The 144,179-nt window shown below is 35.6% G+C and overlaps 6 protein-coding genes and 2 long non-coding RNA genes across 10 annotated transcripts in view; 4 read left to right on the forward strand and 4 right to left on the reverse strand.

Moving 5' to 3' along the window:
• The window catches only part of LOC125648342 (organic cation transporter protein-like), a 16,213-nt gene extending 6,247 nt beyond the window's left edge, over nucleotides 1–9,966 (reverse strand). The window contains exons 1-7 of the mRNA XM_048875342.2: nucleotides 9,891–9,966; nucleotides 5,921–6,242; nucleotides 4,101–4,522; nucleotides 767–994; nucleotides 410–544; nucleotides 126–208; nucleotides 1–39 (exon numbers count right to left, since the gene is read on the reverse strand). The exon at nucleotides 1–39 is cut by the window's left edge and continues 79 nt beyond it. Of these exons, the coding sequence (XP_048731299.2) occupies nucleotides 1–39; nucleotides 126–208; nucleotides 410–544; nucleotides 767–994; nucleotides 4,101–4,522; nucleotides 5,921–6,242; nucleotides 9,891–9,907 (1,246 nt within the window). The 5' untranslated portion in view covers nucleotides 9,908–9,966. The remainder of the gene's footprint in view (nucleotides 40–125; nucleotides 209–409; nucleotides 545–766; nucleotides 995–4,100; nucleotides 4,523–5,920; nucleotides 6,243–9,890) is intronic.
• A 4,741-nt stretch (nucleotides 9,967–14,707) lies between these two features.
• On the reverse strand, nucleotides 14,708–18,322 carry LOC125648356 (uncharacterized). The gene is made up of 4 exons (XM_048875369.1): nucleotides 18,240–18,322; nucleotides 18,044–18,089; nucleotides 17,702–17,860; nucleotides 14,708–14,960 (listed from the first exon to the last, which is right to left on the reverse strand). The coding sequence occupies exons 1-4, from the start codon at nucleotides 18,240–18,242 to the stop codon at nucleotides 14,725–14,727; spliced, it is 444 nt and encodes a 147-aa protein (XP_048731326.1). The 5' UTR covers nucleotides 18,243–18,322; the 3' UTR covers nucleotides 14,708–14,724.
• A 13,770-nt stretch (nucleotides 18,323–32,092) lies between these two features.
• Nucleotides 32,093–37,712, forward strand: LOC125648355 (uncharacterized). Its single transcript, XM_048875368.2, has 4 exons — nucleotides 32,093–32,297; nucleotides 33,376–33,418; nucleotides 36,254–36,421; nucleotides 37,389–37,712. The coding sequence occupies exons 1-4, from the start codon at nucleotides 32,295–32,297 to the stop codon at nucleotides 37,637–37,639; spliced, it is 465 nt and encodes a 154-aa protein (XP_048731325.1). The 5' UTR covers nucleotides 32,093–32,294; the 3' UTR covers nucleotides 37,640–37,712.
• A 15,735-nt stretch (nucleotides 37,713–53,447) lies between these two features.
• LOC125648357 (uncharacterized) lies at nucleotides 53,448–56,502 on the forward strand. 2 transcript variants are annotated; one of them, XM_048875370.2, is made up of 4 exons: nucleotides 53,455–54,347; nucleotides 54,735–54,929; nucleotides 55,148–55,273; nucleotides 56,289–56,502. In XM_048875370.2, exons 1-4 carry the CDS (start codon nucleotides 54,272–54,274, stop codon nucleotides 56,318–56,320), a joined length of 429 nt encoding a protein of 142 aa, XP_048731327.1. In that variant the 5' UTR covers nucleotides 53,455–54,271; the 3' UTR covers nucleotides 56,321–56,502. The 2 variants fall into 2 exon arrangements, with proteins under 2 accessions (XP_055996791.1, XP_048731327.1); XM_056140816.1 differs by having other exon boundaries at nucleotides 53,448–54,347; nucleotides 55,148–56,502.
• An 8,961-nt stretch (nucleotides 56,503–65,463) lies between these two features.
• On the reverse strand, nucleotides 65,464–71,418 carry LOC130046961 (uncharacterized). Its single transcript, XR_008796040.1, has 2 exons — nucleotides 70,006–71,418; nucleotides 65,464–69,936 (listed from the first exon to the last, which is right to left on the reverse strand). It is a non-coding gene; the product is annotated as an uncharacterized LOC130046961 (long non-coding RNA).
• On the forward strand, nucleotides 70,013–92,704 carry LOC125648345 (Na(+)/H(+) exchange regulatory cofactor NHE-RF1-like). 2 transcript variants are annotated; one of them, XM_048875351.2, is made up of 4 exons: nucleotides 70,013–76,647; nucleotides 85,950–86,624; nucleotides 89,127–89,158; nucleotides 90,564–92,704. In XM_048875351.2, exons 1-4 carry the CDS (start codon nucleotides 76,275–76,277, stop codon nucleotides 90,765–90,767), a joined length of 1,284 nt encoding a protein of 427 aa, XP_048731308.2. In that variant the 5' UTR covers nucleotides 70,013–76,274; the 3' UTR covers nucleotides 90,768–92,704. The 2 variants fall into 2 exon arrangements, 1 of the variants encoding a protein (XP_048731308.2); XR_008796038.1 differs by lacking the exon at nucleotides 90,564–92,704 and having other exon boundaries at nucleotides 85,950–88,845.
• Nucleotides 92,705–99,218: 6,514 nt separating this feature from the next.
• The window catches only part of LOC125648358 (transforming growth factor-beta receptor-associated protein 1-like), a 71,751-nt gene continuing 26,790 nt past the window's right edge, over nucleotides 99,219–144,179 (reverse strand). Inside the window, exons 11-31 of the mRNA XM_048875371.2 lie at nucleotides 140,485–140,537; nucleotides 140,054–140,147; nucleotides 139,715–139,813; nucleotides 138,979–139,065; nucleotides 137,633–137,737; nucleotides 136,771–136,905; nucleotides 133,710–133,870; nucleotides 133,323–133,455; nucleotides 133,103–133,198; nucleotides 131,792–131,896; nucleotides 131,317–131,508; nucleotides 129,512–129,705; nucleotides 127,698–127,766; nucleotides 127,515–127,587; nucleotides 123,724–123,858; nucleotides 122,119–122,219; nucleotides 116,822–116,933; nucleotides 114,989–115,149; nucleotides 114,716–114,788; nucleotides 114,206–114,396; nucleotides 99,219–100,552 (exon numbers count right to left, since the gene is read on the reverse strand). Of these exons, the coding sequence (XP_048731328.2) occupies nucleotides 100,411–100,552; nucleotides 114,206–114,396; nucleotides 114,716–114,788; nucleotides 114,989–115,149; nucleotides 116,822–116,933; nucleotides 122,119–122,219; nucleotides 123,724–123,858; nucleotides 127,515–127,587; nucleotides 127,698–127,766; nucleotides 129,512–129,705; nucleotides 131,317–131,508; nucleotides 131,792–131,896; nucleotides 133,103–133,198; nucleotides 133,323–133,455; nucleotides 133,710–133,870; nucleotides 136,771–136,905; nucleotides 137,633–137,737; nucleotides 138,979–139,065; nucleotides 139,715–139,813; nucleotides 140,054–140,147; nucleotides 140,485–140,537 (2,511 nt within the window). The 3' untranslated portion in view covers nucleotides 99,219–100,410. The remainder of the gene's footprint in view (nucleotides 100,553–114,205; nucleotides 114,397–114,715; nucleotides 114,789–114,988; nucleotides 115,150–116,821; nucleotides 116,934–122,118; nucleotides 122,220–123,723; nucleotides 123,859–127,514; nucleotides 127,588–127,697; nucleotides 127,767–129,511; nucleotides 129,706–131,316; nucleotides 131,509–131,791; nucleotides 131,897–133,102; nucleotides 133,199–133,322; nucleotides 133,456–133,709; nucleotides 133,871–136,770; nucleotides 136,906–137,632; nucleotides 137,738–138,978; nucleotides 139,066–139,714; nucleotides 139,814–140,053; nucleotides 140,148–140,484; nucleotides 140,538–144,179) is intronic.
• Nucleotides 113,721–114,543, forward strand: LOC130046960 (uncharacterized). Its single transcript, XR_008796039.1, has 2 exons — nucleotides 113,721–113,816; nucleotides 114,035–114,543. It is a non-coding gene; the product is annotated as an uncharacterized LOC130046960 (long non-coding RNA).

Here is a 144,179-nt window from a genome sequence, read left to right on the forward strand (position 1 = left end):
GAGCAAATCCGTTAATAAGATCTGATGCTTGTGGTGGATCTGATACATAGACAGTTTGTATCTTTGAACAATGTATCCTGACACTGCATATTTAATGTGGGTAATATAAAAAATTCAAAATTTACCAATAAGGCTCACTACACCCACGGATAGTCCACCAAAGGCCGCAATGCCAAAGAGAGAAAAACACGTCCAACGTCTCCCTATACTACAAAGAGTGGGAAGGGGTAAGATGATGCTATATCTTCATAACAAGTGTATGAAATAATCTTACTCACATGTAAAAGCTAAATGTTCAAGAGCATATCTACTGAATCTATAAATGTTAATTAAAATAGAAACTAATCATTTTGACAAGAGTTCAATTTCTTTTACAATTCCATAGTCTTTGATTATTAGAATTACAAACCGATTAGCCAGGAACCAAGTTATTAGTGATGAGGGTATCTCAATAATGCTAAGCAAAAACATGTTTAAGTACAGACTTCCTGAAAGCTGATCAACACCAAAGGCTATTGCGTAATAGGAGTAGCCGCAGGACAACCTAAAACAAATTCAATGACTTACTTCATATAGGTTATACGAGTATTTCTTATAAAAAAAAAAGTATGACAGTATTTTTTCTTGCATTTCTTGTACATGTATCCGAAATATGTGAAACATTAATGACCATTACTAACTTTCTATTCTTTCATTAAAAGAAATTCTAATCAACGAGAAAAAACTGAAGAAAGATAGTGGACAGAATATATAGTTTGACACTTACCAACAGAAGCTCATGAGGAGTGTACATTTGACTAAAGAAGGGTTAGCAAACAGATCGAACACCGAGTGATGTTTCTGTTTATGATTCGCTTCCTTGGTTAGGACGCTCGACAGCTTTTCGAGATTTGGTTTTTCTCGGCCATTCAGTTTTGCTATTTTTTCGACAACTTTTTCAGCTTCCTTTTTTTTACAGTTCGATGATAGCCATCTAAAACTTTCAGGAACTAACCTAAATAAAGATATAGGTGCGATTGACAGAATGACTTTATTTCAAGACTTATGATAGCTGCAATAATGTAGCTCTTGGGGGGGGGACAACTTCTTAGGATCTCCTTAATGGTGCAAATGCGGGAGTGATTCACTCGCAAATATATAAATTTACAACCTGCAACTTACGATTTGTGAACCTTTATTCTACCGTTTTCAATAATTTCGATATATTCCAATTTCTCGATTCATATTTGTGCGCCATGTTTGATGTACTGATGTTTCAACTTCCGATTGTCAACTTGCATATGCCATGTAAGGTAGTATTTACATCAATATACAAGTACGGAGGAGAAAGCTATTCCATTGGTATTAAAAAGGTTTAGATTTAATATCAAGTTAAAAAATGAACAGCAGAGTGTAAATTCTCTTTGCAACCATACGATTTTCCTTTCTTTGTCGGAGTGGCTCGAGTAACCACTTTTTCGCACAGATTGTCAATGTTTAGGTTTTTCAGTAGATCCACCTACGAGATCTCGCGATAACAAGTATGGCGGACCAGGAGAAGAATTTTGCATGCTGTACATGATGTTTAATGAAAAACACATTTATTAGACATGCCCAAGCACAAAACTGGTACTCCTTTTGGTGTAAACAACATTTGAGACTAATACACGGAGCTTATTATCGGTAATTCATAAAATTATTTTGCACAATTACGGAGATCCTATGAAATTGTAGCCCTATCCAGAAAACGTCAGAACGTCATAAAAAAAATCGGATAGGGCTATATTAATACAGCTAGACCTACGATAGTGATACCTGTGTCAAGAATTAGCCTAAGTAAAGATACAGGTAGGTACGATAGACACAATGACTTTGTTTCAAGACTTATGAGAGTGATACCGGTGTCATAGAGTAAGATTTCCCCCAAAGCCAGCTTTCCCCGAGAGATGTCGCACTTCAGAACCGACCAACCCTTTTGTAGCCTAGAGACACATCCCCGCTTCGACGGATAATTCATGATGCATTTATGAAGATTTTGATTCTTACTTGAATTGAAATGAATTCGATGAAAAAAAGATACATTTATTTCTATGTCTACATGTTCTTGGGTTTCAATCGTTTCAGTCACAAAGAGTACAGTAATTATTAACTAGGTGTGTATAAGAAATTATGTCATATGCTCAGTCATCAATAGCACACTGGATACCATATTGGATGTACATGAATAATGAACACATGAGGCTCACTGGCCACAATGTTCAGTGCTAATGTAATGAAACATCTTCCCAAATCAAGGGTTTGTGGTGCACTACTTTCCCAACAAACCGTTGAAATTTTACATTGAAATTTTCTGGGCTGTATATCTGGACTATGAATGGCCCCATGAACGATAGCACGGTCCAATGAAATTTATCGTCTTATTTAACATACAAAAAGATAATTGCGAAACACGTGATCACTTGTTGACGTTCTTGCATGGGTATATGTCTATGACAGTCTTTTCAAGATCCCGCTCTCGCCGGTAAGTGAGAAAGTTTCCCAGTTTACTTTCGGAAGGTCGGTGGTCTCTTCCCAGGTACATTGTGTCTGGGTTCTCTCTTCCACCAATAAAAACTGGGCGCCACCAGATAACTGAAAAATTGTTGAGTGTGGCGGAAAACATCAATCAATCAATCAATCGAGTAAGTATATTTCAACAAAATCATTGGAGATATTAGATACTCGCTACACAAACATGAATTATGGTTGGCTAGAATTTCTAAGCTTCAGCTTGGGTAAAGATTATGTTTAACGCTAATTGGCGATATTATGGACCACCTTTTTATAAACAATTGATCGATTTCCGAGAATTGCGGTGGATCTCAAACCTTGGTACGATGATGATGAAACTAATACATGTAAGATTAGAACACTAAAATTAACCACAAAATAAGACTAGAATGTTACTGAACAATTGTATTAATCACTAGTGTTTCAGGATGTATGCATATTTTGACAAACTGTTACAATGTCTGGCTAGTGGACCATACTAAACGGATATTCACATATACTACATGCACCTATACTTTACCAAATATACATTGCTTTTTTGTCGATGAAAATATTTTTAGAAATTCTAAGTACACCTTTATGCCCTTTACAGTGGCCGTTTGTCTCGTAGATTGGAAAAGAAATGAGTTTTAAATAGAATCACCGTTTTCTTCAGGAGCCCGTCTTACAAAGGGTCTTCCAACAAAAACCAGTATTTTGAACTGGTCAAAAATATTTTCATTTCTATGTAGAATTCATGAAAATACTGCTTTCTGTACTTGTCTTCATTTCTTTAGACTTGCCATAGATTAGATAAGTTCCAAAATTAATTTTCGGCCTTACTGTCGTAAGGCATTTGTTAAAATGAGTCTCGGGAGAAAGCACGTATAATACTTGGCCAAATATTTCGAAAGAGGAATATCAAAGATCCTTTTTTAAACATTCCTTGTAAAACTCCAACTGTGGGTTCATGGTTTAGAAACCTACACTCGTATGAGTTTGACTAATTGTTTTCTTGTGGTTCTTGGGAGAAGGGTTTTTTTAAAATAAAGTTTCCTATATACCTATAGTAAATTTAAACCCCCTACTGTTACCCCGCCCTGGCCAAGTGGGTCGTGTTTTGAACAAACTTGAATCTTCTTTATGTGAGAAATTTGGTTTGCCTGGTCAGTTGCTCTCTAGAACAATTTTGACCAGAAAAGCCTACATGGACTTAAAAATGTTATGAGCTAAAAGGGGAGACACATAGTAGGATTTTAAGTAGGAAAAACTGGCACTGGAGGGAATTCAACTCAATAACTGAAACTAGAGTATAATTTATCTCACGGAAAATGACTCTGAAGTGGGAATTACGTGTACATGGGGAAACAGTCTGCTCTAGAACCAGTTTTCAAGGAGGAAATATTTCACAGGGGAAGGACTACATGTATATACTTTGCAAAAAACAGATGATAATTTGATATATTTGGGATATTATTATCTTTTACACAGCCCACACATTGAAGTGAGACGTAAAACAATAAATTATTGTATAGAAGAAACTCTGTACGTTCTAAAATCATTTACACGGGAAAATCTGGCTATTGGCATACCAAAATGTCGGAAGAAGAGGAACCGTGGATACTGCTGTAGCGAAATGTATGTATTTCCAGTCATGGAGAAGGTATGATAAAAGACCGTAGAACGCCGCATAAACTGGCCAGCTAGGTAAAGCACAAACCATTGCTCGGGTCTTCGCTGGGATGAATTCAATAAGGGATATGTGCACGGTTGTCAAATACATTCCACAACTTACACCAATTAGAAATCGGAAACCGGCGAACATTTCCCAAGAGACTGAAAAAGCAGCACATACGTTAAATAATCCCATAAGCAAGATTGAAAGATAAAATGTGGGTTTGCGACCTACAGTGTCTGCCATTTGTCCCGCCAGAAGACCACTAATCAGTAGGCCCGCCATTTGTATAGTGGTGATTGTTGACGTAATCCATGAGTCATCGCAAACAAGAGTCCACTACAAAATATTAGGTAGAACAATTTATTGTAAAAACATATACAGTGTATATAGAATCCTTTTAAAAGTTTCATTATTGTGATAAATAAAGTCGCCCATAGGTCGTCAAAATAAGTAATAGTTTTATGCAGGCGTCCGGCATAAAGAATCGCTGAAGATCAAACCAAGACTCAAAGTACCATGGAAGTTGTTGACATTTCGAAACAAAAAATCTGCTAGATGATATGGCTTACGAGTTGACGCTTAGCATAAGAGTCAAAAGTCATAGTGCCACGAACCACCAAATACAGCTTATCTCAAAAGATGGTCAAATACTAGTGTAATAGGATTAAATCCTCGGTACCTAACGGCACCACTTTTTGTGATAGGAAAGTTTGACCGTTTTGACATTCTTTGATATAATTGGTCACCCGCACCTAAATTTTCGATTATATCCCAGGTTCTTTTACATTTGAATTCTGTTTTCGTCTTATTTTAGAGTATGTTAATATCTGCCGTATTTCACGGACTGACGAAAATCAGGGCAGTTATACTAAATTTGGACAATAGAAAATCATAACTTTGAATATATTGAATAGAATACTGAGGATATGAACTTAACCCGTATTTTAGTACCACCCATAGAGATTTTGTACTTCCGGGTAATTATCCAATGAGAATTAAGGTTACGAAAGTTAAAGATTGTTTTGATGATTGAACAGGTGGGTATATGCAAGAACTGTCAAATAAGATTTACGTGTAAATAAACAACTAAATGAAGGTAGTACAATGTCAGACAGGTAAATATACAAAATAAAACATAAATGATATGCATATAGATTCATTCCTGCTACACTAGTATTCAGAATAGGGTATGTAATACAAATGTATTGTCAAATACAATCTTTTCAGATATAGTTTTTTCTTGGGGGGGGGGGGGGGGGTCTTTCGAGAGAAGTGGGACTTTTTTGTAAGATTGTTTTGTGGGTGGGGATACAGATATACTACATGTTACTTTTAATGCACTGTCACACTTGCAAAATGATCCTTTACACATATTCATTTATACAAAAAGCTAGAAAAGAAAAGAGGTCAATTTCATAATGGTCAAACTGAACTTAAATAGCAGGATTTGGTACATTCATCAAATGCTATTCTTCGATTAAAGATTGGACTATTTTGAATTAAACACTGTATTTTGAAATTCAGGAGCGCCAGACTAATCGCTCTGGATCGTTCTGCTGTGGATCTCTCTGGATCTCTGCGCTGTGAATCTTGTTTTACATGTAAGTAACAGGTTATTTTGCAAGATATAAAAATAATTGTTATAGTATTCTTACATACGTGCTGCCGCAATCAGTCGCGAAATTGGTACTGTGGAAAAATGAAAATATTACTAATCGATGCTAAAAGGTTTACCTCACTAACAACAGTGTTCATATCGGAGGAAAAGATCTTTCCAAGGCAATTATTGGAGGTGGAAATATTTGCAGGAGGATGACACTTCTTGAATGACATAACGGGGGGTTCTGTGCTGTATTTTGAGTGTCCTTCGTGATTAGAACTATTTTGCCAGTTACACCACCAATCAGGTGTAGCACCACCAAACGCCATCATCAACATACTCCAGGTCACGGAGATCTTCGACACAAATATGATGACAGTAATAAGGAGTTGAAACTTTCCGAACCCACCACATTCCTTCACAATATCCTCCAAGAGAATGTCAACGTCGTCCATTCTGAAACACAGCTTTCATTACTACATTTAGTTGTTTCATCAGTCTATCATTGAAAGCTTAAGAGTATTGTGTATATGGCGCTTGCTTCATGAAAACGCACACACACACACACACACACATACACACACAGAGAGAGAGAGAGAGAGAGAGAGAGAGAGAGAGAGAGTAGGTGTTGTACAATTTTCGACCGATCTGAGATTTTATAGATATATTGCTTTTGCTTTGTGAAACATAAAACTTGCAGATCTTTCACAAAAGATTTGCAAACCGTGGTTCTAGACGGATAGAAATCCTGTCAACCATGACAGCAGTGCAATAATCGTGAGTGACAACTTTATTGAATATTTAATTGAATCTTATTCTAATATCCTCTCTAGCTCGCCGAGACGACTGTCCGAAGAGCTATTGTCGGTGTCAGCGTCGGCGTCACACTTTAAGGAAAAACTTTAACTTGGGCTATATCTTTTAAACCAAGGGGGATAGGGGTTTGATATTGCACATCACTGAAGAGAAATTATTTGTCGAAATGCGCATCTGTTGCATCGTATAAGTTTTACATTATGACCCCTGGGTCGAGGCCTCTGCTGGTGGACTGTTAGTCCCCGAGGGTCTCTACAGCCCAGTAGCTAAGTACTTCGTTACTAGCTTGAAAATATGGATGTATATTTAATTGCTGTTATAAAATTTAGAAATTCATTTCAAAATTAAGGATTATCTCCCTCATGCATAGCTCTTATCCTTGGACGAATTTGGCTCCACTTTTTTGGCACGCTGTTTTTGGCTATATTTAGCTCTAAAGCTTCATAGTTATTTCGGATTTCAAACATTTCGGTTGAGCATCACTGAAGAGACATTATTTGTCGAAATGCGCATCTGGTGCATCAAAATTGGTACCGTATAAGTTTTACATATAGATGCCTCGTGAAGAGACCTTTGTTTTGATACCAAGACTTTTGACCTAGTGACATTTACTGTGAATTTTGATCTACTTTTTAAAAACTTAATCCTGGGCTCCATCTTTTAAACAAAGGGGGATAGAGTTTTGATATTTCACATATAGATGCCTTGTGAAGAGACCTTTGCTTTGGTACCAAGATGTTTGACCTTTTGACCTTGGACAGTGACCCGCTATTCAAAAACCTTAACATGGGCTATATCTTTTGAACCAAGGGAATAGGGTTTTGATATTTCACATATAGATGTCTCGTGAAGAGACCTTTGCTTTGATACCAAGACTTTTGACCTAGTGGCCTTTACTGTGGACTTCGACCTACTTTAAAAAAAATTTTTTAACCTGGTCTGTCTTTTGAACTAAGGGGAATGGGGTTTTGATATTTCACATATAGATACTTCATAAAGAGACCTTTGTTGTGGTAGTTTGACCTTGTGACTTTGGACTTTGACCTACGTTTTAAAAATTTTAACCTGGGCAATCTAATCAAAATTAGATCCTTTGGATCAAAGGATCTAATTCTAATTAGATTGTAAATTGGGTTATATCTTTTGAACCAATAGGGATAGGGTTTTGATAAATTAAATATAAATGCCTCATGAAGATACCTTTCTTTTGGTAGAAGACATTTGACCCAATGAGCTTTGCCTTGAAGTTTGACTTACTGTTCAAAAACTTTAACCTTTGTTATATCTTTTGAACCAAGGGTGATAGGGCTTTGATGTTTCAAATATAGATGCCTCATTAGAAGACATTTCTTTTGCTACCAGAAGTGTTGACCTTGGACTGTGACCTACTTTTCAAAAACATTAACCTTGGCTATATCGTTTGAACCAAGGGGATAGGGATTTGATCTTTCATATTTAGATGTCTTATGACCAGGCCTTTGATATGGTATCAAAACTTTTGACCTAGTAACCTTGGACTTTGACCTATTTTTCAAAAACTTTAACCTTTTGAATGATAGGTTAAGCAGAGTCATGCTTCCCGGTGAGCTATGTTGTCTTCTGACTCTTGTTAAAAAGTTACTGAAGGAAAACTGCCCTATACAAATATCGAAGAATTATAATGGGAAATATTTATCTCTGCAAATTAAATTGTAAATGATGGCCATTTCCTCATGAATGAGTTGCAGTCGTAATCAAAGCGCGTATGAATAAAGAAAAATATAGTATGTCTGCTTTAACGACTAGGAATTTCGATAGAAATGAAAGTAGAATGTAAGCATGCACATGCAATTTACACCACTTATAAAGATAAAAGAGACCTTGTCATCTATGAAATAAAAAAAACCGCTTAAATTCACAAAGTGATAAGATAGACTTGTGTACTCAATTTAGATAACATTCCAATTTAACACACGCATATACAAATTTCACGAGATCGTCAATCTAAATTAAAGCATAGCATATGTACTTTCGGTAACCTACGCTTGACAATTAAATAATCTAAGTCTAAAGACTATAATTCAATAGTGTATTCCTGAACCAATTATTTTTAATTCTTCTTTGTGGCACAAGGTAAAAGACGAGAAAATTAAGTGTAAACATAATTGTAAAATTTGTTGAAGTGAATGTTTCTAACCGATTCTCAGTGACTGTAAAGGATTTCAAAAGGTGTTATATTTTATTTAGTAATACAGTGTACATGTATATCTTATAGACTGCTTTTTGATTACTACCTTGATTAAATAAAGCTGTCAATGAACAGAAAAAATATTACCATGTATAGTTTGATGTTAATATGCATCAGATGATTGAATCTTTAGAATGTGAGATACAGTAATCTTTTATGCATCAACTCAATAACAAGATATATTAAGGAATGTCTTTCGGATCTAAAGATTTGAAGAAGGAAAATGTATAAAGGTTTATTTATTTTCAATCACGTATTGCGGAGATGACGAGGGTGTATACAGTATACAGAACACGCGTGAATGTTACCGTGGGTATAGGTTAGCAATAGGCTGTAATAATACTCCAAAGAAGATACCGCTATTTCATTTATCAACTGTTTCGAAATAAAAAGCATGGGAATTATGCATGTATTTCTGAAAACAAATGTTAAGACAAACATGAAAGTATATATCCTGTGAACATACTGGGTGGGATTTTTTTTTTCACAGTTACATTGTACATGTGCACGAGAATGTTTGCTCGTAATTACGATTTCTTTTGTCGTAATGGCAATATCTTCCCTCGGAAATTTGAAAATCAACTTACAAGAATTTTTTTTTATTCCCGTGGCACTAATCGGCTACCATAGAAATGCCCATGTGATAACAAGTAAATTAAGTTCTAAAGGTTTTATTCCCGTGGTACTAATCGGTTACCATAGAAATGCCCATGTGATAACAAGTAAATTAAGTTCTAAAGGTTTTATTCCCGTGGTACTGATCGGTTACCATAGAAATGCCCATGTGATAACAAGTAAATTAAGTTCTAAAGGTTTTATTCCCGTGGTACTGATCGGTTACCATAGAAATGCCCATGTGATAACAAGTAAATTAAGTTCTAAAGGTTTTATTCCCGTGGTACTGATCGGTTACCATATAAATGCCCATGTGATAACAAGTAAATCAAGTTCTAAAGGTTTTTTTTTTTTCAAAATGGAGACTGATAATAATTAGTTGTTTAATTGTGCTGGTAATCATTTCTTTTCTTTTTTTTAAATAAAAACGTCGACACAGTACTTACGTAGTTGTTTCCTGCATTAAGAAAGCTGTTCGTAAGGCCACATTTCGTTAGTCAATCGTTATCTCGGCAAAAATGTAGTTGCTAATCGTCTTTGTTTGTTTAAAATAGTCCGGGTGGATCCCGTATTTATATATACTACTCAAAATTTGATTAGGATCACTAGGTTATATGTGTGTAATTTACCACTAACATAACAAAAGACATAAATTTGACTCAGAAACGTGTTTACTCAGGTTATGAATGAAAATTCATGAACGGCATGAACTTTTATCAATACGGAATGCTTGAAATCTGATAACAACACCAAAAGGCATTTCATTACAAAAAGTTAACAGCAAACCAGAGAAAGAATTACACAGTTTTTGGGGACAGTACACATTACACTTAGTCGATGAAGTGTCAATACCGGGTATGGCCTCCCCTTGGATCAATGACGGCTTGACAACGTCGAGCCATGCTGTCAATAAGCACCCGGATGTTTCCAATGGGAAGGTTGTTCCACTCTTCCACGAGGGCGTTTCCGAGATCTGCCAAATTCGTGGGTTGTGCTCTACGGTGTGAAAGATCAACCTGCAGCATGTTCCATACATGCTCAATCGGGTTCAAGTCCGGCGAGCGCGCTGGTCAGTCCATACGGACAATTGTCTCCTGCTGAAGGTACTGCTCCACCACCCTGGCGCGATGAGGACGGGCGTTATCATCCATCAGGATGAACTCAGGGCCAACAGCACCAGCGTTGGGTCTGACGTAAACATCGAGGATCTCATCCCGGTACCGCACCCCCGTCATTGTTCCTCTCTCCAGGACATGAAGATCTGTTCTTCCATCCCTGCTGATTCCACCCAGACCATGATGGAACCACCACCATAACGGTCATGTTCACTGGTGTTGGCATCATGGAAACGTTCACGTTGTCGTCTCCACACTCGGTGCCTCCTGTCTGTAAATCCAAACAATACCTGGACTCATCGGTGAACAGAACGTTCTGTGTCCAAGTGACATGATCTTCAGCCCAGTCCAATCGCTCCCGCCGGTGTCGAACAGTCAGAGGGACTCGAACACATGCCCTTCTCGAGTTGAGACCTGCATTGTGAAGCCGATTCCGTATCGTCTGAGTGGACTTATTCACCCCCGAGGCGTTCAGCAGGTCGTTACGTAGGCTGGTTGCTGTCCAGAAGAGATGGCGTCGTGCCTGAGGAGCCACAAAATGGTCTTGGCGTTGGGTTGTCGACCTCTGACGACCACCCCCATGTCGGTGTGCTGCTGTACCAAAAGTTTGCTGTCGGTTCCAGGCCCTGTTTACAACGCTCTAGCTGACGTTTTAGTGCATTTGCAACGTCACGTTGTGAATAGCCAGCGTCAAGCATTCCAATACATCTGCCCAGTTGTTCTGTCGTCAGACGACGCCTTACACGTTGAGGGGGCATTGTGTTGATAAACGTAGTGTAAACACTCAAGTGAGTTAGAAATTTTAGAAAGAATCAGACACATATGCCTGAGTGAACATCGTGCAATGGTAGCAAAAGCATAAACTGTGATGAGAAACGCATTTCCCATGGCATGAAATGCACGTGCAAGTTTGTTGAAGACGTTTTTGATTTCACTTGGACACAATATTGCCAGTGATGCAGTCATTAATTTTTTAAACAGAAAAATATCTATGATCCTTATCAAATTTTGAGTAGTAGATATATGCTCCATTTTTAAAGTTAACAAAGATAGCAATGCTACGTGCACTGTGGACTATAGATAAAAAAAAAAAACCACTTAGTATTTTGTAAATGTCCATATAAAATCTACGGTTGTTGATATAAATAAAAATATTTTCAAAATACGACCCGTGCTTTTGGCACACTTTCTTTCCGATACGAGCCGAGTTCGGATCACATGACTCTCTTATTAGCATACTGGATAATATTTGTCTACCTGGCCAGTTCTTCGATCGGAGCATATCTTACTACCGTTTACAAATAGGTCAACAGTTCAATTAGTCTAAAATAAACGCAAAATGTCGACCTATTCTTCTCATCTTGGCCGAAATAGAATAGTTTATGTTGTATTAAAGCTATTTTGTGTCGTTATTTAAGGTCAAATACAAATAGGAGTAAGAATAGACAATCATTTAAAGGTCACTTTCATCATCGAGGTCATACTCAAGGTAAAATATTTATACCGCAATGGAAAGATGGTTAGAAAAAAGGTCAAGGTCAACCCTAGACACGGCTTTAATCCAATATTACTTTGATTATTGTTGTTTAACCTTTGAAAACCTACATAAAGAAGTTGTAGATCGTGTAGAATAAGATTTAGTCTGGAGCACAGGGCCTATAGAACATTGTAATTGGGATATTTTTAATCTTTAACAACGTTACCTATATCTGACAGAGTCAGTGAACTTAGATTTAACCATGTATTCAATATCTTTCATGGACTTGCTCTTTCTTTTTGATAGGCATAATAACATCACAAAGGGAGGGTGTTCAAATTCCTAGGGATGGGGTTATATCAAATCAAAGATTTATCACAACGCCATCTTAATTAGATTGGAATCTCTCTCCTAGTTGATAGCAAATATATGATAATTTGTAGCAAGTTAAGTTTGAAAAAAGCAGTCGATTACATCTTTTGATAACTGCTAAAAGAAAAGAAAACAGCTTGCTTGTATATCAATAAATTAGATTTTATATTGTTCATTTCTGATTTTGACTACAGATAACTCCGTTTACCTGATCAGGATATAGGGCTCACGGCGGGTGTGACCGGTCGACAGGGGACGCTTACTCTCCTAGGCACCTGATCCCACCTCTGGTGTGTCCAGGGGTCCGTGTTTGCCGAACTTTCTATTTTGTATTGCTTATAGGAGTTATGAGATTGATCTCTGTTCGTTATATTCACCTTTCATTGTTTTATACTTCAGGAATTCAGACATTTATGTTACAATGTTCTGTGTTGCCCCTGTCATTTATTTATTCACTTGTCATCTCATTTACATGTTTGTTTAGTCATATAATGATCATTAGCATTCTTGTGGTTGTATCAGTTATGCTAAGCTAAGAAGTTAGTAGGGTATTATTTATTTTATTGTTATATAATTATATAGTTCCCTTATTCTCCATAAATTGACTGTGATGTAATATCTACGAGCTGTGATAATACCTGGTCTGAGATTTTGTAATGCTCTATGTGAAATGTCGGTGATATATTTATTAGTATTTATAATAACATAATCCATTTGTGACTTATGATCCATAGTTATGCAACATCCTGCTATTACTATATTGAAAATTGTTACATATTACATAATGTACTTAAATATATATTTATTATCATTACATTAACCATATTACTTTTGAAACAAAAACCATCATAATTATTACTAAGCATATCTTTTTCTTTTCTCTTTTTATTTCATTTCTCCCTCTCTTTTTTCTCTCTCTCTCATCTGTTAAATATGTCCACTGTAGATCATATATTGAGGCTTGTATGGACGAAATAAAGATATGGATGTCCGCTAACATGCTAAAATTAAATCAGGACAAAACAGAGTTCATTGTTTTTTCACCGAAAACCATAGTCACTGACTCACCATCGTACCATCTGAACTTTGCCGACACTATTATCAGTGAGACACCGTTTGTGAAGAACCTAGGTGTATGGTTTGATAAGACACTTTGCATGCACAAGCAAATCTCATCTGTGTGTCGTGTTTGCTATCATCAACTACGTAACATCGGACGAATACGGTCGCTCATAACAGAAGATGCGTGCAAGACCCTAGTATGTGCCCTCGTGACATCTCGGCTCCACTACGCCAATGCTCTTCTTTTCGGTATTAACACAACCGACTTGGCAAAACTGCAGCGGATACAGAATACGGCTGCACGAATCATCACTCATACCAAGAGAAGTGATCACATAACTCCAGTGCTGATTTCTTTACATTGGCTTCCTATTGACAGGCGCAGCCAATACAAAATTATCCTCTACGCATACAAGGTGATTCAGAAATGTGTTTTAAGAAAGTACAAACCAAATTGGAGGTTTACGAAGATAGACTAACTTGTGCTGTCGAATTTTCTTTTGCCTTCCTTGTGTTAACAGATTCATTCCAGTCATGAAATGCACATTTTCTTTTATACTAGTGTCTCGTATTAGCTACATGTAGGTAGAAGTTGACAGATTGAAATTTTTATCAGCGAAGTATCTAATGCACATGAATTAGATGCATGAGCAGCAACGTTATATACAATAAATCTGTTTTGGGGTGGGGGTGGGAGGTTTAATAGACTAGGGCAGATTATTTATTTACATGTATTTATTTGTTTAACATTCATGCATGTTTGGGGGGGGGGGGGGTTGGTTTGCTTGTTTGTTTTTGTTTGTTTGTTTTTTTGGGGGTTTTTTTTGTTTTTTGTTTTTTATTTGTTGCACACTTGATATAGTTGTAAAGCAGTTTCTAATTTTCAGCTTTGAAAATATTTTTAAGGATTTTATGTTGTTTTGATTCGGGAAAACTTACATTTATCAGAATAGTTCCGAGGCCTATCATGTACATAGTCAATGTGCTCTTGTAGGCAATATCATTAGCTTGGCATCACTTAGGACAAGAAAATTAAATTCAAAAATAGAAATAAGGTAATCAATTGTATTGGTAATCAATCTATTCTTTTTAAAATGTCTTGTTTGGACCTTCGAACAGCTTATAAAACAACCTAGCAATCCACGAAAAGCGTGACCATTGTGTTTGCTTTCTAGATTCAAATACTATCTAATAAAGAAAACATTAATTAATGCTAGTCAAGACAACCAAGAGCAAAATCATTTATGATTTTAATTAACATCTTTTTTCACAAATTACTCCAAGCTTGTTAGAGGAACGCCTCGACACATACTTCCATTTCCGGCCGTAAGTGGGCACATAAGCATAATTGTACACTGTGCGTATCGTTCCTGTTTGTGGGAATAATCTAAGATCTGAAGCAAAGTTTTTGAACCTCATAGAGGACCCGTCTTCCCAATACCATCTCCCATTTCTTGCCCGCCCTCCAATGAACCAGCCGTCTCCACTCTCTGCAATCACAATAGGCATTGTTATCTCATTGTTACATGGTCAATTTTGAATTTACCTTTTATGACATAATTAACATGGCAGTGTTATAGTGTATATTTTTCAAAAATATATGTGGTATTACTATATGCATGGTTTTTTTCTTTATTACAAAAGCCTGTGTGGCAACGCACTTTGAAAAAATTACGCAATTTGGATTTTATTTTTTTCAAAATGCGTTGATTTGGTCCCAAATTTAACGTATTTTGAAAAAAAAATTCAAAGTGCGTTGACTGTACCTCAGCATTTTCATGGAGACAGTAACACACCTTGAAAATATATATATATATATATATATATATATATATATATATAAGACATAAATTCTAGAACGTTGATTTTGATTAGTAGAGGTTTCAAAGTGTGTTGTAGCAAGCCTATTAGTCGCTAACTTTTTAAAAGCAAAATTGAAACTATTATATAACATTTAGATACTGCAAAGTATTTGTACTGAAAATATTAGAGAGGATTCTTTTTTTAAATCACAAATATTCTGTATGAAACAAATTGTTTTGATTTTGACTGTCAGTCGTGCGCTTCCCTATTTAATTCAGCAAAAATTATAGGAAGAAAACTATATTAAGTATAAAAACAAGAGGCCCAAGGGCCACATCGCTCACCTGAGTCACCTTGGCCCATATCTGAAGACTTTCCATATACAGGTAACTCTCGAATTATCGCCACTCAATTCATCGCCATTTTCGTTATAACGCCGCATTTTTCTAGGAACATTTTTCCTGTTACTTAAAACTCTCGTTAAAACGCCAAATTCGCTATCGCCATTTGCCACAGTGTTTTCATTACAAAAGTCTATTTCAAAGTGTTAATTATCTCGATAAACCGCCATGGGTGCACGTGGTCAGTGAAGCAGTAAATTGGTCATTATCGATCTCCGGCGTACACCTGGAGAGAAGAATCCCAGTAATTGCTGTATTTAATAAACAAAAAATTACTCCAGATGAACTGTAGTCAAGTTGTTTATACATCATAGAAACACATTTCAATTTAGCTGTGGCTTCGCCACAAAATAGGATCCTGTTAAATTGCGATGAGAAAAAGCAAATCATTACATACCAAGGACATCATCCAAAATGTACCCATCAGGATATTGCAATTCATTTTTCTGTTGTATGGGAAAAGTCTATAAAAAGAAGGACAGTGGGCGACATCTTAGTAGCAAAGGATGCAATTCTTGCCGACCCTGATCCAATCTCTGAAGGCTCGCCTGCCAGGAAACGGCACTGCAGTGTACTTAATACTGACTTAGAAAAGGCGTTGTTTATGTGGTTTACGCAAGTCAGGACAAAAAACATTCCTGTTACCGGGGATATGATAATTGAAAAGGGAAAACAGTATGGTGCAGAGCTAGGAATATCAAATTTCAAATATTCTGAAGGGTGGCTAACTCGTTTCAAACAACGTCATGGAATTTCTTCCAGAATTATAAGCGGTGAAAGTGCCGGAATTGATGTGAGTTTGATTATTGATGGCCGGAAAGAGGCAATAGAAGTAATGAAAAAATATGATTTGAAAGATATTTATAACGTAGACGAGACAGGATTGTTTTACCGAATGTTACCCGATCGCTCATTTACATAACTATTGTAAATAGAGGAAAGATAACTCTTACATATAAGAGAACGGTAACTCTATTTCTTCAAGATGGCAGTAACTCAATTCATCGCCAAATTCGTTATAATGCCATAATTTCATAAGAACAAAAGGTGGCGGTTTATCGAGAGTTGACTGTATATTTGCATGTAAAACCTTAGTCCCTATTATGGCCCCAACCTACCCCTGGAGGCCATGATTTTTGCAAACTTGAATCTACACAATGTCAGAAAGCTTTCATGTAAATGTCAAATTCTTTGGCCCAATGGTTCTTGAGAAGAAGATTTTAAAAGATTTTCCCTATATTTGTGTGTAAAACTTTGATCCCCTCTTGTGGCCCCATCCTACCCCCGGGGGCCATGATTTGAACAAACTTGAATCTACACTATGTCAGAAAGCTTTCATGTAAATATAAGCTATTCTGGCTCAGTGGTTCTTTTAAGATTTTCCCTATATATTTTTATGTAAAAGTCTGATCCCCCATAGTGGCCCCATCCTACCCTCAGGGGCCATGATCTGAACAAACTTGAATCTGCACTATGTCAGAAAGCTTTCATGTAAATATCAGCTTTTCTGGTTAAGTGGTTCTTGAGAAGAAGATTTTTAAAGATTTTTCCTATATATTTGTATGTAAAACTTTGATCCCCCCTTGTGACCCCATCCTATCCCCGGGGGGCCATGATTTGAACAAACTTGAATCTGCACTATGTCAGAAAGCTTTCATGTAAATATAAGCTTTTCTGGCTCAGTGGTTCTTGAGAAGAAGATTTTTAAATGACCCAACCCTATTTTTGCATTTTTGTCATTATCTCCCCTTTGAAAGGGACATAGCCCTTCATTTGAATAAACTTGAAAGCCCTTCACCCAAGGATGCTTTTGGCCAAGTTTGGTTGAAATTGGCCCAGTGGTTCTGGAGAAGAAGTCGAAAATGTAAAAAGCTTACAGACAGACGGACAGACGACGGACAACAGCGATCAGAATAGCTCACTTGAGCTTTCAGCTCAGGTGAGCTAAAAACTAAAAGTATATTTTGTATGTCTAAATACCATATGAGAACACATCAGAAAGTATTATACAGTCAAAATTTTCTTACTATTTTCACATTGCAAGAGATTATATAGGTTATTCCATTCGCCCCTGTTTTCAATCTTGACGATGTTGGCTGATCGACGTTTGCAGTAGTTGACGGCGTCGTTCCAATTGCTTATACCTCCATTTGGCGAAAAAATAAGGTACTTTGCATCCACGATCCCTTAAAATTAAAAAAGCACATTAGAAATGCTATTGGCAAAGATGAAAAAAATGTCAAATGTTGAATTTATTCACATATCTTCAAGTTTTTTATTTTTGATTTGGGAATAGCGTTTCAGTAAAGTTTTTTTTTTAAATAAGAATGTTCGTTACACATAAAGAATATGCGTTCATTTAAACTTACCTATACAGCAAACGATGCCAGCCGCAATCAGTATAACAATTGTATTCTACAAAAATGAAACTAATTTAAACAGATTATATCTTTAAAATTAAACATTTTCAGAAAACAGTTAATTCAAAGTGATATAATCATACACGTTATGAAAGATAAATCTCCTTTTTATCATGACATTGCTACTACTAAACAACAACCTTACCATTTTGCTTCTGTGCTCTATTCCATTTCCAAGTCTACTTTTTCCTATTTATAACTATACTGAATTGGCAACAGGTTTCTGAGTAAACAAATGTTTCGGTGAAAAAAAGCTTGGGGAAAATGATGCAATTTTGTATAATGAATGTATCGTTTTCTGGAGGTCATTTTGATTAGCATTTTTGACAAACATATCAATCTACTCAGCATTGTATCACGTGTTTATGTTTTTGGATATTCTATGCAATAACATGCATGCTTTGGGAGGATATCAAAGAGGAAATGTTTAAATTACCTCTTATCAAGGGCTTATACAAAGATGTTTACCAAATATATTCACCAAAGTTTTATCAGTAATAAATCTTTGCTATTCCGTTCAATTTTAATTTTCAATGAAGGCATTGTGAAGCAAAGCACTGAGTGAAAATGCTAGTTTCCGCAAAACTGAAACAATATGGAAACCTGCAGAAACCTGACGTTAAGGTTTCCCGTATGGTTTCCTCGTGCGTAAACCATTATATAGTTTCCGCAATTTTCCGTCGAGTTTCAGTCTGCGGAAACCTGAAGTTGAGGTTTCCTGTATAGTTTATGCTGTGCGTAAACCGTCAAATTCCAGTCTGCGAAAACTGTAGGCTACGATTCCTAATGGTTTTCGCAATGTTGAAACCTAATTAAAATTCGGAGCTTTTTATAAATAATTCAAATGCGAATTCAAAAAACAAAAACGTTAAAAGTTAAGTGAGAAAGAAGAATAAGCACTTCTTTATCATTCGATTGTATATGTATGATAATATATCTGCTTTAGATTATTTTCAGTGTAAAGCTTAGCTGAATCTACCAGATTTTCTGATATAACTTTGAAATATGCAAAATAATTTTTAATTTTCTGCGACAGCATGCAAATCATCGTCCCATAAAAGCATATGGGTGTCAATGGTATGCACTTTATCAAGTCTTAAAAAATAATCTAAGATATACCTGTAAGAATATAATCTACATTCATATTTGTGTTCGGTGTGCAGATGAATTGCTTCGAATGTTTATAACATTTGGGCACTAAACTGTTATGCAATTACTTCTCGAATATACATGTACTTGTTCACAAAATTCTGGGCCAGTTCATTTTGAAATCAGCCTATTTTATTGCATGAATTTCATCCAGTACATTTTCAAATCATGCAAATGTTCACACATCAGAAGTAACTTTAGAATCCTAATACAAACATGCACTGGTGAACACTTCTGAAGTTCCTGAAAGTACATGTAACATGGAAGTCTACATGTATATACTGTTATTTAGAAGTTTGAATCTAAACCTCAACATTTGCAGAATCTGCATACACTGAACAATACAATTCGGTGTGCAAGTACCATGGGAATGTATTCTACACAACTCTAAAAATCGGGTATTTGTACATGTAGTAGAGCAAATCTAATTAGCCGATATCTTCAACATCTCTATAGTATGATAATCCTCAGCAATACATATTAATGCACCTTGGAAGTGATTTGATACAAATGAACTTAATACATGCAAACAGTGATCGACAAAATTAGGGGTACTCAAATGTGTAGAGTTGTTTTTTGTTATAGCATACATCCCAACTGATATGTTAGTGAAAAAGAAACATGAAAGTTTATGTGTTTCAGTTATCATATAAGATTCAACGTTTTGGTTCAGTAAATTTTGAGAGTCCAGAGGTTAAGATATCATTTTTAATGAGAGTAGAGTGTTAAGAGACATATCTACATGTGTATAACCTTTACAATTGCGTGACAAAATTGATGTGTTGCTAAGAATTTAATCAGTTCATTATTCAAAACATTTATATGTAGTAGGATGTATTGCATGCTTCCAGTCTTGTCTATGACCTTGCTCAGCTTATATTGCGAGAACAGAGAAAAGTCGGGCAGAAGAGGGACACCTTATAGTATACCATAGATTGCAGAAGAAAGTTTGCGTGACTGTATGTTACACCGATATCGAGTTTATTTCATTATTTCTAGGTCTCTGATCAATGTAAATCTTTTATTGTAACATAACATAAAGCACATTACAAATTATTTACATCTAAAAATGTAAACAAAGGGTGACCATTTGGAAATTAAGGCTCACAGGGCAGCTATGCAAAAATTCCTATGGTATAGGAAAACGATGCTGAAAGTTCACACATGCATGATTTTTTTTTAAATTCAGACGTTTGTGAAGCAATTTACACGTAGAATAAATCAATAATTTAAAAAGGTATGTTTTCACATAAATCCTCTCATGAGATTGGTTGTAGTTTTTGGCGGGCAAAATTTACTGTTGTTATTAAGAGAAAATCTATCCTTCGTGATACAAATTGGAACCTTGCTATGTTTTGATTGAATCAAGATCCAAAGGCATGTCAACCTTTTTTTAGAATAGGAGACGTGTACTGTTGTTGACCATCATTCAGTCATGTCTTTTAGACAATAAAAATGTCAAACAAATTTCTGGAACAATCTTCCATTATGCATCCTCGCCGTCCATAACCAATACTGGCAATTCCCGTGTCATGGGAAAAATTGAACGGGATGGATCCAATAGCAGATTGAATAGAACACATCAAAACATCCATAGGATGCTTACTATTCATCTTTTAGAAATTTAGATATTAAAAAAATCAAGATCGTGCTCGAAAGGTAGGAGGTCGTTTTTCGTGAGCACAAAGTTTGGAAATTTACGACTAAATAGTGAATATTATGGCAGTGTACTTCTAAGTAAGTGAGAAACAAACATTCTAACATCTAAAAGGAGTCTTTACATCGAGAAAAACTTGCAACCGTACTTTGAATACAGGATTATTCCAATTTCTGAGATTCGTGAGTACTATTTACGATTTACTACAGTGTAGTAGAGCGCCTCAAAAAGTTTTTGTTGAGCGTCTGCTTTGTCGAACTTTTAAATTCAGGTGCGTTATTATGGCAAATACCAGAAAAGGATCGGAGAAAAACAAAACATTGTCCGACAAAAGTGATGATACTACTGGATCAAGTGATCAAACGTTGGCAGCCATTAGGTCTGACTTAAAGGAAATTAAAGAAAACTTACAAAAAACAGTGAAAACATGTTATCTTGAATCCATGGTAACAAATATTGTAGCAGGTCTCCTTAAAAGTTTTGAGAAAGAGGCAGAAAAACGTGAAACACAGTTAAAACAAAAAATAGACAGGCTTACAACGGACGTTGATAAACTAACGACGGAAAACGAAACCCTACGGGAAAAAATTGTAAGGCAATTAAAAATAACAGGGATCTACAAAAAGAAATGAATGAAGTCCGTGATTTAGCGACATTTTCCACAGTGAAATCAAATTACAATGAACAGTACAGTCGAAAAAATAACATCAAAATATATGGCATCCCAGAAACAAAAGGAGAAAGCATCGTAGAGGTAGTAAAATCTACATTGAAAAAGAAGGGGGTGTGGAAGTTGACCATCGATACATTGAGGCGGTGCATCGCATTCCAGGATCCAGACCAAACGCACCAAGACCAATCCTAATGAAGATGAGAAACAACGACAAAAAGGCGAACATAATGCGATACAGATCTGCTGTGAAGGACTCGCCGGGTAATGTTCGTCTTGGGGACGACGTCACCAAGGAGAACAGAGAATTGATTGTTCGCCTTTTAGACCATGAGAGCATAACATCTGCTTGGTACTTTAATGGTTCTGTTTATGGTAACGTAAAAGGAAAGCGAGTGAAGTTCGATATACTCGATGACATTGACTTCAAAGTGAAAAAAATCCGGGAATAAAAATTCCATCCGCTATCGATTTAGACTTTAGTGTTGATTTATTGTACTTCCGGTGTCATAACGAAAAATGATTTTGGACATCTGCCATCCAAACAAAGTGACTCTCACGTCTCACAGCTTGATTTTTCAGTTAGATTTCGTTTTTATTGACAACTGATAATCTTAATTGAACTGTATTATATATATATGTATTTCTACTTCTTTCTCTTTTCTATCTCTACCCTCATTTCTCTGTCAACAAACTTCAGGTAGCAGGGGACAGTTTGGCACTATAAGCCCGGTCAACTTTTTAAAAAATGGAATTACCCCGTATTTGAAGTGATATTACATGTGTAAAAATGTATACAATAATTTTAGGATTCATGTCAAATGTAGCTGAGTGCTTGGTAAAAATGTTGATATACAACATGTAGGTGTCACCATGATTCCTAGCATATAGATGGGTGCAAATACGAAACTAAGACACGTGGTCAGTTGCTGAAGAAATTCCGGTGAAAACATGCAGGGTCTAGCAAAAGGTCTGTAGCTGTGAGGGAAGGTCGATGGCCCCATATGAGAGGTAGATTTTTGAGAAGGGCAGATAGGGTTCTTGATTGTGCACAGTGTCTAAATCCCCATGTTTGGTACTGTGATGGTGTGGGGGTGGTGCGGGTTAGCCCAAATGAGGGAAAATCCAAGCAAAAAAGGGGAACCTGCTCAGAGCATGTTTTGTGCACCAGCACCAGTATTTATAGATTACATGTAATTTAGGGTCATAATTTATTAACTACACTAATATGAAATACAAGTATTGACATAAAAGGGAAATATGATTTTTCATTAGTCTGTCATAATCAGACTTTGGTGTATACCCCCTATCCACATGTTTCAAAACCAAAGAAACTGTCCCCTGCCACCTCAACATGGTTCCAGTGGGTATCACTTTAGTCTCAGTAAGTTTATTTATTTATTTTTTTCCCTTTTGTAATCTGAATGGTTAGAATTATTTCAGTAAATTGCCAAGGTTTAGGTGATATTGCGAAACGCAAGGACGTATTTAACTACCTAAGAGTTTTAGAGTGTAATATTTATTGTTTGCAAGATACACATTTTTCACATAATACTGAAGATGAGATAAGGAACTTGTGGGGATACCAGTGCTTCTTCAGTTCATATTCTACAAACTCCAGGGGAATTGCAATTCTTATCAATTATAATTTTGACTTTAAACCTCTGATAGAAAAGGGTGACATTGATGGTATTATTACATTGTTACCAAAAGGTGACAAGCCGAGACAATATTTGAAGAATTGGATACCAATTACTTTGTTGAATACTGTGTATAAAATTGCATCGGGCTGTATTGCGAATAGAATAAAAAGATACTTAGACAAAATAATTAATCAACATCAAACAGGTTTCATCCCCAACAGATATATTGGAGAAAATACAAGGCTTATTTATGATATAATGCACTATACTGAAGAAGAAAATATACCTGGATTATTACTACTTATTGATTTTGAAAAAGCTTTTGATACTCTTTCATGGACATTTATACAAGAAGCGCTAAAACTTTTTAATTTTGGCCCTTCGATTAGGAATTGGGTATCGATTTTTAATACAGACATTACATCTGCAATCAATCAAGGTGGTAATCTCTCTGATAGAATCATTATTCAGAGAGGTTGCAGACAAGGGGATCCATTATCACCATACATATTTTTGATATGTGCGGAAATATTAGCAATCCAAATTAGAATGAATAAGAATATTAAAGGCATTACTGTAAATAATGTAGAAAAAGAGCATTTTTTAGAAGATAAGACTGATTTACAGATAGCTATTACAAAAAAATCTTTTATTCTTGGTTTTATTGAAAATAGTAGTCTGATACAAAATACTATTGTCTTATGGCTTAAATACTATGTGTACACAGCAAGATGAACTGAGAAGTCCTTGAGTGTGCGTGCTGCAATTTCACAAATGAAATTTTTTTTATGAAACTCAAAAAATTTCTTTCGTATAAAAATGGTAAAAAGGAAAAGTTTGATGCCCAATGGAATCGATGGAACCTTCTGTTTTCTTAACTTCTCTCTCTCTTCCTCTTGTTCTTTCTTTCTCAAATCCCACATACCTTCAGCTCATATGCTTTGTTTCTTTTTTCTTTCTTTTTTTTTTTCTTCTTCTCTGGATATAATATTATTGTATATCTGATATACCGGTATGTGCACAAAAATAAAAAATTATAAAAATGAAAAAAAAAAAATCCTGTCCCGATGCGGAAACAGAACCGTATATGATCTCATATTTTCTATAATTTTAGATATTTCCGGTGTTGATATGAAACATTCACGATGTTGCGGGTGTACATGTATGCGCAATAGACAGTACATACATTTTGTGTGGCCTTCTACACGATACGCATTAAAGAATAAACAGCTAGGTCGATGCAGGTATTATCAAAAGATAAATTAATTTTCTTGGTTTCCATAGACTTAAAATTTCTAAGAAATACATGTATTCAAATTACAATTTCCTTTTTACTACTGTACTTTTCAAAAACGTCAAAAACAAATTTGTTAATGACATAGCGATGAATGTAAACAGAGTTTTTATAGGTAAGAGGAATTCCAATAATATCCCTTTGTGGTTTTTTTTTTTTTTGTATCCTGTCATAGATTTTCAGTTAAAAATTAGATGATTTCAGGGAGAATATTTCTTGTAATAATTACCTGTAGGTACAAGCGGACTAATTTGATCTCCACCGATAATTGATCAGAGTTCACCAGAACAAAGTGAACAGTACCTACTTTGTGAAAATTGAGATAAAATGTCTCTAAATGCTGAATTCTCGGTAAACCGGCTACCCCTCTACACCGGCCTTTTTTTTTTTTGGTCCGAGAGCTGGTCGGTTTAGAGAGGTTTCACTGTATCTCTCTAACCGAAAGAGATATCTCTCAAACTAAGAGTAAGAAAGGATCTTCGTGCCACGAGTCCTCGTTTTTTACGGTCTCATCCGAAGAACCGCCCCATTTAGTCGCCTCTTACGACAAACAACGGGTACTGAGGACCTATTCTAACCCGGATCCCCACGGGAGTCAAAGGGTGTATTGGCTGTTCCGTTTAAAGTAACGAAATGTTCAACGATATGATATTTCAGTACTTATGAAGTTTATCAATTTTTTTTAAAATATAAGCAATAAAATATATTTCTTTGTTGTTTTATCAGATGATGAAGGTAACAACCATTGGATAACCCGCGGGTTATGATTTTTTTTTTCTGTAATGATAAAAAAGTGTTTTGTTATTCAAATGAAGAGCATATGCAAATTAATAAACTTACCTTTTCATCAAGTACTGATCAAATGCGCAAATCATTTAATAGCAGTAAAAATGACGTCATGAAGAAACTGTTCGCAACGAATTACCCATCAAATCTTTGAGGAGGATTTTCAGGGTATGTACAAATAATCGGGTTCCAAAGATATGAGCTGACTGTCTTGCTATATGAAAGGTGAAGATAACGAACAGTGATCAATCTCATAACTCCTATAAGCAATACAAAATAGAGTTGGACAAACACGGACACACCAGAGGTGGGATCAGGTGACTAGGAGGAGTAAGCATCCCCTGTCGACCGGTCACACACAAATGACACAATATATCATAAAAGTTCACAATATTTAAAAAATGTATTGTTTAACTGGTATAACGTTTATGACCTGAGATTTTTGAATCCCAAAGCAAATGCTTTGTTCATTGTTGAAAGTATCCAAATAGAGAGAGTGGAAATATGAATTTTGGCTGACTGTACACGAGATGATATTCACACTGGACAGTAAGGCAGAGAAAATGTTCATGGAGAAGACATATCAGGAAATGAAAATTCTAAAGTCGAAATATTCACATCGTCCTAGAGTATGACAGACGGACACCTCACACAAGGTATACACAAGCCTGATATCAAAGTCCTATCTCATACATTTACAAAGCTGTGCGGTGTGATGGACAGACAGACGGATACCAAAGTCCTATCTCTTACATTTACAAAGCTGTGCGGTGTGATGAACAGACAGACGGATATCAAAGTCCTGTCTCTTACATTTACAAAGCTGTGCGGTGTGATGAACAGACAGACGGATATCAAAGTCCTATCTCTTACATTTACAAAGCTGTGCGGTGTGATGGACAGACAGACGGATACCAAAGTCCTATCTCTTACATTTACAAAGCTGTGCGGTGTGATGAACAGACAGACGGATATCAAAGTCCTATCTCTTACATTTACAAAGCTGTGCGGTGTGATGAACAGACAGACGGATATTAAAGTCCTATCTCTTACATTTACAAAGCTGTGCGGTGTGATGAACAGACAGACGGATATCAAAGTCCTATCTCTTACATTTACAAAGTTGTGCAGTGTGATGAACAAACAGACGGGTAGTCTGCTAACACACCAAAAATAGCTAAAAAATGTCCCCATGTAGCTCTTTTAATGTAATGATCATGTGTAAATGCAATGTAATTCTACGAAATGATGTAATTAATTACATTATATTTCAAATTGTTGCAGCAATGAAACTGAATTACGCTTGTTCTTTTTTTTTTTCTTTATGCTTTGCTCTTTTTTTTAGTTCACCTAAGACAAAGGCTGAAGTAAGCTTTTTTTTTTTATCGTTTGTCCATTGTCTGTCTTCGGTGGCGTCGTCGTAAACTGTTCACATTTTCATCTTCTTCTCCAGAACGACTGGACCAATTTCATAGTGATCAATCTCATAACTCCTATAAGCAATACAAAATAAAGAGTTGGGCAAACACGGACCCCTGGACACATCAGAGGTGGGATCAGGTGCCTAGGAGGAGTAAGCATCCCCTGTCGACCGGTCACAACCGCCGTGAGCCCTAATTCCTGATCAGGTAAACGGAGTTATCAAAGGAAGCGCCATGCCCCCTTCAAAGGGAAGATAATCACAAAAATGCAAAATTAGGATCACTCAGACGATATGGAATCGGCTTCACAATGCAGGTCTCAACTCGTGAAGGGCATGTGTTCGAGTCCCTCTGACTGTTCGACACCGGCGGGAGCGATTGAAATGGGCTGAAGATCATGTCACTTGGACACAGAACGATTGGGTTCAAGTTCTGTTCACCGATGAGTCCAGGTATTGTTTGGACTTTACAGACAGGAGGCACCAAGTGTGGTGACGACAACGTGAACGTTTCCATGATGCCAACATCAGTGAACATGACCGTTATGGTGGTGGTTCCATCATGGTCTGGGGTGGAATCAGCAGGGATGGAAGAACAGATCTTCATGTCCTGGAGAGAGGAACAATGACGGGGGTGCGGTACCGGGATGAGATCCTCGATGTTTACGTCAGACCCTACGCTGGTGCTGTTGGTCCTGAGTTCATCCTGATGGATGATAACGCCCGTCCTCATCGCACCAGGGTGGTGGAGCAGTACCTTCAGCAGGAGACAATTGTTCGTATGGACTGGCCAGCGCGCTCGCCGGACTTGAACCCGATTGAACATGTATGGAACATGCTGCAGGTTGCCCTTTCACGCCGCAGAGCACAACCCACGACTTTGGCAGATCTCGGAAACGCCCTCGTGGAAGAGTTGAACAACCTTCCCATTGGAAACATCCGGGTGCTTATTGACAGCATGGCTCGACGTTGTCAAGCCGTCATTGATGCAAGGGGAGGCCATACCCGGTATTGACACTTCATCGACTAAGTGTAATGATGGACTATCCCCAAAAACTGTGTAATTCTTTCTCTGGTTTGCTGTTAACTTTTTGTAATGAAATGCCCTTTGGTGTTGTTATCAGATTTCAAGCATTCCGTATTGATAAAAGTTCATGCCGTTCATGAATTTTCATTCATAACCTGATTAAACACGTTTCTGAGTCAAATTTGTAATGGTAGTGGTAAATTACACACATATAACCTAGTGATCCTTATCAAATTTTGAGTAGTATATATTCATATATCTTTTGTAAGAAAATTAACAGGACGACTTATCAATACAATCTGAGACAAGTCAAGTCAACTTGTACCCTGACCGACTCGTACCCAGGTCATCTCGTATCCAATAGGTCAACTCCTACCCAAAAGGTAAAAGTCAACTCCTACCCAAGAATCTGGTTACGAGTTGACTCCTCCTCTTCAACTGATGACAACCCGTACCTAAGCGATATGTCACTTATATGCGCATAGATATATTGCGTTATGGGCAGATTTTTGGGTACGAGTTGACTTTTGCCTTTTGGGTACGAGTTGACCTATGGGGTACGAGTCGGTCAGGGTACGAGTTGACTAGAAATCAAATCACGTTGTACGACATCTTTATAAATACCTAGCCGAGTACGAAAACTCATAGAAAGCCTTGATAATACTTGGGAATAGAAGAAAGTTAATTTGAACCCAAAGAATTCGTGATAAAGTCACGCATCAGTGAACATAATGCCCAAAACTATTGTTTAAAACTCTGTATAAAAAGTTTTTTGTGGAAATATCTAACAAGTTTGTCTGTAAGAGCTTAACAAATCTTAAAACTGGAACTTTCGTAATTGAAAAGAAATCGGGTTAAACAATCAGAGGTGAAGCCGCCATGACATAGCGCTAAAACACTATACATCTTGTACATGAGGGTAAGGATTTTGGGAAAAAAATTACCATCACACAAGCAACTCAACATTAAGCACCCCTTTTCGTAGACAACGAGAATATCACTGGATCAGGACCCTAGGCACTGCATTTCCGTATGGATGCAATGATAATCATAATGTTTATGATGTGGGAAATTTGACTAGTCCACAAAGAAATAACGTGAATGTGATGGGACTCTTTCCCAATACTTAAAGACAGAAACGCAGTCGTGGACATCGTTCATATAAAAGACCAAGTATAAATGATGTCACGTTTGATTCACTTTTGCCTTACGTCAACAGACAATTGGGTCCATATCATATTCGTACAAAACTTTACTCTGTTTCATTGAGAGTTTTACATACATTATTTGAAGACGCTACAGCTAGTCTATACTTGGATTTTTCAACACCTGAATATAGACTGAACTCTATGATTATGGATGTTGCCTATCATAGGCTCTTTAAACCAGCACGGGTCATGGATGATATTCCTTCTAAATCATTTCGACAGTTCCTTAAACTCAAATTTACAAACAAAGGAATAGGTGCCGTCAACATAAGCAGCATTCTTCGTCATAATAGGGTTCAGTCGTGTATTCCAACTTATTTCAAGTTCAAGTCTACACCCTGTATTTCGTACAATTATACTTCTACAATTGCATCCAAACATTTTAATTATAAACAAACTTTGCAGTGCCTAGATATAAACCATCTTATACGTAATCCACCAACGTGTTCTTGTTCTTCATCTTCTTTCAACTATAGTCCAGCTGGACATTTCATTACTGGTGATGTTGATATAATTGAAAATGAAGACCTCAAATCACTTATTCTAAAAGGTCATAAATACAGAGAATCTCGGTCTTTTAATTGGCGACAGAACTTCATCTCTATTACGAATTCTGTCGAAGATTATGCCAGACGATGAGCTAAATATGAAAAAGAAGAACTTGATACATTGTCAGAATTAGTTAAAAGCATAAGAGGAATATTAAAATCCCGCATTAGACATATTAAAACAAAAGTGCGTACCATCTATCCTTCTGTGTTAAGTAAACCAGAGGTGATAAAAGAATTAGATAGATTACATGAGGAATATGTTTTGGTTCCAGCGGACAAAGCTTATAACATTGTCTTTGTTTGTAAGGCTCATTATTATAACTATAATTTAAACGAACCTGGCATTAATTCCACTTTTCGTAATCGTACTAATACTCCAACTACCCTTTCAAAAGATAAAATTCTTCAAAACCATGCTTCAGTTTTATACACATTTAATATCCCAGTCAGTGGGTCGGATGAATATGAGTTACCGTACCTATACTGGATTCCTAACTCCATAAAACCCTTACAAACAAAGATATGAATATGAGTTACTGTATCTTTACTGGATTCGTAAACTACATAAAAACCCTTACAAAGATACATTGCAGGATCCAGTAAGTGCTCTACCAAGCCCCTATCTTTGCTCTTCACGATAATATTAACAGTTGTGAAGGAGAAACTTCAAACGCACTGTGCGACTACATATGCCAGAAGTGGTGTTAATCAAATGTGGATTCTAAAAATTTCTAAAGAACTTTTAGTAAACTTGAAATCGCACAACTTTCCCCAAATCAATAACATCAAAACCTATGACTTTTCAACATTCTACACGACCATTCCTCACGATAAATTAAAGACTAGACTTTTTGACATGAACAGTTGCTTCTTCAACAAAAATGGGAAAAGGAAATATTCATATCTAGTGATCAGTTATCTAAAAACTTACTTTGTTAAACACTATCAGGTCTTCCAACTGTTGGAATTCCCATGGGCACGAATTGTGCTCCTTTATTAGCTGACCTGTTTCTATATTCATATGAAGCAGAATTTATTTTTTTAAAAACTTCTACGTGAGAAGAGAAAATCTCTTGCTGTCGCCTTCAATTCGACATTTAGATATATCCCGGTAAGCTCGAAATAAAAGACACCATAAAGTCGTTCACTTCTGTTTCATACTTAGATATTTATTGAAAGTAGGCATTAATGGCAAACTGACAACTCAACTGTATGACAAACGGGATTATTTCGGCGTCTCCATCGTCAACTTTCCATATTTATGTAGCACTATTCCATTATCACCTGCATATGGTGTTTATATCTCTCAACTGATTCGATACTCAAGAGCTTGTTCTGCATATAGTCAGTTTTAAATCGAGGCAAGCTACTGACAAACAAGTTGATGGTACAGGGGGTTCAATAGTCTCGATTGAAGTCAGCATTTCGCAAATTCTATGGTCGTTATAACGATCTAGTTCGTCAATACAATCTATCATTGGGTCAAATGCTATCTGACGTGTTTCATACCGATTGTTAGGCCGTTCTTGGCACACTGATTTTGACTACGGATAACGAACAGTGATCAATCTCATAACTCCTACAAGCAATACAAAATAGTTAGTTGGGCAAACACGGACCCCTGGACACACCAGAGGTGGGATCATGTGTCTAGGAGGAGTAAGCATCCCCTGTCGACAGGTCACACTCGCCGTGAGCCCTATATCCTGATCAGGTAAACGGAGTTATCCTCAGTCAAAATCAGTGTGCCAATAACGGCTTAACAATCGGTATGAAACACATCAGACAGTATTTGACCCAATGTTCTTAAAAACAAAATATTTCAAAAGTCTTAAGTTATAGATGAATAACCAATGCAAAGTGTCAAAATATTGAATCCAAGGGCAATAACTCTGTTTTTATTGATTTCTCTATCAAGTTTATTATGCAATAGATTTCCCTTATTTTTTACAGACATTTTGTATATTTTTGTGAAGAAACAGTTTCATGAAATTGTTATGAATGCTATTATATCGTCATAACCAGTTTTTATGAAATTTTGATAATGCTGTTTAAGGAAAATTGCAATTTTCTGACGCTGATATATGGTTCTGTTTATGCATGTCTGGCATCTTAAAAAGTGTAATGACCTATATATTTTATTTAATAATTTGTTAGTTTTAGCTCTAATAAATGTAAATAAATACACTTTTTAAACTTGTATCAGATAAAACTGCGAGTATGGAGTTACCTTTAACTCTTATACAAATGTGGTGCAAAATTGTTTTACCGCTAATAAACAAATTCCTAAAAAGATTTTATTTTCCCGATTTTTTAATGTGGTATCTTAACTTTATTATTCATTCTAATGCTTTAAAAATTCTGTTTCGTTTTTCCGTTTCGCGTTTTAGCTACATCCGATTTAAATAGCATGTAATTTTCTCTATATACTACATATTATCGATGGTCACACTTTCTAGGGGAGTTAATTTGATTTCAATTTTTTTATTTATTTATTTATTTTTTTAAGTTGATGTTATCACGAAACCGTTCATCATTCCGAACTAATAGTGATCAATAAGAATAATAACTGTTGGCCCCACACGTTTGCTATGCCTGTTTGATCTAGCCTGAAACATACAAATCAATCATGAAGCCCGTGTTATCACGAAATTGCACGCCATTTCCAAATGCGTATTTGATCTAGCCTGAAACATACAAATTTATCATAATTCACATCTGCAGGAATATGTTGTATAAAACAGTCACACGCTAACTAACGAAACTATTCTGGTGTATTGCCGCTCTGCATTAAAATGGTAAGTTGAGTTATAGCAGATGTTTTTCATTAAGAATACATAACTTGTATTGAGGTCGCTATATTATTATTCTACCACGCTTATTGCAAAAATCAAAGAAATGCCGCTGCCAATATTCTGCGATATACCTTCCTACGTAATAACTGATTGAGAAAATTGATACACATCTCGTTTGCACTTCATGTTTTGCTAATACAATAGTAAAGTCGATAACTGATGATTCAAATTTACAATCATGAAAATTAATCAATATAAAATGTAAAAGAAATTAACAATTGACTGACGAACATTTGTCATTCAATATAAATCAGTCGTTTGCATTCCGAGATCGATTCACATGTAAACAAACATGCACAGACGGGGTGACCTTCTTCCACGTGTGATTTTCTTGAACTATGTATTGAAAGCATCCGTCAACATCAAACTCAATTCTTTTTTTTAAAATTCAAAATGGACCTAGTATATCCTACCACCTCGTCAGCAAAAAAGCAAGAATAAAAAAACAACATGTAGGACTAGTCCGTTTCGGAAACTGCCATGACGTCATGGTGACCCAATTATAGTTGAATAGGTAAACCATCGTTTGAGTCTTTCTGGACCTTAGTAGAATAGAAATAAAGTTCTTGTTTTCGTGGATGATGCAAGATAAACTCCTCGGTCTCAAAATGTTGTTTGAAATATAGACGCCTCAGATATAAACGCCTCGGCTTTTATATTTCAAAACAACATTCTCGAAGTTTTTCTGCAACTTACACTACAACGCAATCTTTATTTCTTTAACAACCTATACTTTCTTACCAGCCAATGCAACTTAAATAGTTTTTTTTTTTTCAAACTACTAGTTTTGGAAAGTCTCTGAATTTTCAACATAAAGAAATACTAACAAAATTTTAAAGATTAATATTGTAATCCGTAGTTTTTGTCAGATACACTTCTACATTGACACGGTAGATATAGATTTAGAAGATTATGAATAATACTTTTGATACCTTACTCTGCAGTCAATAATTTACAGATTCAAGAGGAGTATTTTATGGTTTTGACATTTTGCTGAAATGAAATATGATTTTGATTTTAGGTGACATTTCGCATTGCAATTCTTGCCTTGGTGTTTGCAGTCGGTAAGTGTTTTTACAACATGTTTACAATTTATCAAATAAAAGCATCAAGCAAAATTGTTCAATTTTGCACATGATTTTTATCATACCCATAGCAGAAACGTTGGATTACACATTAATCAGATACATTGGGCATCCAGAATCATAGATTCATTAAAGTGACAAGCTAAGTATAATGTATATCAGTACACGTACAGTGAGGTTATGGTGCACTGTACTCGCACAAGCGGCGTTACCAAAAAACAAGTATCCTGAGAATATTGCATGGTAACACATAGTCCCCTACCTGAGGCAAAAACTCCTGTACCACAACAATATTCAAAGTTCATTATGAAGGTTATGGTAAAAGGGAAACTTGGGGAACCAGGATAGGAATGGTTGGAAATTAACTACAATTCAAGTAGAGACTAGACCAGGAAAAAAGACAAATTCAAAATTAGGTTTAGGTCTTTAACCAAGTCAATAAACTGTGATATATAGATGATCATGAATAATTTAGCTACATTGTTGTCTTACTATGCAAGAAGTTTTAATGAGTGTAGTACTCTTATCTACAGAAATATAAGAAACTTGGATGTAAATTAACAATTCATGCTATTTTTCTAAGTCCAAGGACCATAACTAAATGAAAAATCAACGGACCGAGACGAAATTTCAACTTGATCTGTAACTTGTTATGGCAAAGCAACATACCAAATATCAAATAAATATATAACAGAGAAAAAAGTGCGGACAACTGAACTGACGGACAGATGGACGGAGTGCAAACCTAAAGTCCCCTTCGACTTCGTCTGTAGGGGACTAAAATGATATGTTTAAAGTCACGTCGATATTTAGTGTGATTTGAAATCTAATCTTTTGTAACGTCTGCAGGTACCAGCCTTCATTTTCCAAACCAGAATTTCCAAAATGCTTAACTATTAGATTTAAACGTATGTAAATGTACTTTCAAACCAAAGAGTATGCGATTCAAGGAGAAATTTATATTGATAATGTAACACTTTAAATTAAACAATATTAGTTCTAGCTCAAGACCTGCATAGTAACTATATAGTTACCAGAGAAGTGGATCTTATCATGGCAAATGATTGAATAAATCAAATAATCGAACTATGCCTTGTCGGTCATCTTTGTTTAGAACTAGAGTGTAATACCTAGTCTAAAGTTACTAGAGAGACATCCAAAACATCACAATCAATCGTAGATTTAGCAATTCCCAATTCATATTTGATCCGGTGTTGAAAAGACCAAATCTTATATTAACCTCGTAGGCGTATGGAGGTGAGTCTAATGATTTATTTTTCAATCGCCTATGACAAAGTCTCAGTTGAGCTTTTCTTATCAAAATGCCCGTTGCCTGTCGTCATCGGCGTCATAAAGTTTTCACAATTTCATCTTCTCCAGAACCACTGGACAAATTTCAACCAAACTTGGTTGTGATTGGTTGTGCATTGTTTAACGTCACGCTAAAGAATTTTTCACTCATATGGAGATGTGACGTCTGTCAATATATAGGAAGAAAATATTTTAAAAGCCTATTCCCAAGAGCAGCTGAACCTAGATTAGTCATATCAATTTGCAAGCATCTTCAGGTAGTGCAGATTCGAGTTTGATCAAATCAATACCACAGGGGTAGATTTGGTCACAATTCGGATTCAAAGTTTTATAGGGGGGGGGGATTTAAGAATTTCAAACACAACAGGGCGAAGAGTAGTATTCAACCATCCCCGGTTAACTAGTAAGCAAATTCAAGATTGTTTGAACCATAGTCTTGGGCAGTAGTTTGGATCCACAGTAGGGATCAAAATTTTAGAACACGGAAATATGTACTAGCATCTAATAAGATCTCAAGAAACCACTGGCCATGATGCAAGCATTCCAATGTACTGCAGATTCATATTGAATTGATCAAACCATGTCCTCTGAAGGTGAGACTAAAAGACTAAATTAGGTATTCAAAGTTTTACACACACATACAAACTCGGGCGCGCGTGTGGAATTCGAAAAAAAATATTTTCAATAGTCACAGGTCCACACTAAATTATATTAATATTACCATTCCTAAGTTATGTGAATTTTCTTTGGGTTTTTTTCCCCTTTACATTATGTACTCTGGAGTTAGGAGGGGGACTAAAATGGATCAAATACTGTAGATTCCTTATTTTACTTGATATGGCGAAATGACTCATATACGTCAAATGGCGTGAACTTGAATTCGCGTGTAGTCTGTTAATCAAGAGGTCTTACATGTATTTTAACAACAGATAAATAAAAGCGAGCATCTTAATTTCGCGAATGATACCTCTCGCGAAATGACGCAATAATAAATCCCTTACGTATCTTTAGGAATCTACAGTATTACATAATGCATGAATAAAAACAAGTTTTAGAACGTCTTCTACGGAACAGGAAGACTCTGTTGATGATATCAATATTGATGCCTCATTATGATCTGTTGACGATATCAATATTGATGCCTCATTATGATCTATTGATGATATCAATATTGATGCCTCATTATGATCTGTTGATGATATCAATATTGATGCCTAATTATGATCTGGGGATTCAGATTCATTTCAGTCTTGGTCCTGTGGGGCTATAGTGGGGTCATGATTTGGGATTTTAAAAAAATGTGGGAATAAAGAGGGCAAAAACGTCTTTTAGAAATGAACAGCAGAGTCAGTATGACTCAGTCGAGCATTGTAACCCATGGACTAGTTTACGATAAACGATACCATATGTGCTAAGCTATAATCTTCTGCAATATGTGTCAATTTCTTGAAAGTTGACAGCTACTGGATTTCAATATATTACTTCCTGCATATATTTTCACAGATCATGCCCTTGGGGCAAAGTACAGGATTTTTGCACCAAGGCTTTTTAAAGTCACATGGGAGCAAGCCAGACGAAATTGCCAAAATATTGGAATTGGATGGGACCTTGTGAAGATTCAGAGCAGGTCTGAGGACCTGCTGGTTAAAGACATGCTCAAGTGCGAGAGAGGTTCGTGTGTACCTGTTAAAAATGTAATGTACCTGTTATATATATATATCCAAAATTGAAATAGATTCTCAGTAATCGGATACTAATATTAAAAATATATGAAAAGAAAACACAGAAATCCTCCGTAAAGCTTTAGCGCTTAAATACATTTTTGTAAAGCTTCTGAAGATATAATGAAAGCGCTAAAGCTTTACGGAGAATTTCTGTGTTTTCTTTTCATATTTATATATATATATATATATATATATATATATATATATATATATATTGATTGATTGTAATTCCATTTTCACTGTTGGACTCTGAAATCAATTTCTTTACTTCTGCCTTATAATTAAGAAGTATTAAATGTCATTATCAATACATGAGGCCCAATTTTCCCTCTGATATGATAAAATATCGATTCTAGTGTAACTGTTTTGTAATGGGGCCTTAGGGGCTGGGCAGAAACTGCCCAAAATTAGGGTGGGGCCAAAATGATCAGCTATTAAATGTGTGAACAACAGAAATTTTTAACTTCTTTTTGATAACGATCATTCTAATTCTTTTCAAATTTGGTATAAAGGATCCTTGGAACAAGGGGGACATAAATTGTAAATTTCAGAATTCCTACACCCCTGGGGCCTTAGGGGCGGGGCAAAAAACTGTCCAAAATTGACCAATTTTGAAAAATATTCTTATCAAGAACCACACATGTTTAAGAAAAACTAAATGCATAGTGATGTAGAGAAGGAAGGTCTCTACCACAATTGTAAATTTCATGATCCCCGGGATAAGGGTTCTGACCCCACGGTGGGGTCAAACTTACTATATATTGTTTATATGTAAAACACTTAAAACCATCTTCTTTAGTGTTATTGATACTATATGGATATGTAGTCTAGCATAAATGTATTCTTACATCACATCGTTATCAACCGTGCGTATGGGTGACTTTGCATGTTATCTTGTACCGGTATACTTTTAGCATTAGGAAATAACCAGGGTTGGTTCATAGGAGGAATAAGCAAAAATGGAAAATGGACTTACGCGGATGGATCCCGTATGACATACACGGCCTTTGGAAGAAGAGATAGGCAGCAATCCTTTGTAACCAAGTCCAGACAGGGGACGGTCATCAACTACGCCGCCATATTTCATTCCGACTTAGCGTGGGATTACCTCACAACGCACGATCGGAACTCAATGGGATATGTTTGTGAAGCTCAATATTGTTAATTACAATTAAAACAATGCATTGACGCAAATTGTTAAGAAACCTTACGGTAAATAAAAATATATACATTTCCAATGTTTTCGGTTTTTAATATCTAGATGCTGTCATAAGACAATATTACCACACGCAAGGGTTTACTTTTTTAGTGCTTTGTTACGTCACGTTTTGTCGCCTTGGCACATTCGGTCGCCCGGCGACGATACGTGGTCGCCGACGACCATTCGTGCGGCACGTTTCGTCGCCAGCGACCAAACATGCCGCACGTATCGTCGCCCGGCGGCCGAATGTGCCGTGAGGGTGGACACGAATGGTCGTCAATTTTAGGCCATACCCGAGCACGAATGGTCGCCACCCAACCCCTGTCCCAAACCCCAACTTTGCTTTTGTTTTGCAAAAAGGGTGTGTGTTCATGTGTATATGTGTTCGTTCGTGCGTGTCTGTGTGTATTTGAGTGATGGTGTGAGTGTGTGCGTACGTGTATGTGTATATGCGTATATGTGCATGTGTGTATATAATTATGTATGCGTGCGTATGTGTGTTTGTGCATTCGTGCGTAATAAAGTTTGTTTTGCATTACACACGCACATACGTACACACATTTGTGACACAAGTCAAGTACGATACAAAGCCAACAAACAAAAAATCTGGGCTTTTCTGGATGAAAATTGATAGGAATATATTTTGCAAACACACGAGTTGCAACATTTTAGCAACACAATAATCTTACATACCATCCTTATGGCACGCTGTTTTTACATTTATTCCTCTTCGAAGATATCTCATAAACCTTATAAGACATCTTATTAAAGACACAAAATATCTTAATAAATTGGAGAAGAAGGTGGAGGAGGATTAAAAGGGAGAAAGAGAAGGAAGGGGAATAGGTGCTGGAAAAGGAGGAGGAGGAGAAAAGCAAAGTTGGGGTTTTGGAGTTGGGGCTTGGGTGGCGACTATTCATACTCGGGTATGACCTAAAATTGGCGACCAATCGTGTCCACCCTCACGGCACGTTCTGTCTCCCGGCGACGATACGTGCGGCACGAATGGTCGCCGGCGACCAAACGTGCCAAAACGACCAAACATGTCGTAACAGTGCTTGTCTGCAAAATCATTTTTTTTTCGTCGAGAAGCAGGTATCGGGTTTATCTGAACTATTGTCAAAAGTACCTTTATGACTATGAAGTCAATATCCAATAAAAAAAATTCTCAGGACTGGCATTTTCCTGCTATGCCTAATTCTGTTTATAGATGGTTTATTATCCAAACTCTATGTAAAATATGAGCAATCAGACCGATTTTGAGTATCATGTAGAACATTTATGACAAATCTTTCCTTGGAAACTATAATATATCTGAAGAGGAAAACACTTAAATGTTTTGCATGAAAATTGCAAAACTTCCCTCTATGGAGGTACAAGTAGTCCATGAAGATTGAAAGAAGGTCTTAAATTCAAAATTGAGAATTTTAAAAAAAAACAAACAGGCATTTTGAGGCCAAATATTTACTAGCAAGGATAAAATATATGTTTGAAAATATGTTTCAATGAGTTTCATGTGTGAAAATTAACATATAAAAACTTCATTATTGGCTAAGTCGATATGGCAGCGCTCTGATTGATTGAATATATGGCATTTAAATATACATGTATGAAACATTTTTGGGCAGATTTACTGAAATTAGACAGTCCATTTCATTGTAGCAATTAAATGGAATCTTTAATGAAATCTTTCTCTAAATGAAAGCTAATCGAACTTTCTTGGAAAAACTTCGTGTAAATTTTTATTTTATCAAATTAAATCACGTATAGATCTGCTTTTGATCACCCATTTATTGCCTCTCCCAAGAACGGAACACTTCAGTCATGAAGTTACGAAAGATCGATAAATAACGGAATAAATTTTGAACAGCCATTTTGTCGTTTGAGTACAAGAATGCAACAACGAAGGGATGGATAATGTTTTCTGTGACTCTCCGTCTCTATCTCCAACGAAAGCTATTTTTTTTATGAATGCGATAAATATACTGGTAATCATTTCAGTCTTATGCTTGTCCTGAATCCCTTAAATCTTATTCTATACAGAAGCGGCATTTTTACACTAGATAAATCTTTAGATCTGTCAAAGTGTCTCTCCGTCAAATGGTGTTGTATCATATTAACAAATTAGATGTATCAAAGACTAGACATTTTAACATCATAGACTTTGCTTCTTCAACAAAAATGGAAAACGGAAATTTTCACATCTAGTGATCAGTCATCCAAAAATTACTTCTCTGATTCCACGCATTTGTACTCTGAAGTGTTGAAATTAAGATATCTTCGTAGTCTTTGGTGATCAGGTTTTCCAACAGTCTATCGGAATTCCCATGGACACAAATTGTACTCCTTTGTAAGCTGACCTGTTTTTATATTCTTATGAAGCAGAATTTATTCAAAACCTGTGTGAGAAGTAAAAAATATCTTGCTGTGGCCTTCCATACGACATTTAGATATATTGACGACGTTTTATCTACAAAGAATATATATCGATTCAATACCTGTATATCCCTGTCAACTCAAAATAAAAGACACCCCATATTCGTCCACTTCTACTTCAGACTTGAAAATAGATATTGACGGCAAACTAACAACTCAAATTTATGATGGTACTATATTTCGTTAAACCTTTATAAAGACAAACGCTGGGGACAACGCCCACCCTGCTTCTCAAAAGTGACAACGTCAATGCAATAAAACGACGTCATTGCTCAAATATAGTTATTGTCTTTGATTACCTGTAAAATATTAACGACACTGAATATATCTTTGATATTTTTAGGGAATGGTGTCTATGGTTTATACATTCATCAAAAAATAATTTTCGAAAAATAAATCACATAAGGGGGGTTTTTGCTTGGAACGGCTCAATTATGTACGTTCCAAGCAAACCCCCCCCCCCCCCCTTATGTCAATCCACCGTATTTTTACGTCACAATGAAAATATGCGACGTAATTTTATTCGGGAGAAAAGAAAACACGTGACAAAAAATGATAACATATAAACGCTAACCAAGATGCAACACAGTGGATATTTTTAAAATCAAAGTGATCAATGCAATTTAAGGTACTGAAAATTCACCTTCCCAATCTTTGTGGAAATGGTTTTATTCAAATACACATGTACCTGTAAATAGGCTTTCATGCATTGAGAAATTTCAGAAAATTAATATTTTGTGTACGCGGTTAATCAATTTCCGTGATATCGGCTGCCATACAATGTTAAAGTAGCGCATCGTCATAACATTGTACTTGTCTTTGCTTGTAAACGAATTTGTGGAATTTAAAATCTAAATGATATATACTGGAATAAAACACTAAGTGCGATATTCATTTCCAATGCAGGTGAGTCTGAAGGTAGTACTATATTTATGATAAATGGGATGATTTCAGCTTCACCATCGTCAACTTCAAATATTTATGTAGCAATATTCCACTATCACCTGCATATGGTGTTTATATATCTCTCAACTGATTCGATACGCAAGAACTTGTTCTGCGTATGATCAGTTTTCAAATCGAGACAGACTACAAACAAATCAGTTCTTGATGCATGGGTTTCAATAGTCTCGTTTAAAGTCAGCATTTCGCAAATTCTATAGTCGTTATCACGATTTAGTTTGCCAATACAACCTATTATTAGGTCAAATTCTGTCTGACGTGTTTCATACCGATTATTAGGCCGTTCTTGGTAGTCTGATTTTGACTTCGGATAACTCGGTTTACCTGATCAAGATATAGGGTTCACAGCGGGTGTGACCGGTCGACAGGGGATGCTTACTCCTCCTAGGCACCTGATCCCACCTTTGGTATATCCATGGGTCTGTGTTTGCCCAACTTTCTATTTTGTATTGTTTATGGGAGTTATGAGATTGATGACTGTTCGTTATCTTCACCTTTCATCCAATGAATCCATTTTGGCTTTAATATGAGAGGTCCAGTTTGACCAACTTGGCTGGGCATGATTCCAGTAGACCACCTTTTTAGTTCGTTCATCGTCAATATATGATTCCAAAGGCGTATCATGTTTAGGAGATGTGGACAGAACAAGTTCTCCTTGACCGCTAGGTTATCGGTGTGAAACGATGAACACCGACTAAATATTGTAGTGCTGTTTTAGACCTTTTCCACTCAGTGATAATTTATATAACTCCATACTCCACTACAATAATCTAGAACTCGTGCGACACAGTTATGGTAAAAAAAATCATATGTTTTAAATCCAACGTCTGTAAATTCAAAAATACATTCTAATTTTTATAATTACAGATCCCAATGCACGTCCTCCGGATTTTACAAGATTTTCAGCATTCCTTTTAAAGTAAATTTTTTCATTAAATATTACTCCAAGATATTTATAGGATGTTTCATATTCCAAATGTTTTTCCCCTAGATTAAATGTATAGTTACTTCTTTTCGTTTGTTTTCTGATTGAAATTTGTCCATTGTCTGTCCCGTGGGGATCCAGGTTAGAATATGTCCTCAGTTCCCCTTGCTTGTCGTAGAAGGCGACTAAATGGGGTGGTCCTTCGGATGAGACCGCAAAAAGCGAGGCCACGTGTCACAGCAGGTACGGCACGATAAAGATCCCTCCCTGCTCAGAGGCTATAAGCGCCGAGTATTGGCCGAAATTTAGCAGCCCTTCACCGGAAATGGTGACGTCTCTATATGAGTGAAATATTCTCGAGAAGGACGTTAAACAATATTCAATCAATCAATCCATTGTCTGTCGCCGTCGTCGTAAACTTTTTCCTTTTCTTCTTCTCCAGAACCACTGGACCAATTTCCACCAAACTTGGCACAAAGCATTCTTGGGTGCCTACGTTTATTCAAATGAAGGACCATGCCCCCTTCAAAGGGGAAATAATCACAAAAATGTCAAAATAGGTGGGATCTTCTCAAGAACCACTAAGCCAGAAAAACTTAAATTTACATGAAACCTTTCTAATATAGTTATACCCCGGGGTATGTTGGGGCCCAATCTAATTAGATGTTACATCCGCTCACATACTCGCTACACAAACATCTAACAACATCCCATAGAGGGTCACGTCAGAGGTCAATTTGCAACAGCCAATCAAATTTTCCGCTTCATATCGATAGGGTATTATCCCACAATTCCATGCATTGTTTACGTAAGGAGGAGAAAAAATGGCGGCACCCACGATCGTGACTTGTTTATCGCGTATTTTTGTTTAAATTTTAAACTATGCCGACATCGGGGGATCTTTTCAGGTGTACTTCAACAAAGAAGACATTTAAGTATCTGTTCTTGTTCATTTTTCAAAGCCTCGAGATCAAATATCTTCAAAGTGGTTTTAATCGCTTCCATTTCTTCATCGGTCGCCATCTTTAATAAGTAACCAAATACATTATATGATGAGGATCCTCATTGGATGCCGATGACACTTTCGCCTTTGTAGCGATAGGTTAATTTTTCATGCAAATGACCTCTGACGTGACCCTCAATTGGATGTTGTTACATGTTTGTGTAGCGAGTATGTGAGCGGACCCAACATCTAATTTTGATTAGATTGGTTGCAGTCACAAAAGGGGATCAAATTTACACATGCGAATATATAAAGAAAATATTTTAAAACCTTTTTCTGAAGAACCACTTGGCAAGAAGAGTGGATATTTACGTGAAAGCTTCTCGATATAGAGTAGATTCAAATTTGTTCAAATCATGGTCCCAGGGGGTAGGGTGTAGCCACAATAGGGAATCAGTTTTACATGCTGATACATAGGAAAATCTTCTCCAGAACCACTAGACCAATGTCAATCAAACTTGCAAAATAATCATCCTTGGGTGAAGGGGATACATATTTGTTCAAATGAAGGGTCACGCTTCCTTCCACTGGGAGATAATCACAAAAATGTAGAAACGGTGTGGTCATTTAAAAATCTTCTCAAGAACCACTAGGCCAGAAAAGCTGAAATTTACATGAAAGCTTCGTGACAAAATGGAGATTCAAGTCTGTAAAAATCATGACCCCTGGGGCCACAATAGTGGATCAAAGTTTTACAAGCGAATGTACAAATAGGGAACCAAACTTGGCACAAAGCATCCTTGGGTGAAATTTGGGCTATTGGTAATTTGCAAAACGGAACGAAGCCGGTTGTGGGGTACCTTAAGGGGGAGTCAACAGTAAAAAGTATAGGGTTGTAAAATAAAATTCCGGGCTTTAAAGTTCTAGTTATATACATAATTGTGTCCACTCATGCGTGTTAAACTTATACGGTACCAATTGTGATGCACCAGATGCGCATTTCGACAAATAATGTTTCTTCAGTGATGCTCAACCGAAATGTTTGAAATCCGAAATAAACTTGCTAGAGCTATTTTAGAGAAAAACAGAGTGCCAAAAAGTAAAAAGTGGAGTCAAATTCACCTAAGGATAAGGGCTATGCATGAGGGAGATAATCCTTAATTTTGAAATGAATTTCTAAATTTTATCACAGCAATTAAATATACATCAAAAGGTTTTAAAATATTTTCTTTTCTTGTGTCTATGAAAAGTATAGGGTTTTGTTATAAAATACCGGGCTTTAAAGTTTTAGTTTTTATATACAATTTTGCCCAATTATGTGAGCTTTTCTTCTGCTTTGATATCTGTAGTTACGTTATAAACTATAATGTTTAATTTTCTATATGCATTTATTACTGATATAAAATGCACATTTTCTGCGCTGGTTCCGTTCTGCAAAATACTAATATCCCTGTGGATATGAGAATTTAACGGAACGGAACGAAACACATGCAAATAGTATCTTTTATCTACATAAAAGATTTCGTCACACATCATAGATTTTTTCTTATGAAAGGCCATACCCGTCTACAAAGGTATATGAGATGTAATGAATTTATAATCGTTACCTTTGAAAAAAAAATTCTGAACCTTGATAGTTTTGCTCAAGCTTGTTTATTGATAGGAACGGGTGCTCAGGTGAGCGATGTGGCCCATAGGCCTCTTCTTTACTAAAGTGAACAACTTTTGATCTGTACGAGTTTTGGGGGTTTTTTTGGAGGCGCCATTTCTGACACCAAGAGTCAATAGTATCCAGTGTGTCCTGTAGATCAATCTCAGTTGGAGATATTAAAGCAGTCATCTGCATATATCAAAATACTCAAATTATAGTCGTCGATTTGGACTCCTTTGTTGAGGACTTTTACCTGAAAAGCAAGATTGTTTATATAGAGCGCGAATAAAGTGGGGGATAAATTGTCGCCCTGCCTCACTCCTGCATTGCAACCGAACCAGTCCATGTATCCCTCACATAAACATACACATCATTGTGTGTATTTGTATGACGATTTGACTGCATGAGAGAAAATACCACCAGTTTCACAGCTTAAATCCCTGTATTCTAGCGACTCTTTGTATACCGAATCAAATGGGTTTTTTTAATTAAGTCAATAAATGTAACACGTAGGATTCATATTCTGGGTCACAATGTTTAATGTAAACACATATACACTCTATATACATAACTTATTTGGAGATTCTAACATCCATCACCCAGCTCTGGGAACCAACAATACGGACAAAACAATCACTAGGCCAATCAACCCTGCGTGGACTGCACCCAATCAAAGAACGCTAGGGTCATGGTCAAAACAATCACTAGGCCAATCAACCCTGCGTGGACTGCACCCAATCAAAGAACGCTAGGGTCATGGACAAAACAATAACTAGGCCAATCAACCCTGCTTGGACTGCACCCAATCAAGAAACGCTAGGGTCATGGACAAAACAATCACTAGGCCAATCAACCCAGCGTGGACTGCACCCAATCAAAGAACGCTAGGGTCATGGACAAAACAATCACTAGGCCAATCAACCCTGCGTGGACTGCACCCAATCAAAGAACGCTAGGGTCATGGACAAAACAATAACTAGGCCAATCAACCCTGCTTGGACTGCACCCAATCAAGAAACGCTAGGGTCATGGACAAAACAATCACTAGGCCAATCAACCCAGCGTGGACTGCACCCAATCAAAGAACGCTAGGGTCATGGTCAAAACAATCACTAGGCCAATCAACCCTGCATGGACTGCACCCAATCAAAGAACGCTAGGGTCATGATACAACAAAGTATGAACACACTAAACACGTTATTCTTTAGGAACAAGAAACATACTGGCAAAACTTCATTTTAAGACTTCACTCGCGTACAAACATAACCCCATTCTGAAAAAAGGCCAAGTGAACACTTCTAAACAGATGTAAAACAAACATCTAGGAAGAATTGTTTTAGCACACTAAAACTGCTGTCTCCCTTCCATTTTCCATAGTTTTTGAAAAATATTTTTAGGGGTCATCTTTAAAGTGGAAAATTAAGATTTACGGTACAAAACAGTCACCTTTATGTATATGTGCTTCAAACAAGGGACAGTGTTGTGAACATATGATAGTAAATTAAACTTACTAACATACTAATTATGAAAGGCCTATGTAAAAAGACAAAAACAAAATTAACGTTCGGACAACAAAAGCGCCGCAAAACTCTATTATCAAAAATGGCACGCGACACACTGTCTTATCATGGTATGCCCACATATCAAATATCAAAGGCCTGTGTCAAAAGACAAAAAAAATTGTGGTCCGTGCAAACTTTGTTTGAGAAACGGAAGAAGAAAAAGAATATGTCTCCCTTCTAGGAAGGGTGGGGGTATAATTAAGACTCCTTTATGCAAAATCACTAGGTCAATTATTTCCACAATACAAAACGCGTCCAGCTCACAAGACAAGGCAGACCTAATTACCAAAACATTCTGGCAAGCTAATTCAAACACTAACCTTGATCCAGCACATACACCAGCCAGAGGCGGCTTCATGCACAAACTTAAAGACACGGGTCACAACACCGGAACACTCGATGTACTGTTTACACTGCACAAAATCAAGCAAGCTCTCATACACAACGAAAACACTACACCTGGAGAGTACAGAATTACATACCTCAAGCTTAAACACCTCCCTCCAATCTCGTGGGGATCAGGGTTAGAATAGGTCCTCAGTACCCCTTACTCGTTGTAAGGGGCAACTAAATAGGGCGGTCCTTCAGATGAGACCGCAAAAAGCGAGACCACGTGTCATAGCAGATGTGGTACGATAAAGATCCCTGTTCAAAGGCCGTAAGCGCCGAACATGGGCCTAAATTTTACCATTCACCGGCGATGGTGACCTCCCAATATGAGTGAAAGATTCTCCAAAGCCTTTGATTTTGTCTGGCATGATGGAGTAATATACAAGCTTCGTCACCAGTTCCATTTCACTGGCAATACACACTGCATGTCTTTCCTTACAGGAAGGAAAATAAAGGTCACTGTAAATCAGTTACTTTCATAAAACACTCTTCAATCTCACGATCAATGATTTATCATCCACAATTCACCACAACGACCATACCAAGTAGACGATCCCTCTCGGTTTGCAAATGACTTAAAAATCCTCCACACTCCCATCAAAACCACCAACACTAGGTTGTAAACACCCTGGACTCAATTTCTGATCCATCCAATGGGGTTTTAAGCTGTCACAAACAAACAATGTTGCAAACCTCGTTGGCATTTCTAGTCAAGTGCATGCAAAATACAAATCCCAGCTAAAACTCTACTTTAGAAACCATTCCATTCAGGTAGAATCACAGGCTACTTTTCTGGGAGTCCTTTTCGATTAACACATTACATTCAAAGCTCACATCGAAAAACTCAAAACCAAATGTTCATCACGTAACCCCTTTTATAAATGTTCATAAGTGCGTTCGAGATCGACGTTCCCATTGTTCTCGTGCTCAGTTCTTAGAGTCACAGGTGTTCAAAATTGTATCAATAAAGTCAATAGAATTCAGTCGATTTACCAAGTCATGAGCTATAGTGTTATACTTTATGAACTCCTGTGTTAGAGTCGCTAATGACTAGAACATGTGCGCACGAACGTGTTCTTCGACCACACTACTTACAGAGGTGGTGTGAGTTATTGCACCTCGAACCCGTTCTCGTGATGTGTACTCGGCGTTCGGAATCGGCAGGTATTAACTATACTACATTTTAACACCAAAAACATAACACTAACATACATTGCCTGACAGCCAGCCGTGATTGCTGGACGCCCGTAATTTATTGTTTTCTAAATACACAATTCGCAGAAAAACAAGGCGTTTTCCCATGTACAAAAATTAAGATAACCTTCCAACTCCATATACAAAATATGAGCAATACATTAATATCAATACTTTTAAATATACCTCAAATCCCCTCTATATAGCATCAGGGCCGGCCAGGAAAAAACTAGAAATAAAACGATGAAAATCGCAAAAAACTCTAGAAAACCTGTGTCCGTTGCCAAGTGCCGCTGGATGCAGGGGGTTGTGAACGGACCTCACAACTTATTTGTAAATGTTTAACCTTTGCATGGCATGGATGAAAACATAAGATTTAATTATCCATTAAGTTTCGTCTATCTCGTGACGAACGGCGGCTAGAAGTGAATACCTGAATTGCAGCTCGAAAACCTCTTTTTCTAACTCACATTCTATTGGCTAATAATGGATCATTCCATTCTACCTGTACAATATACTGTACCGTCAATACAACATTTTCCCGCTATTACTAACGAAACGCGGGAAAATATAAGAATTTGTACTCGAGCAAAGAATGGCGGTCTCGAACGCACTCCATGCAAAATTCTTAACCTTACGCGGTTTTCTTGCAGACACAAAGTTTGCTTATTAGATTACCTCTTGACTATGGTTGACTATGGTTGCCAGGTTTACAACTCTGGTTGAAAGTCTTGACGGCAAACAAAGAACCCATTGAGGCTCAGAAAAGATCACAGTCCTCTTGGAATCAGGAGATCTCCTCTGACAAAAGAAACCCTACAAGCACACTACTGCAAGCACTTCATACTTACACATATACTAAAAACAAAGCCAACAGACGGTGGAAAGAGCGGAAAAAAATAATGGGCCACCTGCCAAACAATTACTGCCAATGGATCCATTATGGATACCCCCAGTCTGTACCAATATTGGCAGTTCAATCACTAAAAAACAGTAACCCAATACATATTAAAGCAATTGCACTGCAACACATAGACATTCCACTATCAAGGGCAGTGGTGGATTTAAGGGGGTGGGGGGGAGCAGCCGGCGCCCTAAAATTAAACGATAAAAGAAGCAATAATTTCTTCCACTCCAGGAGAAATAAATGACAAAATCTTTTGGTTTCTTGAATTACTTTATTGGGAGAACTTAATTTTTTCTACAAACTTAAATTTGCGTCATTTTATTAATTTCACCTTATTAAAAAATGATAGAAAATGGTACAAATGACTAAATAGGAGACATGTTTCAAGCCATATAAAAATCTGTAAAATCCAGAGCCCAGACCACCCCCCTCCCTGCCTCTTAAAATGCCCCCCCCCCCCCGTGACCGCAATTTCTGGATCCGCCCCTGAAGGGTTCCAAAAAACTACACTGGTAGGGGCAAAGAACCCATCACAGGCAAACCTAGTGCAGAATGACCCCCAACAGGCAAGTATAGATGCATCATGGACAATATCTCAATTGCTGCACTTTAACACATTCACAATAAGGGAGATCGGAGAACGGTAATTCTCAGTGATTCCTGTAGAACACTTCAACATTCCAAAGTAACAGAACATTTCAAACATTACAAAGTAACAGAACACTTCAAACATTACAAAGTAACAGAACACTTCAAACATTACAAAGTAACAGAACACTTCAAACATCCCAAAGTAACAGAACACTTCAAACATCCCAAAGTAACAGAACACTTCAAACATTACAAAGTAACAGAACACTTCAAACATTACAAAGTAACAGAACACTTCAAACATCCCAAAGTAACAGAACACTTCAAACATTACAAAGTAACAGAACACTTCAAGCATTACAAAGTAACAGAACACTTCAAACATCCCAAAGTAACAGAACACTTCAAACATCCCAAAGTAGTAGGCCTGCTACTCATCACTATCCTCACTCTCTTGCACAAATCCTCACAATCCAATCAATACATCCATTTTCAATGGAGTCCTTCACATGACGGCATTCAAGGCAACAAGAGTAATTTGATTACCATTATCATAATCAGATTACCCAATATTGCTACATGACGTTTTGTGAGAAACTTTTGCTTAGGACTAATATTTCTATATAATTATCACCGTAAATTCCTAATTATATCTTTTAAGGGCGTATGATGCTCAGATAAAAGTAATCAGATTTTTCTGAAAATCATTTTATCATAAAAGGAGGTCTCTCCTATTTGAAAAATGACAATTTTTATATATGTTAATGAGTTCGTTTCCATGGAAACAACCCCTGAACCTAACAATGTTGAAAAAACACAAAAGGCTAAAATTTAGCAGTTGTAGATCCAAAAATATGGACAACAAACAAACAGGTTGTAATATGACTATATTTAATGGCCACCATACAAACAATCTACATGCAGACACTATGATGTGAAAATATTTTCCACGTAACGCAAAAACAAATTACCCAAAATTCAGTCCGAATTTCCTCAGCGCCTCTAAAAAATATCTTTTTATCTAGGAAAATGGTCAAAAACATTTACGGAATGTAACTAGATTCTAATTATTTTACTATGATTTAAAGATGGCATCTATAGCTACAGGACTAACCAAAAATATTGGCATGTTAAGGATAAAAAGATATGATGAACTGAAGGTTATCTGAGGTCATTGAAAATTGCTACAAACAAATCGGACTGATTTTTTCTTTCTTTCTCTAAAACACATTTTTTTTAAACATCAAACACAGCGTTTAAATATCATACTCTTAAAAGTGATTAATTTTTTTTTTTAATATTCTAGGTGGTATGAAAACGAACTCAACTGGAAACAAAACAGTCTGAATTTTCTCTGTCTTTTTTTTCCCTTTTCTATTTTGAGCACCGACCAACCTAAATGTTCTGATCTCATTAAAACTTTTAATACTTTATATTTGATTTGATATTGTTAACGTCCCACTCGAGAATGTTTCACTTATATGGAGACGTCACCATTGCCGGTGAACGACTGCAAAATTTAGGGAGGGGATCTTTATCGTGCCACACTTGTCGTGACACGGGACCTCAGTTTTTGCGGTCTCATCCGAAGGACGGCCCCATTTAGTCGCCTCGTACGACAATCAAGGGGTCAAGGGGTACTGGGGACCTATTCTAACCCGGATCCCCACGTGATTTAATACTTTAGAGAATCTTTAATCACAATAATCAAATGTTTGGCTCGAATTGTTTTGAAAACAGTTTTATTTTGCTTTGAAAAAATTATTCAAACAATCAACAATCTGATATTGATACAGTAATTGCGCCTCAATAATCTAAGATAGTCTTGTGCCATTAGTTGTAATTGAATCAGTGTACATGTAATTCATTATAGTAAAAGTGTAAACTGTGAAAAATACTAATAAAATTGACATGAATCAATGGATGATTGGCACATTCTAATTAGATCATTAATGATTTTTAAAACTCATGTAAGGAAATTACGTAACACACATAATTGTGTACCTCTCTAAACTGCAAATATTATTTTAGATGCATTTGTAAATTATTTGATTACTATTGATTCTAACTATTCTAAAGTTTCAACTGATATTCTGGAGAAACCAAAAATGTTTCGAAAATGGAGAGGTGTAACAAAATGGGCGCATAGGGTCTATCTTTCATCTCAAAGATGACATCACAATATTTTGCAAGAAGAACTCCAAAAACAAATTTGTAGCATTAATTATGAGTTATCTATAGCTGCAGTGCTTTAAAATTGAAGTCATTTTGACGTTTTAGCCCTTTATAAAATGTTTGTCTGGAGGACAATATATTAAACTGGTACCCTTATGATTGGTGGCTACACACAAACATAAGAGATGCGAAGTCAACAGGGTACCAGTTTAGGCAACTATTTTGTAGTTACTATCGTATCCAATGTGTTTGTAAACATTCTGAGGAACTTTTTGTGATTTTCTAGTTATGATCTTTACTTTCGCCACCGTTTTGGAACATACAAAATTTTACCAATATCTTAGACCCTATGCCTTTAAACATTCTCAGAAAACTTTCAATGAAAGTTGAAGAAAACGAACAGTGATCAATCTCATAACTCCTATAAGGAATACAAAATAAAGAGTTGGGGAAACATGGATCCCTTGACACACCAGAGGTGGGATCAGATGCCTAGGAGAAGGGGGGGGGGGTAGGGGTAGTGCTTCATCTCCTCTAGATCCCCATTTTTATTATTTTAAAAATTTACACAAGAATTATAATCAAATGTTTGGTTTGGTTTTCTTTCTACGCAATCTGTGGAGGGGGTGGGATTGGGTCTATTTAAATATGGAACAAATATGCCTGTTTCAAAGCAGAGGACACAGAGGCAGTCTAGAACACGCGTTCAAGCCCCCACCCCACCCTCCCCGATCTGCAAATGAAAATTAGATGGGGTAAAATACATGTACTATGTTTGATTTAAAGCATATAATCATTATTCAGGGCCGTAAATTACATGGAGGCGGAGGAGGCAGCTGCCTCCTCCAACTTTTGAGCCAAAAAAAATTAAAATTTAAAGTTCATTAGAATTTATGTTGTTTCCAATAACTAAGAACATGATACCTCCCTTAAAAAGCATTCCAAATCTTTCTTTTAGAATGAGTTAGTCAAGTAGCATCTTAGAAGGCCCTAGAATCAAGGATTTTGCACGAAACGTGTTCAGTGTGCACAAAATGTGCTCAGCGTCTGGGGGCCTGGGCGGCCCCCAGACCCCCGCCTAATTTCCTGCCTCCTCCAAATTGAAGGTTAATTTACGGCCCTGTTATTTGATGAGAGCAGCTACAGGATGATAAAGTAAGTTTTGGTTTCGCTTATTCCGCATTTCCTCCATTTTATGACATAGGTGTTTTGATACGTATCGGCCGATCTAAGTTCAAATCCAAACATCCAACAATATATAATTTTGATTCAAATAAGCAATTAAACTTGCATACATTTCAATTATTTTTGTAAAAAAAATTCATGCATGCACACCTCATTTGGAGTCATTTTCTCCGATGAGTAAATCGATCGGTAATTAAATTCCGTCATGCATATGCAGAAATCAGCGCTAAATAATTTGTAGCCTGCTTTGTATTTCTCTACTTATTATGGTACATAAGGTTACATCATCATGTATCATAAATGAACCAATGAATTGCATTAAATAATTCACAAGACGCAGACTGTATATACATGTACAGGTAGAGGTATATACGCGAGCGGTACCACATGTACCTATGTGCCGACAAAATGTTTAGTCCTAGGGTAAATATATTTTTCGATTATTTTTATTATCTACGAAATCTCGGAATATAATACAAAATATTTATTATTATTCTGGCATGATAAAAATTTTGCAGAATTTTTATGCCCAAGTTTATTGTCGTTCAATTTGGCTATTTGTACTTTTAAAATTGTGCAGAGATTCTGAGACGTTAAACAAAATACAATCAATCGATTTGTTACCCGATTCCCCTTTTTTCTTCAACAACTGTACTAGGAACGTTAAAAATGGGTTCCGGGTACTAAGACTGCGTATTATTGGCAAATGGTAGTAATTACTCTGTTAAGAAAGCTTCGGTATATATTTTCATTATCATTAGTTGAATAAATTTTTTAATCTCGGGTGGGGTTTTTTTTTTTTTTTTTTTTTTTGTTTTTTTTGTTTTTTTTTTTGGTTGTTTTTTTTTTTTTATTTGGTGGTGGTTGTGGGAAAATCCATAAAACCATAAAATATTAAGTATTACAAGTGAATCTTCTAAAGTTTTTTAATGTGACATCCTAAATATTTTTCTTTTAGAGTACCACATTACAACCCCTATTTCCAAATATGATTTGGGGAGAGAAGTCAACTTGCATATAACGAAGGAGGAGAAAGTTTTATTTTAAAGATATGAATCAATATTTACATTTCCAATGTTTTTGCATTTGATATCTTACAGACCTATTGTAGTGATAGCCATGAAAGCGCAGCGCTTCTTTGTCTGTGAACAATGAGCGTATATCTTCGAATATTGACAAATATAGTACATCTATTTTAATGTCTGGAAATTCCGACAGAAAGTGAAATATCAAAACTCTGTAATATTTTTATTATACTACATCTATGGATTTGTCTATAGTTATTTCTGAATTATATACATGTGTAGTTGGTAATGGCTACTTTAGAGTTCATTAATATACAGAATGTGTACGTCAATTCTGTCCCCAATTTGAATTTATGGCATTGTTGTTTTGTGAACTGATTTCATTTAATTTGAGGTCGAATACAAATGTCATTTAAAGACGTCACTACGTTTGTGTAATCTAAATCTGTACACGTTTCTGAAAAATATGTACGACAATGATTGATTGTCATAATAAACTAACATAGGAAATAAAAGGAAATGGGTTTACTGTTTCATTTGTACTTAGTTTGCATAATTCATCAGCAAATCAAAAACTGTTGAATATTCTGAGCTTCCTTCAGCTTAAAGTATTTAATACCGGGATTCAATCAAGAATCGGATAATCAAGATGAACGCTCTAACCACGCTAACGGTGACCTGTTTTGCCCTGTGTCTCACATTCTGCCTGGCAGCGAGAAGTTACAGTAAGTACTATATTTGATATTTACACGATATAAAAAAAACTTAATAGGTATAATCGAGTCAACATTTATCTATTTCACTATAAATTTAATTTAAAGCAATCGTTTTTCTATCTATAGACTCCGTGCTCGGTGAATATAGTACGTGTCGGGTAGCTAAAGCATTGTATTGATCATACACTATTCTTGGATACTCTGAAGGGCTGGATCCAGAAAAGGGTGGTGCGAACCGCTTTTATACCTTTTCCGTAGATGTTTTCCAGGGGAGAGCCCAAAATGGCACAAATTGAGCATTTGTGTTTAAACTGTTTAGCCAAAGCCCTGTAATCCCCTCTTGATACGCCATGTTTTTAATTATATGATAACTGACAATTTCACTGATTCACACAGATTCTGGTAGAAGACCAAGACCACCTCAGGTTGAGCCTCCTTTTCCTAACCCTTCACCCTCTCCCTGTCCATTTGGTCGTCAGATGGATCAAAGTCAGTTGTGCCAATCTTCGTTTTTCCCCAACACTCCCAGCCAGTGCCCAAGAGGATTTTTCTGTAACACTCCTGCAGATGGATTCGGATATTGCTGTTTAAGTAAGTTATGAGTCACTAAATATATTTCGACATTCTAACTTTTGCACAATGAACCATAGTTCGGAAGTTCTACGTTTCACTATGATTCCAATATTTCGTGTGCTGGAGAACGAAACTTGTAATATGAAAAGCGATGAAAAAGCTGGAAAACGTCGGAGTTCTCCGCCTAAGTGAACCCATATTCTTATGTCACTAACGCCTTTTTCTTAAATATATAGATAGAAGTCCATGTCCTCAAGGGAATCCATTCCAACGCAATGGCGGGGCGGTAAACTGTGATCGACAGCGCTGCCCAGGACGATATGTTTGTACGCGAGGACCTGGATACGCCGTGTGTTGTCGAGGTAAACCAATGAAGCTTGTTCGTCTTTTGAATACATTATCTCCTAAAACCCATTCATAATTAATGAAATCGTTCTTATTAACACCTGTTTGCTTCAAATAACCCCATTAACTCGAGTTCAGTGCATTCCTGTTTAAGACTTGCTGGTATAACCTTTTTTAATTTCATTTAAATTATGAATAACAACATTTCTTCAAATGATACATTGACATTTGTGTCTCGTAAAACCAATGCTTTAGAATGTTTAGTAACCGGTGTGTATTTCAAAGCAAACAATTCATCTCTTCATTGAACATTCCAAATATTCGTATATAGTAGTCACTCGTCAGTTCCATCGTTTTTTAAGAAGTAAAATACATGATGGTATAAATTGCTATGCTGCACGCTGGCATACATCATCAAGATATCTTTGATTATCTACAACTTTTGTATCAGGAATCAATGCACGCATCAAATCAATAATAAAAAAAATTAAAGATAAAGATATCATTAATTCAGTGGTGGATATGTTAAAAATAAAGATATCATTTAAAATTATATAATCTCTCTCGAAGTAATGGCATTATTGTGCGCATCAATTGAATTAATTACATGTTGTATATCATTAATTCAATTAAAGAGAACAGTATTTCATTTATTGCACACAATATCGGTATTTGAATTGAAGTGCGTATTAATGGAATTATTACTCTCTTCAACTGAATTGTTGCGCGCATCAATTCAATTGTTGATACATTCAATTCATTTAAAGAGAAACAACAATTCAAGTATAAAGCGCGCCAATTCAGCAAAATGATTAAAGCTATCAATAATTCAATTTATATGTGTAATGATTCAAAATTGAAATACATTGTATTATTAATCATTTGAAGAGGTCTTTAAGTGAATAGTTGCGTGCATCAAATGACTTGATATCTTCAAATAATTAAAGATATCTTCAATTATTTGAGTTTATGTTATTTTGGCGCCCCATAAAAAGGCTAAATTATTAAGTATGTGATAAATTCATGTTTCAGGATCAACGGGCAATTCCTATTCACGTCACTAACGGGCATTATGCCAAAATAGTTGATGTCTGACGGTAGCAATATCTAATTCTCAGGAAGAAAGATGAAAGTGCCTCTAATAAGCCACAACTCATAAGTAAATCTGTATAGATGTGCCAATTTTCATTTCATGACATTGTATCCATGTAAAAAAGTGAGTGCAATAAACATCATCCATTATGTATCATTGGGTTGTTTTTGTTTTTAAATATTTTTTTTTATTTTACTCGTGATTGTATGTATTATGAAGTCACCAAAGAGTATTATTGATGGAAATTTGCTAAAGATGTAGTTGGTTACATCAGTCTAGTAGATTTTACCTTATAGAAATCATGCATCTTTCACAAGCACCTGCTTTTGTTAAGCCTTTCAATATGCATGTATGCATTGCGAAGTCATCAAAGAGCATTATGTGATGGTTATTGCAAAGATCAAAGGAATGCCGTGATATGTCATGTTATGTATTAAGACGCCATTACAATTTTTTTTAACTTTTTTTTGTTATGAAGATGCAAAAAGTAATAAACAAATCGTACAACGAATCATTCATATATGACATCCTCTTTTTTCTGAAATGATTTTTTCTAAAATAAAGAGATAAGTACAATTAATGCCTAACGCTTACAATAATACCGAGACATATGTAAAATGACTAGAAACTTTACTAGATTATCAAGTCACAAGTTTGATCACTACTGAAAAATTTGCAAGTTAACATATGAGAAAGCATTAAGATTTAACAAGTCCAAAATTGTAGTTTTCCCACCAATGGATCCTCCTTGGAATGAATGGAAAAAACCCAAATTGAACATATTCACACATCACAATTACACAGATGCACAAATTTTGCTTTAACACCACAGAGAAATCACGCACACTCCTTGAATCTTGCTGGCTGTTTTATTACTCTGCCTGATCTGGTTATGACAGGGTTGTCACACTGACTGTTGGAAGCTGAACACTTTTGCTGTTCTGGAACATCCTCGGTTGACTGAGCGGTATATGAACCTTCTTGTAACATAGGTTCCAACGGTTCTGCATCACTAATTTGTGCTTTTGTGGGACGGATGTGTTTTCGGTTCCTGTGGAATTTTCGCCCACTGTTGTCTTCTATGATGTACGATCTTGGTGATGCGTGATGGTCTACGACAGTTGCTGGACACCATTTGTTGTTCCTCATGAGGACGTTTTCTCTTGTGTAAAGGTCCCTGAGTGGTGTTTTTGTAACATGCTTGTCAAAGTTGATTTTCTGCTGCCATTTCCTGGTTTTGAGTCTCATGTTGATTTCCTGAGTCATTTTGGCATTGCGTAGAAGTGGTTCCGCTGTTGGTATGTCGGTCTTCAGCATTCGACCGAGAAATAACTGTGCAGGTGATAATCCTACGTCCTCAATCGCAGTTCTCCTGTAGGCTAACATTGCTTTATAAGTGTCTTTAGTCTTTTTAAGAAGATTTTTAACAGTCTCAACAGTGCGTTCTGCTTGTCCGTTACTTTGTGCAAAGTGCGGGCTGCTGGTCTTGTGAAGAAATCCATAAGTTTTGGTAAAGTTGCTGAATTCTTAACTAGAGAACTGTGGTCCATTATCGGATATCAACTTGTCTGGAATACCATATTTTGATAATTGGCTCTTAAGGTGAGTAATAGTGTTGGTGCTGGATAGATTTTCCAATCTGGCTAGCTCGGGCCATTTAGAGTAATGGTCGATTGTGATGGGATAGTGTCCTCCTCTGTACTCAAAGTAAATATGATGGACCATGCCCTAACGGATGTGTCTGTGATCATCATTGATTCCTTTGGATTCTACTTGCTGTTCAAAGTACAGATACTACATCTTGAAACTTCTATCTGTGATGCCATTCCGGGCCAGAAGAGTGATTCACGTGCTCTTGCTTTACACTTAACTATTCCTAAGTGTGATGAGTGAAGAGTCTTCACCATCTGGTTTCTCATGGCTGCTGGAACTATAACCTCGTGGCTTTTGTAGAGAATGCCATCTGTACAGGAAATTTCCTCTCTAAAATTTCAGTATTTATGAATGCTCTGCGGCACTTTTTCTTTGAGATCTGGCCATCCGTTTTGGATAATCCATTTCAGGGCTTGATCCTCGGTGATGTGCTTTTTGAATTGCATGTATTCCTGAAGCGTGACTGCTAGAGTGCGTTCGAGGTCGCCGTTCCCGTTGTTTTCGTGCTCCGTTCTTAGAGTCACGAACGGCGAGAACATATGCGCACGAATGTGTTATTTGTTCATCGACCACACTACCTACAGAGGTGGTGTGAATTCTTGCACCTCGAACCCGTTCTTAGGTTGCGTACTCGGCTCTCGGGATCGACAGGAATTTGTACTCGTACGAAGAACGGCGATCTTGGATGCACTCCTAAATACGATAGCTGGTTGACTGAAATATCCAGTTCTAAATCCTCCTTTGTTTCTGGTAAGAAAGCACTGCTGAGAGTGTCAGCTAGAAACATAGTTTTTCCTGGTTTAAAAACATTTAAATTGTATTTTTGGAGGGAAAGCAGTAGTCGCTGTAGTCTTGCTGGAGTCTGATGTAGAGATTTCTTGAAGATTGACTGTAGCGGCTTGTGATCTGTCTTCACTGTCACACTTCCTCCAAAACTCTACTGATGGAATTTGTCACATTCGAATGAGATAGCTAATGTTTCTTTCTCTATCTATGCATAGTTTTGTTGACTCTTCGTAAGGGCTTGGGAAGCATATACGATTGCTTGCCCTTCCTGGATTAATGCTGCCCCCAGTCACATAGTCAACTAGTTAGTTTGTTCATCCCTGTAACAGCTCTGACTTTTTCCTTATTTGGTCTCACTCCAGCAGAAGTTAACTGGTGTCCTACATATGTGACACAGTCTGTTATCTGGGTTGAGCTTGAGGTTGTAGTGTCTGATTTTTCCATAACAATAACGAGTCTCTTGTCATGTTCCTTAAGGTCTCTGCCCTACACTAAGATGCCATCAATAATGGCTTCACAGCTGTCGATCCCTTGTACCAATTCTGAAATCTGTCGCTGTTCTGGTTTTCGTGTATTTTGCAGGATAACCTCCTCGGTCTCGAAATGTTGATAGAAATATCAAAGCCTCGTCTAACGCCTCGGCTTCTATATTTTAAAACAACATTCTCGACCTCGGAGGTTATCCTACAATGTACAAGAAAACTCGATTTTTATTTCTTAATTATATAAGTCAGGACTTCATTTGATTCTATAAATTACTTTTTTTCAATGATATAATTTTCCTTGGAGGGGGGTGCTACGCGTTCTGGTGTTGTCGGTTTTCCTGATAAATGCAAGCAATATTGTGTACTCTTACAGCAACCAGAGAAGAATGGTGCGAAAGGTGTGGATAACGAACACTGATCAATCCCATAACTCCTATAAGCAATACAAAATAGAGAGTTGGGCAAACACGGACCCCTGGACACACCAGAGGTGGGATAAGGTGCCTAAGAGGAGTAAACATCTCCTGTCGACCGGTCACACCCGCCGTGAACCTTATATCACGATCAGGTAAACCGTAGTGAAAATCAGTGTGCCAAGAACGGCCTGGCAATCGGTATGAAACACGTCAGACAGCATTTGACCCAATGATAGGTTGTATTGACGAACTAGATCGTTATAACGACCATAGAATTTGCGAAATGCTGACTTCAATATGATCACGTGTATACTCAAATAATACTCTTTCCTCCTGTTCTCAGAATTCTTATGAAGACCTTATCAAGTGCTTTCAAGTTTTCGACTTTTTCTGTAGAGCCACTAGGCCAATTTCAAACAAACTTGTCATAAAGGTTGTCCAAATGAATTCCAACTTCCAAGGGGATATAGGCCAACTCAAAAAAAAAATAATGAAAAAACTATGGGATTTTTAAACTATCTAGTTATGAGGAGCTAATGCCAAGAACCTCATATATACAGTTATGAGGTTTAAGTTTGTTTTATACCCCAGAGGCAGGGGTGCAACCACAATTGAAGTTCAATTGATGTGAGCAACAATTGATTTGATACGCGAATCATTTAATAACTTTGAAACTTAATAACGATGCTGATTGGATGAAAAATTTGTTTGATTTTTTAGTCAAAACAAATTTCGTCCGGATTTCATCTGCACTAAGCACGCGGGACTACTTTTCTCTAGAATGCGTCTTCCCATTCTCTACCCAGAGTTCCGTGCACTACAAATCTGTCAACGGCTTTTTACAAAGATTTTGTAAAAGTTTCTGATATCGAACGTTGACGTTTTGGACTAAATAGATAATCATATTATGAAATGCTTTTGATGCAATGAAATTGACGCTTACTGTAAATTGTTTAAAATCGCTGTTTTCTTATCCTAAATTGGAACTACATGTACTTCGTAATATGCGTATGAATGTAGGACATTCACGTGGTGGAGATTTAAATATAAACATGGAATCAAAAGTAAGAAAGGCTGTAAAAAATACGATAAAACTTGTAAAATTAGAGACAAACAGCTGAATGGTAAATATGTACTTATTAAAGTGCCAGTGGGCTATGAAAAGAGCCTGATGTATCACCTGTTGCCAGAACTTTTAAAGAGAGAGGAAACGAGAATGATTGTTTATATCACCATGTGATTATATTGTCATGTGATTCCAAGTGTTGACAGAGGTGTAAGTGAATCTTGCGTAACACGCCATCTGGTGAACTAATGCTTGCGTATCACGCCCTCTGGTGAGATAATGCTTGCGTATCACTCCCTCTGGTGAGATAATGCTTGCGTATCACTCCCTCTGGTGAGAGAATAGCGTCTTCCCCGTTCTAATTTTAGCGTCATTAGCGAAGTTCCACACAAGCACTGTAAACGAAATGTATTCGTTTGATCTTTTGCCATTGCTACCAAAGATAAACACAACCAAAGATATAAATAAAATACAAATTTAAAGAAACAACACACATAGTGATGACGTGGCAGAATAGTTCATTGTATGACATAGGACACTGACTGGTAGAAGTAAACAGATTACACGAGTTCCCAGTATGTACATGTATCGTCTGCTTTACGAGTTCGATAAAATGACGGGGCAAGCGGCGACTTTTGATCTGGAAGATATTTATGAAATTGAACTACGTTATATCGGACTCAACAATTCAATAATTGCTCTCATCAATTTCATTGATGCGCGCATCAATGTAATGGATTTATTGCTCACAAAATTTAAATCGGAGTTCGATATAAATGATTTGATGATCTCTTTAATTCAGTTAAGATATTTCTAATTCTTTACAATGATTTTGTAAAAGGAATTAAAGCGCGTATCAATGCACAAAGTCAATTAAAATGATCATTATAATTCAATTGTGAATTTGTTGAATTGAAAATATCTCTAATTAGATAAGATGCTTTTTCTTAAATAATTATTGCGCGCATCAATTGAATTAGTGATATCAATTCAATTGAAGAGAGCAATGATTCAATAATTGCGCGCATTAATTGAAATAATGCGCGCTACATTTCACTTGAAGAGAGCAATACTTCAATTATTGAGCGCATAATTTGAACTGAGGCACGTATTAATTAAAGCATTGCTCTCTTTAATTGAATTGTAGTTCGCATCAATTGTTGATATCATCAATTCATTTGAAGAGATGAATCATTCAATGATAGCGCGCATCAATTCAGCAGAATAATTAATGCTATCATGAATTCAATTAATGCGCATATTCAATTCAGAATTGGAGATATCATTAACTATTTGAAGAAATCTTTAATTGAATTGCCATACACCTCAAATGAATTGATGATATCTTCAAATGATTAAAATTATCTTCAATTAATTATTTAAGGTTAGAATTTTTATCTGATACAGATAGTTATCTGTTCTTGTAATTCTGTGTACTATTCTGTATATAAATCATATCAGCCCAGTGTCTTTAGTGGGAAACATAATTTTGCTATATACTTTTTCCAATTAAATGTAGATGGTAGATCTAGGTCAAGTTCCCATTCTAATTCACATATTGATGAAAAGTGAAGATAACGAACATTGATCAATCTCATAACTCCTATAAGCAATACAAAATAGATAGTTGGGCAAACACGGACCCCTGGACACATCAGAGGTGCACACCCGCCGTATTACTTTACTCCACCCTCCACTCACCCACGCCCCAGATTCACTGGTCAATTTTTATATTTGTTGTGTATATTGCTATTTGCACTAAATTGAGACCCGTGACCTAGATTGTTCTAGAAAATTGATGTTTATACTTGTAGTGACACATGTGACCTAGATTGTTCTAGACCTCGTGTTATTTTTAGTAGAAAGATGACGTAATAAATGAATTATTGTCTTTCAAGATTTAAATACACTGTAATTCTTTAATCTTATGATAAAAAGAGCTCTGGTTAGACACTTTCTATGCATTTCCAATGTTAAACTCACAACTAATCGAGCCGTTCCTAGCAAAAAAGGCCCTTATCTTTTCCAACAATGATTTTCAAAAATCGCCATAATGAAAAAACGTGATGTCATTTTTTGCATACTTGTAAAGAAAAAGGTCATGATTACCAATCACGAGTTGGTTGCCATCGTTGATTGACTGTAATATTTTAACGACAATCAACATTGCTCTAATATTTTGAGGGACTCTATAGTTCACACTTTAGCACTAATATACTTAAGGGCCCTTTTTGCTAGGAACGGCTCAATCAATAAAACGATGTATCTTGTACTTACTAATAACTATTTTATGGGTTCTTTCATCACATAAACAGTCTTTTGAAGGCATTTTAACAAACTGTCGAGCTTTGATTTGAGTCACGTGACTCGTTCATTCAAATGACTGCGAAAATTCGGTTGACTACATTTGTGTGCCTCTGTTATTGAATTCTGGAGTGATCTTTTCTTTTAATCGATATTATTAAGTACAGGAAGCGTCGTTTTATTGATTAGTTTTAAAGTCGGCCCGAGAATGACGCCTCCAGCTGGAGGCGCCGAAATTTCCAGTTTACGTAATGGTGCCGGTTCTGACGTTTTCCTGGCACGGTAAAAAAAAAAAAAAAAAAAAAAAAAGCCAGGAAAACGTCAGGACTACCATCTTTGTTTTGTTTGATCCTTTAATGAGAGATACATTGTAGAAAACTACTCAAGAGACTGCAAACCTCCACCAAGTTTCCCTGGTCCTGTATAACATGAGGAGATCGCATCACAGCTACTTATCGAGACGGTCCCTGCATAGTTGTGCATGTATACCACATCTTAAAGTGTTCTCATGAGTAGTTCACTCCCGAAATTCTTTACCGGTAATCATCTTTAGCTAGGTAGCAAAGCGTTTCCTTACTTTAAATCGGAAGCTCCTGCATTTCTGCTTTCCAGTGGTTCTTTTTGCTTTTGATGTTTGCGGAGTCTAGTGAAGCGCCTACTCCTTTGTTCTTCATAGTTTTTTTTTATCCACAACAAACCAATCTATTCGGATTTGGTTAAAATATTATGTAATCCCCCATCACACACACACACATGCACACACACACACACACACACACACACACACACATGCACGCTCACAAAGCGGTCTAGGCTGAAGTTAGCAGTCACTAACCATCAGCCAATAAGGCCATAGAAGCTAGTTAGTAGCCAATAAGAAATTTCATCAAAGTAGTGAGAGTACTAAGACGGATCTAAAATGTAACGCATAATAAATCAAAATTTAATAATTTTTCAAACAATTAATAAAAATATTCTTTTAAAATTATTAAATTTCATACTTGAGGCCAATTGAGCTCACCTGAAAGTTCCTGACGTTACATCACATAGGGTGATGATAATGAATGTTAACCAACAATTTAATCTTTGATTGATTGATTAAATATCGTTTAACGTCCCTCTCGGGAATATTTCACTCATATGGAGACGTCACCACTGCCGGTGAAGGGCTTCAAAATTTAGGCCTATGCTCGGCGCTTGTGGTCTTTGAACAGGGGGGGATCTTTATCGTGACACACCTGCTGTGACACGGGACCTCGGTTTTTGCGGTCTCATCCGAAGGACCGCCCCATTTAGTCGCCTTCTACGACGAGCAAGGGGTACTGAGGACCTACTCTAACCCGGATCCCCACGGGACATTTAATCTTTGAAGAGTCCACAAAATGACTATGCAGGCGAGGAAGTGAACCCTAGGACTATCATTTTCCGCCCTTAGTTTGGAGCTGTAGGGGTACCACCTGAGGCCACCCAAGGGTCGGGCCACTTAATTTCTTTTTATAATTATATTTCTTCGATATATCTCTTTTCTAATTGACATGTTTTTTAAAGAATTTATCCATAGATTAAAAAAATATTAACAAATAACGTTTTTAATATTAATAATTTTTTCCCCTAAAATTAGAACGTTTATATTTTATTTTTCTAATGTTTTTTTTTTTTATTGGATATTCATATCAAATCACAGTGAAATTTGGACTCTAGAATCTCTTATTTGCAAACAAAACACCTTTTTTATCATTCCGGGAAAAATCGCAAAAAATTCATATGAAATAATTGAGAGCTTGTGTCACTCTTTCGATGGTGAAATCATACTTCATAAGAGGTATATTTTAAAGAGCCATTACATAAATTTTTAGTGTAATGAGCTACACTGTGCCTTAGGTTGTTATAATTAACATTCTTTATCACCCTATGTGATGTAACGTTAGGAGCTTTCAGGTAAGATGAAATGTCTTGGTGGCTGCCAGCTTTTACGGCCTTATTGGCTGCTAGTTAGTGTCCGCTAGCTTCAGCCTAGTCACATGGGGGACCAAGAACGTAATAAAAATATCTTTGCTAGAGGTAATGTAGAAATAGGTGTCATTATGTTAAATAACAATCGGCAATCTATTTTCATACTGTTATATTAACACTGTGTCTATCATCATCTCTTCTTTTCTTTGTAGATTAGATTCGTCCATAAAGTGTTTACATGGGTATGTATTTTGTATCCAATTTCAATGTTTTTACAGAAAGATTGATGTTAGAGGTGAAGGCCATCGAAGGGAAGATCAAGGTTCCAATTCTTGTGTTCAAAATTTTCAAAGAAGCCACATTTCTTAAACAAATTTGTCAAACTCACAGGTATGTTATCGTATATGAATATAGATTCTGGTGGTTTTCATGGATAAATATAAAAGGTCAAGCTAGGTGACTGCATGGAGAAATGTTAGAGGATGTCATGCACTGTGGAGACCTTGCTAGATTATGTAGCTGTAATAAGATTCTTATTTATTATCATATAACTAGTTATTAGAGCAAAGAAAGGATGGGTAAGTGAAATTAATAAGGTTTTATGTGCTCTAAGTGTTTATCAACGAAGCAATTCATTCAAATGTTTATCAATTAGCAGTTTAATGGAATGCTCATCAACTAACGATTTTTAATGTGCTCCAGTTTATCATTGCATTTGTTTAAGGAAGTTAACGCCTCAAGTTTTGAGCATAGCTGGCAGGATGCTATGACTGTGTAGATAATGGTCCTTAAGATATTGGTCCAAAATATACTATTATATATTTACTAAATATAAATATATCCAGTAGAAAACTTTTACGTCGATTCCAGTTTTGAAAAGGTTTGGAAAGACTACGTTTTGTGGGGGAAGTATTCTTCAATTAAAATAATCTACATTTGAATGATTTTACAGTTTCTACATGTATTTTATCCAATATATCGTCAATTATTTACCCCAATACTTGTATTTCAGATTTAAAATTCATGATACAAATAGTTGAGACTTGGAACTAATACAAATGTTGTAATTCATTAATTTTTGTTGATATATTTTTCCAAACAAAACACCAATTCTAATAAAAGTGTAAATTAATTTACCCGACATTTTGCATAAAAATTCAATATTTTGGCCAATAATTTTAAAAAATGATCTATAACCCCCCACTTTTTATGTCCTCAGTTTTTCTTTAAATTACTGATTTCTAACTGCTTTTTCGATCGGATGTGCCTTGTTAATGTCCAGTTTGGATTTAGGAGTGTACATCTAGGTGAACCTAAATAATTTCATGATACAAAATAATGATTTTTAAACATTTAACAATAGACAAGTTAATAATGAATATATCTATTTTAAACAATACATGTTGAGCATTAAAATGTTTTCTGGATTTATTTTCCAGAGCATACATGTGCATGTATTTATCGACCTTGTGCACGTGAAATGTTTCTGAAATTTAATTGAAGACTCTAGAAACAGTACTTATGACTGTAAGGAAACGGGGCGCTTTAATTTAAGAGTAGACATACACACTCTCCCTTCTCCTACTTGAGTAAGCCGTTGAAATCGAAGTGCGTTTCGTTTTTTTTCATCACTTGTAGCCTATAGACTTCTATATATTTATATGTGTAACACTTGTAGCGTCAACTAAATTTGATGGATTTAAAAATATTTGTTTTGTTCAAACATGGATGTACAAAGAGCAGACGATCGTAAGTACGATTTATCATTTGATATGGCTCATTCTGTTGTGTCTGACTGAACAAGATTTTATTTGGTATTTCAACAAATACGATCTTAATAAACATTCATGTACATTTATGAGTTTGTTAAACAAACCTTCAAAACAGACTTAAGGATGTTCTCTCCTGGTTTGAATTTTTTCAGAAGTATCAAACTTTTTTGATAAACCGTTTTAACTGATACATCTTTATCCGAAAGACATTTAAAACATAAAAAAGAGTATGTTAGTGTGGACTTTAAAGAATTACAGCCCCTCAAAGTTGCCCCTTTGCTGAAACTTAATTTTTCATGAAAATCACCAATTTTCACAAGAAACACACTATAAGACAAATATTGAGGACAGCATAATCTTGGTTTTCTTTTATTTTATGAAAATTAAGCATAATTGATTATTTCAATAACTTTTACATAAAATATATCACCAATTCTACAAAAAATCAAGTATTAATTAACATAATTGTATAAAATATCACACAAATTTGAAGACCTATTTCATCAAAAAATTCAACCTAGGGAGAGTATCTGTATCAAACTTTTTCTGAAATTACTAATGTAGATTTGAATCATATTTTTGTTTAATTTAAATGAAAAAAATGTGTGGGGTAGTGTTTGATTTGCACCATTTTGTGTCCCCATCCCCCTTCTTACACTGACATACATTCTAAACAATAACAATATACGATTTGTTATAAAATATTTATTTTTTAATTCATATTTACAAATTCTATATATTTATTTCATTATATGATAAATAATCAGAAAACATAAATAATATATACATATATACAATACTAATTCATTTATAACTACAGAATGTGTAAAACATATGCCCCCGCATCAGCATTTTCTAATTTCCATGCACTGTGACCTTGATCTTTGACCTTCTGACCCCAAAATTGATAGGCATCTTTCCTTCTTTGTATGTATTCATATGTCCAAATTTGGTTTGAATAGAATGCAAAGTACTTGAGTTATTATCCAGAAACTAGTTTTAAACAGTCAATTTCCATGTGGCCATGAGGAAGAAATCTGCACTTCCTGGTATGGTTCTTCATATGATGATAGTACAACTCATCCCTTTCACTGTGGTTACCAAATGGATGTAGTCACACCTTGCCGAATAGCATACACGGACGTCGCACGGATAAAAATAATTGTGACGTAGTGATAATGCTGGCCGTTGGTGCGGTCTATCCGTTGATGAGAGTCGTTCCCGCCGCTGCTCGGCGCTCCTGTGATCGGTGTATGAAGCGTATAAAACGCAAAATAACCGCAAAATAACCGCACGATTACTATGGAGCGCCAAATTAACATAAACTCAAATAATTGAAGATATCTTCAATCATTTGAAGATATCATCAATTCAATTATTGCTCTCTTTAATTGAATTAATGCGCGCATTGAATCAATTATTGCTCTCATCAAATGAATTAATGCGCGCTTCAATTTAATTATTGCTCTCATCAATTGAATTAATGAGAGCAATAACTGATTTAATGCGCGCATTAATTCAATTATTGCTCTCTTCAATTCAATTGATGCATGCATTAATTCAATTAATGAGAGCAATAATAGATTTGATGCGTGCATTAATTCAATTATTGCTCTCTTCAATTCAATTGATGAGAGCATCAATTTAGTAGAAATATTGCTCGCAATACTTAATTTAGAGCTCGGTATAAATTATTTGATGATCTCTTTAATTCAATTGAAGATATCTTTAAATCATTTACAATGCTTTTGTATAAGGAATTAATGCGCGCATCAATTCTTTTAAAGAGAGCAACAATTCGAAGAGGTCATTCATTCAATTGTGAATATGTTGAATTGAAGATATCGTTAATTATATAGTTGCTCTCTCTTAATGCGCGCAATAATTCAGAATTGAAGATGTCATTAATTATTTGAAGAGATCTTTAATTAAATTGTTGAGCGCATCAAATGAATTGATGATATCTTGAAATAATTGAAGATATCTTCAATTATTTGAGTTTATGTTAATTTGGCGCTCCATAGATTACTGTACACATACAGGGCAATGAACGGTCGATTAACAGATTAACGGACATTACCGTCTGAATAATGGACAAGTACCGGGTTAAACGAACAAGGGACGCATGAGAAATATAATTATTAATTTCATCGTATTAAGAATGACAGAAAATAGTAAAAATGACTACGTAGGAGACATATTTCAAGCCCTATAAAATCTGTAATATCCGGGAGCTTCCGGGGGCTTCGTCCCCTGGCCCCCACCTCAATGCGGCCCCCAGACTCCCTGCCTTATAGAGTTGTGCCCCCTAACCGCAATTCCTGGATCCGGCACCGGTGTTGTATAGTAGCCTTTTCCCCATAGTAGCCCCCCCCCCTCCCCCCAAAAATGGCTATATTATAGTAATTTTTTTCCCATAACAGGATTAACCCCTTCACGTTTTGATTTTAGAGTCAGTCGGGCTTTGTACAACAAATATTGATATTGCATAGATCTGAGTATCGAAAATGTATGTTGCCGATAGTTTGAATGTAGATGCATGATTTTTTTAAAGAGACAAATTTTAGAAAAATGCTCAACAGTATTACTAAGAAAGTATAAAACATACGAAATTGTAAAAAAACAAAACAAAACAAAAAACAAAAAAAAAACCAAAAAAAAACCCCATTAAATTCATTTTTTTAAAAAAGCGTTTTGTGGGAAACAAATGTAAGCCCACTTACGATGTATCAGAATAAATGTTTACGTTCAACGATATTCTACAGTCTTAATTGTATCGATATCTTTGATTAACAAAAGGCCCAAAGGCCTTGACGGTCACCTGAGTTCATGCACCTGAGTCTCATATTTGCATAATCCCCCAAAGTCTTTACAAATGGAATATTTTGTAGACTGCATTATAACCTCTTTACAAAAGCATTCAGTGTTCAATATATCATGTCTTTCACCAAAGTATTACTCGGGTAGGCAACACCTTTATCATCTCATCTTTTTATTCATTCAACTTTCATATAACATCAAAGGAACTAAATAGAAGATTTCAAGCATCATAAACATTAACTCTCTTTGACCATTTTACCCCCCCCCCCCCCCCCCCCCTGCAACCCTGCAACCTGGTTTACAGAATAAACAATTTGTTAGATAACTTGTACCTGGTTTACAGAATAAACAATTTGTTAGATAACTTGTACCTAATAAACAATTTGTTAGATAACTTGTACCTGGTTTACAGAATAAACAATTTGTTAGATAACTTGTACCTGGTTTACAGAATAAACAATTTGTTAGATAACTTGTGGTCTTTCTATACTTGTGTCTAATTTCATTCAGAATTTAAAAAAAAAAATATCTTGAATTTGTAAATACTAAAGGTGTTTTAACTATACAAGCATTTTAGCCGGCTCCCTTTCCGCCATCCCCCACCCCCCAAACGCAACCAGGCATTACTACAGCCCCTACCCCAGGGATCATGAAATTTATAATTTTGGTAGAGGCATCCTTGCTTATCATTACTAAATATCCCTTTACAATACTAGAAACAAAGATCAGTTTTACATTCCAAGATGCAGGTTAGGGTTTTCCAAAAAATCATTTCTACCTGGCTCCGTAAAACAGGCCATCTCAATCAATTCATTCCGCAAAAATATAATAACAGACATTACAAGACCACCATCATATAACTGTTTTGAAAAACGATACAACAACATTATCCATACAAAGCTGAGACACAATTGTATATTTCGTTATGATCTTTAAAAACGAAATATTACAAATTCTCCGGTTTGTGCATGTGCACATAACGAAGATGTATATCATCTCTTTTTCGCTTGTGAAAATTACTCTAGAGCTTGACTTGGTCACTATTGATATAGAATTGTTATTAAGCGGTGATGTTACATGTAATTTGTCTCGGCGAACTAATATGAATATGTTTTTAGCTGTTCATAAATTTATAGAAGAAATTTGTAGATTCATCTAATTATTGTACATTTTACTTCATTATTATCTTGCATGACATATTGTAATATTTTAGGAGAGGGACGTGTAAGCTGTTAAAACTTGTTCCCTATCCTTTTGATTTGATCAATAAAATATGTTCAAAACCAACATTACAATATATCCAGTTTGTTATTTGAGAAGAAGAGTTTTAAAGAATTGCAGACCAATAGCAATAGGTCACCTGAGTGACCAAGGTGACCTAAAATGATCATTATAAATGGTATTTATAAGTTCATTTAAGACTTTAAACTGGATCGGAGAACAGTTACATAATTTATATTCTGAAAACGGCTCCTCAAGTAGCCAGGTATTAACATTTTACAAGGGGACAAATTAGAGAAAAAATTGGTGAATCTCTTATATTCACATTCAGATGAATATTCTTAGGATTTCCAGTTGCATTCTAGAAATGAGTTTGAAACATTCAAGAATAGTCGCTTTTTCATTTTTGTAAAAGATTACTAAAATAAAATCCACAAATCAGAGAGAAACGCACATGAATCCAAGTACAGGACTGCAGTTTTAACGATTGAATGATTTTATCACACAAATTTTGAAAATGTTTATATGAAACTTAAAAGTAACAAGAGGCCCATGGGCCACATCGCTCACCTGAGCAGCAGTTCCTAGCAATAAACAAGTTTGAGCAAAACTACGTGCATCATTATACCAGCACTTTGATTAAGAAAATATTCCAAGGTAACAACTAAAAAATCATTGTGCAATTACCATCTCCCCTTGTACAGGCCTAATGGTCCTTCATTTTAAACAAATTTAATGTAAGAATGTTTTGTGCCAAGTTTGATTGAATTTAGAGAAGAAGATTTTTAGAAGTCGCCAATGCACTTTCACTATCATCTTTACTTGTAGAAGGGTGTGACCCTTCATTTGAACAAACTTGAATCCCAATTACCCGAGGATGCGTTTTGCCGAGTTTAGTTGAAATTTGCTCAGTGGTTCTGCAGACGATGTCGAAAATGTAGAAAGGTTACAGACGGACAGACGACGGACAACAGATGGTTAAAAAAGCTTACTTGAGCTTTTCAGCTCAGGTGAGCTAAAAGGTTTTAAGAGCGCATGCTAAAAATCAAAATTTTCCAAAATATTCTTCGTATGGGAATAAAATATGATGAAGTTGTCCATCTATCAGATTCAAAATAAATTATCTACATGGATAAATGTTGTAAACGAATATGTATAAATCAAAGTACTGACAGTAGAGCTGGGAGTTAGTTACAATTATAATATCGATAAATTTGATATGTTCACATCTATTAATCCATCAATGACCCGAGAACAGTTGAAGAAAAGGTTTCCTCTCAAAAACTTCTAATTCAATTGAAACCCCCCACTTTCTCCTAATAAGGTGTTAAGAATCGTGTCTAGCAAAAGAGCAGTTGATTCTTTAGTAGCGACAATTCGGAATTAGGGGTAAGCAATCAACAAAGTCGTGAAATTTAAGTTTTACTCCACTATCTGTATGGAAAGTTTTTGTGTTAATCAAATGGAGAGAGGCAAATTTGATTCCTCATACGACAGACACTTGTATGATTAATTAACTAACAAATTCTGAGTTGCCTAAATAGGTGCTGTTTTACAAGCACGAAATATTCTGATTTTACATTCTAAATATGATTGTTTTATATAACATTCGAGTGAATGAAATGATGTTTGTTGAATAATAAATATTTCCAAAACTTGATCCCAATCAAGGGAATTCGGAAATTAACTCTCCATTTAGGATATAAAAGAAATGAATAGCCAGAAAAGGATTAATTTCAGAATGAAAAAAAAATATGTATGGGAATGATCTGATGTAAACGTAACCGAAATGGGGGGAAAAGGGATGGGTGGGTGGGCTACCATATAGTAGGTTTGTAGATTTTCCAGAGGGGGTGTATCTGGCTATAAACGGGGGTAAGTCCTTCTATATAGCCACATTTCCGAGGGGGAAGATCTACTGTATGGCCATTTCCCTAGGGGGAGAGAGAGAGAGAGAGAGAGAGAGAGAGAGAGAGAGAGAGAGAGAGATGGCTAGGGGGAAAGGCTACTATACAACACCGGTCTGGTGGACCTGACAACCGTTGTTCGCAAGTTACATGCGTTTCTTATCCGTAAACATGCGGTTGGTGTCCATTACATCTTCGGTTGACCCGCTGCCAGTCCGGTAGTAGTCCGGTCGTGATTTATGTCCACCGGTCATTAATTAACGGATGCAAACTGGACGAGTACGTACAGAAAAAGAAACGCACGATTTCCGATTTTTTAAGCGTATAACAACGCATAACTACCGTACACTAAGCGGATTTTGAAAATGCTCAAAACTTTCCGTCGTATAGACCGAACAAGGAACGCTTTGGCCGAAAGATAAATGGACAAGAAACGCAACTTAGGAACGGAGACGAACGGGTTGAAATTTGTGTTACATATGTATCCATTGCACGTCCGTTAACTTTAAATATCCGGTGAGGTCTGACTGAGATTCGGCTCGTCAGTCCAAACATTCAGCCGAGATTAGTGTGATTACTGCTTAGGACATTCTTGTGAAACAAATGAATAATCACTTTGGTTTAAAAAAAAAAATGTTCGGTACAATGTAAACGCGAGTTATCTTTCTTTCAGTTAAATACAATCAGAAATGGCATCGCCTTAATTGATGAGAAAAGGAAGGTGTATTATTGTTTTTCGCCCACACAATCAATAAACTTTTTTCCTTTACCTAAGAATTAAAAAAAGTCTTTCACCACTTTCCTTATTCATTTTCTACCTGAAAACGGAAGACTCGGGAGCGAGTGAATCATTCTGGAAAAGGAAAACTTTGTGCTGATGTTTTTGCAATTTAGAGAGGCCTTGTATGCAAATGTATGCACAAAGATAGACGACAAAAGTATTTAGAATTTGTCCTGCAGCTCCGATCGAAAAACGTAACACGTCGGAGGTTTCGTAAATTGTTTTAGTCAGATTTACGCAGCCTTCAAATATGGATGAATCTAATTCAGGTAATAATAGTACTTGTACACCTCTCTCTCTCTCTCTCTTACTCTCTCTCTCTCTCATTGGATCAGGGAGTTCATACTCGAAGTTCTGAATACATAGTAAACTGATTGTTGCGTATTTTTATATTTTCACTTGGAGCCACATCATCTCATGAAAATTTGAATTCATCCTATAGTTTGCCTGTAGTGTTAAATATCAGAAATGCATTAGAGTATGTACATGTTATGTACGGTTAACATATTTTTGATTGTTGTTGAAACCTAAAAATTACAAATATTTTATCAACATTATATTGAATATACCGGCCGCTAATTCTAAGAAATGTTATCATCAAGTGATATCAACAAAACAATACTCACGAGCTTGTTGTTTGTTTACAAATATATATAACGGCCGAAGCAGTAAGGGCTAGCCCCTAGTACCTAGTTACTATAGTACTGTAAAACGAGACTTCATCTAATGTCGGGCGCTCAGCGAAGGAACAGTCACTATACCAATGTTAAAACATCTTTTAAAAGTTGACAGGGCGCTGGGAATCGAGAATCGAACCCGAACCTATAACAGGTGCTTGCCTCCGTAAAACAAATTGTAAACAATACTATATTCTAAAGTTAAGATAGGCGTATTGTTTACATTTCTTTAATGGAAGCAACCTCCTGTGGAATCCTAGTGCTGCTGAATGTGCCGCCGCTATGGTACGATGACACGAATGTACGATGTTACGATGACGATGGTAGCATCGTTATGAGTACAGTACCATCGCCGCGATGGGACGATGAAGCGCAATGGGATTCCATAGCGTTGTGTTGTGTGGCCGAGTGCCCGAACCTCTAGACTATACCGCAACTGGTTTCACCATACATATGATACACCCACAGACACCTGAAGTGTGAGTAGCGTGTTAATTTCCCCTTCTAGACCCAGTGAAAACAAAATTGAACCAGTTTCACAAGTGATTATCTCAAAAGCTTACAGAAAGTAGAAACTTGATATGTGCAGAACGACTTATGAAGGTGATCGGCGGTGATTGGATATCCATTGGGTAAGGGGAGTGGGGGTGTATGTGCATAAGATCTAAGTAACTCTATTCCCACTGCAGGTGCCTGTGCATAGACGACGTGTTCCAAAAATAACTACATTGCACTAAGCGACCGGTGCCGGCAGCGATAGCCTAGTGTTTCGTAACCGGGGGTGGGGGTTACCGGGTTCGAATCTTTTTTAATTCCCACAACACGTCCAACCTAAGGCGTTTAATTAAAATCGACATTGACTGTTCCGTCGCCAACATACACAAAAGAATATAAAACTATATACAATGTATTAAGATGGCCTATACGTCGTTGTGTTTTTTCTGCAAGGGCTCTTTGCATGAACATATTTAAATGTTAGAATTAAGTGAAGATCAAGAAAATGAGACAGGGTCACCACCCACAGTGGGTCCAGGGAACATCTATATACTGCTAGCTATTAGATTTCCGATTAACTCTGTGACATAGTTGTTTTGGAGGCTGCATACACGTTCTTATCCCTGTAATGAAAGATATCTTAATTTAGTTGTCTTGTCTGTCTGAAATGATACTTCCTTGTTTTACTAAAAATGTGACGCCACCCCTCTTCTCTCTATGAAACATTCTATTCTACAGAACTTTGATCGTTTCAATGGGTTTTCGCCCTTCCGTTATCATTTCCTTGATCTGCTAAAATATGTAAGGGGTTAAAGCGGAATTTTAGTAACGTTTACACACACACACACACACACACACACAGAGAGAGAGAGAGAGAGAGAGAGAGAGAGAGAGAGAGAGAGAGAGAGAGAGAGAGCGTATTTCCAAACCGTTAGGGTCTCATGGGGCGTGACATACAACACTTATGATTACACAAACATAGCATGACAACAGACAGAATAAACTCTGTATAACAATATGAAGTCTACATTCCTTCATAAACTAAAATTTTTAGCTGTTTAAACTTATTATAAATTTTATAAGTTTATAATATCGAGTCTTTAAATAAGTAACGTATACTGCTTAATTTATATGTAGTGATGAACTAAGCTACTATAGGCATGCTCAAATTTGCTCAAAGTTATACCAGATATGTTAAGGCACATAGTATGTATGAGGTATTGACAAAGATATGATATACATATATGTCTTACGTAAATAAATTCAATTAAGTACACACACTATCTAGAGATACACATAACAAGACGCAACACGAGTCGGTAGATATATATGAACTGAGTTCCAAACAAGGATTTTTAAATATATATATGAATTACTGCGAAATGATGTTCATTTGTATGTACCTGTGAATACCTGTGCAAAATCTCCGTTAGCTTTCGTCATTGGTCGACTCGGATCACGTGTTTACATAGCTGGACGCCATTTTCTTCGCTTGGTGGTTAGTGTCAACTTGCAGGTGCCCGTTACTGGAAAAAAAAGTTGAAGAAATTTTTGAAGTGGATTTATTTTAAATTCTGCTCGAATTAGCAATGGCTGATCACAAGCCAAGATTGTGTCACCTTGTGAAATGGCCTGATTTTCAGGGCTACGGATTTAACTTACACGCAGAAAGGGGCAAAGCAGGGCAGTTCATAGGGAAAGTGGACGACGGGTCTCCGGCCGAAGCAGCGGGTCTTAAGGAGGGGGACCGAATCGTAGAAATAAATGGTACAAATATAGGAAATGAAAATCACCAGCAAGTTGTTGGGCGGATCAAGTCGCTTGGTGACGAGGTTAATCTTTTGGTTGTGGATCCAGACACGGACAAGTATTATAAAGATATTAAACAAATTGTGAGAAGTGATCTCCCAGAAGTTGTAGAAAGGAGTGCAGTAAGGAATGAAACCCAGGAAAATTCAGCAGGTACTGAATGGGGGTTAACCATCTTAGTGGGAGTGGCTCACCGTAGATGTAATAGTCCACTATCAAACTCTCTCTCTCTCTCTCTCTCTCTCTCTCTCTCTCTCTCTCTCTCCTTCTTTTTGAGCAATATGGTTCATTACTTTCAATTGCACATTCAGAAACTTTGTCTATAATGAGTGTCGCTAAAAGAAAAAGAAAATAATATGCATGATAGTAGGTTATTTTGCATATTTTAGAGAAAATGAAATACAGTGATGCACAGGTGTGAAGAATAGATTTATTCCTCGGCTCAGTTTAAAATGTTCACCAGTGCAGAATATATGACAGATCTCCAATGCCTTTAAACTAAGATATTTTCAGTGAATGTTTGTATAAATTCTTTTGAAATGCATTCAGGTGTGACTTAATTATCCCTTCAATTTCATGCAAAGGCTCATTTTTATTGGACAGAAAACAACCTCTGGTTTAATTGAGAAAGACCAAGAAAATGAGAACATCAGTTGAAAAACCTAGAACTTTTCGCATTTTATGTTTTATTTTAAAGTTTTCATTTAATATATATATACATGCCTCTTGCTTGAAATCTGTTTTCAGAAAATGTTCAGTCATCATGACCACGTCATTAATTTAAGTTAAGGGCACTTGATCATTATGTTGATACCCCAACAAATGGATGCATAGGTTGATCTATATTTAGTTTGGTTGTTATTAGTACAAACTTTATATGAAATTCGTAAAAAAAATAAATAAAGGACTTGTAAATTTTGTGTGACATTCCAAAAATTGAAATACAAAACCCTTCCCTTACCATTATGACTTGAAACAAAATCCCCCCACTGTGTTGTACTTAACTGAGAAATCATAGGAATACAGTACATCCCATGTGGTAAATTATATTTATTTTACAAATATAAACATAAATTTAGTTTTCATTTTCATCATTTTGGGGGGGGGAAGTTTGTTTGTAGCAGGTGTCATTAAGGCTGAATTAAATTTTAAAATGAACATGGTTAACAATGGTTAATGTACGAAACATAATATCACATGCGTTAACAACACACAAATTCAACCATTGTATGCAGAAGGAATAATTACTGAAATGGAACAAGGGTGTGTCCCGTTAGAATGTTAGGAATTTTGCAGAAGTTTTTAAACCAAGTTGTTCCACTCTCTTGACATTCTCTCATTATACAGCAGCGGTCTGTTTGTCCCCATACTCCAGCAATAGGTAATTAATATTAGTTACTATGATGTATGCTTTAATTTTGTTAATTTACATATTCACCATTAGGACAAAGTACATAGAAGAGATAAGGGTGGTTATTCAGAGGGAGTCAGTTCATGATAAGCGTGATGACAAGTCTGTACACGGCTTAAATTTGTTCCCTAGTCCTGTATTAAAGGCTTACAGATAACACCCCCCATCTTGTGTCTCTATGAAGCTGTATAGTGTTAGACAGTTTTAAAAACCTAATCTTATGAAGATTTTTAATTGAATGGTTGGTATGAAAAGAGATCACTGGAGGAAGTCACTGGAATAATGTGACTGATCGTGGAGGAAGCTGTACTGCAGGCACTTCCTGATTGTATTTTGATAGACTTGAATTGATTTCTAAAAATAAAGATATTTCTAAACAATGGATATTATTTTACATTGTCATTATAGACTATCAATTACCTAAAATTTTGAAGAAATGGGAAGAGAGACAGAGAAAGTGAGATAGGGCTGATAAAATGTGTATTGTTTTGTAATGCAGGGACAATTTTTAACCCTTATATGACCTGCATCGTTAGGACAGAAGTGCATTTTGAAGATAAAAATTCTGTGCTTACAGTAAAGTCCCTATGAAGGTGACCCACAGAATGTGAAAGTTTAGATACCAGATAATTTGATTAATGGGGTCAAGGGGTGTAGCTACATGTTCCTATACTGATGTTCTCTCTCACAATTCGAAAGAGAATATTGGATAAACTTGTATAGGTACCTGATGCATGTGTTCTCTCCTAGACATTTTGAGTCCTCACTAAACAGGTTTCATCAGCTAGAGAGACGAGACCACTTTGAGGCGAATGTGATAAGGGGGAGGTAAAATTTACTAATTAACTGTAGAAAATTGTAAAAACAGAATTTATAAGTACTAACCAGTACAAATACAATAGATTCATGTACAAAACAAGCATCATATGTGCAGCATAGGATAGGTTGAGAGTAGTGTCCCTTTTTCTCTGCATGACTTTGATTGGATTCGTTTATCTACACTTATTTCCAATTTGAAATTGAGGAAGTAGTGGGCATATGTTGGATTGAGGAGTGGCCAAAGTAATGATTCTATTCCAAAAACAAATATCGACCATTTTAGAAAGGGCCGTCCTTCTCAAAATAACATATTCTCTGCTCATAACACATTTTGTAAGGGTGACACATGGTAAATAGTATCTTTCACAAATGCAACTTTCAAACAATTTTATCATGTTAAAGTTGGCATAGACCCAATCTGTCACAATGACAGATGTGAAAAAGTGTAACATTAATCCCATACAAAAGGCTGTTACTTTGATCTGATTAAAATTAGATCTTTGATAACAATGACGGAGCGGATCAAAGATCTCATTTTAATCAGATTGCTGTTACTTCAGACTCCATGATACATATATATACACACACACACACACATACAAGTGAAACCTATGGTACCAGAAACTCTTGTGTTGCCACTTGGTGAACCACTTTTATCTACCTGCCTAATTAGTGCAAGGCAAATTAAATGGTTATTTCTATGATTGAATGAAATGCTTCATGCTCTGCCATAGCTTAAGGAGGTATACTACATTGTCATAATGGCTGACTTCCTTTTAAAACATGAATGAAAATATAAATATCGGTAATATTTGCATATTCCTTTTAAATTTTGATTCAGTCTAGCTGGGTAGCAGCACTAGCTGAGTCAGTTATCGTGTCAACTGCTGATCTGTAGATCACAGGTTTGAGTCCAACAGGGGTTTTAAATTTTTTCTTTAAATAAAAAAAATTTGAATGTTTTCAATTTTAACATTTTGAATCCATATCAAATTTCTCTGGTGTGTTATTCCTCCTGAAGACGAATTTTAAAGTACATATATATCATAGTTTATACCAGTGTTGAAACTCGCTGTAAAATTAGCTAGACATGCAGGGCTGACTGCTTGTGAAAAATGTCAGCCCTGCCAAAGACTTACTGAGCCCAGAGAAAATAACTTCCATTTTCAAAATTTTATTCAGTGAAAATTTTAATACGTCCTATTGGGCGTCTGTACAAAGAAATTTGTTCGCTAGCAGCAAAATGTATACATCTCAGGCAGTCAGGCACACGGCAGTGATTTTTTTTGTTTTTCAAACTGCCACCCCTCCTTTTGAATTGAGAAAAATTAGCGACATTTTCCTCAAATTGGGAAAAATCATTCATAGTAAAGTAAAATGGTAAAGATGCATAAAATAATCAAATAACATTTTTTTGGTTTGAGGTTTATTTCAGATCTGATTTAAAATCATAAAATAAATCATTATTTAACATTAAATATGTATTGGAAGTCACACCTTGTATATATATTATTTACTTTTTCTAAGAAATACTTATTGTCTAATTTCATAAAGAAAATAATAAATTATTAATTCACCAGCATTTGTACCCATAATCTTGTAAATATTATATTAATAATCAAGTTTCCAAAATGTCTCTCCTGTTTTGTATTTTTCGGATTATAGTAAAACCTTATACTGTTGGCCACTTCCTGTTATCAGCCTGACCCTACATATAATGGCGGTCAAACTAAATTGTAAACAATATGGCTTAATGTGCATCTGGAAGCTATATATTTAGCTGCATATCTGCTTATATGGATGCCTCTATTGTTTTACATATTCTTTACAAAACATTTTGCATGTGCAGTGGTTTGGAGAATAAAACTGAAGAAAAAAACGTATTTACTCTGTCAGAAATATACGGTAACCTTTTTAGCTCTTCTGAGCCAAAGGCTCAAAGAGCTAATGCTATGGCCATTTGTGCGGTGTGCGTAAACTTTTTAGAAAAAGGGCTATAACTCAAGAACCCCTTGGCCAATTTTTTTCAAATTTGTTACAGAGTATCATTGGCCCAAGGGCTTTCATACATACTAAATAGAGGGATGTGACCCTTTAACAAGGGGAGATAATCAGGAAAATACAAAAAAAAGTAGTGGTTGCTAAAAAATCTTCTTCTCAAGAACCACAGGGCAGATTATCACCAAACTTACACATAAGGATGAGGATATGTTGTAGATTAAAAATTGTTCAAGGCATTACCCTGGGGCAAAGGGCGTGGTCTCAAGGTCACTTCAAAGTTGACCTAAATTTAAATTTTTTTTAAATTCCTTAAATCTTAGATATTTTAGTCATTATAAGGACTAGGATCATCAAATTTTGACAGTTGATGCATCTTAGGACCTTGTGTCAAGTTGTCTCAAAAGTAGGTCACGGTGACCTACTTTTTGAATTTTGCAGGTATTTATTTTAAAATTAATTTTGATGCATATCTTGGACACTTTGAAGCCTATGATCATCAAAACTTGTCAGTTGGTGGATCATGGGACCTTGAAATGCGTCAACTGAAAAATAGGTCACCGTGACCTACTTTCTGAATTTTATGGCTTATCATTTATAGATATATTTTAAGTTGTTATTTCAAATACCGAGAGGTTTAGAATCATCAAATCTTGTAAGTTGATGCATCTTGAGGCCTTGAAACATATATATAAAAAAGTAGGTCACAGTGACCTACTTTTTGAATTTTGCAGATATTTAAATTTCACATTTTCAATTTTAGATGCATATTTTGGGCACTGTAAAACCTATACCGAGAGGTTTAGAATCATCAAATCTTGTAAGTTGATGCATCTTGAGGCCTTGAAACATATTTATAAAAAAAGTGGGTCACAGTGACCTACTTTTTGAATTTGGCAGATATTCAAATTTCACATTTTCAATTTTAGATGCATATTTTAGGCACTGTAAAACCTAGGATCATCAAACTTTGTCAGTTGATGCGTCTTCAGTCTTCGGTTTGTGTCGACCAAAAAGTAGGTCACCGTGACCTACTTTTGGTATTTGACAGCTAAATTACTATATTTCAAACACTATTTGACCTACAATCATCAAACTTTGTCAGTTTGATGCATCTTGAGTCTTCGGAGTGTATCGACCAAAAAGTAGGTCACTGTGACCTACTTTTGGCATTTGACAGTTATATTTATATATTTCAGTCACTAATTGCCCTACAATCATCAAACTTTGACAATTGATGCATCTTGAGTCAACGGAGTGTGTCGACCAAAAGTAGGTCACCTTGACCTACTTTTGGAATTTGACGGCTATATTTATATATTTCAGATACTATTTGACCTACAGTCATCAAACTTTGTCAGTTGATGGGTCTTGCATGTTCGAAGGGTTTCGACCAAAACGTAGGTCAACTTGACCTACTTTTGGAATTGGACACCTATATTTATATATTTCAGATACTATTTGATCTACAGTCATCAAACTTTGTCAGTTGATGCGTCTTGCATGTTCAAAGGGTGTTGACCAAAAAGTAGGTCACCTTGACCTACTTTTGGAATTGGACGGCTATATTTATATAATTCAGATACTATTTGACCTACAGTCATCAAACTTTGTCAGTTGTTGGGTCTTGCATGTTTGAAGGGTGTTGACGAAAAAGTAGGTCACCTTGACCTACTTTTGGAATTGGACGGCTATATTTATATATTTCAGATAGTATTTGACCTACAGTCATCAAACTTTGTCAGTTGATGGGTCTTGCATGTTCGGAGTTCACTGACCAAAAAGTAGGTCACCATGACCTACGATTGGAATTTGACAGCTATATTTCAATATTCAGTTACTAATTGGCTTAAAATCATCAAACTTTGTCAGTTGATATTTCTTGGGTTCTCAAAATGTGTAAACCAAAAAGTAGGTCACATTGACCTACTTTTTTTGAATTCTTAGGATTTAACTAAAGATTTAGAATACTAAGAGGCTAAGAATAGAAATGGTGGGGTTGTACAATTTATCAGAAGAGCGATTCTAGGCCCTTGGGCCTCTTGTTTTTAAATGGCCTAATTTCCCTAGATTTGAAATTGGGAAAAACATTTATATATAATTGGGAAAAAATAGCTAATTTTAGTGAGGGGAAACAGCCGAATATCGGTGGCATTTTAGCCCCAAAAAAATCACTGCACGGTTATTTCAAACAGTGTTTATATATAATTTTTACATTTTAAATATGCAACTCTTTAGTGAAAAGCCTAAGTAAGCTGCATGATGATTTTTATTTTCCTTGTTATTTTCCTTCACCAGAATCACAAGGTGACTTACTACTTTTTTTCTGTGTCTGTTGTCATCCATCTTGCATTAACAGTTGAAAATTTTTAACTTCTTGATAACTACAGTTTCAATTCTTTTCAAATTTAGTATGAAGCATCATTGTGAGAAGGGGAAAATAAGTTGTAAATTTCAGGACTCCTCCTTGGGCCTTAGGGGCAGGGCTAAGATTTACTAATTTTCAAAAATCTTCTCTACATCCATACATGTGAAGAGGAACCTAAAGGCATAATCATGCAGAGCACTGGCCTCTACTAAAATTGTAAATTTCATGATCCCCAGGATAGAGGTTTTGACTAGTATACCAAGTGGGGCCAAATTTCAAGTATATAGTGTTTTAAGTGTAAAACATTTAGATGACATCTTCTTTCATTCTATTAAATTTGATTCTAAATATAAACTAAATGAGTAGTTAGAAGGAGCAAGTAGCCCTTTACCAAAATTGTAAACTTATGAATTATGAATGTTTCCCAATTTCAACCATATATCACTGTTTTTCCCAATGGGAATGACCCTAGCCATTGAAATCATAGGTTAAACAATATCATGTCTGATATATACATGATATATATGACAGTTGTTTTGTAACATACAATTAACATTTTGTTAATTTGCATATACTAGACTGTTGTATGTTAAAAACATTCTTGATTAAATATATCTTCCTTTTCTTTGTAGTCTGATATATATGAAATAAGTATTCTGTAACAGTTACATTTAGTTTTTATACAATACATAACATTGGATATTCCAAAACCATTAAGATCTACTATGGCCATGTTCAGATGTGGAATCCTGCCCTTGCGGATCGAAACGGGTCGATATAAAGGAGAACCAGTCGAGGATAGAATACCGTATATACTCGCCTATAAGTCGGTTTTTTGGGAGTCAATTTTTGGTCCAAAACTCTATGTCCGACTTATAGGCGCGTCCTAAGAAAATTGGTATTTTTCTGGGCGGCGTAATGTAGTGTTTTTTAAACAACTCCGATGAGTATCATGGACTACCACACAAATGATTATCGTTTACAAATATTTAGACATATTGTATTGTTTATGTATTTTAAAATCATGTATAAAGTACAAGTATTTTTATATTTTTATCTAGTTTAAAATTATTTACATACCGGTAACTAATACTTTCAATTCAACTAATCTATCGTTTATCGGTAAAATTGAATTACGAACCCGATTTAATATTGAAATATTCATATGTATACCGGCTGAAATATATTTCATAAGAGATCGAATATTGTTAACAGATAATTTAGATCATCATTCTTGACTCTTAAAAACTCTATTGCTGATACAAGGAATTATACCGGAATCCCACAATTTTTTTCGCAAGGCGCGTGCCACTAAGTAAACACGGTGTCAGGTACTGGTCATTAGGAGACCATAATTGCTTATATAAACAAGGGATCATGGTCCATAATAGATCAAGGGATGCGTTTAAACCCCAAACGGATATGGCTTGGATATTGAACACCTCATAATTATTAATTTCTCAAAATATTTTTTGAAACATAGGTAAAAAACTTGAGCATTGACTTGAAACTGTCAACCTATTCTGACAAAAATTTGTACCGACTTATAAGCGGGTCAATGACAAATTCCTACAAAATAACCTTAAAAAAATACAACCGACTTATAGGCGGACCGACTTATAGGCAAGTATGTACGGTATGTTCTAAGTGTGACCTAAATGAAATTGAGTCTGAAAAACCCTTTCTACTAGTGTGTCCCTTTTACAAAGAACAAAGAAAAACTCTAAATAATGAAATTGGACTTAATGTAAATCTAAATGAAATCGATGACTCTGCGTTTACTAATATTGTTTGTAATTTCCCAAGACGAACTGCAAAATTTATCTATAATTCTTATAACATCAGACAAAAATACTTAATGAAAGCCACATAATTTAATTATCTATGATAGTAATATACATCCAAATGACTGTACATGCACAGACATCGTTGAATACGTTAAATTGCTTAAGTGACATATAGGTTGGCTGTTGGGCCGGGTGTAAAATTTTATTAACATGTATCTTGCTGAAATACAAAAGTTGTATTGTACGTATGTCACTATGATGAAAGATTTACTTACTTACTTTACTATACATGTATTTTTGGTTGTTAGAGTTTCAACTTTAGTCATGTTAGAACTAAAAAAAAAAATTGTACAGTTAGAATATTAGAATTTTCTGTAATTATAAAGACTTCAGATAACATTCACCTTTTGTGTGCCAATGAAATTCTCTAGAGCTAGAATGCATACCAATTTTACCAGGCACACCCATCGTCTTTGCAACTTTGCCGTATCTTGTGAATTATAAAATGTTTGTACAAGATAACAGTATTCTATATATGATTCATAAAACCACGTGTTGGCAAGATCTGATTAACTGCAAACAGTACCTATGAAGTTTACACACCTTATTTTTTTTTTTTTGAAGTACAATAGGGAGACCCCTGCAATTATAATTCAAGACAATTTAATTTCTACTTACCCTATTAGTGTGCAGTACCATTTGAGCTGTCTTTCATTTGTACCTGTAAGGTGTTGCCTGTGCCAGCAATATCACCTTTGTAAAGAAACTTGGTTTTCCAAGTCAAGAAATCAGAATACTAGTACAAGAAATGTCTATCAAAGTCATTTGTGTTATATGTTTTGATGAATCAAAGGTGACCATCGACTACCAACAGTTGACCACAATGTCAATGCACAATCCTCCCCAGAAACACTCATTGTCCATATATGATGGAGTAGCCACACGCTCTTTGAACATTCCACTCTTTTTTTGTGTGAGCTATCATCACATGTAAACCTTCACATAGGAGGTTATAATACTTGGCCATTTTCTTGCAAGGAGAAAATTTACACTGTTTTAAATATGATTTCAGAACCAGAACCCACCCCTGAACCACAAGAAGCTAGAGACCCCTCACCAGAAAGAGAGCCTTCTCCTGAACCAGTGAGGGAGCCTTCTCCTGAACCAGTGAGGGAGCCTTCGCCTGAACCAGAGAGGGAGCCATCACCTGAACCAGAGAGAGAACCCTCACCTGAACCAGAACGTGAACCAACACCTGAGCCACCCAGAGAACCATCGCCAGAACCAGAAAGGGAACCTTCTCCTGAACCAGAAACCAACAAGGAAAATGAAGAGCCAAGTGAACCCGAACCAACTGTGATTGCAGTTAATAGTGTTACCAATACAGAGCCAGATAGTAAATATTTAGCAAGACTTTGTAATATAACCAAATGGCCCGACTTCCAGGGATACGGGTTCAATCTTCATGCCGAGCGGGACAGAACAGGTCAGTTTATTGGAACCATAGATGACGGATCCCCTGCACAAGCAGCCGGTCTGCAAGAAGGAGATAGGATTATTGAAGTCAATGGTACAAATATTGAAAGCGAGAGCCACAGGCAAGTGATAGAGAGAGTAAAGGCTGGAGGAAATCACACCACGTTACTAGTGGTGGATTCAGAAGCTGATGAATACTTCAGAAAGAATGGAATATCCATATCAGCCTCATCACCCATAGTCACGAAGCTGTCAAATCCTGCCAGAGGAGGTAAGGAATTCTGTTGTTATTCAGTTCTGTAATTGGGGATATATATTTTAGCTTAATGAAATTGTCATCTCAGATGTTGGAATTTTTTAATGATTTGCTTTCCATTATGGATTATGTAATGACTTGTTAGAATTACTCAATCCATTTTCTGACTTGCACATGTGTATACATTCATCTACATGTATGTGCATTTAGTGGAGGGACAAATATGTAATGATGCATTGTCTAAACATAAACAAAATTCCTCATCTAAGCCAAACATTTGAATTTTGATTTTATTTTGAAAAATGCGCTATAACCCCCCCTCCCCTTCTCACCTCATGATTTCAAACACCTAGATACAAAATGAGGGAAACTCTGAATACTGTGTACATTTATTTATCTTCTCCCTCTCATACATTTATTTTTCTTCTCCCTCTCCCTTTCATACATTTATTTTATCTTCTCCCTCTTATACATTTATTTATCCTCTCCTTCTCATACATTTATTTATCTTCTCCCTCTCATACATTTATTTATCCTCTCCCTCTCATACATTTATTTATCCTCTCCCTCTCATACATTTATTTGTCTTCTCCCTCTCATACATTTATTTATCCTCTCCCTCTCATACATTTATTTATCCTCTCCCTCTCATACATTTATTTATCTTCTCCCTCTCATACATTTATTTATCTTCTCCCTCTCATACATTTATTTATCCTCTCCCTCTCATACATTTATTTATCCTCTCCCTCTCATACATTTATTTATCTTCTCCCTCTCATACATTTATTTATCTTCTCCCTTTCTTTACCTTTTTTTCTTAGTTCCTACCTCCTTCCTTCCCAAACCATTTCTCCTCTCAGGGCTTGAAGCTAACTTTTTATGTCACCAGTCCAGTCGGACTGATGGGGTATAATTTCAACCAGTCCACAGAAAATTTTACCAGTCCAACAGAGTTTTCCAGAAATAATTAAACATATTTCATTAATGTTATTAAAATGAAATTAAACTCAATATGTCGATCTCAGATAATATTGTAACACTTTAAAAATGTGGGATTTATATTTATGAATCAGCTTCGTCTGATATCTACAGATCGAAGCATGCCAAATGTGTGTATAAAATTTCATAAGTATATTTTCCAAAATGATGCTTTAGAAAATTAACCAGTCCCATCGGACTGACTAGAACAAATGTCAGTCTGTCCGCCAGACTTTTAACCAGTCACAGACTGACGGGCATATGTTAATTTCGAGCCCTGCCTCTTATCTATTACTATGGCCACCCTGCCATAATAACTTTGAAAAGTTAAAGAATCGTCAAATTTGTAAAAAGTCTTCATCATGGTTTTATTTCCTCTGTTTAAAACCACCAAGTATAATCAATATTGAGAGGAATGTGGTGACATAGAGGGATGGTTGAAGATGAACATTTGGGAGTGAGGAGAGGGGGGTGTTTATAGCCATTCTTATTTAATATCATCTCATTTGAATTTGCATCAGAATTGATTGTTTAAATACATGTGTTACTTAAAAAAACACTTAAACTAAACGGTTTTTTTAAAATTCAACACAACACAGGTGCTCAGTATCTGTCAAGTGTTAGGGATCCTTAGTACCATTAGATATGTATTTATCATTTTATAATTGTGGAAGTGACGGACTGGGGATATAGAACATGATCATTATCAGGAAAATAAGTAACAATTGTAAATGAACTGTCCATTGTTTTTGAGGGGATTGGCAGGGATTGATAATGTGATAATCGTGAAGTAGTTCTGACTAGTCCGTCTAGTGCTGCCAGCTATAATCACCGTCATTGACACCCTGACAAATTATGAACTCCTCTGTGAACAATGAGATATCAGAGGATGATTTAATAGTATTTACGTACTTTGTGTTGTATACAGACTCAATACAAAAGTAAACCTTTCACCAGCAGTTGTTGGAAACAATACAATAGTGTCATGTGCAACAGATGTGTAATGTCACAATGCATTTACTTGAACAATGTCCAGATCATATTAAAATAAAAGGGAACTAGATTAAAAATAGACACCCTTTCAGGAAGGGGAAAAGGGAATAATATCATGAAAAGGACATAAATCCCGGCCTGTTTTAGAAGCACTGACTAGATGTTTTCCTATTGGAGATGCACATGATGTTCTTAGCTCATTGTGATATGTAAAGTTAACAACATATGCTGACCAAATACATGGGGAAAAAATGCTATGTTGGTGTGATTTTAATTTGTACTTAGCAGTACCATTCACATTTTATAGTTAAGAGTATTTGGACATACATGTATGTATTTCCAAAGAAATCTTCCTTTTATGGTTCTATTATCATAAATTTGTATTCACAGTGCAAGGTGCATGCACTACAATTATTTTGATGTGCAAAACAAACCTAAATGTCTGGTATGATTTACATCACTAATGTTTTACAAGATGTATTTTTTTTTAGAATGTGAAATTAGTGCAGAACATGTTGACCCAATTACTGCTTTTTTTTTCAGGGTCAGCACCAGCCCCGGTCAATGGAACTACGGTAGGTGTCCATAAACTTTAAATTTATTTAAGTATTACTTTTGTGCAGAGCCCTATTAACCAGATTACATTCATGCAGTACTGAATGAATATCCAAATGCCATCTCTAACTTAGTTTTTCTTTGTATATGATTATGTATGAAATGCATGCAGATTTAAGTAGGACTGAAACATAACCAACCAAGCCCCCCCCCCCCCCCCCCCCCCCCCCCCCCCCCCCCCAGTGATATAATGCTGGAGCCACAATTCAGTATTTTCTCTATTTCAATGAAGGAAACATAAATTTTGTTTGAAAATATTGATCAATAAAACCAAAGATTCTTTATGATGCACAACCTTTCTAAAAGTTCAATGACTGTAGTAAAATGATTTAAATTTGATAAAATCACTGACAGTAATGTAACAGTGTTTGGATCTTCCAAACATGCATATATGCTCACTTGTTATTTTTGACCATCAAGGCTTAATTTATAGAACGAAAGATCAACATTGAGCTGGAGCCTGATATCTTCAACCAAACCCAATAACATTTATAAAATGTATCAATTTAATACAAAAATCTCATAAATGAATTGAATATCTAATTGGGGTTATTTAACCATATCGATACTGCCGTAAATCATTTAGCCCAACATTTACCGATATTATGGACACTTTATAGAGTACCATCCCAGATATTGGTATCTTGCTTAAGAGAAAACAAATAGGGAGATGTCTAACCAGGACTACGTTGTTGACATTTTCTCTACAACTTTTTTTTTTATAAAGAGTTCTTGTTTGATTTGTGAAATAGGTTTAAGATATTGTAGTCAATTAGTAATACTACCATACCTACTCAGTAATACTACCATACTCTGTATATCGGACTGGGCAGCTCAGTGGTTAGATAGATCACCTAGCTGGTAATGGGGTCTCTACCCGATTGCTCCTAAGATTTTTCTCTCCTTCTTTGCTTTTATACTTGCAACAACCATGAATTATCAAAATATATGCCAACGTTAAAACAGACATGGTATTATTGTAGAAATGAGATAGTCAATTGTTATGTGAAATATCACGAAATTTATATATTTATTGAGAAACGTGGCATATGAACTACATATCTGTACGGTAGTTGTGGAAACCTTGCTGCCCTATAGGATTTAGTTACAGGGAATGTGTAATCCATAGTCTCTGTTATCATTTGTTCAGATGCATGTACATTTGTCATGATTTGTGAACTTGTAGATAACATATGCTAGTTTCGTACCTGGATATTGTTTGACATATATAGTATTAAAATTGATCATTTTATTCACCACACAGATCTATACTGAACATCTGAAATATATTTACATCTTTTAAATACATGTACAATCCAATTATTTCACAAATACATACTTTATTTTGTGAATATTATTTTATAGGAAACTCCAGCTCCTCTGACCACCAAGACTGTCCAGCCAGCTGCCCAGCCCCAACCTGTTGCCAATGGCAACTCAAATGACCCCATGATGGGAATGTCAGCAAAAGAAATGAGGGAGTATTTAGCGAGCAAGAGAAAACAAGACCCTAAAAAGAGAGGAAATTTGGACTTTGCAACCAAAGTCAATATGCTTCAGAAAATGTGAGGTCCTACAATGTGCACCTGTTGCAATTATATATTTCATAATTTTTGTGTAAAGAAAGATCATATATAAAATATGCATACAAGCATTCAGTGTATTTTCATTGGGGATATCTACATGGATTTCCATGTGACCTAAGGGGTATTGTGATTTGAAATTGCTACCCCTAGAGAGAAAGTGTTAATCTCAAGAATGAGGGAATTAAAACTGATGCAATAGAATTTGAGACTACCATCTACATGAACATCTGAAATCTACAACAAACATGTCTGTTTTTGCTTTATTATTTTTTTTTGTCTTTCAAGTCAAAATAATATGGTCTTGTCTTGTACATATATATGTGTTTCATTCAATGTGATACTGTTAAAACTCATTTTGAGCCATATGAAATTATTTGTAAATGGACTGAATAGCTTCTGGGTGTGAATATCAACAACACTCAATGTAGACCAGTGTCTTTAATATGTGAAATATAGTAGGGATTTTTCATTAATTTTGAAATGTTATAGGATTAGAATCAGTGAATTTTTTCCAGAGACAATTTCTTGCCGTAAATGACAAATCAAAGATATATGAGAATCTGCTTTCTGTGGTTGAATTAGTCCATTTTTGATTTAGAGTCACGACTGAAATGTTTTTGTTCTGTTACGGTTGTTAGTACACTGAATAAAAGTACATTAGGGCCATTTGTTTTCAAATAAATTCAGTAGACTGCAGATTTTTAAAAAGTTACTCTGTTTACGGTGAGCTAACTAACAGCAAACATAAAAAAATTTGATTTACTCATAGGACCTTTCAGATACGATGCTCAATTTAAGTCCAAGGATATGCAACAAAGCAAAGATTATTGTCTTAGAAAAGCGTCATGGTAGATATTAGCAATTGTAATGGTTGTTAAGCAACAACTTGACAGTTACCATGGATACTGATAGCAATACTGCAGATGGATAATTGATACTGCTGAAGTCCGCTCCATTAAATGGTATTTGATAAACGTAATGAATGTCTTGTTTAGAAATAACAAAGGTTACTCGGATATTCTGGTTTTCCTCTCTCTTTATAATTACATCCTTGTTGGGGACTATGGCTTTATGTTACATGTTCATTTGTATCTCTCATTATTGTGAAATATATTGCAAAGAAATTTTAGTGATCTTCTAGAGCTTAATTTTAACAGATTTTTATTTCTATATACTGTTTATTTTTTTCATTAAGGGTTGGAGTCTTGCAGCAGCGTAATTTGTTTAGAGGTCACCAAATTTACAAATACTAAATTCTGATTTTACATTCTGTCTCATGTTGACTATGGTTTTTTTTTTTTTTTTGAAATGTGAATATGTATGAAAAGTAAAATCACACCTCAGTGAGGTTTATAATGCAAGTACATTCCAAGCAACTCATATATATAATGGGGATTCTTTTTATATAATTATATATATATATAGCAAAGAGAAAAACGCAATAATGGCCATAGCTGGACGTTTTTGTTGTGAGAAAAAATTACTGTGATTATCAAGGTCATTGGTAGTGATTGTCAAGGACAAGCATTCCTTGAGCATTGTTCTCATCCTTAGTAGAAATTTGTTGAACTTCAGAAGTGAGGTTTTGATGTTGAAGAGTAAAAGGGAGTTATTTAGACTAAGTCTAAGTGGCATGTGCATCAAACAAATTATTTAGATCATTTTGTATTACATAATAGGAGTAATGGTATTGGATTTGAGGAAAAGGAATATTTTGACTCTGCTATGTATAGCAACACAAACTAAGAAAACAAGTATATGAGTGTGTGTTTCACTGTGTATTTTTCACATTATATTATTCCATATGATATACATTCTGTTTGCCTGGATGCTTTGTCATAGAAGTGTTCATGGAATCTAATATGTATTATTCATTTACTCCAGGACTTATATTTTGGTAAATTAAAGTATAAACAATCAGAGTGGAGTTGTTATACGTGTAAAACCTGCGCCATTTGGAAATGCATTGAGTAGAAGTTGTGTTTGAAGGCAAACATGCTGCACATTATTTTGGGGAAAAGTGGAATATATACTACCAAACCCCAATTGTTTTGTCTCATGAAAAATGGTACTGGTTACATCCTCTTCGCAAGGGAAGATTTTATGAGACGGTTGCTGTGTGCAAGTAAACTTGTGGGCAAGATTAAAGAAAAGTGCAGCACTGGGGATCATCAGTCTTTGTATATTTATTTCCCATGGTGGGATGCTGAACCCTATTGCTTTTCAAGGTCAGGGGTCAAAATGTTAGGACATCTATTTGTTGAATGAGTTGCAAAGCCATATATTTACATTTTCAATATTTTTGCCTCTGATTATCTGTACAAATTGCATTGATAGCAATTTCCTCATGTGTTGCAGTTGTGAAGAATTCATTACTGTCTACTTTATGGCTGGGAATTTTCTGACAGAAATGAAAGCAGAATTTGTAAATATGAAAAATAAACTTCACAGTATTATAGTACATGTACGTCTAACTTAAAGGCTGGGAATTCCGACAGGTACGAGGGTATGAACTGCAATGCCTTGCACTGGCATACTTTTCATGAAGTGCTAAGAAATCTATTTCTTAAATTGGCCATGGGCCTATATTGTAAGAGTCTACTTTGTGACTAATCTTAGCTGGATATTCGTAGAAGGTGGCAGTCCAAATATGAAGCCGAGTCGAATCTTGGCCTAGATTACTTTGTGACAAAAGAACTTCACCATCCATGTTGTAATATTGAAGGTGATCATATAACTTTACTTTCATCGACACGTTTTAAAAAATAAGCCATGAATGGACCAGGTCTACTTTTTACATATAACTTTTGAAGGCAGCAGTCTTTAAATTGAGCCCCATATACCTCCTTTGTGTACATGTTTTGTATCTCTTTCTTAAGATTGAGAGAATTGTATTTTATTTAATCAATGACATCAGGAGAAGGGTGTGGTACTTTACGTTTGATTAAATACACTCAATATTTTGTTAGTACATGTACTTGACCAATAGTAAATATATCAATGATCAAAGTACAAACATAATATTTGTTAGAGACAGATTGGAACTGCATGAGCATTACACAGGCCTGTAACCAAGGGATATGTTCAAAAAGTGTTAAGGAAAGGGGGTTACGCAAGCGTTTGAAATCGGTTTTTATCTAGCAAATTCATAAGTGATATGATCATGAACAAGTTGAAGGTGATCATATTATATGTAGAAGGGCAATGTCAAAATTCCATGGAAAACAGTATTCAACCCCTTAAGGCTATATCAGTATGCTACTTGGGACATATTTTTACAATTACTCTTGTGTCATTTATATATGGATAAGAAAACCTCAACAATCTAGAAACTTGCAGTTTAGAGGCTTGTTAACACAAATACCATATGCCATTTTTCTTATGCTCATCAGTATAAAGGACAATGGATATAATTATAAATTAGCAATCAGCACAAAAATAAAATTCATAAAGACTGTTCTCTTATGTCAAAGCTTAATTTTTCTTTAAAAACTTGAAGAAAAAACTGGTTTATAAAATTTTTGGAAGTTTAAAGCTATATTTATGGATTTTGCAATACTCCTCAGAAAACCCAATCTGTTGCTTTGTTGGTTCCTATAAAAATTCTTTAGGCCTCCATTCAGAGGCGATAATTATTTGCATTTGAACACAAATTCATCTGTTGACATTGGAATTTAAAAAATTTCACCAATCTTTCCCCCAAAATTTCCGCACTTTAAAATCATGAATTAAAAAACATTTAGTAAGAGTGTAAGGTATGGTGGGAATAACATATTTATGTAGCTGCAGAACTGTAGATCAGAGATCTGTCCTGATATATTTTTTTTTCAGAGAGCTACAGTTCTGCAGCTAATATTTATACTGATTGAACAACTACATTCAATGACATTCCTTCATTTGTCAACATGTCATATCAAGCAACATTGTAGAAATGCCTCACACTGACCAGCTGAGTTGGAATGGAGACAACTATCAGATGCCACCTGCACACAAGTGTGGAGGAGGATTACGGTCAGGAGAAAAATTTAAGAGGAAGTAGCAAGGACCTACAGCATGATTTAACAATGCAAGGACCTACAGCATGATTTAACATTGCAAGGATCCACAGCATGATTTAACAATGAAAGGATCCACAGCATGATTTAACATTGCAAGGATCCACAGCATGATTTAACATTGCAAGGATCCACAGCATGATTTAACAATGCAAGGACCTACAGCATGATTTAACATTGCAAGGATCCACAGCATGATTTAACATTACAAGGATTTACAACATGATTAACATTGCAGTGGATTGGCCTGCAGGAATTGGAGTGGATGGGGGACAGGGTCCTCTCATATTTCAAGATTTTTTAAATTCAGATAGTGAATACCGTAACTGAAATTTTGTCCCAAAATGTGACACACACTCTCTAATTTTAAAGTTGCAGTGAATTGAAATGATAGTATGCCCAAAGGTTCATAAAAGCAAAATACTTGGAAAGTGTGCAATATTAAATAATCTCTAATACTGCTAGTAGTCATTAGAAACATGGAGTACATAGAATCATCATTTGTGGTAACATGATATATGCACAAATTATCATAAAGGATTAGTTTGTAATTCAGAATCACCATGGATGTCAAAATTCTTTTGTGAGCTCTTGCTATGAAACTTGCAATTCAGACAATCAAGTAACAACGCAAGTTCAATTCCTCTAATAATTATTTCTATATACAATCAATATACATGTATATATATTTATCATAAAGTTGTATGTTTAACTTAATTTCTTCTAGCCATATTTTTGGTGAGGTTCTTATCAGATGAACTGTTCAATAGCTTCCATATGAACATAAAAGTCAATTATTTTTTTTAGATTTTCATATGAAATGAGCAGCATATGTTCCAATACTCAGTAGGCATGGTAAGGAGATGTATTTGCACTCTTGATACGAAGCAATAAATGTTGTATTACTTTACACCTGTTAAATATAAAAGCTTTAAATTAATCACAAGGTTCAGGATGGTAACTAGACTGCATGCAACAAAATATTTCGGTCAATTTCAAGAGCTTAAGTGCATAGCCATATTTGGGTTAGTTTTTGACAAACAATTTGCTAAAACATCATGAATAGTTAAAGAAGATGCAATGATATAAATATTTGTGTTAGTGTCATTAATGAATTTGGGGTTACTAATGTGCCAATAGTCATGGAAATTTGTTTCTTCCCCACTTATTAACAAATATGACATAGAATAATGAATCTATGTTTTTAGCTCACCTGAGCTAAAAGCTCAAGTGAGCTATTCTGATCACCCGTATTCCGGCGTCCGTCCGTCTGTAAACTTTTAACATTTTTGATTTCTTCTCAAAAACCTCTTGGTCAATTTCAACCAAAGTTGGCACAAAACATCCTTAGGTAAAGGGAATTCTAAATTGTTATAATAAAGGGCCACGCCACCTTCCAAAGGGAGATAATCAAGAAAAGGTAAAAATAGGGTAGGGTCATTAAAAAATCTTCTTCTCAAGAACCACTAGGCCAGAAAAGATGAAATTTACAGATAAACCTTATTAGGTAGTGCAGATTCTAAATTGTTAAAATCATGGCCCCTGGGGGTCGGATGGGGCCACAATAGGGGGTCAAAGTTTTACATACTAATATATAGGAAAAATCTTCTTCCCAAGAACCACTGAGCCAGAAAAGCTGAGATTTACATGAAAGCTTCCTGATATAGTGCAGATTCTAAATTGTTAAAATCATGGCCGCCTGGGGTCGGATGGGGCCACAATAGGGGATCAAAGTTTTACATACAAATATATAGGAAAAATCTTTAAAAATCTTCTTCTCAAGAACCAGAGCCAGAAAAGCTGAGATTTATATGAAAGCTTCCTGATATAGTGCAGATTCTAAAGTGTTAAAATCATGGCCCCCGAGGTTTGGATGGGGCCACAATAGGGGGTCAAAGTTTTACATACAAATATATAGGAAAAATCTTTAAAAATCTTCTTCCCAAGAACCACTGAGCCAGAAAAGATGAAATTTATGTGAAAGCTTTCTGATATAGTGCAGATTCTAAAATGTTAAAATCATGGCCCCCGGGGGTCCAATGGGGCCACAATAGGGGATCAAAGTTTTACATACAAATATATAGGAAAAATCTTTAAAAATCTTCTTCCCATGAACCACTGAGCCAGAAAACCTGAGATTTATATGAAAGCTTTCTGATATAGTGCAGATTCTAAATTGTTAAAATCATGGCCCCCTGGGGTCGGATGAGGCCACAATAGGGGATCAAAGTTTTACATACAAATAGATAGGAAAAATCTTTAAAAATCTTCTTCTCAAGAACCACAGAGCCAGAAAAGCTGAGATTTACATGAAAGCTTCCTGATATAGTGCAGATTCTAAATTGTTAAAATCATGGCCCCCGGGATCAGATGGAGCCACAATAGGGGATCAAAGTTTTGCATACAAATATATAGGAAAAATCTTTAAAAATCTTCTTCCCAAGAACCACTGAGCCAGAAAACCTGAGATTTATATGAAAGCTTTCTGATATAGTGCAGATTCAGGTTTGTTAAAATCATGGCCCCCTGGGGTCGGATGGGGCCACAATAGGGGATCGAAGTTTTACATACAAATATATAGGGAAAATCTTTAAAAATCTTCTTCTCAAGAACCATTGGGCCAAAGAAGTTCACATTTACATGAAAGCTTTCTGACATAGTGTAGATTCAAGTTTGCAAAAACCTTGGCCTCCAGGGGTAGGTTTGGGGCCATAATAGGGACTATGGTTTTACATGCAAATATGTATGGAAAGTCTTCTGATATGGACCAAGGTGACTCAGGTGAGCGATGTGGCCCATAGGCCTCTTGTTCTTTAAATGATACTTTAGGATGTATTCTAAATTCTATTATTTGACCTTTACATAAAAGCTAGGTCATGGTCAAAAGTCATCAAAAATGGCACACGACACACTATTTTATCATGGTATACAAACATACCAAATATCAAAGGCCTATGTCAAAATACAAAAAACAAAAATACAGTCCAGAAAAAAAAAAGACCAAAGAATTCTATCATTAGACCTTTGCATAAAAGGTCAATTTTAAGTTCAAAAATGGTATGCGAATTACACTGTCTCATCATGGCTTATCCACATTCCAAAGGCCTACATGAAAAAGTTAGGGCCCAGACAAACTTTGTATGAGAAGTGGAAGAAGATTGATTGATTGCATTTTGTTTATCATCCTGCTCAAGAATTTTTCACTCATATGGAGATGTCACCAAGACCGGTGAAGGGCTTCAAATTTAGGCCTATGCTCGACGCTTACGGCCATTGAGCAGTGAGGGTTCTATAGCGTACCACACTTACTGTGACATGGGACATCCATTTTTAAGGTCATCTTCAAGGACCCGTGACATTCGCACCTGATGCTGAGTGTTTGGCGATGGAACTGTCACTACCTGTTTTAACGACTAAAGTCTGTCGTGGCTGGGATTCGAACCCCAACCTTTTGCTTTACCTCTAGACCACTGCAGCGGTTGAAGAAGAATTCACACTATAACAATATGACCACATTCTGGGAGGGGGAGACATGATGAGGTATTGCGCATTGCTGCTGTCTTGAATTGATAATATCAACAATTAAATTGATGTACACTACAGTTCAGATTGAAGAGAGCAATAGTTCAAGTATTGCATGAATCAATTACATTAATGTTTCGCTACATTTATGTGTACATCAATTGAATTGATGAGAACAATGCAATTAAATTGATGATATCTTCAAATACTTGTAAGATATCTTCAATAATTTGAGTTTATGTTAATTTGGTGCTCCTCTGGTACATGTATATCCAGGGGTCCGTGTTTGCCCAACTCTCTATTTTGTATTGCTCATAGGAGTTAAGAGATTGATCACTGTTCGTTATCTTCACCTTTCATTATAGGAGTTTTGAGATTGATCACTGTTCGTTATCTTCACCTTTCATACACCTTTACCTTAGATCATGCTGCACCTACACCTTCATTCTATATTTATACATCTTCATGTTATATTACTTAGATTTCTGATATAACATTTTTACAAAACAATTAAAATGCACAATACCCCTTGATTAATACAGAGTTCATACAACCCCTTCAACATATTCATATTGAAGTAAAAATTTCAACATTTCATCTTCTGAAAAGTGGGATATACTCATGTGCACAACTCAACATGTCAATATTATTAATGATTTCATTAACGTCCCACTTTTCCAGGGCAAACCAGTTGTTTGATCAGATGACATTGTTGACCTTTGCTGATGCAGAACTTTTAAAATATTGCAAATCAAAGTAATCCTACTTAATTGATATTTATTTTCATAATTTGAACCAAAAATAGACCATACTCCCATTTTTGCATACAATGTTCAGTACATAAAAAAGTCATACCATTAATTTTCAAATTATTTATTTAAATAAAATAACAGTAATGTGACATAATTATACTCAAATAAATGTAAACAACCTATATTATGTAATTTTCATTTTTGACAGTATACTTTCTAAAGTGCCTGCCATATTTCACAAGTGTCCTATTTTACATCAATGGATCAACTTAGCACTCATTCATACTCTTTCAGATACAGATATCGATGACATTAGAGAGGGGAGAGGGCGGGGAAAAGGAAACCTAGTGTACATTATTTTGACAAGCTGTCAGAGGAAATTTTAAATATATTTGTCAAGAATCCTAAGTAATTTTCAATCCCATTTCATTGAAAGATAACAAATCGTCATAACTTGTTTTTCCGTTTGTTCAGAGAAAGTGTTATAAGACGTGAAATTCAGTGAGCATTCCTCCTTTGTGAACTACCCAAACATGTACACTCATACAAATGGTTAAATGAGATTGACATGACAATCCTCTTTATGAGTGCCCTATACATGTACCAAGCAAACTGTAACTTCATGAAAACACATGACCACATATATACATATATATCACATGTTTACTTCTTTATCCATTGGATATCACCCATTACATAAATTTTAATTATTAGTATACGCTATGTTTTCCTACGCCGTTTGTGACGTCACAAACGTAAATTTTACGTAGTTTGTTTACAAAATATCAGAAGTGAAATTCCCAACAATGCAGCAACATAAAATGAATAACCGAGGGAGGGGTTAACATGTGATAAAAAGAATTTCCCATGGTCTGTGGTTTGCTAGGATTTATATCGAACTCTGTTTTCTATCCCCTCGCCAAGGCTAGGGGATAGAAAACACACAACTTGTTGAATATAAATCATATCAAACCATGGGAGATCCCATTTATATATATATATATATATATATATATATATTAAGAACAATTACTATTGTATATATATATCTAGTCTATAAAATGATTTTAAAAAAAATGAATAAATCATTGCTGAATTAAAATAAAATCTAAATCTATGCAATTAATCAATAATTTTTCATACATCATCAATGCAATGTACTGCATCCCGCATCATGCTGTTTGGTTTGTATTCTTTAATACTTTGGAGACCGAGGCATTTTAATTCTTTTGAACCAGGAACAATAATGTATGCAGCTTACACAGATATATTATATTCTATTTCTGATGCAATTTCATCAAGATTGTTTCGTACTGAATAGTTTCCCAGTCACAGGGCAGACATGTCTGTTTTTTGCACAGTGGACGTGAGTCACAACTCCATTTGGATATCGCACAAAAGAAGCATCGTTGAAGGCTCGGTTGCACACAGCACACATCCTGTAAAAAGGAAAATAACCTCGACACTAAATCTCTTTTATTCATTGGTAAAAGGCATCTTAAATCCAAGTTTAAAAACATAAAATCAACAAGGTATGGAGATTTCTTCTGCGTACAATGTAGGTTATAGATAGTTAGCCATGTATAAATCATGAGTTGGATGCCGTCCAATCCTTACTGCTTAAAAGGAAAACCTAGTTTTAATACTAGGTGGAGAACATAAAGAAATTCACTGAAAGCAAATACATATGAAATAATGTTCTACTTCTTGCACCATCGCATGTAAATGACACAGACGAATAAAATCCATTCAATATATACTTATCCAGTGGACAGCTATATAAAGTGTTGAAGTGAATTGAGAAAGATTATCCTAGCTATTACGTAATTTGACAGGACAAATAATGGTGTGCAAAAGCAGGAATTGGTCACATTATTTTATAACTGTGTACTATATACTGGTCTAATACATGTAATTGCAAGTTATCTAAATTCCAGATGCAACAAGAAATCATGAAGAACTCTTAGTTTTTGTGGTTCAAAATTGTACTGAACAGTTTACTTGAAAGAAATAAAAACAGATCTGAAATCAAGATGGGTATGAAATCTAAAAAATATGTTTACAATATATGAGACAATGTACATTTAGTGATTCAAAAATTCATAAAAAAGAAAAAGGTCTTGTCAAATTGCATTTTAACAGCATTATATGAATGTTTTAAAATCCAAGCATCAGAGTCATGTTGTAGGAACACCAAAAACACATGGATCAATTGCTAGTTGCTTTCAGATTTGCAGACTGCCAACCAACAGGAAAGAAAATACTACCCGACAATGAATCTCTGACCTCTGTCCACTGTCCATGATATGCTGTCAAAGTGTACTTAAGGACAAAATTCTGTTTTTGGTACACAGAGATTAAGACCCTGATTTACTACTTTCAAGGAGATGAGGGCATGAGGAAGACATATTGAAGTGAATACCTTCTATAAAGATATTGAAAGACAACTATTTTATCAAACAATGTTATTAATCAAAAACACTCTCCCAAAACAATCCCTTTTTCAACAAACAAGTTCCTCTTATTAGGTAAACTTTTCTAATTGATGGTTATTCCTTAAGGACAATGCGAGAATGTGGCATTGATGACATGTAAATGTTAAGAAATAAGGTAAGGTAGTGCCATTCCTTCATTCCGTCCTTGCCAGTGCTTCACTACTCTGTCTGAGAGACGATTTTAAACAGTCTGGACTGTGAGAGGTGAAGAAAGCAAACATCCATTGCCTCCAATAACAGACACTATAGACTGAAGAAATGTGTTGATCTATATACTTTACTAATTGAATATATGTTGGTATATAAACATACTGCAGGTATCTCCCCTTCCATAGTATGTATACCAAAACGTTTTTTTCTAAAGGTACCGTAGATATTGAGACAACTGGCTTTTGGCTTTGATCTTCTCCGGAGTATTTGACCGGGATTCCTCTGATTACTGTTGTGCACTTCCTACTGTCAATAAATTTGAATAAACAGGAAAAAAAACCTGCATCTGTTACAAAATGTTACTAAACACAAACTGGTAGCTTTACTCCCATTTGAAATCAACATGATTGATGTATCCAAAACGAACAATTAGTTTTCCTAGGGCCTTTATATTTAGTCTAGTGGTCAATATGGGTCATTTGGTTTTTTTTATTTTCTCCAGCACACGGGAACTACTAAACAGAGTACTCTAGAGTATGCTGCTCAAATTACATAATTTAATGCAATTGTTAATCCATTTGTATACCACTTAAATATAAACATTTCTATAAAATAACACTGCAATATTTGTCAACAGTAGTTGTTTTTAGCGATATTTGGAAACATTTAAGATTTATGGCGTTCCGATTCCGATTATTTTGTTTTGAGAAAGTATTGAGTGACATATTACATCAGTAATTAATTTCAATTATGATTGACAGTAACTCGGAATATAAATGCATGATCTTTGATTTTGTTTTCTTTCTTTATAGTTAGTTTAATTTTCATTTTACAGAATAGAATAGAATATTTTACTTTTAATATGAAATATTGGAACCATTATTTTGCCTCTGATTCCGTCGCGGTTTTAATATTTAGTATGCCCAACGAGATCACGTTTTCCGCGTTAACTTGGGCAACTTTCAGTAGACAAGCACTTAGTTATTTATAATTCAGATATAGTGAGTTCAGGCACAGTTTAGCGTCATTTATAACAAGTGATCAGCTAATAAATCGATCTTTGCATATATCAATAACAAACGTTGTATATGATAATAACATGATAAGTACGTCACATGACAACTGCAACATTCTCAAAAATTAACTTTCAAACCAGCCAATATTTTTGTATCAGAAAATAAGTTGTCATAAGCCATCACTAATTTGTATACAAGAGTTGCCCAAGTGACGCATAATTTTCGTAACTTCTTTTTCTGAAGAGTTCCAATTTTTTTTAGTTCCGATATCCTGTATTCAGAGTCCATAAAATAGACAAAATGAGATGATAATGTAATATCATTTCTTTAACCCCCCCCCTTTTTTTTAAATTTGTTATTTATTCATTTATATTTTCTTTATTTGGTTTTTAAAAATAAAATAAAAGCATGATCTTGGAAATTTAGATACCATGCGGTAGTATTTTTTTATACATAGTTAAATTTGATCGTAATTGGGGTCAAACGGTAAACTGTAACCTCAAATGATTTATGAAATATATCCTAGAATAATGAAAACTAACACACTATATTCCAGATATATATTTATCAGCTTAAACTAAAGTAACAACACCTACAAAAAGTGGTTTAATTCCATTGAACTGTGAAATTTTACCAACATACTCTAATGTAATCTATCGTACTCTGTTTAGTAAGACCGCCAGTGCACACTATGTTTTTTGTTTATATACTGGTGAAAATGGCTTCTCAATAACAATAGTGATTGTGCAGGTGCTATTGTCAATAAATTCAAATATAAAGAAGAAAAAAAAAATACATCTGTTAGAAATCTTTAAAAACAAACTTTCTTTGCCACTTTTCAGTTTACCTGTACATATTCTACCAGTACCGAGAAACCAAATGATGTGTTACCCTGCTCAGCTGGAGGGCGAGATGCAGAACAATAGATCACTGTCCCACAGTCAGCCTAAAATAAAGACTACCTACAATACTGTCATTAACCTTTTATTCAGCAACTGTTTAATTTCCCTGCACTAGGTCAATCTCCTTGCATTTACAAATAGGTTGCTACAGAACCGTTTCACGGGAGTTCCACATGGAAGGAATGCCAATGCCTACACCGGTCTTATTTATACAATTACATTTCTAATGTGTTTGCCTGTCATATCAATGATAAACGTAATGCAGTTGTAAACATCTATGTAACTAATATAGTACATCTATTCTCACACCTGGGAATTTTGGCAGAAAATGAAAGTAGGATGTAAATACATGTATAAGAAATTAACTCCACTTTTGAAAATACATGAGGGTATGAACTGCAACTCTTCACTCTGACATACTTTTTATGAACGCACATCATGAGGTCTGCCAGCACCAAGCGTCGCAATTCATACCCTCATTTATTTTAAAAAGCAAAATTGATTTCTTAAGAACAGTTGTACATGTGTTTCATATGAACATTATTGCAGTTAGAACCAAAACATTTATGTGACATAGCTACTGAATGCATATTGATATTGTTCATTTACTTGTGTATATACACCTGATATGCAATTTGTATATATATATATATATATATGTATTCGTTTCCCCCACGTGCTACATCCACATGTAGATTGCAGTTCATGTAATCTGTAGTTAATGTTGTAAACTTTTTTTTTTAATTTTCTTCTTTATAAGCTGTCTTGCTGTTATGCCCTCTGGGCCCAAAATTGGAATAAACTTATCTTAATATCTAACTTTTCTTATCTATACTTACTTCAGCCAGAGACATAAGGAACGCCTACAGCAGCATTATATTAAACTTATGCAACAGTCCCACCCATAATTTCTTAATTTTCATTCATTGGTTTCACAAATTAAAGTTAAGATTAATTTAAGTTTATTTCATTCCTATCAGAAATTGGAATTGAATTTAACAAGTTTTGAAATGATTTGATGATTAACAAATACAATATATGTATTTGGAAGAAAAAAAATATAGGCAAATCGTAAACAATTCCTGAAATCTCGCTGATTTGGCCGCGTTTGGGGCATGTGTTACCTTTAAAACTTCACTCTCATTTAACTTTAAAGTGAAATACCTTCTGAAAATATTGTATCTTAAATGTTTTAGTGATAAGATTTGGAAAGTTTGACCATGGTATCTTTGATTATTAAGATGGTATTCTTCATTTAAGTCAGTGTGTGCATTTTCACCAAAAAAACCAGGGAGATATATGTCTCTGCTTCAGCATGCTAAAAATTTTGCGTAACATTACACAATAGTAAAAATAGCAATTTCATTTGTAACACGCAATCTGATTCATCAGACCGATTCATTGATGTCAGATAATGGCTGTGGATGATGTCACAATTCTGCTGTAACAATATTCCTTCACTTCACTTTAAATTCTTAATCAGACATTATTTTCAAATATTAAATTGTTGACTGCTTTGTAGTTTATACAAATGATAAAAAATTAGCTTCAATTCTGAAAAATTTTTGGCCTTGATCATTTTGCAGTCTTATCATAGGACAAAAAACATCTACAGCAAAATATGAATAGAGCATGATGCTTACAATACACAAATAGTAAAGGATATATTTAACAACCAGCCACAATCTTCTTTGTTCCATTATTAAGTTTGTACACCAATTGAGATCCTGCATCAGCATATTTACATTGCCATTCAACCATACCGAACAGCTGAAGCAGATTGTAGTTGCCCTACATTTGAATAATACAGCAATTCGTAAAACATACCAGGTGAAAAAAAAGCAGTATTTTGTTGACGCTGATCGTAACTGCGATAAATCTCTCTTGAATCTTTGACATACTTTTAAACGCAAGAAAAAAAATTAGTTTGTGAATATTTGGGTAGAAGTATACCTAACATTGCAAGAAGATAAGTACAATGTTTGCTCAAGGCTATATGGAAGAAATACATAGCTCATTTGGAATTGTGCTTTCAAATTGTCACACTTGTTTCTACAATATTAGGTGAAAATGTCAACATTTGGGTAAAGTCTCAAGATTGATGACTGCTGGCAAGAGCAGTAAAATTTGATAAATTGGGCCAATAATTTTCTACAAGGCACTCGATCTACCTGTACTCAACTCTGAAGCAATCGGTGAAACCTATCAATTTCTGGTCACTGGTAATACATTTTTACAATAATAAGTTGATTTATTACTTTGAATGTCTAACATAATTTTTCTAATTTTTTATATCTAAGCAACATATATTTTCTATGCCATTTTTGTCTTATCTATATATTTATGACCTTGGATCATTTATTGAATTTTCTGTCTGCTTTGCCTCCATAGATTAGGCTAAGTTTTCTGATATCCAGATCTTCTGTTGCCTAGCATGCACTGAAGTCTTGTTCCCCAAAATCTTTATAGCGTGGAATGCCCGCTGGCGAGGATCTGGGCACCTGTATTGATTCTTGCCATGGAATTTGTTTTTAAGTTTTTGAAGAATTTATTTCACATATTGATTTATAATTCAGATTCAATAAAGCAAATTTAAAGTATTTCAAATATGTATGTGTGTTTATGTACAATGATCTCTAAACATGTCTCATGTTTCAAGTACTACATTATATAATCAAACAATGACAGTCTGTGTGATGTGCATTGCATGCCAAGATAACATCTGTGGGATATATGAAATACGTACACCAGGTATTTTTCTAATGTAGATGGAAATTTAATCTGTCTATCTCAAAAGAGCTTGAAAGAGAGAGAGAGAGCCAAAGTGGAAGGGTCAAGGACATAAAGTCAAATTCCCATTACCCCATTTGTAGATAGACATTACAAGATAGAAATTTCATGAAGGTCCAATTTGCTCATAATTATGAACAAACACAAAATTATTCAGAACTTATTTTTGCACAAGAAAACATTGCCAATGCAGGATTAAGTAAAGTTCTCAAAAATATATACATGATATAATTTTACTGTTTGAATTAATTTTCTGGGTAATCTTTTTCTTAAGTTTAAAAAAAAAAAATCAACTATTCCAACTAGTTTTACTGACAGATTATGTGCATGTATCTGTTCAACTCACACTTAACATTATATTTAAGGAATCCCTTCATATCAATAGATCACGATCATTTATTGTAAAATATATTACCATATATGTGTAATTTTTAGCAAGACACAAATAGGGAGATTTTTCCATGAAAATGAGTATACAGTGATCCCCCGTTATATTGCCCCCCGTTATAATGCCACCCCCGCATATCGCCAAAAAAGTTCAAAGTCCCGTTTTCCTCGCTATGTAAAACCCCGTTATAACGCCATCCTCCGCATACCGCCATCCGCCAACCTATTTACAGGTACCATTTGGTCAATTACCATTATAATCACCCCCGCTAATTATCGCTATTAACGGCAGGAAAATTTCAGTGAGCAGGCTTAACCAATTATCCACTGTTAGTCCTCCAAGTATCAAAGTTTGGAGCAGATAATAGTTACATAAACGATAATCATCTGAGTTCAAATATGCAGTATTGTTTTTTAAATCTGAGTATGGCGGACACCCTGAAATCTAATAGCACATTGATGCAGTAAATAAAATTTGTTTGATTTCTTATGACAGCTGTACACACACCCCTCCCCCGATATAATGCCACCCCCATTATAATGCCAAAATTACATAAGTACAAATGTTGGCATTATAACAGGGGATCACTGTATATATTTAGTGAGAACTATTTTAGCTACTTTATAATTCAGGAAATAAGTCACTTTTTGGAGAGAAAAAATCTCTGGAAGATAAGAGAACACCTTAGCTGTGCCCCTTTTGCTCTCATGCTGTTTTTCAATGAGCAAGCCAGTGGACACTAACATACCATAATTACTTGTAGTAGTCGAGTCACTAAGAAACGAATACATAATCAGTCACTAATCCTGATTAAGGTAAATGACTGCTGAATATATCATTTTTGTTTCCTTACTTTTAATTAATAAAATATGTAACAGTAATTTTCAATAATAAACTCAATGGATGAAATACTTCCATTGCTAAGCAATCACTAGTATTCAATAGTACAAATTTTACTCTTATTTAATTTGCTTTCCAAGAGATCATGCAAATACTTCAGGGTGATATCAACCCATTATCATCGTGAGTTGCCCACTTGTGATTCAATCATAAACCCCACCCTTTCTAAGGTGAGGCTATCTTAATACTAACTCACAACCTGTTCACAGTACCCCGCAAAACTGAATGGGTCTGCCTATCAACCAGTTAAATAAAAACTGACACATCTAGGACAGAAATTTACAGCTACAGATGACTAATTAAACCCCATAGAAATTTCACTGGTAGGTGTGGCATTCATTTAAAAGGCACATTTTTTCCACCTTGATCAGACACCCACACTCATCATTTAAGCCTTGGAATTTAATTCCTTAAAGCAAAACATATATAAAACAATTATTTATGAATTGAACATTTTCTTTTTCTTTTTGCTACTCTGTATTTGTGCAACAACCTTTAAGAAACTAAAAATTCTTTTACTCACAGAAATGCCTAAACTTTCATAAAATTAATGTCATGTATATGCATACTAATGATTCTTCCTACGTCAACATACATTTTGATTAGCATAATTTATTTACACTCCACAGAACCGTGGGATTGTCATTCCGTATTGTACTTTTCATGATGGAAGATGTACAGCGTACACCCCAATCATGGCGAAAAAATTGTGTAGGTGTGCAGACTACACTATGTCAATCATCAAATGATTACATTTTCTCTCTTTGTCAAAGCAACCTGAAATGTACAAACAATTGATCTATGGATCTGTCAAAACCAGTCTCACGCTGACACTATTCCTTGATCCACCATTTATTCATACACATCACAAAATAATAAACTTTTAAATGCATGTGCTAAAATCTCTATCTGCAATTACCTGGATGTAAGTGAAGAATGGGACAGGTAAGATTGCCTTTACCTGGTGTATCATGCCCCTTCCCTATTCATCAACCGGCAATAAATACTTTTACAGTGCTTCAGGTAGGAATGGACAATGTTATACCAAAACTTTTATGTTTGACAAACAGGTAATAAAATGTGTCTGTACAGGACGTGTACATAACAGTCAAAGTGGGATGAAATGTACAACTTGCACGCCAGGAATGAAAACTGAAAAGTTCCTGTGAAGTGGTCACTCACATGCGATCAAAAGCAGAAGTCTATATGAACATACATTGGGAATGAATCCAGAATTTTCAGCTGTGGAGAAGTATCTGATAGGTCAGGGGGGGGGGGGGGTGACATTTTGAGGTTGTGGTGGTTTTAAAATAAATTTCTGGTGGGGTCCAGATGGCTCCAAGTACAAATTTTTCAAAGGTGGGAGGGGAGGAGGAGGGGGGGGTGCCCCAATTGACATCCTAGGTCACTGTATATACCTTGCTGTACAGGTAACATAAAAGGCTAGTGTTTCACAAACATCATTTTTGATACGTGTAGTATCTTTGATATAAAAAAGATAGCTCACATGACTGTGAGAACAAGAGTGAAAGATTTCAGACTTATTCGCCTAATAGGCAAAATGACGTGTTTTAATAGCAATGATTTTTAAAGGGAAAAATAAAGGTGCAAGATGTATGACAAATTTCAGTTTCATTTCAAGTAGAGCAGAAGATTGCTTTAAAAAACATTGATAGAAAAACGATAGTTCACATGACTGTGACATCAACATAGTGAGGGATACCAAAAGACTGATTATAAAATATCCTGCTGATACATAGATAACCTTCTGGGTTATTTGAAATCTATATGCATGTACGATTCAGCCTGTCCCATTGCCTGTCAGAACTCCTCAGTGTTTACTTTATACCCTGATAAAACATTTATCATTCTATGTACTTTATACACCCATAAATATAAATCCTTCAAAGAAAAGAATTCAAGATCAATATGTTTTGTGTTGCACTGTGAAAGAAACATGTAACATACCCATATGTTTTATGACTTCAAAATGGTTCACAGTGTTTTCGGTTTCTTGAAACATTTAAATATGCATTCCTGATATTTACTTAATCTGGAACTTGAATGAAATTCCTTTAAATGATGAATACCTATTTGGCAAAAATCCAGTCACACATTTCTTTTTGCTATAGATAACCTTTCCATTAAAAAGTTTAACATGTTATTTAATGAAATTAACTTAAATGCAATTAGATTGCATATTATAGGGTTATTGAACTTATATTGGTGAATATTGGCACGAGTTGGCTGTGAAAATGCACGAGCTTGCGAGTGCATTTTGACAGCCAACGAGTGCCAATATTCACCTATATAAGTTCAATAACCCTTTTATTATATAGCTAAAGTATTTAGTTGTTAAATTATATCCCTTTTCACTCAAACTACTCCAAAATAGACGAGAATTCATCAATATTGGCAGTGTGCAATAACAGCATGCATTTCTTAACTGTTCAATATTTAACCCTTCATTAATGCATGAAGCAAACTGATTTTGTAAATGGGAACATCATAATTTATGTACAGTAAAACATTTTGCTTAAGTAAATATCAAATACCGGCTCTGTAAGATTCGGAGGACCGTCGTCTGCCATTTTGGCTTGTTTACGTCGTTACGGTAACGTCAATATTGAACGCTCATACTCGGAATGTTTCGGGCGCATACAGTTAACGCAATGCAAAGTTAGTGTTCAATAAATTCTCAGGATATTGAACGCTAACATTCTCTAGATTTTACGCAGATTTTATATAGGACTATTTATTGGCTATATAATAATATTTAATATACACCCTGCACAGCATAGTAAATAACATACAATTAAGATATAAACTTTCATTTTTGAAAATAAGTGAGGGTATGAACAACTGCGTTTCATGACGTGTTTCATGACGCGTTTCATGACGTGTTTCATGACGCGTTTCATGACGCGTTTCACGAAGTGTGTTAATTAGCTTAAAAAAAGATGCATTATATTCTTTAAGTAGTACTGTATTCATACATGCATTGTTTACAAAATAGAGCATTCGTGAGGAACTGTCTATCATCACAATTAGTACAGATATAAAAGGCAAAAACATTCGAAATGTAAATATTAAGACATGCATACTATCATTGAATTGATATTTTGTACAAAACAATTCAATTTGGTAATCTTAATTGTCATTGGAGAATTCATCAGAACCCAATGATTGCCAGTGTAAATGATAAAATTAAGGCCAAAAATCAAAGAGTAATACATGACCATTGGAAGATGCATACCATTCATACAACATGTTATATACTAAACCCAACCAACTACTGACTTCTGTAGGGGACCTCATCCATACAACATGTCATACACTAAACCCAACCAACTACTGACTTCTGTAGGGGACCTCATCCATACAACATGTTATACACTAAACCCAACCAACTACTGACTTCTGTAGGGGACCTCATCCATACAACATGTCATACACTAAACCCAACCAACTATTGACTTCTGTAGGGGACCTCATCCATACAACATGTTATACACTAAACCCAACCAACTACTGACTTCTGTAGGGGACCTCATCCATACAACATGTTATATACTTAAACCAACCAACTACTGACATTTGTAGGGGACCTCATCCATACAACATGCCATACACTAAACCCAACCAACTACTGACTTCTGTAGGGGACCTCACAATGAAAAAGGTACACGAGAGAAAACAGCTCTTTTGACGAATGACAAATCTTTTCTTCCTGGTGTACTAAAAACTTTTTTCCCACAATGTATCGTCTCTCAAACCTGATTCATCGCATTACATGCTTGACTTCTTGACAGCAATTAGGACTAACAACCTGAATTTCTGAGATTATCAAACCCTGACAAAATACTCCCTCTCTCTTTGGTTAAGAAAGTTACAGTTTAATTACTGCAGTAATTTTTCAGGCTTCACAAAAGTATCCATAAAATAGATTTCTCAGACTACACTGTCTCTATATAGGTGAACCAACGCCATAAAACCGGATTTCATTAGAGTAAACAACTTGACTTGTTACCTTTGAATATCTATATTAAAGGTAACTTGAGAGTAAATTGTATGTTAAAACATTATTTTTGAATTAAGGGTACATAGACATTTGTGATACTTGGTGACAAGAAAAGCTGACTGTCTTGATTAAATTCTAGAGCAGACCCCTCCATCATGTAGAATCTTCCTTCCTGCACAAAAGATCTCCTTAAAAGGACTGGTGATTGAATTCTAATGTAAACTTCAACACAATACATGATAAGTCAGGGTTACAACTGAAAAGGGAGATCCCCTTTTGGGTAATTGTGTCAGCTATGTTGAAATACTGGTAGTCTGCAAGATGTGATGAAAACTTCAATCTAAAACAGTCATAGGTCATTTACCTGTGGATAATATTGTACAAGATATACAGACAATCAGTGAAAATTTCATGTTAACAATCATTTATACTATCATTTTTACCATTGGTTGATTTAGACATTTATAACCTTGTCTGTCAATTCATTTGAGGTAAAAAAAAAAAAAAAAAAAAAAAACTTTAATGCATTTGATCATAGCCTCCTTTCTTTGACTAAAAAAAAAAGTTAACAATCACATCAAAATGATTTAATGCATCTGAAAAAAACAACACCATTGTGATATGAGTGCACAATTCATCACACACAGAACAGCCTTTTCAGATACCTTACAGAGATGTGAAATTCATGGACATGTCTTCCATATCTTATAGTGTTAAGTAATCCTTGGCTTAATGAATTCACCTGGGCCTCTCATCCATTCACTGAAAATGGATCAGACCAAAAAAAAATGGTACAGATTCTATGATAAACCTGTCACAATGGGGAGATGGAGGAGCCTCTCTACAGCTTTCCATCTTTCTAATGACTAAATGAACTGATCAAAACTTGGATTGGCATTTCTTTACAATGTAATCGGACAATCTTGTTACTATCTACAGTACCCTCAGGCCAGCACTGACCACTTAATAAACACATATCAATGAATGGGCTGACACACAAAAACATCGATGAAAACCAGTACTCAATGATGGGTGTACAAATGCACATTAAAAAAAAATAAATAAAAACATGGTTTTCTGGGTCTATTATAACAATGGTCATGACCAAGCCGTCTTATGGGTTTGAATTTGTAGCTTGATAATCCAGAGGTTTTCAGTTCAAATCTTTGCATGGTCTTTTTGATGTGTTTTTGACCAGGCCCTTTATTTGCATTGTCTCAGTCCACCCAGCTGGTTTGGGTATTAACTTGTAGTGGACTGGTCATCAAGGAAGAACCCAGGACTCTTCTGCTTAGCGCCATAAAAGGCCAAAAAATAACAATTTCCTTAGCTTTCAGGGTTAGATTAGCAATGGATGACTTTGCTGAATGTAGGAAGAAATTATGCACTTCCACTAATTAACCTGCACTTCACAATATAAAAAAAAAATTGGCAGCCATGCACATTACGTAATCATGAATGATACATGTAATAAGTGATGATATTATGAAGACAAATGACACTGATTCATTAATACCGGGACATCGTTAAGGCACTGATTAGACGAACAAACTGAACATCAGTAAAGTAAAAAATGATCAAACGATTCTCAAACATCGGCTAATGGCTAAGTACTCATCATTGAAGGACGCTTAAAAAAAAATGCTGTGTAATCAGTTTTATCTTGTTAGTTGTCTTTCCTAGAGAATACTTGGACATGTCAAATATGGAAAAATATAATCTAAGAATAATGCATTGTGGCTTGCAGGGAATAGAATATTCATTATTCTTGAAGTACAAACAATACACAGTGGTATTGGAGATAGGAAAGACCTTCAGGCATGATGACTTCAATTTCCGCTGTGTTGTATGAAATCTGATGTTTACTAATAATCACATCTGTGGTACCTAATTCAATCCCAATGTCGTAATTATAGGTATGCTAGTAGTACAAATGTCAGTACATGTTTCTTCACTCAGCTTACAAATAGAGAGCAGTGTTGTGGGCATGAGATACAATAACACAAATTGGAATGAGACATAGTGGAAAAATTGTTTCAAGGTAATATCTACATCCATTTCAACAAGCCAAAATTCGTACATAATAGAGTGAAGGTGTTGCATTAGTAAAATGTGTATCTGTGTGAACATCTTAATGACAACTGTGTCAATCTTAAGTGTTTTACTACCCACAAAATGTCAAACTTTTACCCTCGGCAAACTCTGACACACATACCTGTGTTCTAATCTTATCTATCCATATTTTTTTTTCTACCATAGCTGCTGGCAAATCTTCATCAAGTTTTCCACTCATGCTCATTCACAAAACCTCATTGAAAATGTTTCCATTCAAAATGAACAAGACTCTCAATGATCACCACTGACAACAGCAAGAGACTATAGCGGGAGATGTTTGCAAGCTAGATACATATGTAAACCCAGGCATCTTACCTATCATCATTCATTGTCACATACTCGCGCTGGAGTGCTATGCTCGTCTGTTTCACACGTAAATTCTCCCCCCTCGACATCATCCTCTCTATGCGAGTGTTCCGACTTAAGTTCATGCTTTTCCGGACAGCGCGAGACAGGAACTGGGAAACGATATGGACTGACCAATGGTCTGGTAATGATTGAAGAACCTGCACAAAGTTTTATACCTTATTTTATGGTTGTTCATAATTGGGTACTCTTGATATCATTTTCAATAAAGCTTCAATGATGTCTATCAAAGATTAATGCATAAATATTCAAACACTGCAAGCAAAACAATAAAGTCAACAGTTTGATTTTGAATTTTATTTTATCCCATTGTTCCTTTCGGAAATCCTTCACTCAGTAATAAATGTTTAGATTTGTACATGTATCAATCACATCGGTTGTTGAACAGGATTTTCCAGCAAAATTTACATAATTTCTAGACAAACACTGCACAAAATTTGCCACTTTGACTAACCCTACCTTGACAGTGTCAAAGTCTGCCACATTATTATTCAACAGCTCCACAGCAGGCCTAATCAGCTGGTCTTTTTGTCTGATGGGAAAAGAAAGACAACTCCAATTAATTAAAAGCACAATTTGGATGGGGGTAATGTCCCTTTTCCTTACTACATCATAAAATCATACCGTTATACACAAGTGTATGAATGCTAATAAATATTGATATTTAACAACCTTTTCTAATAGAAGAAAAAGTTTGCTTACATAGCAATAGGAATTGTATATTCTACTTACTCGTAAGTCGGATCCAGATAAACATTGAGAAGAGCGTGGAACAGTCTTTTCCGCGTCATCGGATCCTTGCCACTTGAGTTTACCATGCAATAATTCTCAGCAGCTCCATAGTCCTTGAGCTTGTGCACAAGAATCCGTAAGGCCTTATCATGCTCCTCTAACTGCAAACAACAAAACAAACTGAACAAGAGGCCCATGGGCCACATCGTTCACCTGAGTCACCTTGGCTCATATTTAAAGATTTTCCCTATATATTAGCATGTAAAACTTTGATCCCTATTGTGGCCCCAACCTACTCCCGGGGGCCATGATTTTTTTTCAATATTGAATCTGAACTATGTCAGGAAGCTTTGATGTGAATGTAAACTTTTCTGACCCAGTGATTTTTCAGAAGATTTTTAATGATTTTCCCTATATATTTGTATGTAAAACTTTGATCCCCTATTGTCGCCTCATCTTACCCCTGGGGCCATGATTTTAATAAACTTGAATCTGCACTATGTTAGAAAGCTTTCCTGTAAATTTCCACTTTCCTGGCCCAGTAGTTTTTGAGAAGAAGATTTTTAAAGATTTTCCCTAAATATATGCAAGCAAAACTTTGATCCCCCCCCCCCCCCCCTGTAGCCCCATCCTACCCCTGGGGGCCATGATTTTAACAAACTTAAATCTGCACTATGTCAGGAAGCTTTTATGTAAATTTCAGCTTTTCTGGCTCAGTGGTTCTTGAGAAGATTTTTAAAGATTTTTCCTATAAATTTGTATGCAAAACTTTGATCCCCTATAGTGGCCTCATCCAACCCCCGGGGGCCATGACTTGAATCTGCACTATGTCAGGAAGCTTTCGTGTAAATTTCAGCTTTTCTGGCCCAGTGGTTCTTGAGAAGATTTTTAAATGACCCCACCCTATTTTTGCATTTTTGTCATTATCTCCCCTTTGAAAGGGACATTTCATTTGAACAAACTTGAAAGCCCTTCACTTAAGGATGCTTTTGGCCAAGTTTGGTTGAAATTGGCCCTGTGGTTCCGGAGAAGAAATCGAAAATGTAAAAGTTTACAGACAGACAGATGACGGACAACAGGCGATCAGAAAAGCTCACTTGAGCTTTAAGCTCAGGTGAGCTAAAAACCTAAAAATATCAGTTGTTCCAGGAGCATGTCTATCTATGCAGTACATACATTATTAAACCTGAAACACAACTGCACATACCTCTACTTTTGCTACCGTTTACTGCAGTGATTAATAGAATCCTTCATTAGTACAAGTGTGGGATAGGAAAATTCCACTGATAGAACAAGATTCTCAGTGAAATTAAAACTGTAACAATATAACCGAACAACTACAGCACTTTTGACATGAAAATCGTGAATTTAAAACTGCATGAAAACGTATACAGGAAATCATTAAAATAGACAGTGAGAATCTAGTGCTATATACTTGAACTGTGCATCGTATGAACATTTCATCAACTGTGTACAGTGAAGAATGAACACGTTTATCATGAATTAAAACATAAAATGAAGTGACTCCCCATGGATTGCAAAATACAGAAAAATGCCGATAACAAACAACATAGACAACATTAAGCTGCCTCCTTATCACTGGGTTATACTGCGAGTGTAATGACAAGAAATGACTGATGACATAACTGAGTGTCTTAAAACTAGAGTCAGACTTTAGAAAACCACAGCTGAGCAGACCTTCAAACATAATATGTTATGCATCTAAAAACTGTTATTTTATCCATCTGTAAATCATGCCATATGACACCCGACTGCCAGTCTCATTTTCAAATCCCCTCATGTCAACCTGTACACTGTGTGGGTTATAAATACCTTGCCATACAGAATTGCACATTCAGCATGCATATTTGTTTCTTTTGCTTTCCCTAAAATAAGCTGAATTCGATAAAGGCTGGACATCTGTAGCATATGTCGAAGCTTGGATCTACAAAAGAAAGAAAAATCAATATGAAAGATTATCTGATTTTTTAACATAACCAATAAGGCACACACTGTCCATTGCCTATTCAGTAATCAGCCTTTATACACATCGAAAAAATGGTTCTTTTGTCCTCTACACTTGATGAATCCACTGAATTTGATGAAAGTCCAATACAGGGAAAAATTTTATGAATTTGAATGACATAATCTAGTTAATGTCTCTATGTTGTTTTTAATAGATACATTATCTAATATAAGATTGAATCATTCTAATTGCTTAGATTCAAGCTAATCCAAAAAAAAAAGAAAATTAATTCAGATATCTTGACATGTACAAAACATGGGTCACAGAAGATGCTAGACTGGCCTAGAAATTGGAACCAGAGAAAACTGCTTTTCAACTGACCTATAGCTAAGAACTTTTGAGTAATTCAAACTCCAAACAATCAATAAGCTATCAATGCATTCAATAAGCAGGTACCAGTGGTGTTTCAATTAAATGTCAGTCCATTGGCCCATCACTGACGGACACACTAAGGAACTCACAAATCCACGACTAAATAGGTCCTACACATAATTTTGAGCTGGCAAGGAGTTGCAAGGAAATTAAAGATTATAAGCCCCGGGGGCCATGATTTTCACAAACATCAATCTGCAGCTGCCATGTAAATTTGAACTTGTCTGGACTAGTGGTTCTTGAGAAGGGGATTTATAAAGATTTTTTCCTATTATATTTGCATGTAAAACTTTGATCCCCTATTGTGTCCCTACTCTACCCCCAGGGGCCATGAATTTTGCACTGTCAGGAACCTTCCATGTAAATTTAAACTTTTCTAGCCAAGTGGTTCTTGAGAAAAAGATTTTTAAATGAGCCCACCCTATTTTTGCATTTTTGTGATTATTTCCCCTTTGAAGGGGGGCATGGCTCTTCAATTGTACAAACTTGAATCCCCTTCACCTAAGGATAATTTATACCAAGTTGATTGAAATTGGCTTGCTGATTCAGGAGAAGAAGAATTTTAAAATTTGTCAGTGTATCTTCACTATTTTGCTATTATCTCCCCTTGAAAAAGGGCATTGCTCCTCATTTGAACAAACTTGAATCCCCTTCACCAAAGGATGCTTTGTGCCAAGTTTGGTTGAAATTGGTTAAGTGATTCTGAGGAAGAAGAAGAAAATGTGAAGAGTTCCCATACCGAAATGAGTTATAACTAAGTTATAACTAAAGTATAACTTAATTATACCTAGGCCTTGAGGTACAAAAAAGTTATAACTAAAAAGTAACTTTTCTGGACTTAACCATTTTCATGTATAACTAAAGTGTAACTTTTTGAACTTTGTCATTTTCATGTATAACTAAAATGTAACTTTTCTGGACTTAGCCATTTTCAAGCATATCCAATATTTATGTACCAGTTTTGGGACTTTGTCATTTGAGGGTGGGGGTTACCAATACTTTTTGACACTTTCATAGTAATTAACTGAATGTTAAAGACCTATCTCATGACCCTTTGGTCTGTGAAAATGTAGGTGGAGCCCAATCTAAACAGATGTTATTTACCTGGAGTGGCCAGGGTCTACCAAGGTGTTAATTGCTATATCCCATGACACTCTAAGAAATACAGACAAAACATGGTAGAAATCTACCTGTCCATGCTGTCTTGATATACACAGGACCTGTCTCAGGGACCTTTGCAGAGTTTCTGTGGTCATAGTGTTTGAATAATGGTTGTATTCCTACATGTAAGGGTAGATGACACACATTCTACACCCACCCCCTCTCTCTCAGTCATTGACTCAATGAATAATTTCTGTTATAAATATAGAGGTATAAAAAAATTCATGACATAAATTATTTCAATAAGTTATAAGTTTTAGAAATTATTGTTTGATTTCTGATTGTGTAATTTATAATACATGTATATAAAGGGGGAAAAAATACTATTGAAATTCCAGTGTTCAGAGGTCTTTTTAAAAACAATTGAATTACAAGAAAATAGCAGTTGTGGACAGGTCAATGCTATCAAAACTCTGGTATACTGGGCTTCCTCAAGATCTAAACAATGCCTGTAGATACTGGCTGTTATTGTTATCAAAACACCTATCTGGGGTAGCTGGAGACCAGTGTCTGCAGATGTCCCTCCACCTGAGATCTATTGTTAAATGTTTGATTGACAGGCAGTTTACAATTTTGGGACATTATCTTAAAATTGGGTCTTTAACTGGATTGACTTCTGTAAATTTTTAGTGATTATTCACTTTCAAACACTTCAGTGAACTGTGTCATTTCTTATTTTGCCACAAAAAAGCTAGTCAGAGGGAAATTTCAATGTTGAATTTTTAAATCTTTTTCTTTTGGGGGGATGATTAAGGAATTGATTAGAAATTGCATGGAAAAATTACAAAATCCAGGATCCTTACTTATAGAATAATAAATGCATTGTACGATCAATAAAACATTCTATATATTATATTTTTAATGAACTTTATACGCTGATACAACCCGTGAGAATTCAAAACACCATGTATGATGATTGTTGATCAATTACCACTAGGTGCTATTTATGGAGAATGGCAGGTCAAATTGTTTAATTGAAACGAATAATGAACTGAACACATGTATGAGATATGTCACAGTATTTATTAAAAATAAGTCCATATGGACTTCTGTTCCATGTTAAAAGAGACACTATTCATCAATTTAGGTATGCATAGTCTATCAAAATCAAATTAAGGCATATATATAAAAACGTCTTTTCCAAAAAAGTATCAAAAATATATATATATATATATATATATATGGGATTCCCTTCATAAGGGATTGTCCAATTTTTAATGTGATAATATGTACAAAGAGTTAGTGATGAATATTTTATTTATATTTTTGTGCCAAACTTTAAAAATGATTGATTGTTTGATGTTTTCCGCCACGCTCAACAATTTTTCAGTTATCTGGTGGCACCCAGTTTTTATTGGTGGAAGAGAGAACCCAGATACAATGTACCTTGGAAGAGACCACCGACCTTCCGAAAGTAAACTGGGAAACTTTCTCACTTACCAGCGCGAGCGGGATTCGAACCCGCGCCGACAGAGGTGAGAGGCCATGTGATTTGGAGCACGATGCTCTAACCACTCGGCCACCTTTATAAATGAAATTAACATACCAATAATAGTCGCTGTTTATAATCGGTAATGTCTTATTATCCCCATCTTTTTTGTAACTTTTCCATAACTTTTGTCGGGTATAACTTTTTTGTAACTTTTCCATAACTTTTGTCGGGTATAACTTTTATGTAACTTTCTCCATAACTTTTGTTGGGTATAACTTTTTTGTAACTTTTCCATAACTTTTGTCAGGTATAACTTTTTTGTAACTTTTCCATAAATTTTGTCAGGTATAACTTTTTTGTAACTTTTCCACAATTTTTGTTGGGTATAACTTTTTTGTAACTTTTCCATAACTTAAGTATAACTTTTTGATAACTTTTGTGAAGTATAACTTTTTTGAAGTATAACTTTTTGATAACTTTTATGCACTTTTTGTATTCATGTTGAAATAAAAGATGATAACTTATACATGAGTATAACTTTTTTGTACCCGAGTTATAAGTAAAGTATAACTTTATTTGAAGAAGTGGTTCCAAACTCCGATAACTTAGTTATAACTTTTTTGTAACTTTTCTTAGTTACAAAGTTATAACTTAGTTATAGTTTTTTTCGGTAAAAATTTACAACAACAACAAAGTCAACAACAGACAATGGAACATTTTGATCAGAAAAGCTAAAGTGAGCTAAAACTCCAGGGATTTATTGGTACCTTTTCATGGCCAGATATTTTGCCACATTCACAATGGAAAGTAGGGTTGTTTTTTTTTTCATTTTGGGGGGAAAAATTAAAATACTGACCCCCCCCCCCTTTTTTTTTTTTTGAAAATTAGGCAGATTAAGGATGACCATAGGGGATCTTCTTCATGTAAAAAACTTTATAGCTTTTCAATGGAGAGAGAAAGTTGCTGCACACTTTTTCACTCACCTTATCAATGAATTAGAAGAGAAATGCAGTGCTTTCACAATAGGGAATTAATTCACTTTGCTGTGTTAGTATCAAGATTAAAACCTTTAGGGAACTTAGTCTGGTGTGGTGCTAGCCTTTATACAGGTAAATTTGAGTTGTGTTCAAGTCATAAAGAGAGCCTTTGAAACACTCTTGTCTATTGTTATTTACTATTTTAAAAAACTTTAATACAGTTAAATCTCAGTTGTTTACAAGTCATATCACAAATAAATAAAAAGGAAAACATTTCAAACACTCTCCCTTATTAATCTAATGCATTATTTCTATGACAAAGTGTTCTAATAAAAAAAAGTCACCTTTTTTCAAAATGTTTTTTTTTAATCTTTAAACTTGAATCTCAAGTATCACCCATTCTCCTCACTCTGAATATTATTCAAATGAACTAAAATTCTATAAAGAAAATTGCTGTAAAGATAAATAGCAATTTTGCATTGGTTAAAAGTTGCCTAGCTATCAATAGAAAGGTTATCATTATTCAAAGTTACTTCTAACAAAAGAAAAAAATATTATAATCACATGAAATGCTGATCCTCATTTATATACATGGATATCATAAACTGACACAACAAACACCAATTTAATTAAAATCAGACTTGTAAATCCACTCCTCTACAATATGTCCTGGCCATATTCAGAAAAGGGGCAAAAGAATTCTTCATCAATTGCTTTGAAACTGAGCTACCCATCAAATAGGAAATAGTGTGGTCAAGGTCACAGGGAAGGTCAAGGTAAAACAAATAATGCTACAGTTGAATAGCTACCACTGATATGTATCAGTGGAAGAATTTTCATAAAATTATTGTCAATAGTTGCTTTGAAACTGAGCTAAACACCAAAATAGGGAAAAGTGAGGTCAAGGTCAAAGGAAATGTCAAGGTAAAAAAATATTGATGCATTTGAATAGATGATACCAATTTGTATCATCATATAAGGTTTGATAAAATATCTTGAATACTTTCTTTGAAACTGAGCTAAACGCAAAGTGTGACGAAGGGACAGACAGAAGGATGGAAGATGGACATGACAAAAACTGTATGCCCTGGTCATATTCATGGCGGGGCATAAAAATGTGATGGTAACTCTTGATCCTACTGATCAACACCTCGTGACTTACCTGGCAATGTCTATGTGTTCCTTTTTGGCATTAGCGTCCTTCATTAATTGTAACACAGAGTCTAAATACAAAACAGCTAAATGGGTATGATACTTCTCTTTCTGAAATTTTAAATTAAAAAAAAAGCTAGAACAATGTCATATTTGTGTACATATTTAAAATTTTCCATCACTATTCAGAGATCTAGATACATAAAACTGTCCACAGGCCATAAAGCTCACCTTTCTCAAAGTTTTCATCTCTGATACATTAGAGGCGAAATCAAAAGTTCAATGTCTGACAAAAAACTAAATTCACTTAGCTTTGTCTCCATTACTTTTAAGGAATGTTGAGGAACTTGGACATTAACCTATACATACATGATTATCTGATCTAATAATTCATAGGTTTTGATCATCTTGTTTCTAATCCATTTTCATAGGATGAGTTTAATATCATAAAAGAAGCAAGTACATGAAGGAATCGTGTAAATAAAAATGTTTCAGAAACATATATGCCCCCCATCCCACCCTTGGCCTTTGACTTGAAAATCAATAGGGGTTCTCTTCTACTTGTAATTAACCCACATATGAAATATCATTACCATGAAGTGAATGGTTCTCAAGATATTGAGCGGACAACATGTGATCTACCGACCGACATACAGACCGACAGGTGCACAGCAATATGCCCCTCTTCTTTGAAGGGGGCATAAAATAATACTTATTTTAAACCATTTTAATACTTAAAAACAGAGGATTTCTGATCACTTCCCCTCAACTCAAATAGGTTTTGTCACTGATTCATTGTAGGCATAAAATCTCCCAGTAGAATCACTGATTCATTGTAGGCATAAAATCTCCCTAGTAGAATACAAAACCTTGAGGTCTGTTTCATGCTTTTACCTTCATGGATGTTTTGATTTTATGATTACAGAAATGATTTTATAAAAAAGTTAAAAGTACATGTACTTTTTACTACTAATGTTACAATTCTGCAATAATTTATTCATAAATTCTAAATCTAACATAAATGTATGTTGCATACAAAGTCCTCACTCTCCCCCTCAATATTCATAGTTATACACCCTTCAGAAGCTCACTATGGAGGCCCCACTGTGGCATTTTTGCCTGTATGTACTTCTTTCTTGATAAAACTTGATGACTCCTTCCTTCGATACTTTGTCATCACCTCACTGGCAGCCAGCTTAGATGTCATTGTTTGGGAAAGAGTGATAACTCTTACAAATCTTCAGAAATGTGTATAATCCCTCATTCAGCTACATCATGTAAGGGGGGGGGGGGGGGGGGGGGGGGGGGGGGCAAGAATGAACTTGTAAATGTGCAGTATCATGTAAGTTCTCTCATTTCTGATAAACAGTGGGTTTTTCTCCCCATGATTTCCAGTTATTTTTATATGATGAAAAGGCATGGCTTTTCAAATTTAAAAATTTGGGGGGGAGGGAATTCTTTACTTAGTACAAAATTATGTTGAAATTGGATTAGGGTTTCTTGAAGTGAAGTTAAAAATATGAAAATTCAAAGTTTAATGTATGGCAGACAGACAATGGACAAACTTTGATAAGAAAAGCCTGCATTTTTCATTATTTCTGTTCATTTCATTTACCTCCAACTTTTTTTGAAATATGAGGTATTCAAGATATGATATCACAGCTTCAGGAAATCGGTGTAAATAATCAATGATGGTGTCTGGTCGCATTCTCTCTGAGGGTGGTTCACAGGTGGGACGATTGGTAAAAATCTACAAAAGTACCAAACAGTCAACTTTACCGTATATTAATAAAAATCTACAAAAGTACCAAAAAATCAACTCTACCATACATTAATGAAAACTGGAGTGAAGATGTATCAACATGTAAACAGGAGACCACGTCTCTCTGCTCTTAACCATTTAGATAACAGAAACTGCTGACAAGTACACATATTTTGTGATTAAATCATGATATCAATAGGTTCACATCTGTGTTTGTGTAAAGGTTCAACATGTCTGTTTTAACAAACTTCTTTTTGTCAGAAATGCTAGCTATACAAAACAAAATATGTTGTGTAAAGTTTTAACAATGTCTGTTTTAACAAACTTCTTTTTGTTAGAAATGCTAGCTATACAAAACAAGATATGTTTCATAATGCCACCATTAGGGGAACTTTTTTTAATCCCACACACAAGAAATGTGCCCAAAGAACAAAAACACCCTGCTGAGAATAGTTGTTTTCTTCAGAGGTGTACCGCCTTGCAAACCAGATGCGAAGGGAGAATGTTGATGTAGTGGGCGACAAACCAGTAAAGAATGATGCAGGTGAGATGTCACTGAACCAAGAAGCAAAGGAGAAAGCCTGGCTAGAGCACTATGAAAGGCTCGTAAATGTGGAATTTGAATGGGACCCTGAACACCTAACCGATGAATCACCAGTGGAAGGGCCACCTGTCCCAATCTCATTTGATATGGTGAAAAAGGCTATCTCCAAGATGAAGTCGGGTAAAGCGGCAGGACCATCGGGAATAGCAGTGGAGATGATCAGAGCCGCAGGTGACACAGGTGTATCCATGATCCGTGACCTCGCATCCTCAATCGTCCGTGATGGCAAGGTCCCCACTGACTGGGAGCAGAGTTTCATTGTCTGCCTCTACAAGGGCAAGGGTGATGCTCTGGACAGGGGCAACTACCGGGGACTCAAACTGACAGAACAAGTCATGAAAGTCCTGGAGAGGATTGTGGACAGCCTTATTAGGCAGTTGGTGACAATCGATGACTCCCAGTTTGGCTTCATCCCTGGCAGAGGTACAACTGACGCAATATTTGTTGTTCGGCAGCTGCAGGAAAAATATCTCGCAGTAAACAAACGGCTTTATGTGGCGTTCGTGGACCTCGAAAAGGCATTTGACCATGTCCCTCGGAAGGTGATCTGGTGGGCACTGCGAAAACTTGGTGTGGAAGAGTGGATTGTGTGTCTGGTGCAGGGGATGTATGCAAATGCCCGTAGCTGTGTCCGCGTTGGTGATGGCTACAGTGAGGAGTTTGCTGTGAGGGTCGGAGTCCATCAGGGGTCAGTACTCAGCCCTCTGCTTTTCATCATCGTACTTGAGGCTCTTTCACGCGAATTTCACACCGGTGTTCCATGGGAGGATCTGTATGCAGATGACCTGGTTATCATTACTGACTTGTTGGATGAATGTGTCAAGAGGCTTCTGACTTGGAAAGAAGCTATGGAAAGGAAAGGACTGAGAGTGAATGCAGGCAAAATCAAGATCATGATCTGCGGTACGGGTCTTGACCTACTTCAGGACTCGGGCAGCTTCCCATGTGCTGTCTGTCGTACAGGTGTAGGCAGCAATAGTATCTTCTGCAATGGCTGCAAGCACTGGGTGCACAAGAAATGCAGTGGGCTCGTGCGCCTGTCTGTGGACCCTGACTTCAGATGTTCAAGATGCAGAGGAACTGTTTGCCCTCTTGACGGCAGGCCGCAGAGTGACATCCAAGTTGGTATGGACAAGTTGGAGGTTGTAGGCTCCTTCTGCTACCTCGGAGACATGCTTCCCGCAGCTGGTGGCTGTGACCTTGCAGCCACTACGCGTGTGAAGACTGCCTGGAAAAAGTTCAGGGAGCTGCTACTAGTCCTGACATCATGCCACCTGTCGTATAAGACCCGTGGTCGAGTGTATAACACTTGTGTACGGAGCGCTATGCTCCATGCCAGTGAGACCTGGACACTGACCAAGCCAAATCTTCATCGCCTACTACGCAATGACAGGGCCATGATAAGACAGATCTGTAACATCAAGCCTGAAGATATGGCCACTGTAAGTTCAACTGAATTGCTGGGGCGGCTTGGCATCGACCTCATCTTAAGGGAAAGGAGACTCCGCTGGTATGGCCACGTTGTCAGATCCAGCAGTGCAGTCAAGTGTGATTTAAATATACAAGTCCCTGGGAGACGTAGAGTTGGTCGGCCAATGCTATCTTGGAGAGAGTTGACAGAGAAAGATCGTAGAGAATGGAAGCTCTCAACTGCCGACCCTCAAACCGGAAAGAATGGAGATCTGAGGTGAGATCTGCCATGCGTGCAGCCAGCCAGATACCTGGAAGGGGGCCCACTAGTGTGGACACTACCCGTGATACTGCACGGAAATAAAAAGGGACCGATAACTAAACTAAATTTCCAGCATTGAGAACAGAGTAAATGAATGGTTATAGTCAAAACAGTACTTTCTGCCAAATTCCTATGTATGTTGATTTATAAATAGGCATACATTATAGTGTTTACGACAGGGACTTTAAAAATCTGGCTTATTCATGGAGTATGTGGCAGGATGCTACAAGTGTATGAAATTGAGTCTCCATCACTTGAAAGTTAAAATAGTCTATACATGTATATACAGTGAAACTTCTCCAAACCGGCCCCTCAGAAAACCGGTTCTCCCTGAATATCGGCCGATTTTCAAAGTCCCAGCAGAAATCTTAACATTTCCTTACAAAGAAAGTCTTACAAAACCGCCCTGAAAACCGGACATCGGCCACTTTTTAAAGTGCATTTGTTAACAAACATGTGTAATTTACCCTTATCATACTGGCCACTTTTTGAAGACAAGAAAATTTTGGCCAGAGGTTGATCAAAATCGTCCAGGTGTGCAAATTGACTGACCAACTGGCCAGGTGGGAAATTATCAACTGGAGGTGTGAAAAACACTAGTGGCCTCTTTAATTTCTATTGTTTACCTGTGCTGTCAAGGGTGTTAATTGACACTTAGCTCATCCAAGTGACCCTTCCAAAAACAGTTAGGAACATATTGAATGAATACAGTATCAAACACCATATTGCACCATTCTATTGTATGGATATAAGCAGTAGTTAATAAAGAAAACAAAGCCATGAATGTTAATGATAATTATGAAAAGATAACTTGATTTTCTTGGTTTCCTAAACTTAAAATTCCTAAGAAATATTCAAATAACAATTTCATATTTACTACTGTACTTTTCAAAAACGTCAAAACAAATTTGCTAATGATATAAGTGATGCATGTAAACAGAGTTTTTATAGGTAAGAGGAATTCCAATATGCATCTGTGTTTTCTTTATGTATCGGAATCCTGTTATAGATTTTCAGTTTGAAATTAGATGATTTCAGTGAGAATATTTCTTCTTAATTACACATGTATAATTACCTGCAGGTACAAGCGGACTAATTTGATCTCCGCCGAAAATTGATCATATATTAACAGAAGAAAGGGAACAGTACCTACTTCGTGAATACTGAGATAAAATGTCTCTAAATGCTAAATTTTCGGTTAACCACCCACCCCTCCAAACCGGCTGGGTTTTTTTTTCGGTCCGAGAGCCGGCCGGTTTAGAGAAGTTTCACTGTAACATCTGATATGTTTTTCATAAAAATACAAACCTGCACACCAGCCTCTGGATCTTTAGTCAACACCCAGTCAACATACTTCCACACCAATTCATGGTCATTTAAACTGAAAAGAAAAAAAAGAAAACCAGTTACAATCAAACAGAACATGCTTGAGCTTGTATAGAATACATGTACTTCATTTATATGTAGAAAACAAACTGAGACCATACTTACTTAGATAAATATTCTATAAAAAATGGTAAACCTGGGAAGGATTCATCTTTAATGTCTCCATTAACTAATCTGAAAACAGAATAATATTTCATAAAATCGGTAGAAAGTACAGGTACATGCGCATGCGTACAATGTACAGTGAAAACTGCCTATATATAATCTGACACCTGTGCAATCTGTTTCACTGGGCATTCTGACCCTTATTTTCATTCTCAACTTCACATTTTCATAGGTTTTTACACTGTTTATTCCGACATACTGTGTATTCCGACAAAAAAATTGTCTCACAGTGGATACAGACAGGTTTCACTGTATATGTGTTTTGTGTAAATAAATCTGGAAAAGGCACACGTAATACAATCTTAAACATGAATGTGAAGCAGTTGTGAACAATGTACATAGGAATCTTGATAAATATAGAGTCAGTGTATTTTAACGACTGTGAATTCCGACAGAAATGAAAGTAGAATGTAAATATAAGAAATAAACTTCATTTTTAAAAAATAAATGAGGGTACGAACTGCAAAGCTTTACATTGGCGTACTATTCATGTAGCACATTCACGTTTCATGAAATGTACTGATATCAAGTGTTGCAGTTCTTGCCCTCATGTATTTTCAAAACCGAAATATTTCAACTCATCTGGCCCAGTGGTTCTTGAGAAGAAGATTTTTGTAAATTTCCCAAATATATTCATAGTTATAATTTGATCCCCTATTGTGGCCCCATCCTACCCCCAGGGGCCATGATATTAACAAACTTAAATCTGCACTATGATCATTTTGATCCCCTATCCTTACTCCATCCTACCTCAGGGCCATGATTTTAACAATCTTCCATATATATTCACATGTAAAACTTTGAACCCCTATTGTAGCCCCACCCTACCCCCAGGGGACATGATTTTAAACAAACTTGAATCTGCATTATGTCAGGAAGCTTTGATATAAATTTCAACTTTTCTGACCCAGCAGTTCTTGAGAAGATTATAAATGACCCAACCCTACCTTTGCATTTTCATGATTATCTCCCTTTCAAAGTGGACATGGCCCTTTGAATAAAATTGAATCCCCTTCACCCAAGGATGATTTGTACCAAGTTTGAAATATATTTGAACAATAAAAAAATGATGAGGGTTTGGATAACCCAGAACACTAGCCCAGAAGAATACTCAATGCTATGATATGTGCAGCAGGAATATATATGGCTTTGGGGTCAGGACTGTTTTGTTGTTGTCGGTTCCTTTTTATTTCCATGCAGAATTACAGGTAGTGTCCACACTAGTGGGCCCCTTTCCAGGTATCTGGCTAGCTGCACGCATGGCAGATTTCACCTCATTTGTTTTAAATGTAAACTGTACATGTATTTCAACATTTATGAAATAGGGTTTGGGTTGACCCAAGGGCACTTGCCTAACAGAATAATCAATGCATCTTGACAAATGCATGAAGAATATACATGGTATAGGGTATATAATATGTTAATTATTGTGGCTACTTCTTACACATGTAAGACAGAGATAATATTTAAAAGCAAACACTTTCATGTGGGTGCTGTTTACGGTAATGAAATTGTATTATTTCCTGATGTTGATATATGGTATACTTCTGTCTATATGTCTGACATCATTAAAAAGGTGGCATTGAACATATATATTTCCTTTGGTTATTGATTAAATTAAACCACATTAGATACATTTTTTCTACTTTGAAACCGTAATAATGTGCAGTCATATGAGGGTGAAGTTGTCTTAAACATGCAGGAAAAAAAACTGTTTGACATCAGCTGGTCATCAGAATTAATTCATCACCTACCTTTGCCACAAACTGAGCGCTTTATCGTGGTCACTGTGAAGTCTGTACAATAATCCCAGTGCATGAAAACATTCATATTTTTCCAGCCACTCCACACAGTCATTTAAATCACATCCCGAGTCATTGGTTATTAATGGAATTAGACCTTCAGAGTTTAACTCCGCATACAGTTTTAATAATGCCACATCGATTTCCTGAAAGAATATTATACATTTATATGCATAATATTGTCATAAAACTTATTTGTAATACGGAACTTTCGGGATGTGCCGAAACGACCTATTTTACTTGACGTTTATACACCGCGGTCACATGATAGTAAGCAATTGTAGGGCAAAGTTGACATCTATGCAACTGGGGTTTTGCTAACAGACGGTCCGTAAAGAGCTATGTATAGTCCCACAAATGACGATCCAAATCACTATTGGTGTTTAGTACCTGGGTGTAAATTAGATGACGATCCCAGTCACTATTGGTGCTTAGTACCTGGGTGTAAATTAGATGACGATCCTAGTCACCATTGGTGCTTAGTACCTGGGTGTAAATTAGATGACAATCCTAGTCACTATTGGTGCTTAGTACCTGGGTGTAAATTAGATGACGATCCTAGTCACTATTGGTACTTAGTACCTGGGTGTAAATTAGATGACGATCCTAGTCACTATTGGTGCTTAGTACCTGGGTGTAAATTAGATGGAATGGAAAAAGGCGCATTTAGATGTGTATCCTTGGATGAAGGACGTGAAATTTTACCGATATCCTCAAGATATTCCCTAGATTTGTTTTCCTTGCCAACCCACAAAATTTAAACAAATGCATTGTCCTATAAATGGTTGTCGTGATTCCTTCTTTGAAAAATAGCATTTTAACACACGAATTTGATAGCAGTTGAAGTATTCCATGCTTGTTTACCTAGTTGTTATTGTAATCCAAAAGTGACATGCCCTACAAATTACATTCAACGTGCGATAAAGGTCAGGGTGGATCCGTATCTCAAAAGTCCCGTATCTATAAAGATGCCCATAGGCTTTGTAATTCTAACAAGAGATCTATAGGCTATGTAATTCTAACAAGAGATCCATAGGTTACATAATTCTAACAAGATGTCCATAGGCCTTGTAATTCTAACAAGAGATCCATAAGCTAGGTAATTCTAACAAGAGGTCCATAGGCCTTGCAATTCTAACAAGAGGTCCATAAGCTAGGTAATTCTAACAAGAGATCCATAGGCCTTGCAATTCTAACAAGAGATCCATAGGCCTTGTAATTCTAACAAGAGGTCCATAGGACATGTAATTCTAACAAGAGGTCCATAGGACATGTAATTCTAACAAGAGATCCATAAGCTAGACAATTCTAACAAGAGGTCCATAGGCCTTGTAATTCTAACAAGAGGTCCATAGGCCTTGTAATTCTAACAAGAGGTCCATAGGCCTTGTGATTCTAACAAGAGATCAATAAGCTAGGTAATTCTAACAAGAGGTCCATAGGCCTTGTAATTCTAACAAGAGGTCCATAGGCCTTGTAATTCTAACAAGAGGTCCATAGGCCTTGTAATTCTAACAAGAGATACATAAGCTAGGCAATTCTAACAAGAGGTCCAAAGGCTACTTAATTCTAACGAGAGGTCCATAGGCTTGAAATAGCTTTATCATGTTTAATACATGTTGTAGAAAATACTATCCATCCCACTGCAGTCACTAAATGATAGAAGTTTACTGTCCACAGTTTTGGCTCTATCAATAGCTACATTATCAGTACATGTACATGTGCATTATATCTCAAAAAAATATTGAAACATATACCTGTTTAAACCCGACAGCTAGTTTTGTTCCTTTGATGTCCTCTAAGTATGAACACAGGAAGTCCTTATATTGTTTGACTAAATTTTCATTCCCACGACACAGCTGATTAATGTCGGCAATCTCGTGTAGAGGGGGAGCAGAACGGGTAAAACTGCTATTGGAGGGCAAGAATTTTGGATAAAGGCATATAACCTGGAAAGACAATATAAACCCTCATGAGAGATGCAGTAAAAACATGCATCTTTAGGCATATTCAATACTGATCAGGGCAGACGCTTATTTTTTTTTTTCCATTAGGATTTTTTTCTCTCTTTTTTTTTCTAACATGAAAAAATTAGATGTTTTTTGATTTGATTGATGTTATAAATGATCTTTCAGAAAACAAAAGTATCCATAGAAAGTAGCAAATTCTCTTCATGCTGAGAGCATTAAGAATTGAAGCAGTAAAAAATAATTTTGAAAATCTCATTTTCACCTCTCGAACATCTGTCTCTCCACATTTGAATAATTCTAATGCCTCTTCAAATTTCTGTTGAGAAAATTCAATGAAAGCTGCCTGCTGCTGGAATCGCTTGTAAATCTGAACATAGAAGACAAAACTTGAATACAGGAAAGAAAAGTATCAGATAGTACAAAATGGGATTCAAATGTCAGGAAGTTATACTGCATGCGTTCTAAGGGACCAAAATATATGAAACTAATGCAACTGAACGTTCCCTTCTTCCTCAAGAATACCAACAAAACAAAGGTACCATGTCTAGAATAACAACAACCTCTGCACAAAATACCAAGTTAAGATTCAAACTTTGGTCCACTCAACATGTGACTTTCCAAAAAAAAAAATTTAGATTTCAGAGCAACTAAATTAAATTGTCCATTCTGTTATTCAAAATTACTCAAAAACTTTCTGAAGCATAAAAATTGCTTCCTGGGTCCCTATAATAAATAAATTTGCATAATTTAATAAACTACTATGGTTCCACTCAGGCCCCAACTCTATATCCAAAGCCCATGTAATGCTAATTCTCGGATCCACCCCTCATTACACTTCTCAGTAAATAAACACATTTCTTGTTTCATCTTCTTTTACCCCTTGCCTCTATGAAAAGTTTTATTTTGACTCTGAATTTCATTTCAAGTTCGCTTTGTATTAAATATGGTCAAGTATGTTGACAATAATAATTTGGCTCCCTCACATAGAGATCATAATTTGTCTCCCTCACAAATAGATAATAATTTGGCTTCCTCACATAGAGATAATAATTTGGCTTCCTCACATAGAGATAATAATTTGGCTCCCTCACATAGATATAATAATTTGTCTCCCTCACATGGAGAATGATACATGTTAAATGTATATAGCTTTGCAATGATGATCCCCACAAACCAGAAGAATTTCAATTTCTGGGACCAAAAACAGAATTTTGCCATGAAAACATTCGCATACAGCAACAGTGGAAAGAAATGATAAAATTTCTGTCAATCAGACATCAATGGCTGACATACACTGTATGTCTAAAAACACATGTTTAAGATTATGATCTAAAATCACATGTTTAAGATATGTATATGCTAAATTATGACACATACTAAAAGCTCAAGCAATCAATTAAAACCTGTGGCTGTCATTCTAGAAATCTGAATACCTTGAAAATTACAAACACATCTTTCTTATTGTTTAGAGAAACTTATTTTTGGAGGCTAGAATACAAACTATGCCTCTCACATGCTGTTTTTCCTAAATAAACATAGTCATAGCAATTCTAAAACACTAGAGTTTTTCTACCTTGTTAATTTTATCTCTGCTGAGTCCACTTTTATTAGCATTTTTAGCCAAGTCTAGAGCCTCTGTCACTCTTTTGTCTACCAAGAGAGCTTGCACCTATAAGATATACAAATATTCACAATTCAATCCAAGCCAGGACACAAATAATTACACACGGAACAGATAGTCCACTCTTCCAAAAGAAATTCATATGAGAGGAATCTCCAAAGTTTTTTGTTACTTGTTTTTCCCAGGCCACCGGGACCAGTGAGTAGATTTCTCTGCCTGATGCTATGAAGACTTTCCCTTCAAAGTTTTCTAGGTACACTCCACCCTGGAATGGTATGGTTTGTTTTTGTTGTTGATCAAGAATGCTGGGGAAAAAATTTAAAAGAATAAGACAAAGCAAAAAAAAAGTTGATTCTCGGGCCACTTTTTCAAAAATCAAATGAGGCATGCAGGTTTCTTAAGCAAATGTGGCAGCACCTGAGAACCAATCATGTAATTTTTTTGGCCTTATATCTAAATAGAATTCAATGTTACTGATGATGTGATGGGGCAGATATAATTATTGTGATTTCAACTTGGGTACCTGTTGTACTGGATTTAATGCCCTTGGATATTTTACCTATGAACTGTTATGAATTCGTCATTCATTGCGATAATGTATGGATGGAGGTAACTAATACTGATGAGGTTGTCAGACCATTGGAGTGGAGGCCTCTGGGAAATACCATCTGACGTCACAAACATTCCTAAGGAACTGGGCCCGCCCAGCAGAAATTCTTCCTGGAAACAAGAATTGGGACCTTGGATATTATGTCAGAGTCACATGACTAGAAGCTGTAGATTAATTGTACTAAAACCTTACTGTTACCTAAGACATACAGGTTGTTTATCTTTAATAAATTTTAAAATGCTCCATATGTACGGTAGAATTTACATTCACTAATGCTTTTTTTTTTTTTTTTTTTTTTTTTTTTTAAAATTGTAAATAATTTATTATCTATAGAGAATATAAACTTTCTACGGAAGCCGATAGGTGCCAGGGCATAGAATCAATATTCATTCAACTTAATTTAATTTAACTGGCGACCGCCAATTATTATCTGGCGGCCGCCACTTAATTTATACATGGCGGCCGCCAATTTCAAAAACAATTTAAATAATTCATATTGCTAAGTGATTATTTTGGAAAGATTTGGAATAGTATGCAAACACGTAACATCGTTTTTCAAAGTGTTGGGACAGTCGGGGGAGAAACTGTCTTCTACTATTGTTGACAAGCAGAAAAATAACCTAAAAATGTATCTTTTGCCCAAACTTTGTATCACGGTATCAACACTTCGCGAAAGTTACGTCCCTTGTCCGCCATCTCCCGAATAAAAATCGTATTTCTCTACGTTGGCCTTTGTAATTTTCCAATTTGAAAATTACATTCACTAATGCTTTGTCAGTAATAATCATTATATCTCTCAACATATGCATGTACAGTTGATCTTTCGAATTTACTTAAAAGCCAATAATCTTTAAAAAATGGTTGTATCATAAATATATATGTTAATATATTAGGAATAAATGTCTGCTTTGTTTGTATTTTCAGTTTTGTTGATTATACAGATTGCCCCATGCTTCTATTGCTTTTAATATATTTTCAAAATGATTTTTTTTTCAATCTATATTCCCATGAAATATATAACTCCATAAAGTGACCCCCAACCTACCCAAAAGGGCCATGATATAACTGAACTTGAATTCACATATGGGGATACTTCAATTCCAATACAAGAGGTACTGTGAGCAATGCTCACTAAGAATACCCCCTGCTTACCCCAATCTCCCAAAGGGTGTTGGTAATAGGTACACTGTATAAACTACCTCTTTTCTGAGTGTAAAAAACAAATGGCATGACAAACCGAACCATATTGCTACTTCAATGTCCAGTGTGCGTGACCTTTGACCTTTTGACCCCAAAATCGATAGGGAACATCTTCATCCCATGGGTAGTCCATATGTATGATATGGTGACGGTAGGTGGAAAGGATAACGCTTTAGAGCCCGGAAACCATATTGCTACTTTGATGTCCAGTGTGCTTGACCTTTGACCTTTTGACCCCAAAATCGATAGGGAACATCTTCATCCCATGAGTAGTCCATATATATGATATGGTGACGGTAGGTGGAAAGGATAATGCTTTAGAGCCCGGAAACCATTGCGTCTACAGACGGACGGACGGACAGACAGACGGACAACCCGATTCCAGTATACCCCCCCACAACTTGTTGCGGGGGGTATAATGACTAACATGACCTTGCTGTTGGAGAAAGTCAAGGTCAAATGGTCAAAATCATTAAATGAATGAAAGGTCTTGCCGAAGATATCTACTGTACAATACAGTTATAGCAAAGTCCAGGGCCAGTGAAAAATGGTTCAGAAAGTCAAATTTGTTATATCCAATAAATTTTTTGCTATTTTCCTTCCATAGGTGAATAAATACACTTCGCAATAAATGGCCCCACCCTATTTTTACCTTTCTTTGATTATCTCCCCTTTGGGGGGGGGGGGGGGGGAGCATGACCCTTCATTTGAACAAATTTGAAAAAAACATGACTGTTTACATATGATAATGCCTTTTATATCATTGCTTTTTAATGTTTTATTTATTTTCTATGTATTATGTGTATAACATTCTGTTGTAAGGTATATATGCATTGTAAAGCATCTTTGAGCGTACATAGTGTATGAAAAGGGTGCTATATAATTATGGTATTATTATTATTAAATTTGAATCCCCTTTACCCAAGGATAATACTTGCCAAGTTTGATTGAAATTGGCCTAGTAATGGTTCTTGAGAAGATTTTTAAACAATGCCACAAAGTTTTCATTCATTCTTAATTTCTCCACTTCAAAAAGGGTGTAGCACTTCATTTGAACAAACTTAAATCCTCTTTATTCAAGCATGCTTTGACAAAAGGTGATCTGAAAAGCTAACTTGAGCTTTCAGTTCCAGTGAACTGAAAAACAGAATGTCATGTTCACTTCAATGTGCCTTCAAGGTGAATATGATATTTGATTTTTCCAACATCAGACCAAATTGAATTAGGAATTCTAAAATTAATGATTATTTTTTTGGATGTCTAATGAAAACTTGTGTCTTTAATCACTTATGACTTGATGTTAGATCACGTATTGGTCAGTAAGCTCCAGTAGCAGGTTTCTATTATCTAAATCATTCAATCATATAATAAACAAAAACTCCCAACTGCCAACTAAATGTAGGTCTTACACTTTGGCTGAAAACAAAGATGGCTCACCAGGTATTGTTACATGGGCTCTATTCACCTGCTTCAATGTTTTAAATTATTCAATCATACAATAAAACAATTATTGACTTTTTCACAGTCAATAAGATAGCTTAGCTCCCTTTGAAGTATAATATTCAATATTCTCCCAGGCTCAGTAAATATCAAAAGCATCACACTTACCTCATACATGTAAATGCCATTAATTGTAAAATACATCCCAAATAATATAAACAACCTAGATATTTATTACTTGAATATGATACAAGTACCATAAACTTCACTAATTATACTGAAAATACTGGTAACCACACAAGGTTTAACGCTAATGGGAGAGAGAGAGGATGTGTCTATAAATGCAAATTATCATAACCAGATTCCGAACCTTTCCAACTCTTTTGATGAGAGGTTTGCTGTTTTCACTGTCATAAGGGAACAAACTCTGTTCATATCCTGTTTCTGTATCGATCATACTGTATTGCGACGCCATGGCAACACAAACAAATGGGCTGTCTAAACTCTATCAAAGAAAAATACAACTATAGATTATATTTTCCATGTTTTCATGCATTAAAATATAAATAAATTTTAAAATCAATCCAGAAGAAAATCTACTTAATGCTGCCAGTTTACATATTGTTATTCATCAAGACAGTTTACATTTTGTTATCCATCAAGGCAGTTTACATATTATTATCCATCAAGGCAGTTTACATATTATTATCCATCAAAGCAGTTTACATATTGTTATCTATCAAGACAGTTTACATATTATTATCCATCAAGGCAGTTTACATATTGTTATCCATCAAGGCAGTTTACTTATTGTTATCCATCAAGGCAGTTTACATATTATTATCCATCAAGGCAGTTTACATATTATTATCTATCAAGGCAGTTTACTTATTGTTATCCATCGAGGAAGTTTACATATTATTATCCATCATCCATCGAGGCAGTTTACATATTATTATCCATCATCCATCGAGGCAGTTTACACATTATTATCCATCATCCATCAAGGCAGTTTACATATTATTATCCATCAAGGCAGTTTACATATTGTTATCCATCAAGGTAGTTTACATATTATTATCGATGAAGTTAATTACAAGATCAATATCATTAAAATAAGCACATAACACCCTATTGTATTATACAGGTAGGTGTATTGCATGCATGTAGTCATACCTGTCCATTTCAAAGTGACAAACATAACATAGGAACATAGTATCATATAATCTTACCATGTCCACGGCATGCTCTGATAGAGATACATCTTTGATGTGAATGAATCGATCCTCTGTTACTGTGTAAAATTGGAGCTGTTTTTTACGTAGAGCCACACATATCTGAAATCCAAGTAATCACTATTCTGTATATCAAGGTTGCTTTCTTTAATTTTGAACAAATGTCATAGTACAAGAAAAATGCATGTAGATATCAAGTACTGGGAGCTAGATATCTCATCATTTGCTCGCTGTACTTAAGAAATATCGGGCTGTTAGGCCAATTCAACTTAATTAGTAGATTATCATCCAGGGTCACCAAAAAGTATGGGGCGGGTGGGAGGATATTATTTTTTAATCTTTATTTTCCGAGAAAATTTTTATGGACAAACGAGTTTTTGTCAACAAAAGTGCATCATTTAATGCCAGATGGATATCAATCTCTGTTTATTTCACAGACAAATTCCAGGTTAAGCTTGAATTTCAAACACAGAAAGATATCAAACTTCTTCAAGATATGAAGAACATTTATCCCTTCCTTTCATTTACGCCCGTAAGAAATTAAGAAAACCATATTATTATGTATTTTCTTCACGTGGTTTTTCATGTTGCTATACCGGAAATGTAAACAAGAAGTGTAAATACTGGAGTCGGAAATGAAAATTTTCCAGAAATCGCAAGCTTCGCAAAATAAAAAATTCCGGGCGGGCCGATTTTTGAGGGGCGGACGGGGATGATAATTTATCAATTAAGTTGAATTGGCCTAAATATTTTCAACATAAAATTTTATATAATTTAGGATGGGAGGGTTTAATCATGAGACCAAAATTAGAAATAATGTCAATCACAGCATCAGAACAAGATGTTTTATGAAACACTGATGCCTCCGAATAGCAGCAAAGTAATTCTGGCACCCAAACAGAGGTCTTGTTACAAGGAATACACATGTGAAATATGAAAGCCCTATCACTAATCATCAAAGTTATGGTCAAAGTTAAAGCTTTTTAAAAGTAGGTCAAACTCCAAGGTAAAGGTCATGAGGTCAAAAATTTAGATACCAAAAGAAATGTCTTGCCAAAAGGGATACACAAATGAAATATGAAAGTCTTACCACTAAACATTCAAAATTATAAAAAAGTAGGTCAAACTCCACGGTTATGAGGTAAAAAAAAAAAAAAAAGTTACCAAAAGAAAGGTCTTGTCATAAGGAATACACATGTGAAATTTGAAAGCCCCATCACAATCCATTCAAAAGTTATGGCCAAGGTTAAAGTTTTTGCAAACAGACAGACAGACAAACCTAAAACTATATGCCTCTGAATCTCCAATTATAGGGGCATAAAAATAAGTTTCATAAGACAAACCTCAACACTGAATGGGCTGCTATTGTGTGGGTTCTCATTAAAACAGAAGCAGTTCACTCCCTTGATTTTAGCTCCTCCCATTACTGGCTGTAAAACACAAAATACTTGTCAATCACTCACAGATCTGATACTTGAAGGTAACTCATTGAAATGTTGTGTTGCAATAAAATAATTCCAATATACCACTACCACCCACAGTGTCTGTTTTGTTACTTTCTCTTTGTGTTGTTTCATGGCTTCAAAATTTAATTCAGTGAATAATGCGAGTGCAATCTTTTATATGCCTTATAAACTATCTAGTAAAGTTCACAGGTTCTTCTTACATTGGATATTTGTAGTATTTTTATACCCCATTTCAAATTATCTACTGCTGTTGCTGCTGTCGACAATCTCAGTGTTTGAGATTGTCCGAGATGCATAAATTTTGCTGTGGGCAACAAATTTCTTTGACAAGATGCCCGGCATTTCCACTAAATAAAATTTAGATGTATAAAATCTACTTATCGTAATGAAGTTGTAACAAGCCTTTATAAAATTATACATGTTTGGGATCAAAGTTATGGGACCTGAGTCCTATAGTCACATTATCGCTTTAATTATAAAATAGTTAATATTAAAAGCAATTTCAAAAATGGCAGTTATTTTCTAAAGGCTAGTAAGTCTTTGGCAGGGCTTACAATTTTTACAAGCCTTGCATGTCTAGCTAATTCTACTGCGAGTTTCAATCGCTGCTTACCTCTAGATCTAACATGTTCAGCATGGATATAGTATTGTCACAAAGCACCATGATTCGGTTTAAGGCAGAGGCAGACTTTATTTGAACAATTGGTTTTTTCTAGAAGAAAACAGAGGAAAACATCTAGAAATGCTATAACTTACAGTAAATTGAGCTGAAGTTGTTTTGGTTTTTTTCTTTGATGGGTTATGTTTTCTTTATAAGTTACTGATACTATACAATGATATTAGTGTATATTTCTCTTAAAGTAAAATTATTTCTGATTTCATTAATTTCTATGTAGTTTACTGACTGTAGACAATGAATATGTCTGTGGTTTTACAGAAGGGAGGTACTTACAATGGCCAGGTATTTATGCCCTATTTTATCACAGTGAAAGCTGACTTTTCCTGATATTTGAGTTCTTTCTTCGATTGTGTAGTGCACAACAAAACTAAAATACAAAATACAATAATGTTTCATTAGCATGATTTCCAATGAAAATTCAATACCAAAATTCATGAAGTACATCATCTTCGCTAGCCAAGGGTTTTTGGTCCACTCCGCTCCCCGAAAACCCTTGGCTAGTAAAGATGGAATTACATGTACATATACGATATACAATTCATTCATTTTAATGACCAAAACATAGTTAAAATTTAACAAACATGTGAAACGTAGTATTATATTTTCCTAATTTATATTGTCAGTTTATTGTGACAAAATTAAATACAAGGAGTTTCAATCTTAATGAGATTAAGAGATAGAGAGAATTGAAATAATATACCAACCAATCACTAGTTCCAATGTATAGATTTTTACCACACACATCAATGCAGTCCAGCTGAAATAAATAATACAAATTTAAAAACACCATTACAGTAAATTTACAATCATACTTAAGCAAAATGGTGATTTCATTCAATTATTTTGTGGATTTATTCATTTATAGAAGTAAACAGATCTGCCTAGAAAGATCAGAAAATGATTTTCTTCTACTAGACACTCCAGATCACTTTCACTTTGTGAGACCTGCAGATCACTTTCACTTTGTGAGACCTGCTGACCATTTTCACTTTGCGAGACCTTATTTTTGCATGGACACAATGATGTATTTATTCATGAGACATAACTGTCACAAATCATTATTTATTGCTTAAAGTATATTCATGAAAACTAATTTTTTGTGAATGGTCAGTTTCACAAAATTACATGTATAAATACAGGTGACTCTCAAATTCTCAATGGCTCGAACTTCGTGATCTCTTGAAGTTCTTGATCTCTCAAAGTGAAATTACAGTCCCAATTTTTCTCTCTATATAACTATGCAAGTTTACTCTTGATCTCTCGAAGTGAAATTTGGCTCCTGTAAAACATATTTCATTGTTTTTCCCTCTAAATTTCTCAAAGCGTATAAACACCATCACTCAAGTATGTAATTATTTCCACTTGGATCTTCCCTGGATAACAGTGAATGCCTGGGACTTGCTTGGGCATGTCAATTAGGTGTTTATATAGGTGGTACATCACTTGTGTTTCCCCGTGGGGTGGATAGTTAATTGTATAATTTAAACCAAACCCCCAGTTCTTTATATTTATACCTTTCAACTATAGAGATGAAATTTACGACTTGTTTGGACTTGATAATGAGACAGTAATTTTAAGAATATAATTTAGAGATATGCCATTGAAACTTCATTATTTATTAGAACACTGATACATGTAGACTGTATCGGTTCCCATATTTTTCCTTTGATTTTACTGCTTTGGTACAGTCCTGGTACAAAGTACCTATGTCTAACCCTATAAAACTGTCATCATCAGTACCAATATCAGCATTGTACCTCTATCATACAAACAATTTCAAAATAGTCATCAACACACAAATACTTCTTAAAAATGTACATGTCAGTGGATTGCTAAACTATGTCTGCTTTACATCAGGTCTGGTGAAAGTGCACTAATCAATGAGGCCAAATAGAATGATATGTGTGGTTCCGGTTACACTCCCTTGAAAAATAGGGTAGGTAGGTAGGGATTTTATTTTATTAATATATTTTTTTTAATGATAGATTTTAGATGGAAACACAATTTTCTTTTACATGTACTTTCACTTTTTTCCAAGTACTATTTATATATGGTGTGATATATACCAAATTGGTAGGGATTACCCTAGTTTTGACAATTTCAGATAAAACAATAATTACAGGGGGGGGGGGGGGGGGGGGATCAGTGCATTTGCCAAAATCATGTTCTTAAACGTGAAAGTAGGAAATCATATTTCAACCAAGAGTACTGTTTTCAAGCCCTTCCAAGTTTTTAAATCTATCCAACTTTTTCAAAAATAAGGAGGGTCATCGCTCAGTATATTCAAACAACTATTGTTTATGCGAGTACTTTTTAGTTTTAAGTCACTTTCTGTCTAATGTTAGATGTCCTGTAGTAAGTGTTTACAGCTTAGCATTTTAGCAGTATAGATCTATATATTGGCTATGAATGAACTTACAGTCAAGCTTCACCTGCAGGAAAATGGGCCAAAAACCTATACGGATAGTGGTATATATTATGCACCCCTTCTCATAAAAGAAAATATGGAAAAAAATATGCCTTATATTCAGCAAAATACGGTAACTGATTTTGGAAATAGTCAAAGAACAGTTTAGGGTCGGGGGTAAAAACTAGGGACAGTCGGGTAACCGGAACCACATATATTCTTTTATTTGGCCTGAAGTGTATATAAACACCTAGAATATATCAGGTATGGATGCAAAAAGTATAGAACATCTTATCAATGATTTTGATATAGCCTAAACTGAAATCTTTAGAATTTGAAAAGGGAAAGTTGGAGACACCAACAAACATAAAGATGAAGTATGAAGATAAACACTCAGTAACTCTCAGATAAACTGTTATAAATGTATTCAAACAATTAAACTTTTGTATTCAGTCAAAAATATTGGTACATTTACGGTTATCGTACTGTTTCGACAGTTTCGTTCTTAACTCAGCGATTTTTTTCCTTATATAACTGGTACCGATAAACGGTACCATTCCCAATGCCAAAAACCATTAATTTTTCCCAATTTTGAGACTAAAAATTCCCAATTTACATGTACTACTTCTTGTTTTGTAGAACTCTTTTTTCTTTTCTTTTAGTTGAAATCATTTGCCGATACATTGGTAGAAAATTCCCAATTTGTTCGATTTTGATGCTATTTTCCCCAATTGAATGGATACCAGTACCAATGGGTAGAAAGAAATCGCTGTAATTGTGTCCCTATAGCCCATTGCATATACAACAGGTTGGGAACACTTCCCCTATAGTGAAATCTTCTCGCTAAAACACGATTATCCCTCTTAAGCAAGAAAGTAAACATTACCACAAACAAGTGTTTTGATTAAAAATAATGGCTAATTCTGTACAATTAAGTGTGACACACTCAACATGATGCAAATTGTCTCTATAAAATTGACAACACAGTCAAGAAATTTCAAGTCAATGTCGCTGTGTAAGAGGGAAGGAGGCTGAAATCCAATGCACATTGTGAGTGTTCTTGTTTTGATTTAAATATTAACATTTGCAGAAGTGCAAGATAATTTAGCACTATTTCTTCTTTTCACATAAAACACGAAGAGATGTACTCCACAGGTGTTTTTCTCAGTTGTACAGGATATATTTACTCTAGCTAAAGAGAGATGATCGCATTTTCACGAGAATATCTCGCTGTAGAGGAAGTGTTCACAACCTGTCAAAATCTTAATCAAATGAAAACATTAGCAGCTTGAAGAGGTATTTAAAGTCCTGTCATGGACAGCATTTATATAACATTTTCCTATCTCTATGTATGCAGCGTATGTTGTCAATCGGAAAACATGTGGGCCCTAAGCAGTCGTTTTAGAGACATGACATTGGAGATTATAACCCATCACTGGAATCAGCCTCCGTATCCCGAAACCCCGTATCCCCACCTGTGTCCTCGCCTTCTCGGACATCAACTTGATCCGTTCAACGACCGGAACAAGTTCGAAGGCTTTGATGCTCATTTTCACTTTTTGGTCTGGTCTAATCTGTCAGTAGGTGTTGGTTAAATAGAAAACGAGCATCCAACAGTGGGATGACTTCGGAAGACTGCATGGACGCCGCCATTTTTGCTAAAACGCCATCTATTACTTCCGCTCGACACCTCCCACATCGAAGGGACCAATATCTACCCAGAGTTATCGTTCCCGCTACGGACGTTACCTGTAAAAGACTTTAGAATGTCCGAGATTAAGCACTACCATGTAACTCCGTGAAGAGATTTTTTACTTAGGGGGGGGGGGGGGGTCATAACCATTTTGAAATCAGAATTTTTAAATATAATGATAATAATGAAGCATCGTTTTTCCCCCAAAAAAAAGGGGGGGTTAGAAGATTCTTGAAAAGAAAATAGAAGGGGAAAAAACACACCAAACAATCTAGTTAAAATTAAATCCTCTCTAGCCG

This window comes from Ostrea edulis, chromosome 6 (assembly GCF_947568905.1).
Source record: "Ostrea edulis chromosome 6, xbOstEdul1.1, whole genome shotgun sequence".
In the NCBI taxonomy this organism is placed as follows: Eukaryota; Metazoa; Mollusca; class Bivalvia; order Ostreida; family Ostreidae; genus Ostrea; species Ostrea edulis.

Coding starts and splice junctions, on each gene's coding strand:
- LOC125648356 (XM_048875369.1), bottom strand. Junction 17,861..18,043: donor TGGCATCGTTTGCTGTATAG/GTAAGTTTAAAT, acceptor TTTAATTTTAAG/GGATCGTGGATGCAAAGTAC. Junction 14,961..17,701: donor TCTCTTGCAATGTGAAAATA/GTAAGAAAATTT, acceptor TTGTGATTGCAG/AGAGTGGAGACGGCTGGTTC.
- LOC125648355 (XM_048875368.2), top strand. Junction 33,419..36,253: donor TGCCTTGGTGTTTGCAGTCG/GTAAGTGTTTTT, acceptor ATATTTTCACAG/ATCATGCCCTTGGGGCAAAG. Junction 36,422..37,388: donor CATGCTCAAGTGCGAGAGAG/GTTCGTGTGTAC, acceptor GTATACTTTTAG/CATTAGGAAATAACCAGGGT.
- LOC125648357 (XM_056140816.1), top strand. CDS start 54,272: ATGAACGCTCTAACCACGCTAACGGTGACCTGTTTTGCCCTGTGTCTC. Junction 54,348..54,734: donor CCTGGCAGCGAGAAGTTACA/GTAAGTACTATA, acceptor TGATTCACACAG/ATTCTGGTAGAAGACCAAGA. Junction 54,930..55,147: donor ATTCGGATATTGCTGTTTAA/GTAAGTTATGAG, acceptor TTAAATATATAG/ATAGAAGTCCATGTCCTCAA.
- LOC125648345 (XM_048875351.2), top strand. CDS start 76,275: ATGGCTGATCACAAGCCAAGATTGTGTCACCTTGTGAAATGGCCTGAT. Junction 76,648..85,949: donor AACCCAGGAAAATTCAGCAG/GTACTGAATGGG, acceptor ATATGATTTCAG/AACCAGAACCCACCCCTGAA. Junction 86,625..89,126: donor GTCAAATCCTGCCAGAGGAG/GTAAGGAATTCT, acceptor TTTTTTTTTCAG/GGTCAGCACCAGCCCCGGTC.